The 144179-nt window shown below is 42.6% G+C and overlaps 1 protein-coding gene across 2 annotated transcripts; it reads right to left on the bottom strand.

The window, feature by feature from the left end:
- Positions 1–28052: 28052 nt before the first annotated feature.
- On the bottom strand, positions 28053–132470 carry AMOT (angiomotin). Of its 2 annotated transcripts, XM_073599343.1 has the most exons (13): positions 132334–132470; positions 99608–99683; positions 97585–98455; positions 76683–77121; positions 72225–72369; positions 69401–69493; positions 56973–57118; positions 46419–46568; positions 41690–41880; positions 39794–39916; positions 36236–36468; positions 33549–33773; positions 28053–28313 (listed from the first exon to the last, which is right to left on the bottom strand). In XM_073599343.1, exons 3-13 carry the CDS (start codon positions 98415–98417, stop codon positions 28216–28218), a joined length of 2676 nt encoding a protein of 891 aa, XP_073455444.1. In that variant the 5' UTR covers positions 98418–98455; positions 99608–99683; positions 132334–132470; the 3' UTR covers positions 28053–28215. The 2 variants fall into 2 exon arrangements, with proteins under 2 accessions (XP_073455444.1, XP_073455445.1); XM_073599344.1 differs by lacking the exons at positions 97585–98455; positions 99608–99683; positions 132334–132470 and adding an exon at positions 77882–78199.
- Between the last annotated feature and the right edge of the window lie 11709 nt (positions 132471–144179).

Here is a 144179-nt window from a genome sequence, read left to right as displayed (position 1 = left end):
ACATCTGGAAAGGAGAGGAGAATAGTTGCTGGAGTTTTGGGAGAGGAGTTTGTCCTATTCCTTTCTGATATCTGCAGGCTTTTGAACTGAGTGCTGATAAGCTGAAAGGTCCCCCACCAATAGTTGCCAAAAAGATTGTCAAATTTCATTCCATATAACCACTGAACAGTGTTCCACTGTGCAACAGATCATTTTAAATAAGCTTTGGCCCAGAGAAGTCATCAGCATTTCTGGATCATGTTCAGATATGACTTCTTTGCATGATAGAGCTTTACCTTGCATTTTTGGATGGCTTGGCAAACTGTGTTCACAGACCGTGATTTTTGGAAATATTCCTGAGCCCATGCAGGGATGTCAGTGAGTCATGCCTGTTTTTAATGCAGTGCCATGTAAGGACCTGAAGATCACAGGCATCCAATATTGTCCAGAAAGATTTCTCCAGATTCTCTGAATATTTTAAAGTTATGTACTATAGATGATGTTATATTTAGTTCACACCTGAGCAATTTTCTGCTTGAAGCTTTAAAATGCTCAGCAAGTCAAACAAATCCCATTTGTTTCAATGGCCCCTGTTCACATCTGAGTGTTCTGTCACCTGAAGCAAAATGCCTGTTACGCAAAAAAAGTACATGAGCTTACTTTTTGGCAGATTACACATGTTTTTGGCCCCATAGACTTCAATAAAAACGCCTGACTTGGGCACTTTACAAGAGTTTTGTCGCTCGTTTTCTGCTCAAACAGCAGCTCTCCACTCCTAATTTCCTCTCCCTCTCCTCCCCAGGTGTTTTCTATTGGCTAAACAAAAAGCCTGAAGCTGTAAATCGTTTGTAATATTCTTCTAAAGTGCTTTAAAAAAAATGCCCGAAAAATACCAGTAAAATCAATACACTCAGGTGTGAATGGAGCCTTAAAGTCTTTGCAATTTTACATTCAGGAACATTACATTATTCTGAAATTGTTTGAGAATTTTTAGAAGCAGCTTTTCACATATTGAAGAACCTCTGCCCATCTTTACTTCTGGGACACTCTGACTCTCTAAGATGCTCTTTTTATACCCAATAATGTTAATGACTTGCTGCCAATTAACCTAAATATTTACAAAATGGCAACGTGTACAGATACTGTAGTTGACTGTAGCAACAAGGTCCAAACTTGCTCCCAGTTCTATTATATTGCATTACATTATGAAGTCCCTTCCCACGAGTGTCATCATGAAAACTGATTTCTCAACATGAGTTTGTACATCCATCTTCAGTTCAGTTTACATCAGTATACATCCTTTTTTTTTCATTTTTTTTTTAATTGCTGAAGAAAATCATTATAGACAAAAGCATAAACACTAAAAAATATAAACGTGAAAGGACCTCTGCGCTACTATCCACTGGCACATATGTTGACGTGTACTGCAAAAAACTAACCGTGTTGCTGCAAAATCTGTAGTGTACACATAAAAAATATGTTTTTATCTTAAATACAGGGGTAAACAAAGTGGACAACATTCTTTACATTCCTTTAGGTCTGCAAAAACAGAAAAGCAAGCAAACCTTTTCTGCAGACAGGGGTGGGCCATGCATGTACCATCACTCATTGGTTGTTAGGATGCAGGTGGTCCCAGAAATCAATGACTGCTCCTGCGGGGTCGAGAGTTCCTGCACTACGGGCTGGCGGTAAGGATAGAGCCCCTGTGGCCCTTTCTCTCTTCCAACCAAGTATATACAGATGTGGCTTTAGGAGTGTTATTTCAATCTTTCAGGATAGAGCTGTCACTAGGCCTTAGGACAAGAGCATATTGAAGCCTGACCTACAGCATTTAGCTAACTATTGAAGTTAGGTTTAAGATATTCAGCACGCCGGATGTTAAGTGAATAGCTGTTTACCCATTTGTGCATATTGGTTGCTATTTGAAAAAATGACTTGTGCCAGCAATTGAAGCCCAGCCCAGACAGCATTCTATTTCTGTATGTTCTTGAAACTGACAATTATATACAATGCAATTTGATCCAACATTTCTTGACTCAAAGCTCACCTTCAGATGAAAGGAAAACAGTATAACTTTTGCAATGCTTATTCATATAGCAGTTCTCACTTAAAAGGCAATATACACTTTTAAAAACATGTTAAGTTTAGTATTTAAAAAAAAACATTTATTTCAGTCAGGTAATATTGCATAAGCAATATTTGTTTGCTAAACAAAAAAAAAAATGTTTCTGTTATAACATTTTGCCAACAGGCAGTTTTTCTCCTTCACTCATGAGCGCTGATGAGGCTGCTCTGATAATCAGTGCAGATGTCCCCTTGCACACTAGCCGGTTACCGGTTCTCTCCTCACGCTGTGACAAGCCTGTTTTCATCGAGATCAGCTGTGATTGGACACAGCTGATCATGTGACCCCCATCTGTGATCAGCTGTGTCTGGACGACACAGTGATCACAGAGCGTGCCGCCCACTGTGGTGCTCTCGTCATATGGCGATCACGTCATATGATACCCTCCCAAAACTGGCGGACCGCGCTGTACCTGTCATTTTGCTATAGCATGGTCGGCAAGTGGTTAAAGGGGGCAAAAAAAAAAACTTAATTTTTTCAATGCTGCAGCTATGACTAGAGCAAGAACGGTCTGCTCGGAGCAGACAGCAGTGAGTGTCAGTCCCTGCTCTCCCCCTCCAGTAGTTTGCACGCTGAGAGCCAGAGCCAGCTGTCAATCAGGCAGCTGGGTGGATCCCGACAATGTGCCTGGAGTGACAATAGCCCACTATCAGCTGACTTTGAGTCAAAGTACAGAAAAAGTATGCTTTGGCCATGTGTGTCTTTTAAGCATTACATATTATGCTGTGAATACTCTGGCAGTTTTAGCCATGCCTCAGCATGATTCAGGTTAATTTGTGTAATGTGAGTGCTCCAAAGCATGCCCAGAAAATAGTTAAGCTTACAGTGCCAAGGATTGCTTGGAAGAGGTGATCCTGGGCTTTGTTCACTTGTGGTCTGGTTTGGTTCACATGCTTGAAATATGACATAGGACGTGTTTGTGAAGAGCTCCTGCCATCCTGATATACATTTTGGTATTTCTTCTCCAGCGGACCCACCTTGTTCCCTCCACAGCATTCAGGACTAACCAGACGGTTGGCGCGCCGATCGAGGCCGGCATTGTGGTGCTCCTCCATGTCTGCAGCCGTCTGGGGGACAGACTGTGGCTTCGGCCCAGCGCCGTGTCTATCTTTATCTGTGGCACAAGTCAGGACTGCAACTCTAGTCTAATGCCACGTACACACGAGCGGACTTTCCGGCAGACTTGGTCCGGCGGACCGGACTCCGTCGGACAATACGATCATGTGTGGGCTCCAGCGGACTTTTTTTTCCCAAAAGTCCGACGGACCTAGAAATAAAACATGTTTCAAATCTTTCCGACGGACTTGAACTGCAAAGTCCGTCAGAAAGACCTAGTCTGTCGAAAAGTCCGCTCATGTGTACGCGGCATTAGGCTCCAGAGCCATGTGTAATGGCCATCTTGCTCCACCCTGCTACAGTGTCAACACTCAGTCCTGATCTACCTGCTTCCTCTGCACCTGGTTCACTCCCTACACTGCCATCGGAGTTACCCAGCCTGTCAAACTACCACCTGTAGCTTCCATAGAAGCATTCCTCTGCTTCCAACTGCCTGATAGAGGGCTGTCCGAGGCCTTCAAAGAGGAGTTCCACAGCTATACAGCAGTCTGGGGGGCAAGGCTGCGACATGGCGGCGTGAAGATGTGCAGTGTCTGAGCTCCGCACTTGCCACCTCAAAGAGGTTCTCTCTTGTTTCTGCCTACACAATCCATGTCCAAATATGGACCGAAGCATCGCTGAACACAACCTACCCCCGTCCAGAACTTTTTCACCCCGGGAACACCGCGCATTCATTCTGCTTCCCGAGGCAACGTGGCGCCAGAAACCGCCACGAGGGACAGCACGGCACCTCCGACAGTCATGCAGCAGGTAGGCACCCATACACCGCTTCCCTCTGCTGCTGACACTGTGGTGGCACTTATGTCTGGAACTACTCTTTTGGCCTCATTATTCGCCTTCACAATGACAGTATCTTTTTGAATGACCATAGGCAACTGCCTGAGGTTTTCCGCTTTCTTGACATTGCACCCATTGACCTGCCTAATTGGTTAGGGCTGGATAATGTTCCCACTTGTCCTCCACTCCCACAGCGCAGGCCATGTAGGTCCTCTACCAGAAACAACTCCAGCCCGCAATCTACTGGCCCATTCTCTAGGGAGCTGTAATTTGTTCTATGCTATCATTACTGCAATAATGCTTCTCCTATTACGCTGTTGCTGGCGTTTTTGTACCTGGTACCATGTTGTCAGCTATAACCACTCACCATGGCTGTCTTAATTTCAATGCTTGCGGTGGGCCCCGGATGCCACTTTTAGCATGGAACTGCCCTACCTACTGAACAGTGTCTCACTAATACCCTATGTTTGCTACCGCTCAATATATGTGTGTGCGTTTTTTATAGTTATTGTTGTTCACTAAAGAGAGAATTAGGCTTGGGTATTGCTTAAAATATTTATATATCCCTAGGATTCTTCATTTAGCTGTAGGGTTTTCAATATGACATACTTTATTGTTGGGCAGATTGAAAATATCTATATTGATGTGGATTCCAAGGAGACCCTGGGGGGTGAACTCCAATATGCCCCCCACCTTAGTTTTTTTTTCTTGAAGGAGATCCTTACCTATATATGTATACACACACACACAGTGGGGACGGAAAGTATTCAGACCCCCTTAAATTTTTCACTCTTTGTTATATTGCAGCCATTTGCTAAAATCATTTAAGTTCATTTTTTTCCTCATTGATGTACACACAGCACCCCATATTGACAGAAAAACACAGAATTGTTGACATTTTTGCAGATTTATTACAAAATAAAAACTGAAATATCACATGGTCCTAAGTATTCAGACCCTTTGCTGTGACGGTCATATTTAAATCAGGTGCTGTCCATTTCTACTGATCATCCTTGAGATGGTTCTACACCTTCATTTGAGTCCAGCTGTGTTTGATTATACTAATTGGACTTGATTAGGAAAGCCACACACCTGTCTATATAAGACCTTACAGCTCACAGTACATGTCAGAGCAAATGAGAATCATGAGGTCAAAGGAACTGCCTGAAGAGCTCAGAGACAGAATTGTGGCAAGGCACAGATCTGGCCAAGGTTACAAAAAAATTTCTGCTGCACTTAAGGTTCATAAGAGCACAGTGGCCTCCATAATCCTTAAATGGAAGATGTTTGGGACGACCAGGACCCTTCCTAGAGCTAGCCGTCTGGCCAAACTGAGCTATTGGGGGAGAAGATCCTTGGTGAGAGAGGTAAAGAAGAACCCAAAGATCACTGTGGCTGAGCTCCAGAGATGCAGTCGGGAGATGGGAGAAAGTTGTAGAAAGTCAACCAACACTGAAGCCTCCACCAGTCAGGGCTTTATGGCAGAGTGGCCCGAGGGAAGCTTCTCCTCAGTTCAAGACACATGAAAGCCTGCATGGAGTTTGCTAAAAAAAACACCTGAAGGACTCCAAGATGGTGAGAAATAAGATTCTTTGGTCTGACAAGACCAAGATAGAACTTTTTGGCCTTAATTCTAAGCGGTATGTGTGGAGAAAACCAGGCACTGCTCATCACCTGTCCAATACAGTCCCAACAGTGAAGCATGGTGGTCGCAGCATCATGCTGTGGGGGTGTTTTTCAGCTGCAGGGACAGGATGACTGGTTGCAATTGAGGGAAAGATGAATGCAGCCAAGTACAGGGATATCCTGGACGAAAACCTTCTCCAGATGCTTTTGTTTCTTACTTATTGTGGTGTTTTACACATTTTTCATGTTCTAATGTTACATCCTGAGACAGGATGGCTCTCTTCCTTCATTATATATTGTTCATTAGTACTTGTTATGTGGCAGTGTGTGACGCTGCTTTGACATTTTATTATTAGATAAATTAGATTAATTTCCCTTTGTAGAAATCAGTGTTTCTGCCTGGTTTTGACTTTTGAAGGCAGGTAGACACCGGTTGGCCCCCATGGCCAACCCTTATTAGGGTACTGAAATGGTGCTAGACTCTTTACTAGCATGTTCGTTTTTCTTAATTCTTATTTCTCATTTCCTTATCCCTTTTCTCCCCCCCCCCCCCTTTTTTTTCTTCCTCTTCTCTTCTCTCCACCCTTTGTACCATGGGGGGTCCTAGGAAGGACTCTGCCATTCACATGTACTCATTCAATGCCGTGGCTTGAATGAACCTGTTAATAGATCTCAGATACTATACGAATTTCACAAATCCAAGATCAACGTCATTTTCGCTCAAACCATTTTCCCTCGTTGCGGAATAAATACTACCAGACATGGCTCCATAGTACTTATACCCACTCGAAATCTAGAGGGGTTGTGATTGCCTTCCACAAGTCTGTAAACTATACTCTTTTAGATTCCTACTCAGACGCTGATGGGAGATAATTTTTTTTTTTTACTTTCTCTTAGTGGCAAAACCTATACTCTAGCTAACGTATACATCCCTAACCAGGACCAAATAAATCATACCATTCAATATCTCCATAAACGAATGGACTTCGCTGAGGGAGCAATCCTTCTCGCTGGAGACTTCAATAGTGTCCTTAATCCTTCAATGGATACTTCATCAGGCAGAAGCTCTATTTCATACACCCAAATTAATAGATTAGAGATTTCTTGTCCAACATAACTTGGATGGATGTTTGGTGCATACACTAGGGACAGGGATTATTCCTGCTATTCTGCAGCTCATAACTCCTACGCCTGCATTGATTTTTTTTTTCTTGTAAGCCCTTACACCTTGACATACCAACCTGAGTATGATCGGTAACATATTGTGGTCACACCATGCACCGGTGTACCTGTCCCTTTCCCTACCTGATTTGCCTGGTCACGACTGGAGATGGAGATTGAACGTGTTGCAAGACAAAATATGCTTGACAGAAATTCCCACCACTATTTCCAATTTCATCTCTGACCATGGTAATGACAATACCTCTGTTGCAACCCAGTGGGAGGCATTAAAATGTGTGTTATGCGGAGTCTTTATCGAGCATGGCTCTAGACTTAAACTAACCCGTCTTGCCCAGTGTCATGGATCTGCCACCTAAGGGTTAACTTAGTCCAGGCTGATTTCAGTGATTGGCAACAGGCTGCCTTATTTAAACACCTCGGCAGCTCTGTGTCCTTGCTGTTTGATCTGCAGCTCTGTCTATGTGTTTCCTGAAGATCTGATATCTGCTCCTGTTTGACCCGGCTTGTTTTGAGACTGTTCCTGTTATCCGCCTGCATCTGACCCTTGGTTTGTTTGACGATTCCTTATGCCTGCTCCTCTTGTACCTTTGTTGCCAGCCTGATTATCGACCCAGCCTGCCTGCCGTTCCAAGACTCTCCTCCAGTCTGCTATACTTACCTACTGCAGCCATCCAGCTTCAGTCCCAGTCTGCTTACCTGTCTGCTGATCCATCCAGTCTGCTTACCTGTCTGCTGATCCATCCAGTCTGCTCACCTGTCTGCTGATCCATCCAGTCTGCTCACCTGTCTGCTGATCCATCCAGTCTGCTCACCTGTCTGCTGATCCATCCAGTCTGCTCACCTGTCTGCTGATCCATCCAGTCTGCTCACCTGTCTGCTGATCCATCCAGTCTGCTCACCTGTCTGCTGATCCATCCAGCCTGCTGGTCCTGTCTGCTGTGCTGGCCATCTGACCCATCTGCTGTTGATCCTGCCAGGCACCCATACCATTCTGCACTCCCGTGCCACCTGTCTGCTCTACCAGGGGCTGCGAATCAGATATGTAAGGGAGGCCTTCCTCTGCACTATCGGGCTCATCAGTCAGGTATGTGAGAACTTGACAGTATCAAACAGCCATGTCTGAGCCCGCACGAGGTACCTCCCCATGGAAGAACTGTGCCGACACCTGGCGGGTTTGACACAAGCTGTTAAAGATCTACAAGAGGGATATACGCGGCTGGAAGAACGAGTTCAAATTCTGTCATCTCCCACCAACCCTCAAAGCGCTACCTCAGCTGGTATCTCATCCGCACCTTCAGTAGTGATGTTACCACCAGAACCAAGGGTACCCACGCCCGAAAGATTTGCGGGTGAACGTAGCAAATACAGAGCCTTTCGTAATGCTTGTGAACTCTATTTTGCCCTACAACCCTGCCCCTTTTTTCTGGAAGCAACTAAAGTGGGTTTCGTTATCTCCCTGTTGACCGGTGAACCCTAAGTCTGGGCACATCGCCTTCTGGAACAAAAGGCCGAATCATTAAACAACCTCACCACATTCTTTGTCGCTATGTCACACCTTTATGAGGACCCCCAGCAGACTGCCACTGCTGAGGCCGCATTACATGCACTTCAGCAAGGCCGCAGAGTGGCAGAGGACTACGTGGCCGAGTTCAGGCGTTGGAGTTCTGATACCAATTGGAACGATGCGGCCCTTCGTTATCAATTTCGGATGGGACTATCTGATCCTCTAAAGGATGAACTGGCACGAGTAGGGATACCCCAATCTCTGGACGAACGTATTATTTTGTCAATTCAGATTGACCAATGTCTAAGGGAACGTCGCTCCGAAAGATCCATAGGTCAATATCGGCCAACTTGGATGCTACCTAAAGTTCCCAGTTTCTCCAGCCAGACTCCTTCCGCTCCAGTTGCTCCGGCTCCGGATTCCTCCGAGCCCATGCAGTTGGGTTTGCTTTGTCCCTCTCTCACCACGGAGGAATGACAGCGCAGGCGAATCAATAACCTCTGTATGTACTGTGGGGGACCCGGGCATTATGTGAGGTCTTGTCCTGTAAAGATGCGTAAGTGCCTTTCAATCCCTTCATTGCATGTTCCTGTCTTACCTAACCAAGCCTCTCACTTTGCTCTCCCCATCATGTTACAGCTACCAGGAAAGAGTATCCAGGTATCCATCATAATTGATTACGGAGCCTGCAGCTGTTTCATAGACTTGACGTTTGCAGCCAAACACCTCATTCCACTTCAACCAAAGACCCGGAGACTAGCCGTACATCTTGCTGATGGCTCTGTCATTAAATCTGGTTCGGTCACACAGGAAACTGTCCCTTTGCTGGCTATCATTGCTTCCTATCACCAAGAGTTTTTACGCCTGGATGCCATTTCATCACCTCTGTTCCCCATCATCTTAGGTATGCCCTGGCTGCAGGCCCATAATCCCCACATCAACTGGGCCACTGGAGAAATCAAATTTCCTTCAAGTTATTGCCAGCAACATTGTCTGCAAGAGGCCTCAGTCAACCCTTCACCCTTACTCTGCCTTGACACAGATCCTGAATTACGCCAATCAATCCCAGTGGCATACCACGATTTTCTGGACGTGTTCAGTAAGAAAGGTGCAGAGACCCTTCCTCCCCATAGATCCTACGACTGCCCTATTGAACGATTACCAGGTGCTGGGGTCCCCTTCGGAAGGATTTTCCCTTTAATCGAGCTTGAGTTGGGCACGCTGAAGGACTATATTGATGACAACCTTAAAAAAGGATTTATTTGCCCATCTACTTCTCCGGCCGGCGCAGGCATCTTCTTTGTTGAAAAGAAGGACCATTCACTACGCCCCTGCGTAGACTATCGAGAATTGAGCAAGATTACTGTCAAAAACCGTTACCCACTGCCTCTTGTGCCCGAACTGTTTCAGAGACTGGGAACCGCAGTCATCTTCATTAAATTGGATCTCCGTGGAGCATACAACCTAATCCGTATTCGAGAAGGAGATGAGTGGAAGATGGCTTTTCGTACCCGATTCGGGCACTTCGAATACCTAGTCATGCCTTTTGGGTTATGCAATGCACCAGCCACCTTTCAGCACTTTGTCAATGACATTTTTCGTGACTATCTGGACTTGTACGTCATTGTGTACCTGGATGACATGCTGATTTTCTCCTCCACAGTAGATGACCACTGTAGGCATGTCCGAAATGTGCTAACCCGACTCCGTCAGCATGGCCTCTACGCCAAACCGGAGAAGTGCGAATTTGAACTTCAGTGTATCCAGTTCTTAGGTCGGATAATCTCTGTTGAAGGCATCAAGATGGATCCCCAGAAAGTCACCGCCATCTTAGATTGGCCAGCTCCTGTGGACAAGAAGGGGGTTCAGCGCTTCATTGGGTTTGCCAACTTCTACCGGAAGTTTATTAGGGGGTTCTCTGCTATTATTGCCCCCATTACCAAACTAACTAAACAAGGAACCCGATTCCTCTGGTCTCCCAAAGCGCAATTGGCATTTGAAGCCCTCAAAAAACTGTTCACTTCAGCCTCCATCTTGAAGCACCCTGACCCTGCCTTACCGTTTGTTCTTGAAGTTGATGCCTCGGACGTTGCAGTAGGGGCTGTGCTGTCTCAACGGCAAGGAGCTAAAGCCCTACTTTACCCAGTTGCTTTCTGTTCCCGCAAATCATCTACAGCGGAAAGAAATTATGATGTGGGAGACCGTGAGCTTTTGGCCATCAAGGCCGCATTTGAAGAATGGCGTTACTTACTTGAAGGTGCAGCACATGCCATTCTGGTCTATACGGACCACAAGAATTTAGAATATCTGAGAACAGCAAAGAGATTAAAACCACGGCAGGCGGGCACTTTTTTTCTCTAGATTCTCATTCCATAGAACGTACAGGCCAGGGTCGAAGGATACAAAACCAGATGCACTCTCATGTATGTTCAACGACTCTGAGAGGTCTACACTTCCAGACACCATCCTTCCCTCAGGAAACTTTCTCATACTACAGGAGAATCTGCTATCCTGAATCAAACAGGCTTCTGCTGAGATTGCTTCGTCTTCTGAAACCAGCTTACAGGCACAGGATGGCCTACTGTGGCATGAAGGTAAAATTGTTGTACCTAAGGACTTAAGGGTGGCAGTATTGGAGCTCTGCCATGACCACAAGCTGGCTGGGCACTTCGGTGCCCTGAAGACGGCCGAACTGGTACAACGCACGTTCTGGTGGCCTCAGGTGGTAGATGACTGTAAGAGTTATGTGGAGTCTTGTACTACTTGCTCCCGAAGCAAGAACAGCAAGGTAAAAGCCTGGGGTTTACTCAAGCCATTGCACATTCCAGAGAGACCCTGGAAAATGATCTCAATGGAATTCATTGTGGAACTCCCTCTGGCAGAGGGTTTTTCTACCATCTTCGTGGTGGTAGACAGGCTGTCCAAAATGGCCCATTTTTTGCCCATGAAAGGAACAACCTCGGCTGTGGAAACTGCAAAAATATTCAAAGAAATTGTAAGGCTCCATGAAGTCCCAGCCAACATTGTGTTTGACCGGGGTGTCCAGTTCACCTCCAAGTTTTGGAAAGCTCTGTGTGGGTCCCTTGAGATCGAATTGGCCTTCTCCTCCGCATACCACCCTCAGACGAACGGGCAAACGGAAAGAACCAATCAGACCCTGGAGCAGTACCTCCGTTGCGTTTCTTCGTTCTCACAAGATGACTGGGTCGCTTTACTCCCCAAACAAACTCCATTTTTTGCTAATTACGGCTATCACCCATCCTTCCTGCCTAGTACCATACCTGAATGCTCAATCCCTGCAGTCTCTGAAACGATAGATTTCTTCTCTAAAAACAACAAACTATTACAAGAGACCGTGACCAAAACACAAGAGTACAATAAAAAGATCTGACAGGAAAAAACGAGGAGAACTAATTCTGGAACCCGGCAGCCAGGTATGGTTGTCTACAGTGAACTTGAAAATGGCTTGCCCCTCAAGAAAATTGGGCCCTAAGTTTATGGGCCCCTTCCCTGTAAAGAGAAAGATTAATGACGTAGCTTATGAGCTGGAATTACCCGAATCACTTAAAGTTCACCCCATCTTCCATGTGACTCTTTTGAAACCTGCTGTTCTGAATCCCTTCTCTGAACAAAGTACTGGTCCACTGGAGCCTGTAATAGTCAATGGAGAGGAGGAATTTGAGGTGGAGGCAATTTTGGATTGTAGAAGGAGGTACAATCAGGTTCAGTATCTAATTAAATGGAAGGGGTATGGGCCGGAAAATAACTCTTGGGAGCCTGAAAGCAATATTCATGCTAAAGAACTAATGCAATCCTTCAAGAGATCCCATGATGTGAAGTTGGCCCAATTGGGCATCCAAAGGCTGCCCTTTAGGAGGGGGCAATGTCATGGATCTGCCACCTAAGGGTTAACTTAGTCCAGGCTGATTTCAGTGGCAACAGGCTGCCTTATTTAAACACCTCAGCAGCTCTGTTTCCTTGCTGTTTGATCTGCAGCTCTGTGTATGTGTTTCCTGAAGATCTGCTCCTGTTTGACCCGGCTTGTTTTGAGACTGTTCCTGTTATCCGCCTGCATCTGACCCTTGGTTTGTTTGACGATTCCTTCTGCCTGCTCCTCTTGTACCTTTGTTGACAGCCTGATTATCGACCTGACCTGCCTGCCGTTCCAAGACTCTCCTCCAGTCTGCTATGCTTACCTACTGCAGCCATCCAGCTTCAGTTCCAGTCTGCTTACCTGTCTGCTGATCCATCCAGTCTGCTTACCTGTCTGCTGATCCATCCAGTTTGCTCACCTGTCTGCTGATCCATCCAGTTTGCTCACCTGTCTGCTGATCCATCCAGTTTGCTCACCTGTCTGCTGATCCATCCAGTTTGCTCACCTGTCTGCTGATCCATCCAGTCTGCTCACCTGTCTGCTGATCCATCCAGTCTGCTGATCCTGTCTGCTGTGCCGGCCATCTGACCCATCTGCTGTTGATCCTGCCAGGCACTCATACCATTCTGCACTCCCGTGCCACCTGTCTGGTCTACCAGGGGCCGCGAGTCAGATATGCAAGGGAGGCCTTCCTCTGCACTATCGGGCTCATCAGTCAGGTACGTGAGAACTTGACACCCAGATGCAAGAGCAGGCACTTCATATCGCTGACCTGGAACGGTCCCACAAACTAAACCAATCTTCAACCACACAACTTGCCTTATCCGATGCTAGACTTAAATTACTGCACCTATTTGAACAGAAGACCTTGGCCATAAGAGACAAAACATGTAAGCTGTTCTATGTTGAGGCTAACAAGCCAGGTAGGATGTTGGCCAGAGCCCTCCATGCCAAGAATAGCATTACATCTATTCCCAAGCTTAAGCGTCAAGATTGTTGATCATACTAAGGAAATTAATGAGCTATTCCGCTTGTTTTACGCCACATTATATAGCCTACCTACCTGCCCACCTAATATGTCATCAGAGACCTTTCAATCCAAAATAGATGAGTATATCGCTACCACAGCGCTTCCGACTATCCCTACAAATGTAGCGCAAGAGCTTGAGCAACCATTTATAGAGGATGAACTGCTGGTGGCTATGTCCTCTCTCAAGCCTAATAAAAGCCCAGGACCGGATGGCTATTCGACTCTCTTTTATAAATCCTTTCAGGACTATCTCTCACCTACCGCTTCTTCCAAAAACATACAACGCTATCTCCCCTGTTCCTCCCTTCCCAAATGAAGCCCTAGAAGCTATCGTAGTACTACCCAAGCCTGGGAAAGATCCTACATTATGTGGTAGCTATCGCCCTATTTCACCAACTAATAATGATATTCGCTTATACTCTAAATTAGTGGCCAATTGTCTTTTACCACCGATTTCTAACCTGATCCATCTTGACCAGGTAGGGTTTACCCCTGAGAGGGAGGCCAGTGATAACATCCTTAAAACCATTACCCTGATAGACTAAGCCCAAAAATGCAGAATCCCAGCCTGCTTGATCTAGGTCAATCCTGAAAAGGCTTTCGACCGGGTTCACTGGCAGTTCCTTGAGAGCACACTTAAGCAGATGGGCCTTGGGTCTAACATGTTAAGATCTTGGCTCTCTATGGAAACCCCACGGCGAGGATTCGCTCTGATGGCCAGAGATGCCCTCTCTCACCGTTATTATATATACTTACTATGGAACATCTTGCCATTGCCATAAGACAAAATCCTGATATTCAGGGTCTATCGGCCAACGTTAAATATAAGTTATCGCTTTATGCAGATGACCGCTTATATGTTTTTAATCCACATATTTCTATGCCAGCCATTGTCAAAACATTTATGGAGTTTGGCTTAGTAATGTCAAAGAAAACTACGAGAAAACTGAGGCCCTCAACAAATCCTTGCCCAAAATTACTTTATCCCAACTTCAGTCTACATTCATGTTTAAAAGGCAACAACAGGCGGCTACTAAACACCTTGGAAATCAGATTCCTACCTCCTGGTCTACCCTGACAGATCCAAATTATATGCCCCTAATGCGGATGATTCATACGTGTCTTAAAACATTTGATAAAATCAAACATCTCTTGGTTTGGCCGTATGAATGTCATCAAGATGGACATTCTACCTAAATTTCTATACATCTTCCAGGTGATCCCTATCCCCCCTCCGCAAGGCTTCTTCCAGACGGTCAATAGGACTATTTGTAATTTTATCTGGCAACATAACAGGCCTAGGTTTGGCTCTTCCACTTTAACATTACCAAAGATTAGAGGAGGTGTTGCTCTTCCTAACCTATTGTTATATTTTCACGCAGCATCGCTAATCAGTATAGTTGATTGGTACCGTGGTAAATCCACTAAGCTGTGGATGTCATTAGAAAATGACCGACTTCTCCTGACCTTGCGTCGTTACCGTGGACAGACCCAACACACAGACCCTCTACTAGCCTACTGCCCATTATGACTAGTTACGGTATGAATTTGGGACAGTTACCTTACCAAAGGTTTGTTGTCCTCCAGACCTATCCCTTGACCCACACTTCTTTGGACTCCATTTTTTATCTCCGACTTGTATTAACTCTAAGTTAATACAAGTCTGATGCTTCTCTGAGCCAAACGCTCCAAGCTGGTAAACTAATTCCATTATCTTGCATGCTCCCTGCATGCCATAAGCCGATTGGTGCCTGGCTTGAACACACTCAATTGACACACTTTCTGGACAAAATTACCAAACATCTCCGACTCGAATAGGTCGCAAACAGTCTTTGAGTCATTGCTGTCTCAGTCTAGCAGACCGGACCACGCATTATCCCAGATATACTAGATTCTGGTTCAGATCGCTTTCCAAGATCCTCCACCATTCTTTTCAAAGTGGGAACAGGAACATAATGCATCTCCTGATGATATGGAATGGGGCAAAACACTGTCGCTTTCCTTTAAATTGTCTAGCTCTTCTCATGCTCAAAAACAAAAATTACCGAATTGTATCTAGGTGGCATCACTGCCCCACTATTCTACATAAAATTGATCCCAACGTACCAAATACGTGTTGGAGATGCTTGCAGGACCCCGGCACCATGATACACATATGGGGCACTTGCCCAAGAATTAAACCCTTCTGGGATAAAATTCTCCATCTCTATGATACGCTTGTGGGGGACAAATTCCCAAATGAACCTCGATTACCTATACTGTCTATGTTGCAGGGCTCCTATAAGCAAATCAAAAAGAGCTTCATTTTTTGATGGCTGCTCGCTCAGTTATCGCTAGATCATGCTGCCAAATGGCAATCCCATCTCTAGCTGATTGGGCTTGTGAAATGGACAAGATCGAACACCTAGAGCGTATGGTCGCGTGGGATACTGAGAAGAGTGAATCCCACACCATTATGTGGACTGTATGGGTGCACTTCTGGTTCTCCTCCTCAAAATGAAGCAAATACAGTCACTGATGTTTCTCCTGGGCCCTCTCATGTGTAAATGGCTACCCCCCCCATGTGTGTGTGTTTTTTTTTTTCCTTCCTTACTCTTTTTTCATTTATAAATGCATAAAGTCATGGTCTTCTTCACAGTAGCACCACCACATTTTTACACCATGTATGTTGAGCTTGGTTTTCTAGAACTTTGTTATTGGTGGACTACGGGTTAGTTAATACAGTAGGTTTGCTCATTTTACCGTGCCTTAAATACCTATATTTTATCGTACTTATGCGATACTTGTTCTATTATTATTGTATCATTGTATACTTCTATATCTGTTGGAGTCGGGTTGATACTAATATGCGTTCTTGTATTGTTTAATCTTGCTTAAAAATTAAAATAGATTCAACATAAAAGTATCCTGTACTCTTTGTATCGCTTCTTATGTGAAATCCCTGGTGTTCCAAAGAAAGAAGGTTAAAAAAAAGGGTATAACTTTTTTTTATTTATACATACACAAAGGGGTTGATTTACTAAAGGCAAATCCACTCTGCACTACAAGTGTACTTGAAAGTGCAGTCGCTGTAGATCTGAGGGGAAGCTCTGCTGGTTTTATCATCCAATCATGTGCAAGCAAAAATGTGGTTTTTAATTTCCATGCATGTCCCCTCAGATCTACGGCGACTGCACTTCTAAGTGCACTTGTAGTGCGAAGTGGATTTGCTTTTAGTAAATAACCCCCAAAATGTCTTACCTATCATTACTATTTTAAACTGAATGGGTTGTTTCACAAGGTGAGGGTTTACATATACTTTAGCAAAAACAGAAATAAATACAATTGACCAAAACCATTATAGTTTTCTAAGCTGTTCTTACAGCTGAACACAAACTTTTGGCTTAGGAAGACAAACACACACACCCCTTATTGGATCAGATGGCTTTCTTTTATTTTCCAGTTCAATAGCATAGCAACATAAACATAATAGTGCAAAAATACTCATTTTGTTACAAAACATTTTCAGAACATACTTTACAAAATAAAAATACAAAAAAAAAAAAAAACTTTTGCCCAGCAAATGCATCGTACAACATCAACAATCATTAAAAAATGAACAGGTAAATATTTCTCTATTGATCATCCATTGTTTTTGCACTATGAATTTTTACGTACAGAAAAAAAACAAAAAACATATTACATTCCTTGCAGAAAGGCAAACTGGTAGTGAATTGGCAATTCCATGAAACTGACATTTTATGTTAAACACAAGATCACAGGCTGAGTATTTATTTAGAGTAAAAGAAAACCAAACTGGTACATTGGATGCACTGGAATAGATTTTCTGCCTTTAAAAGCAAGCATCTGTTTATTTTAACTCCCCTAAACTGCAGGCAGCCATGCTGAGTAGGCACCTAGATGTTCTTGCATGCATGGTCAAGATAACCTCTCACAACCCTAAAGCCCAGGGAGCTCCAATATGCAAATAACTACTCCAGTTATTAAAGGTACATTTGGCCCATCACTTCCACGCCCCCTGATGTTGGTCAGTTAGGCTGTTTATTACAAGCATGGACCAATGGCACAGAAGGGGGCTGAAGCATACACACTCAGGAACTGTAGTTTTGCCATTTTCATATTACAGTCCCTAGGTTCCATCGCTCTCAGGAAACTCTACAGAGTATCTGTGTTCTCACAGACATCCTAAGGTGTATTGTGCATGGCTTTGTAACGGGGAGAGATCACAAACACAGAAGAACTTTAATAAGGCAGCATGCAGAACAGTGGCCACAAATCAAGTGCATTATCTTAAGACAGCCAATCGGATTTCACTTTACTGGGGTCATTTCAGTGAAGATGAATTTTGACTGGTTGTGAAGAGATTTAACCTGGTGGGGGAGGGGGAATATAAAATGAAGGAATATGCACGTAGCATATTAAAAGAATGGTAAGCCCAATTCACTTGTTTTTATTACTGCACAGGAATGCTTAACATTTAAATATGTATTAGAGGATACATATGTAAAGGATTGGGGGTCTTAGTCAGACGGCTTGTTATAAGCTTTTTATATTCAGGGCCTAAGTTCTGTTCAAAAAACTTTTCAAGATGCATCTCCAACTATAACTTATTAGATATAGTGTAGGGAATGATTAGAGAATGTTATTTATTTTTTTGCGCTGTCCATCTCCCCTTAATTCCTATCCCAGTGCAAATGTCACAGACAGGAAGTCAGAGGAATGTTCTATTGGGCAAGTAGCAATAACAAGCTGATGGAGTTTAGTCTCCCCCTACTGTACTACAAGAAAAGAAAATACATGTGGCAAGCGGCAGCTACATCCAACAGCTACTGTGCTTTCACGGATCTCCAGGAAAGGCGAATAGTTGCTGGGTTCATCATAGTTATTGCCGTATTAAAAGAAAAGCGTACATATGTTAAATACTTTGAACAACAGACAACACCCTTTGTTTGACATGTAAAGTCAGCACCAGATTAGGCAGGAAAAGCAAACTTTTTGTTAGTTTTGACAAGGTGAAGAAGGGTTGGCGCATCTGTGTAGCATTTAGACTCTTTCTGCATTGCGTCATGACCACCTTTTGTTGCCGTATTTAAACAGCCCAAATGTGATAAGTAAACTCATAACGTAAGTTAATGTTTAAGCCTGAATCAAAATCTATTTTCTTGGTTACCCATTTTTTCCCAAAAGTCCTTAGGGAAACATTCCATCACACTGTGTTCTCTGTGCCGCTTTGAAGATAGCATTTACACAGATAGGTTGTGTGATAAATCGAATTTAGCAAAGTGCAATGTAAGAAATGCAATTAGGAAAGTGCGGTTTCTAGAATTTGTGACAGAGGGAGGCTCTGTCACTGTATCATTTCTGAGTGAAGAAAGCTGTGTTTTTGACTCTCTCCAGACTCTGTAGCTCTGGATCGGAACACTCAATCCTGTGTCTGGGTTTTGCAAGATGACTGCAACCTGGCTGACTACACAGGTGTGCACTCAAGCTCAGGGCTCCCAGTTGGAAACAGCAGATCTCATCGAGGGGTCAGAGAGCCCAGCCAGGAGCCATGAGGTCTCATCGAGGGGACAGAAGACCCAAGCCAGTGGTCTTAGTTCCAGGAGTCAGATTGGCTCCTATCGGCGTGTCAGGAGAACCCCAACCCATAGGCCAGAGGTGGGCCATGCAGCAGGGTGCTGCAACCAAAAGCTAGAGTGCCAAGCATCCAGGAGTGCTGGATAACCATCAGAGACTGGTAAGAGAAGTGTGATTCTGCATTTGAAGCCGAGTGTGCTTATGAGCCAGATGGCTGTGCATTTTCCAGAGTGTGTATTTCTGCTGAAGCTGGAGAAGATCCCCATATGTGGGAAAGCTTATTTTGGACTTTTGTTTTTGCTTTTTTTTAAAAAAAATATATAAAATTGGGCTGCTAGGCCCTTTAAAAAAATAGTTCTTATCTGATGTGGACTCACCCTATAAAGCTTCTACCACAAGCTCCAACAACTCCATGTCACAAATGGGATGTTTTTTGCTTTTAGCCTCAAAAATTGTAAGCAGTCTAAACTCTACTCCTAGTGCTTTCTGATATGCTCATTTTAAAAATGTATGATAGTATTTAAGAATCTTTTCTGTATTGCCATAAAACAGGAAACAATTTTCCAAGTATGGGGAAAAAAAAAAAAAAAAACATTACATTCAAAATTGTTTTGCATTATTCAAACAAAATTCTAACAAGCATACTGATACCCTTCTGTCTCCACAGAGACGTTTAAGCACAATTCCACTAATCGTGAATAGGAAGAAGATAGTAAGATAAGCGCAAGTCCTGAAAAGGGATAGCCTGCAACTCCTTGCTTGCCCTTTAAAATCTTCAAAATTTATTGGTTCTCCATAAAAAGACACAGTATCAGACAGCAGATGTATTCACGTTTCAGCCTTGCGGGCCTTGTTCACTACCTATCTCTTTTCAGGATTGCCATTGCAGCTGGGTGACTGCTTTTCCGCACCCAGGTAGCTTTGAAAATTCCCTCATCTTATTGGGTAGTACTGCTTTACTTAATGTGTAAGTCCACCTCTATGTATATTTTGTCTTGCCAGCTAACAACTCCAATCTATGCCTTCAGTCTGCATTCATGCTGGATTGGTGGAGTTTTACTACAAGATACCATAGAATGGTTTTAGACATGTTTTGAATGCATTTTACATGTGTTTTGAAGGACAGCATTCAGCAGACAAGAGCTGTCAACACAGCAGTCAGCACTTTATTATTTTTTATGTCGGCATTTTGATTTTCAGTTTCTTAGTGTAGTTTTCTGCACAGAAATTTAGATGCAAAAGTATGAAGCTGTGACAGCAATAGAACAAATATGAGTAACTCTTCCTCTCCAATACACATTTGGCATAGATGTTTATAACAAATTATGGCAATAAATCATGCCAAAAAAAAAGTAGAACTGTACCCAAATCCTATACCTCAACTTCTAAATGTAATCCTCAGAACCATCAACCTAACCCATTAAACCCCTAGCCTTCAGGTTAACTTCCACCCCTAATTCATATGGTCATATATTTTTTTTTATTGTTAGAGTGACCGTAAAGTCCATTACAAAAGAAGAGGTGCTCAATGTACCTTTGTGACAATTTAACCGCCACAAAGTGACTGCTCTCTAGCCACTGCAGACATTCCCCACTTCTGGGGGGGATACCTGCTTTTCCAGCTAGACATAGTGGTTTCTACCGCCAGCTATTGTGTCACTACAGGACACACGTAGTAGTGAAAAAACGGTTGAAGGTGGGTCACACGGTCACTGAGTGAAGTATATCATAAAGTACAATCCATTATATATAGGTGTGACCTTAGAGCGCCTCATTAAATAAGGCCATAGAGCCCTAAGCACAACCTTACAATAGCCACAACCTTAATGCGTTACATTTTGTGCCGAAACATGCTTGTTCCACTTCACCTCAATTAAATATGTTTGTGCTAGCATTACTAGTTTAAATCAATATATTTTGATAAGTATGTGCATTTTATTAGGAGTGCAGAATGCATATGTACCAACCATACTCCTAATGTGACCAAGCCCTAAGGAGACTTCATATCTCCTAAAAGGGTGAGGTGCCCAGGAAATCTGGGAATCTGACACCCAGACCAACCTCTTCTAAAACGGCAGAGGTAGAAATGGAGGGGTTATTTACACATTACATTTACCTTCCTCCACTGACTTCAGCCAACTGGAGTTCTTCATGGCACACAAGATCTTCATTTACACAAAAAAAAAAAAAAATATTGCTTGCTTTTAGAACCAGGCACAAAAATAATCCTTTGGTATGTATGCTTTTTGCATCAAATGATTCTAGTGGAATGAATGGGCAAGTCTTAATCATGGTAAACACTATGCCCTTTGTTTGAAACTTAGCAGTAAATAGGTTGTTTATGAGCCTACTGGAGGTAGTCTTTTGCTCCTTAAAATGGGTTACCAGTTCTATATTTAGATTTTTTTTTTCTCTAGTTAACAGCATGAGGGAAAGAGTTTTACATAACAAATGACCAAAATTGTGATCGATAGCAACAGCCTGACAATGCAATCTGAATTACTGCAGTGAGTATCCAGGAAGCAAACGTTTCCTGCTTTCATTCAAACCTCTCGTCATTCTCATCTTAACGCAAGGTACTGGCAACAAAGACAGATCAGAGGCCAGCAGCCAAACACCACAGTAAAAAATGCATTGGCACTACAACAGCATTTCCCTGCTTAAGCAAGTTTTGGCAGCAAAACAACACTATACTTCTCATTTTCTAATGAGTCAGCTCCACAATAACAACGGAAGAGACACACAATGCGATGGAGAAAAAGGCAGGAAAGATGCTTGGATCTTTTTATGTTATTTTTTTTTAACAAAACGCACAAGAATTAAAAAACTCAAAGTGAAACATGCCAATGAAGAGTGCCTTGCCAAAAGAATCCATTACAGTGTAACCAAGAAAAATATCTTACTGGCAGCAACTACAGGCTTCTCTCAATTATAATTCTGTGATACAAACCTAGAAAAAAGGCTCATTCAATAACAGACATTAAAGCGCATTCTATACTGCACAAGGTATTTGTAACTGAAAACGATAGAGATACCCTACCCTTGGGGGTTATTTATAAAAGGCAAATCCACTTTGCACTACAAGTGCACTTGAAAGTATAGTCGCTGTAAATCTGAGGGGTAGATCTGAAATGAGAGGAAGCTCTGCTGATTTTATCATCCAATCATGTGCAAGCTAAAATGCTGTTTATTTTCCTTGCATGTCCCCCTCGGATCTACAGCGACTGCACTTCCAAGTGCACTTGCAGTGCAAAGTGGATTTTCCTTTAGTAAATAACCCCCATAGAGTCTAAAATCTTATTACCAAGTTCTACCTGGTAAACAGAATCAAATGCACTTTAAAAATACAAACATTTAAATTAACGGGTTTGGCTGTCAAAATGCCCCACGGTATATTGCTCTGCAATACTGCAGATGCCTTTCACAGTCCTCGAAAAAATATAAAACTGATTTTACTGAATGATCAAGAAAAATGTAAAAAATGGAGAGTAAACAGTACAAAGGACCAAGAGGCTTTTACAGCATTTGGCAGTGCAAAGTCACCAACTTGAAATAACACTTTAAGGGGGCAACTGTCATTTCTAAGCTTATAACCCACACAAAACACAAAATATAAAAATGGTTAATAGTTAAATAAAAAAGTTTGGGTAAAATTGCAAGTAATGTATTCTACATGGTTTCCTATTGCCCCTTCAATGGGTATTTGTTTTGATTAAAACTAAGTTATATCCTTACGATTCTACTGGTTCTAGACAACCATCTCATGCTATGCTTCTAAAAAGAGACTTTTTCCCCGGATGATGTTGAGGCCAATTTATAGAATGCAGAGAATATGAAAGGGGGGCACGACATTTTGGGCCAACCTGTAGGGCAGTGGTTCCCAACTCCTGTCCTCAGGACCCACTAAACAGGCCAGATTTTAAGTATTACCTTGGGGAGAAGCAGACTAGAATACTGCAATCACTGAGCAGCAAATTATATCATCTGTGATGTATTTCAGTTATCTTGCAAATCTGGCCTGTTAAGTGAGTCCTGAGGACAGGAGTTGAGAACCACCGCTGTATGGGATAGCGGGCACCGCTGCCCCATTTAAAGGTCTTTTTCATAAACGAATGTGTAAAATGTTTTAAGATTTTTGGGGGGGCATTTCCCCTTTAAGAAATTAATACTTTTTGAGGAAGGAATTCCAACCAATAAGAATTCTTGGAAGGTTGCTGACCCAATAAAAATCTCTTGAGGGAATGGGTTTTCCTCACACCGGGAGCTCCTACCTAAAGAAAGCTCCATCCCTCCTGTCACGGGTACTTTATGTGGTTATCTGCCACCTTGGAATCTCAAGGGGAGCGTTTTTGTAATTGCTGTAAAGGTTAAGCTCAAGTTCTCAAAACTGAACTATTGGTTATGTTATTGAAATGATTTGTTTGTTTAATATCAGTAAATAATTTGATGGTTGGAGTTGATGAAGTTTGCAAATACCAATAAAGTGCCACAACCTTTCCAATGCCATTTATGGTGTTTGGTCTTTACTTTATATTGTTAAGTGTGGTGAGGTTTGGCGGTTTGCGGCCTGCCATTCCATAGTGTCTCTTGTCCAAAGCAACTGGACTCCAGCTAGCTTTGGCTGGCCAGAGGCTTGCAAACTCCAAGCTCCCTGTCCCTCTTCTTCCCCCACACACAAAATAAATGATGGGTGGAGAGATCTTCCCGTTCTCCCTCTTATTATTGGAGCACCGGAAATGCCCCACAATTTTCTCCTTAAATCAGCCAGCCAACAGGAGGCTATGATAAAGGGTCACCAGGTCGCACGTTTCGAATATGCTCTTTATTATGGTTGTCACTATTTTTTCTTTTATTGACCCATGCATGGCACGGTCTACCAGTGTGGATTAAAAAGCTATAGTAAGATTTTTCTATTTTTTTTAAGGAACGTTTTATAAAAATGACCCTCAAGTGCTCTTTACAGACATACAGACACTGCTGACAGACTCACTGGAACACAGAACATAGCATCTATTACTTACAGGCTTCAAAAAAAAAAAAAAAACCTACTTTTCCTTTCTTCATTCACATACTGTCAAAGAACTAAAACCCAAGTAAAAAATATATATAAAAATATTCCCAGTAGTCCACCTAATGTTCTACGACCTGCAAAAAAACCTGCAGGGAATTAGACTTTGCATGAATCGGTCAAGTATGTATTTCAACAGCATGACTGTTAAAGAGTGCGTCAGAGAAAAACATTTTGTTTCTTATTAAAAAATGTATGTTGCTTGTACTGTATACATGAATATGACACGGCTGTTTATAAAAACCCAGCAATTTATTATGAGGCCTACTTGTGACTCACTGTTGCATTGTATTATCTGAAACCATATTACTGGGAGTCTTAGTAGGCTCAAAATGTTAAGAAAATTTGTAGCCAAAGATGAATGCTTAAGAACATCTCCACTTACAAGAAAACAACCAACCAATACAGGCCATTTTGTTCTTGGGAATACATTTTTATACAAAAATGCATAATTACTAGTGGTGCACCGAAATGAAAAATGTTGGTGCCAAAACAGAAACTTCACGATGCACTTGCTCGAATCTGAAATTGAGTTTTTTTTTTTTAAATATATACTTATTTTTAAAAAGATAATTGCATACTTGACTTTTTAATATCATGAATTTATTGACAGCCATTATCTGAACCTTTTGAAATGGTGTTAAAAATTCTGCTTGCTGCATTTTTATGCATATTTGGCAAACCGCACCTCCTCATTGAAATGCATTTAAATTGCAGCAAGAACACATCAAAAACGCACTTGTGTTGCGTTTTTGATGCATTTTTTGAGCCACACGACCTATGAAAAAACACACCATAAGCAAGGTAAAATCAGCAGCCATTAGTTTGCACTTTTTTTTCCTTTTCAGCACAACACTAAAATCTCTACTTCCGGCCCCTGAAATTTCAGTGCAAAAACGAATAATTACACATTGGTAGCAGCTGAAGTTAGTCAAAATAGTGATTAATATTGACTGGTAGAGAAGGAGGGAGACAAATCATTGTAGCATTTAGAAGAGTGTGTGTCCAATCCAGCAGCCCCATTTAGGATCCAAGAATTATGTTCCCCCATTGTCAACCACAGAACATACAGAAAAAAGTAAGACTCCAGCTGTTTTTTTTGTTTTTTTTGGGCTCTTGGTTATCTAGTTCTAGTGATTTGTCTAAACCTGTCATAAAGCCAGTATGCCTAGCTCTGTACATGGACATGTATAACAAGTGGGAGATAATTGGCAGATATGCTCAGCAAAATTTTACATGAATGTCATGACCCCTGCTATTAAATCTGTAAGCAAATTAGGAAAGGGTTGGAAAGAACACAAAGTGAAGATTGAATAGACACCGAATCATACTGCAATTAAACATGCCGCACAGTGACTACATACACCTGTTATAGCCACAGACAGATGAAAAGAGGAAAGCAAGCTTTGACTGCTTTGGAGATAACCAGGTTCCATTTACAGGGCTAGAAGTCCAAAACAGATTTGTCCAGCTGCTACTTTTGGAACTACAAGCTTCAGCTATTTTTTCTGCCAGTTTCTGACCATACAGACTTGTATTGTTTTCTATGCAAAGTCCTTGGGCACGTCAGTAGATGGTCATAAGGTTGTCACAAGTTAAACCTCAACGCCAACATCTTACTGTCTGATAACAGAAACGCAGCTGACAACAAAACAGCCATTTGATAACCAAATAACCAGCATTGATTACATTCTATGCTCCTTCTCTTCAGTTAACAGACAAGATTCACACCAATTACTTTGGAGCCTTATGATATACATTACACATAAAAGGATGTAATAACTGTATTAGTTTCTTGTAGTTTAGGTTGTATGGATTTATCCCAGTTTATTAACGCTACAGACAAATTGCAGCATAATACAGCATATCCATTCCAATTACATTGAGTCATGTCACATGCTGCATCAAGCTGTGTCTGGTTGACATTCCAACTCTGAACATTTTGAATGGGGAAATTTTTTGAGACCACCTCTAGATTAGTACAATTTGTGCCACAAAATTTCTCACAACCAGTTTATAGCATATTGGCTATAAACTCTTGCAGTCGGTCCTCTTAATGAGGTTCCCAGCAAAGCTCTCTGCCCAAAGCAGCTATCACCAGTGCATTTGGTCTACAGAATGTATGCAATTTAAAAGAAAATACAATATATGGCAAAGAGTGTTAGGACAGACCCCCCCCCCAACCAAATGATTGAGTTCAGGTGTTTCCAGTGAAAGATCTGATTAAAGATACAGCATTCAGTATAAATAGTACTGACAATTTTTCAGAATACAAAAGGCAACAACTGTCTACTTTCAACCTCAAGGAAACCATTTGGAGGAGGCTCTTGTCTGTTCCACCATGATTGTGGCTCAGCGCACAAAGCAAGGTTCATTGTTGGAGGAGTTTTGGTGTGGAGAAACGTAAAGTGCATTTCCACTTTTGTGTTCAAATTTGGCAAAAGCCTACTGTAAGTTTGTTATGTGTTCCCATTTACACAGCATACCTAAAAAAGACTTTAAAAAAATATTGGTTTACCTTTTTGATGTTCAATGTAAGAAAGTGTCATGACTGACTGCAAGCATTTTTCAGTGTAATCTGTCCCAATTGTTGGTCTGGGTACTGGCTGAGTCCAGTTCTCATTAACATTCAATAGAGAAGTCTAGCTTCTAAACCTTTAACCTTTTATTAAGACAGACCATACTGTAATCTATTACAACTGATGAGATGTCTGCCTGCACAGTACAGACAGGGTTAATTATGCAAGCACCGCTTCCCAATCCCCTTATATAAAAAAGGAGATTTTTTTCTTGCTAGAAGTTCCAGAAAAGAGCATCTTAAATAGGCAAGTTACAATGTATTGTAAGTCATGCTATGTGACAAATTTAAAGTAGGTATAATCATAATTTGGCTGCAAAAGTGAAATTACTATTTTAGTAGCCTGCACAGAGCCCTGACCTTAACTCCACTGAACACTTCTGCGGTGATTCAGAATGTGGATTGTGACCCAGGTCCTCTAACGTCAGTACTTAACCTCATAATTGCTCTTTGGGCTTAACAGGCACACATTCCCACAGACACACCTCAAGTCTTGTGGAAAACCTTCCTAGAGAAGTACAAGTTATTAAAGCTGCAAAGGTGAGGGGCAACTCCATATTACTGTCCATGGTTTCAGAATGGGATGTGCAACATGCTCATGTAGATTTGATAGTCAAGCGCCCACATACTTTTGCCCATATTATTCATTAAGCCCCAATCCTGTGCATCAGAAAAGTGCATTAAACACAGTATCTCCATTAAGTGTAAATGGTCATACTTATCAGCCAGCCAGCCTGCCCAAAGATGGAGAAGTATTCAACAGTCCTGCTTTTCCTTCCACTCCTGCAAATCCAGCACATGCTGACAATTGGTCAGGCCATAGAGTACATAGTCTGGAACCCTCGCCGCCATTTATTCATAACAGAGGTACAGTACTGTGTTTTGTACACCTACATGTGAAGCTGGATGGGAGGTTAAGGTGTGCTTACCTTAAGGCCAAAGTGTTCAAGCTCCCTCCAATTAAATAATTCTTCTTATTCAAGAATTAATGTTTACCAAATGTGTCCTCAAGTCCAACCAACCAATTATACAGGTTTTGTTGTTAAGCATGCGAATCCACACCTATTCTGGGCTTCTGAACATGGCTTCTAGTATTTATATTGCCATCAAACCAGAACTTCACCCAAATACTTTGCATGCAAACCCAAATGTCAAAACATACACCTGTGAATTGATAAGTCTGCAGTGGTTATGTAGAACAAAATGCGTGTTAAATCTTCCTCCAACAGCCATTCTACCTCCCAAACCAGGCTGTTACCGCTGGAAAAATGTATTCTTTTTTCCAGATAACTAATCCTACTATGTTCATACAAAAAGGAGGCGGAGGCTGTGTTCTCCTTCTGCATAAATGTTAAGTTAAAGAAAACCTGTCACCAAGCAGGCCACTGGTTTCAGAAGCCTTCCCACCAATTCAAAAGCAGAGTAATTTTGCCTACTTAGCTGATGTAACTGCCCCAAAATTAGTATGTGGCCTGTTAGAGCCTGTGGGTCCTTCTTGGACAGGTATTTAGCTCTGTGACAGATTCCTAAAGCTATAATTTATACATAGCTATACTTATTATAGTAAGGGATGTCTCTGAGATTTTGTTTTTTACCATAACTTACAAAAAACACCCTGAAAGAACAAGGCCCTTTTATTTATGTACAAATGGAATACACTGCATTTACAAATACAAAATATCAGTTTTTTATTCTCTGAATAATATCCTAATTCATATAAATAGGTTTGGGGCAGAGCTTCCTATAAATACCACAAATGTTAAAAAATATAGGTCTTTCTTATATGAGATATTCCACCATCTCCCCATCTGATACATCTTGGCCAATCGATGGAGCAGGGTTTTTTCGATCCAGTGTGCTGGACTGAAAAACTGCATCTGTAGAGAAAACAAACACAGCCTATTAAAGTGAAAATTTCTCTACAGCAAGAACATTTTTTTATTTTACTTCATGTACTAAAGTAGAAATAAGATTTTTATAATTCATGTAAAATGTTTTTCTTTGAGTCCATTAAGGTACAACGAAATTCAGAAATACTCAGGATTTACTGCCATCTACAAGAAGTTGGGACACTGGGCAGCAAAAAAAAATAATTGTAAGCCAGCCCTGTACAACCCCTTCTCTACCCAGAATGCCTCCACTTTGTGACAAAGCAGTACCAGGGGCCAAAAAAGCAGAGGTGTTCCTAGCATACAAATTGTGCAAAAGTTTTATGTTTTCTCATCATAAATACTGTAGAAAAAGTTGTAGGTTGGCAAGCAATTTATAAGGGCACGAAGTACATGTGCTCAGACAAAAAATTTAACTAAACAATAATAAATTTAATAAAGACAAGCATTTTTATCATTCAAATCAAAATTTTGTCTACTCCCTGTCCAAATAATATCACACAGAATCAGATATGTTGAGATGGCCACTCTAACACAGAAACTGCCCTTTCTGCAAACTTCCTCCCACCGTACAAAGGCCTTAAGTCCTAACTCCAGGATAAAAAGGGTTTTTATTGACCCTGGCCCCCCGTTCCCCCTTCTTTGCAAATTTTAAATCAATTTGTTTGCAATACCCCAAAAATATCTTTAAATTCATTGTAAAATTGCACTCAAGTGACGACCAAAGCTCCTTCCAAAGTCCCTTTGTCTTTAGGCTGTGGGAAGAGGGGAGCAGAGGGCATTTGAAACAAAGTTGTGGCTTGTGCTTCCACAGTAGGACTACATGTCCCAAAACATACCACTGCTTCCAAGCTGGTGGGTGCATGAGAAGATACTCCAAGTGGGCATTGCAAGACAAGTTTAACACACCTTGCTTCACTCACACAGCACAAAAAGGAGCATCATGGACTTATTTGGTGTGGATATTACTGGGCAGGTTTTGGGGACCTACACTTTGCAGCTCATAATGCCCACAACTAGCTGATGGCATCATGATCTAACCCCCTATGAGGTGTGATCAACAGCCTTGGGTGAAAAAGAATGTCACAAGATGTCACTCAGCTGGGTTATTAGAGGTAAGAGATAATGCACAGCGCTAAGAATCAAAGGGTGAAGGTGTATGGGGATTGATTTCTTCAAAGTTTTACTGGCCTTTGAGACCTTACTTTAAAAGATAGACCACTGTGAAGTTTCCTGTCAATATCCTCCTCTCACTGCATTCACTGTCTGTCAGCATGTTGGAGGATTCCCAACTAACACTAATTAAGCACACATATTAATAAAGTCACATATGACCAAATTGCCAGGAACTTCTGGCCTTTCTGATATACAGTGCCTTGAAAAAGTATTTATACCCCTTGAAATTTTCCACATTTTGTCATGTTACAACCAAAAATGTAAATGTATTTTATTGGGATTCTATGTAATAGACCAACACAAAGTGGCACACAATTGTGAAGTGGAAGGAAAATGATAAAATGGTTTTCAATTTTTTTTACAAATAAATAACTGAAAAGTGTGGTGTGCATTTGCATTAAAGCCCCCTTTACTCTGATACCCCTAACTAAAATCTAGTGGAACCAACAGTCCTCAGAATTCACCTAATTTGTAAATAGAGTATAAATACAGCTGTTCTGTGAAGCCCTCAGAGGTTTATTAGAGAACCTTAGTAAACAAACAGCATCATGAAGGCCAAGGAAATCACCAGACAGTTCAGGGATAAAGTTAAAGTTGGAGAAGTATAAAGCAGAGTTAGATTAATAGAAAATATCCCAAGCTTTGAACAACTCACGGAGCACTGTTGAATCAATCATCCGAAAATGGAAAGAGTAGAGTATGGCACAACAGCAAACCTACCAAGACATGGCCATCCACCTAAACTGACATGAGGGGCAAGAAAAGCATTAAATCAGAGAAGCAGCCAAGAGGCCCATGGTGTCTCTGGAGGAGCTACATAGATCCACAGCTCAGGTGGGAGAATCTGTTCACAGGAAAACTATTAGTCATGCACTCTACAAATCTGGCCTTTATGGGAGAGCGGCAAGAAGAAAGCCATTGCTGAAACAAAACCATAAGTAGTCCTGTTTGCAGCTTGCGAGACGCGGGGGACACAGCAAACATGTGGAAGAAGGTGCTCTGGTCAGATGAGACCAAATGTAACTTTTTGGCCTAAAAAGCAAAAGGATATGTATGGTGGAAAACTAACACTGCACCTCACTCTGAACACACCATCCCCACCATGAAACGTGGTGACAGCATCATGTTGTGGGGATGCTTTTCTTCAGCAGGGACAGGGAAGCTGGTCGGAGTTGATGGAAAAATGGATGGAGCCAAATACAAGGCTAGGGACTGGGGCAGAGGTTCACCTTCCAGCAGGACAACAACCCCAAACATACAGCCAGAGCTACAATGGAATGGTTTAGATGGAAGCATAGCCATGTGTTAGAATGGCCCAATCAAAGTTCAGACCTAAATCCAATTGAGAACATGTGGCAAGACTTGAAAATTGCTGTTAATAGACGCTCTCCATCCAATCCGACAGAGCTTGAAGTATTTTGCAAAGAAAGGGCAAAAATTTCACTCTAGATGTGCAAAGCTGGTAGAGACATACCCAAAAAAGACTTGCAGCTGTAAATGCAGCAAAAGGTGGTTCTGCGCAGTATTGACTCAGGGGGGCTGAATACAAATGCACACCACACTTTTCAGAGTTTACTCATTTGTAAAAAAAATTGAATACAATTTATCATTTTCCTTCCACTTCACAATTATGTGCCACTTTGTGTTGGTCTATCACATAAAATCCCAATAAAATACATTTAAATTTTTGGTTGTAACAAATTTCAAGGGGTATGAATACTTTTTCAAGGCACTGTAGCCCATCAGCCAATTTAGTATTGTATAGCATTATACAAGGTAGGTTAAGATATGCAGTTATAGGGAACATAACTTCAGCAGATTAGAAGATTCCTAGCAGACGAATTCCGTAACACAGAAATATAATTTGTGATTACTTTGCAATTAGCTAGAGAGTAATACAAAATGTATTTCTTGGTTTGCTAACCTTAAATAAAAAAAACAGAGTGTTTCCTAGGGGGTGGCATATATTCTAGATAGGGCAAGAATTCCAGAAAGTGATCTTTATGCATGGCTCAGTGAGTGATAAATATGAGTGATAAATATTTTCAAATATAGATAAACGAGTATCTCGAGCTAGTGAACTTTTAAAATATTATTTGTGCATATGTTAGGTAAAGCTTTTTTACAGATTTTTACATTGGTATGTTTGCTGTAGCATTAATGACAGTTTCAGGGTAATCACGATACTTTGTTCTCCATGGAGCAGACACTTAAGTGCCACAACACCAAGAGCATACTTAGACAGCAGTTAATCTTGCATTTACCATTTACAGTAATCAATTCACCACCAGAGAATGTTTAGTGAAAAATCACATTCACTGCTTCATAAATATTGAATTATGTATTGCTTCTTAGACATACAGCCAGTGCAGAAACATACCCATTTGCACTGAATTCAGCACTGCAGATTATGCAACCGGTTATATCCCAAATGTTACCAGAAGTAGAAGACGTTGGGCAACTAAATGAAAATCTTGTTCCATAACGCCCCCTGCTGTGTGCCACCTAGGGGCAGAATCTGCTTCTTGGTGCAAACTGCTCTGGGCAACACAGTTATAGCAGACATTGCCCATGACTAATACCTTTCATTTAAAAAAAAAAAATTGGAGAAGAACTTAAAGTTCTTTTTCTCCTTAATTTTGTTTTACTGAAAAAAGGCAAGAACAGCAAGTACAAAACAAAGTGGCTTACAGTACACGAAAGAGTCAAAATGTAGCCTTTGAGCTGCTTATTACAAACAAATCATTATAAAGCATTCCAGCATAACCACAGAATACAGCATTTCAGTATTAGGCACAATTACATGATGAGTGTCACTTGTGGATACATACAATGAAAAATTATATTCATAATTCTAAAATAACCTTAGTCTGTGTTCTCATTATTCTCAACCATTGTGTTCATCAGGAGTGATAAAACATCAGTATCCTGGACAGTTATCTATCCTGGGGACAATCATTTCCAAACAGCCTGTTCATAACGAAAGCAGGTAGTGAAAGAGTAGATTCATTAGGTTATCAATGCCAGATCTTTTTCAAATTGTGAAAGCCGTCTCTGCAGGTACAGGTTCAGCGCTTCGAAAAAACTGACAGATTCGTCCATCCACACAAACAAGCTGGATGAGGGAATCTGAACAGAAGAGACATGCAGGTACACTTACCTGCCTATTCACAATCCTTTACGGAAGGCATGTGCAGGAGTGAAGTCACCCCACACTGGCAAATCAAAACGGCTGGTGAGGGACCTAATGGGAGTTTGACCGTTGGAACTAAATTAAGTATGTCTGCCTTTGGTACCACAGGATCGAATTTACGTCATCTAGTTAAAGGTGGTGGGGGGTTGGGTCGATAGCCAATATTGTGCCATGGTTTTCCTAAATAAATACAGGGTTATAGTTGCTGCTAGTTCCACGTAAGGCCCCTTTCACACTGTCGGACCGTTCAGGTCCACCCGTCAGTTTTGTAGGTGGACCTGAACGGGCGTTCCATTCCAGTCTATGGAGCGACGGATGTCAGCGGTGACATGTCCGCTGACATCCGACCCGATCCGCTAAAATCAGACGGATGGCTCTACATTCGCATCCATCCCTGGTGGATCGGATGAGTTCTGATGAAAACGGACATGCTGAGAGCAGTGAGCAGAGAGGGACCTGTCATCTGCCAGGTCAGCGGAGATCAACGGAGAGATCTCCAGCTGAGCTGGCAGACAGAGGCGGACTCCGAGGCAGCGGATCCGCCTCGTGGGAATGAAGCCTAAGGGTTATCCAGGGTAAGCTCCAGAATTCCTAGGATACCCATCTTTGGTTCAGGAGAGTAATGAAGGTTAAAACACACGATTAATAACAAATACATCTTACCAGTATCGGACCAATTTTGCGCACCTCCAGAACATGTGAATAAGGTCCCCCTGTCTTGCGTTTCATCTAGGGCATACCGAAGAGTTTCTACTAGAGAAACTGTACTTTCTTATGAAAGTCCAATATACTCCAATAGGAATAACTCCAGCTTCCAAAGATGAAATGGTAGACTGACCATGAATAATACTTACCAGTTTTCTCAGAACTATACATGGGGCTCGGAGTGGCCAGCCTCCCCGGGCCTGGAGATGCACTCACAGAAGGAGTTTTGTTCTGTTCGCTGCTTCGGTCTGTTTGTGTGCAACAGTCTCGGCTACCAGTCTTTGAGTGTCCAGAGAGTTGGGGTGTTGATGGAAGTACAGGTGATGGAGTGGATGAGATGGACTCTGACCGATATTCTGTTGCTAGGAGAACCCCTGTAATTGGAACCCAAATAAATTTGTTAGCTCTTTTTTCTCTACAAGAACTCAAAATGCAATCAGATGTCAATGTCTGTCAAATATCAATACATCAAAATGAAAGAAAACCTGTAAGGTGAACTTACACTGGACCCCCTTCCCATCACACCCGATCCTGCAGTACCAGAGGCCGGCGATCACTCGTTTTGACAGATCATATAGCCGCTTTACCAGTCCGGAGATTTAAAATCCCTGTGGCTTTCTCTCCTCTTCGTCTGTGGTAACAGGACGGGCTAAGCGGGTTCTGATTGACCAATTAGAATACTCCTAAATGTACCTCCTGATGAGGAGATTAAGCGGAGGAGATTTCTAAGCCCCAGACCGGTGAGGCGGCTATAAGAGGTTTCTAGGCGGGCGATTGGCAGGCTCCAGGTCAGTGGGACGGGGGGGTGAGGAGGGGGTCCAGTGTAAGTTCACCTTATAGAATTTTCTGTAAAGGTGAACTTACCCTTTAATGTAGACTAAAGGGTCTGCATGTAGCCAGTCTCTAGGAAGGCTGCATGACTATGCCACCTGAGCCTAAACAGCATTTCCTAGAAGCAGGGGTTAGCAACCCATCGATCGCGGCCATGTGACGGGTAGATCGCGTCACATTGCCGACCCGGGGCTCAACTGCTCCTCCCCAGTGGCGAGAAGTCTGGGGTATAAACGTAAAGAGCCAGGGCAGGCAGGCGGAGCAGTGTAGGGGACTTGCTCAGGCACTGAGCTACTGAAGCAGAAGGTGTTGGCTCACTGGGGCTGCTGTCGGAGCAGCGATTGAGAGAGCCCGGCGCGTCGAAGGAGAGAGCCCGGCGCGTCGAAGGAGAGAGCCCGGCGCGTCGAAGGAGAGAGCCCGGCGCGTCGAAGGAGAGAGCCCGGCGCGTCGAAGGAGAGAGCCCGGCGCGTCGAAGGAGAGAGCCCGGCGCGTCGAAGGAGAGAGCCCGGCGCGTCGAAGGAGAGAGCCCGGCGCGTCGAAGGAGAGAGCCCGGCGCGTCGAAGGAGAGAGCCCGGCGAGTGGAGCAGCGAAGGGGAGGAGACTTGCTCTGGCACAGAGGTACTTTCACTGAAGCAGCACAGCAGGTGCTCACTGGGGCTGCTGAAGTTTCTTTAGCAGTGTGTAACACAAAGAAGAAACTAAGGTGGCTGCAGCAGCCTCACTGAGCCCACACCTGCTGTGCTGCTTCAGTGAAAGTAGCTCCGTGCCAGAGCAAGTCTCCTCCCCTACGCCGGACTTCTCACTCTGGAGCTGGGTGTCTTCTGTTCTTGCAGCTTTGTAGGGAAGGTGGGTGGGAGGGAAGGGATGAGGGTTTATGTATTGAGGCACCTAAACTGGGAAGGTGGGTTTGTACTGGGTGGGGGGGAGGGAGGGCTTTGCTATAGGTGGGGGAGGGGGGGGGGTCTGTGTTGGAAAGCTGGTTGGTCTGTTCTGGACAGGGAGGAGTCTGTACTGAGGGAGTAGGCTGGGAGGGAGGATAAAGGAAGTTAGGGGAGATCTCTATTGTGAGGAATATGGGTAAGGATTGAATTGCATTGAGCAGAGGGGGTCATTTTGAGGGTACTTTGTAAAGTGGTCTGTGCGTTGGGGCTTGTTCACACTAGTGGTTAGGAGGCAGTAAAACCCCTCAGTTGAACCGCAGTTTTACTACCTCCCAATTACTCCCCACTAAAGAGGAAGTAAAACCTAATGGGTTTTACTTACTCTTTTGCTCCCTGCAAATTAAAAGCATAATGGGCTAGTATGCAATTCATACTAGCCCATTATGTGACATTTACCTGCAAACAAAACCCGCGCTGTCCCCTGGGCAGGCCGCATCCATCTTCGCCCCTCCTCCTTCCGGGGCAGCGGACTCTGGCTCTGTGACTGGCCAGAGCCACGTGAAGTCACGGCACACGCTGGGGAAGAAATGGCACGGAGGTCCGTTTCTCCACAGCGAGTGCACAGTATGATGACATCAGGTGCACTACAAGTGAAATATCTCCTAAACGGCGCACATTTAGGAAATATTTCCACTCCCTTTAGATAAGCCTTATTCTAGGCTTACCTATAGGTAGAAGTCAAACAAAACTGTTTACAACCACTTTAAGCTGCAGAGGGAGCGCCCGGAGGTGTACACAACTGTGGTCACAATGTTTTGGCTCATGGCCCGGGAAGGAATTATAGGTCTTTACATATACACACTAGTGGCACGCATCCTCACTATAGATGACCTATGTGCAGTGCAGCCTTGTAAAAGACTATACATGCCTAGAAGTGGTTACCTTGGCAGGATCTGAAAAAAAAGATTGGATGCATATGTGGGCTTCAATGCCTATTCCATAACACCAATGTTCTTAATACACATTGGTTGCCTTGAAATAAAGTGCTGACCATCTTTGGGTGGGAATGAACACCTGACACCAAGAATCAGAAAAGCTAAGAGACCAATGACATCAAGTCTTACCCAAGCTGCCTTTCCAGCTCTTGTCCTCCCTCTTCTCCTCAAGAATTGGTGTACTACTTAGAGCAGATGAGTGGGAGAGAAGACCTGAACTGGCATTAGAAATAGACATAAGTGACTTGGAAGGACGCATGGAAGACGGCTGATCCAACTTGCTGGCGTCTTTTCGAGAACGTTGCTGAAGCACTTTAATCATGGCATCCTTTTCAATGATCTGAGCATGAAGAGTCTTTATCCTAAGAAATATAAAAGAAAGATGTGCATAATAAATGATTACCGAAACAAATTCTCATGGTTTCTATTCTAATGAATACATATTGCTCTATGCCCACAATAGATAATCCGCACTTACTGCATTTTTTTCTGCTATACATTACAATAATTTTTCCACTAACTCTAGCATTTAGCTATGGGCTTCTTCGAACTGGTTAAACACTGTACCTTCCCAATAACAATTAAAATGGTATTAAACCCAAAACCAAAAAACGTAATATATTGCAGATTACTAATTAAATGTGGTGGCTGCATTCGCTTTTTTTTGGGGGGGGGGGTTCCTTGGTTTTCACCTGGATTTGGCCACTCTGGATGAAGGAGCACAGGGGCACCTTTGAACAGCAGCAATTTCTGTCGGGGGGGGGGGATTGTTAGATGTACTAGCGCTAACAAATTGATTTACACTGCAGTTACAGCAAAATATTTTCCCTTTTGGGATAAAGTTTTTAAATTAATAAATAAAAGCTGATGATTGTAAGCATCCATGTCAGTGGCAAATGCTTTGTCTCAACATTGTAACTGATACATTTGCAGGAGAGATTGTTCTGATTAAAAACAGACTTACTGGCTGGATCACCAGATGAAAAAGGAAAAAATGCTTAAACAAAAACAAATGCAGCCATCACATTAGGGGTGTGGAATTTAATCGCTACATCGATGCATCGCGATTTGGGGGTCTCCGATGCGGCATCGATGCAAGCACCCCGAAAAATCGATGTCGGGTGACGTCATCCCGACTTGCCCCGCCCCTCCCGGAAGACTGCTCCGCGCGTTTTTGTCAATATGGCTTTTGTTAATAAATGCAATTGCAATCCATTAAATGGCCACCGCTGTATGTGTTTTTTTAAAATATATGCAGCTTCATACCTCCTTTTGTAGTCTGTGTATATAACTGTATATCCCGCTCATGTGACTGCTCAGTCCGGCCCGCCTCTCTCCTCACGTATCTCCTGACGTCAGCCCCGCCCACCTCTCTTCTGATCTCTTAGCTAGTCGGTGGGCGGGGCTGAGAACTCCCACTGACGTCAGGAGAGACGAGAGACGTGAGACTGAGAGGAGAGACGTGGGCCGGACTGAGCAGTCACATGAGCGGCCATGTGACAAAGACACAGTTATACACACACTAAGAAATGAGGTATGAAGCTGCGCTGCATATATTTTAAAATGCACATACAGCGGTGGGCACTTAATGGATTACAACTGCATTTATTACCACACCGGTATTTTAACAGCAGTATGTAGAATACACATGTGTTGTACTCTACATACACTGGCTCCTACACGTGCTCTGTGCTTCCCGGCCATTTCGGTGCATTTCCCAGTTCTCCCCCACCATTTGCACATTCCACTGTGTTAAGGGCCCTTTCACATGGGACGGATCTGTGATGATCCGCCCCATGAACATCCGCTTGCTCAGCGGGGATCGCTGAGTTGATCCCCGCTGAGTCGGTGGATGACAGGGCGGTCCCTGCACACTGTGCACTTGTGCAGGGAACTCCCTGTCAGATCTCCGCTCTCCCCTATGGGGGGGAAAGAATGAACACAGACCATCTGTCTGTTTTCATCCAATTCGCAGACGAATAGAAAAATAGGATTTTCCTCCGTCTGCAGAATCGGACCATAGCGGGGACAGATGATATTGGGTGTCAGTGGATGTTCATCCGCTGACACCAGCTATACCATAGGGATGCATGTATGTCCGTATTTCATCCGAAAGCGGATGGATGAAATACGGACATACTGTCCGCACGAAAGGGGCCTAACTCCTAGTGTGCTGGAAGGTGCAAACAGGGGAGGCCAGAGAAACGTCATCACAGAGACAGTAGTACAGGGAACTTCACAGGGCTGTTTGTCAATTGTGGATTCTAATCCTTCCTGACCTCCCAGCAGCCGTGTGTGTGAATTACTGTACCCCGTAGTGGAGTTCCACCTGTTTTTTAGTTTATTAAAAGTCAGCAGCTACAAAAAGTGTAGCTGCTGACTTTTAATAATCAGACACTCACCTGTCCCACGGTCCATCGATGCGGCTGCACGGAGCCTCGCTCCTCTACTCAGCGCTGTCATATCTACTGTGGGCAGTGAAACCCGCCCGTGACAGCTTATGCCTTCACGGCCAGCAACGCACTGCGCTCTGCCATTGGACAGCCAATCTTCTGGGACCTGTGTTGTGTCCCAGAAGATCGCTGGCAGGTAGGGGCCGCCTAGTAAATTTTTTGTTTATTAAAAGTCAGCAGCTACAAAAAAGTGTATCTTCTGACTTTTAATAAAAATACACTCACCTGTCCCACAATCCAGTGACGTAGCCACCCAAACCCTCCATCCTCTCCCCTGCCTGTCCACGGCGCTGGCAATACTACTGTGGGCATCTGGCTGTGACAGCTTGTAGCTTCACAGCCTGGTGCGCAACTGCGCTGTCCTGCATAGCCGGGCAATCTTCTGGGACCTGTGATGTGTCTCAGAAGATTGCAGGGCGGAAGGGCCGCCTAGGCGGCCAAAGCGGAAGTAGGAGCGCGTCAGTAATTGTGATGCATCGCGGAATCGAATCGAAGACCAGATCATTGTAATCGAATCGTGAGACCAGTGATGATGCGCACCCCTACATCACATCTAAGAATTGGTTATGCTGCATTAGAATATTTTTGCTTTTTGGTTTTAACAACTTTGTTGTTTGCTGAAGGAGAAGATGGGTGTTAAAATTTAGATAACAAAAACTTGGAAGGAAGTCTTAAGACTACCCAGCATCTACAGCATTTCAGGTGTAGGATTAAAATTTGAAAACCACCACATCCCTTATGGCCAGATAATTGTGCACAATAGGGTATCCTGGCCATTTCAGCCAAAGCCACAATAAAAAAAGAAAAGCCCTGGACAGGATGCTAGATTGTTAAGTTTGACAAGAATTTACTTTTAACATGTACAATAATACAAAACTTCACATTTCCCCACATACACATTATCAGCTACTGTTTGCTTCAAAATCTCAGTCAAGGGAGTTTTAGACATTCCACAAACCATGAGACCAAGTCACAAGGGGATGCAGAGGACGCACTGTACGAGTCAAAGATTTAAGCATAAGACTGCTTTCCATATGCCAATTCAATGCCCATTTTACAGTTCAGGATGTAATACACAGCATGCTATTGTGGTAAACGGAAAGCACTGCATATGGTTTAATTTCTAGGTTTACAATTCTGCAATATTATGCTACTAAAAAGGTGTAGCAATGTCAACCCTACACGAAAGGTGACCCAAGTCTAGTTAAAAGTTTGCTGTCCAGTTAAAACTTACCTCCCTTCCATGTCTACACATCGTCTATTGGCCAGAAGTATCTCTTCTTCTTCCTTCTGGATTCTGGCCTCAAGTGTGGTGTCAAAGCTTGAACTTGGAGAATGACTTATAGAGGAGGTGTCCCTGAAAATTAGGCAAATTACTGATTTAGAAAACATCTTGAAACTAATAGGAGGTAGACCAGCAAAGCCTCAAAATCTGAAACCCGGGCACTAACACATGCAGGTGTGTAAATTAACATGTTTTGCCCACAAACAAAATTTAAACCAGCACCCGATAACTACTCTCTGTTAGTGTACACAACACGTTATACAAAATATAGCAATTTGTTGATCATGAAAGCCATTTCTGACCAACAAGCCCACCATGATGCAGCTTCTTTCAGTGTAGTGAGTGGGTATAAGCGCAAGTGATCTTTAACCAAGGTCTGCATTAGTCTTTTTGCTATTGCAATGCATTTTTAAAATGTATACTATAAGCTTAAAAAATATTTTTATAAAATCACATCTATGCCCACGCATTTACTGTATATGCATACATATAGCTACATCGTAGGACTAATATGGTAATTTCAGATTTGAAGTCTAAAAGCTTTACCAAAATAGCTAAACCCCAGTACATTTGGTGGAAGCAAATCACATAGATCCACTTGGAATACAAGTAGTTAAGCCCTGTGTTAACAGTCAAGCCAAATACCAGGATATGCAGTTTTACTACTTTCAGCTCTCTAAACCCTCATGTCCCTGAAATAACTAGTAAATTCCAACACATGGCCTGAGAAGAGCACACCAGGAGTAGATAAGATAAGGAGAGAATGTGCAGCACACTGCAGAGCCATCATAATGTTATTGGCCAGTTTCTCACTATATCAGCAGTCTAGGAATTTTGGGCTGCCAGCTAAATTGTGTCTATTCTGCTAACTATGGCTAAGCAGTGGTCCCTAATCTAATTCACCCATGCTTAAAAAAGGTGATTTTGCAAATTTAGAGACTGTAGTGAGATTTTGAGGGTTCCCAGTGGCCTCAAATGATAAAGATAGAATTCAAGAACTGTGCAGATCAGCACTGCAGAGCACAATGTTGGATAGGATTCTGCATGAATGGGGTACACTTACGAAACCGCAGTGCACATTATAGCTTACACCGAGCACAGTATGGAGGATCGTTCTGAATGCCTTTGTTGGGCATAACTCTATGGGACTGTTCAAATAAATACGTGCAGTAACATATAAGGAAAATTGAAGAAATACAAGAGAAACGCCCCTATACTGTAGTAAAGGATAATGTCATTAGATTATTTCCTCCCCCCCAGAATAGGAAATTATTTTATGCCATATCTTTACATCAAAAATTGATTTTTTTTTTATTTTTGTTTCATGTATGAAAAAGTGGACTGATCAGGAGAGATCACAATTCCAGTGAATCCATGGGGCATGATACAATAACTAAATACCATTATTTAAATATAAAATATGCCCTTTTCTTTCCAAAAAAAAAAAAAACTGCTGCTTCTAAGCTCCCTCATTTGACTTAAAATACGGACACGATCATGCGGCCGCTCACCATTATAAGCCCTGTGGATATTTCACATGATTAGACACCTCAGAAAGTTTTTACAGTTAGACTAACCCTATCTGGCAGACTTACAGTGAGGAATGAATCAACAAGGCAAGATCACTGTGCAGCCAAACCAAGCAGAAGACAAAGCCCGAGTATATATTTAGCAAATATGGCTACCTCTATGTACATACAGTATATTACAACTAGAAACAAGGTTTTCAAACTTGAGCATACAATGATAACTTTTACAGCAAGCTGATCTCTTTTAAATATCAAATGGACCACGGTTAACAATTATAGTAAATCACTGCAGGCACATCAAATGTGAGAGATTCACCTCTGAGCCGCCACAGTGGCAGCAGCATCCAGTGCAAACTGCCTCATGACACTCTCCTCCAAGTACTTTTGTTCCCATTTGGTCATGTCTGCCTCCAGGGCCAGGACTCGCTCCTCTTTCTCTCGGAGTAGCTCCATGAGCGCTGCAGCATTATACTCTGAAACGTTGGTGGACTGAGAATTCCCCTGGCGCTGTGACAATAGAAATCAGAGAATATAAGTTTCAAAGGCACCATAACACAAACTGATATCCTGAAAAAATATATTTTCTGGAAGTGATGACGTTCCAAACCCCAATGATTTTATCGTCATTTCCACATTACTACCAATCCCTATACCCCTCACTGTAACTACTGCTACACACTTTTGCATTTCAAAAGTTTTTGTATTTTCATGTGCTCTTGCATAAGGTTTTCAAGGACACCTGTATTAAATTGCATATAATTGCGATTATTTCTGCTGCAAAATTGAACATAGTTCTGCAGCTGTTGGTCAGTTATAGTGGCAAGAGCAAGGCCATTGTACGAGCCTTGAGACCACCCTATGGTTTTCAAGGTCCCTGAAGATGGCTACAGGTCTTAAATTATAGTATTTTGTTTTATGTTTTTTCCTCATTAACCATTTTGCTTGCTCGGATGACTTAAAAAAAAAAATGCATATAATGTATGTTTTTTTCATTCATCTCTACAGAAGGCTGTTTTTTTCCAGTGCTGTAAAAATTGCTTCTCACGGGACTTTATTAAAAATGCACAATGAAAATGGAATGATGTGAATAAAGATAGTGACCGCAATGGCATACATCATGTTTTTATGTGCAGTTTCACATGTAATAAAAATGACCGAACATAATTAAGCTGATTTACCAAAGAATTTGGAAATGTTCACACAAAATAGAACTTCACACCTTCCTTTACCATATTTGAAATATTTTTTCAACGGGGGGGGGCAGCGTCAGAGCAGGTACCCGCTCTCACTTCTGCTCAGACCACCTAGGTAATCAGAGTAGAAGTTCAGCCCCCGCAACCTTCTGGGACATGTCACCGGTTGCAGTGTGAAGCCAGCTTTCCACTGTTAACACGTCAGGGCCATGGACACGAAGACTGGCAAAGTACCGGCCTGGGTAAATACCATCTATCCGGATACAATTAAATGCAAAAAGGGGCTTGGACTGTTGTTTGAACAAAGATAAAAACTTATACATCAAGTCATCCATAATTCTACCACGGATTCTATAATGGCAGCAATTCGGGCACTTACATTGGTGATACTATTGATCCAAAAATGCAATGTACCAAAACAAATCTTTTCCATAATATAGTAAGGAGAAAAATATTGGTGCCGCAATACAGTATGCAACATCTGTCAAAAGTCCAGCTGACTGCAACTAATTTAAAGGATTCTTGCACACAGGCAACTGAGCCTATTTAACATAAGTGCTTTCTCCTCCCTAGAAAGCTGAGGTGCAGCGTACTGCGTCCCATAGACATACAGTAAATGACTGTGTGCTGATGCACTTGGATATACACCATTGGTCCCATGTCTATGGGAAGCTGAGCACTGCACCTGGGCTTTCCAGGAGGGGAAATGATGCCAGCATTCAGCAACCCATGTTCCAGAGCCCCAACAAGAATTTTGCACAGCATATAAATGTAAAAAAAAAAAAAAAAGAAAAGAAGACCACGACACAGATATTGCTTTTATATATTTGTCTTAAAGCTTAGAAAAGCATTTTCATTAAGTGTTCATCACAATATATAGTTCACTGGGTTGTAGCAAGAGGTTAAGAGCATAAAGTATTAGAGAGCAGAACAATGAAGCATTGATATAGAGAAGAGAGTCTCAGTTCGTTAAAATTCCTCTCCACATGTGAGCAAGACACAATATACAGTGTACACCAATGGCAAGTCCAGACTCTGAAGCAGCAGCTCAAGGGGAACGCGATAAAGTTTTCCTTCTGGACATAGCTCACAAACAAGGCAATTGTTTTGCTGGCTCTCCACAGGAGTTGCTGACCACAGTTCACCTCTTGGAGTCCGTTTTTTTTTTTTCAGAACTCTTGGAAGGCTAGGGGTTTGTAATGACCTGACTGTGCAAATACTCTCTGAGCAATGTGCACACACAGCACTTTGCTTGGGCCAAAGAAAGAGCTAAATTTGTAGTGGCTATTTCTGGGGCGTCTGCTGGGCGGCCAATGTATATTTAATGCATATGTGTGCGTATATTATGGTAATAAGGTCATACAAAGGGGGCCATTTATGAAAACTGAAGCAAAGGACACTGCATAAAAGAAGTCCTCTTAGCAAAATGTCTTCTCATTTAAAGTTATATGGAGTGTTTTGTCTGGCATGGGAAAACGACGTTATAGGCAAAGACATATTTAACAAGCTGCACTAAGCTTAATTTCTGATGGCATCACACCCTATTTAGCTGGAGGGCTAAACTGGTTCAGTAGCCTACATTTATAAATCCCCACTAATGAAAATGTGAGGTCTTCAAAGCTTTACCTCCAGACTTCATAAATGTCATTCTGAATATCTGTATTCTTATATAAATACATGGTATTTCATTTTTAAATATTACATTGTTTTAAACTCTTGCACAGCGTTTAACCATTTTACCGTGAAGGAACCCTTGAAATAATTTACAGGTCTCAGGAAACCCCTGCTAGAAAGTGGTTATATTTACAGCATTTAGTGCGACACCCAGAGTGGATCATTTATTAACACAACCTTCTCTGTACGATATTTCTTTCAAATAATAATCATGAAATGCAGCAATAAAAATCATAACCAGTAAAGAAATGCATACAGTATGTGTCATTTTTGGTTTACAGTGGAATAGTGCTGCACGTATACTGAAGTTTAGTGAGAAAGTTTACATTGGTGGTCTGTACAAAAGTGTCCTTTTACACTATAGGGGAAAAAGTTTCCCTTTAGAATGGTGGTAAGAGGAATAGGTGCCCCTTCCATTAGTGGTTAATAGAAGAGATGTCAGTTACATTGTTTGTGTAGTGCCTCCTGCTGTGTGTCACTAGCACTGCTCACTACCTCAAGAAACCATAGCAATCTGGAGGAGACCTGGCATTTTACACCCCCCCCCCCCCCCCATCCCTAACACCGCCCCCCCCTCCCGGGCCACAATCGGCTCTGTCTGTCCCTGTCTGACCCCCAATCAAGCTGAGAGGGGCTCAGGGAAGCATGCTGACAGACGCCCATGTGATGACCTGCATGCACAGGTCCTGTGAGTCTGTGACCTGGACTGACTGGCTTGGGGAAATAACAGACAGAGCTGAAAGCACTGGAAGGAAAGCACCTGAAATGCTGATCAGTAGAGTGGGAAGCTCAGTTCTGGTAAAAGAACGTTCGGACATCTCCTAGCCAAATGCTTTGCCTAGGATGCATAGATGTCCTGACGCTCTCCCACCACTTGGAAAATGTCTTCCTGTTAGCAACAATGTCTTCACGTGCAGGATCACTATGTAGTCAGCCTGTTGACATCACTTCTGTGGGGTTGATTTACTCAAGACAAACAGACTGTGCACTTTACAAGCACAGTTGCACTCATTTGGCCTAGAACATAGTGAATTTGGTGAAGCTTCACTTTGAAAAGAACACTCAATCAGGTGCAAGGAGGGGAAAAAAAAAAAAAAAAAAAAACACCACCACTGCATTTCTGCTTGCACATGATTAGATGTTGAAAAATCAACAGAACTTCACCACATTCTCTAAGCTCTGGGGAAAAAAGTGCAACTGCGCAGTCCATTTTTTTTTTAGTATAAAGAGAGGTCCCCAAAAAGAGGGTTGGGACTTTGAAGGCAACTAAGTATAAGTACAAAAACCAAGTCTATATTAACATAATTTATTAAGTATTTTAAAAAGTCAACATGTATATAAAGAGTGCAATTGACTAGTTAAGAACAATATCAAAACATGAACAAGAAATGACAATGATGTAGTCTCCTAAGTAGAGATCAGGCCCGACGCGTTTCAGGATCTTGTCCTTTTCTCAGGGGCAGTCGCTTATGGAGAACAGTGTACATCTGGTGTCAAAAAGGAGTAAGTTCGCTGCTGGAAGTCAACCGAAAGTGGGAGGAAATAAAGTCTAAAGCATCAGGTTAAGACGGTCCCTTGGGGTCAAGTATTGATTCATAAAACTGGGTTCAAGTGTTGACTGCCAAAAGGCGGCCAGAGCAAGGTGTTTTGTTTGCAGGAAGCCCACACAGGAACATGTATTTGTTCAAGAAAGAAAGGGGATAAGGATACCCCAGGGATGCCGGTAACAGCATATAAGGAGATCCTTACATCCGGGAACATGTTCCTGTGTCGGCTTCCTGCAAACAAAACACCTTGCTCTGGCCGCCTTTTTGATGTTTAACCCTGTGAACTTTTTCAGATAAGGAAAAAGGATATTGCAAGCATAGTAATATGACTAGAAGAGCTATAAGAGATATTTGTGACTTTTGTACTGTGCAGAACCATCTGAAACTGAATGGGAAAAATTAAAAGTTATTTTGATAGGGTTCCCACCCCTTACCCTACCCATGACATTTCACCATACCCTGGACCTCACTGCCTTTATGGGTATAGCACATTACCTATTCCCACCATGATGCAGTGTTAAGGCTAGAGCAGGCAATCTCCTGGCCCGGACACTGCCATGTTGAGGCGAGGGTGAATGAACAACACTTTGATTTATGTGTTAATTCTCTTGCTGAGTGTTGCCAGGATTACCTGTTGTATCCGTAGAGATTCCAGTTCCCTTTCAAGCCTGGTGCGCAGTCTGTGTTCCAGTTGTTCTCTTTTCTCACAAGCCGCCTGGAGCTGGACTAAAGCCTGCTGCATCTTCTCGACTTTATCTACATAAACCTGCTTCTTCTTCAACTGCAAGAAAAAAAAAAAGAGAAAATGTGTAACTCATATCTTTACCTCTAAAACAACCTGACTGGGAATTGATTGGGATTTGTCTGTCCCTTTTTTAAAAAACGCATCAGATACTCACATATGTGGCCAACAGGTAAGCTCATTCTCTGGGGTAACATTATTACACTACTTTTGTACATGTAACATGCAAGCATGTCTTGTATTGTATTTCTCCATTTTCAACACCATTTACTGGTTGATTACTCTATAGTATGGAATGGATTCCATAACAAGTCTCAATTATGCTATAAACTCCTCAGATAATATTCCAAGCACAAGTCTTCGTCGTTTAGGAGACCTGTCCATGCCTGTGTCTAAGGGAGGTAAGGCAGTGTAATACCAGTTTGGTTGCATTTTAAATTGCTGAGAGTCAATTTTCTTAACCCTTCTATGCCTACTGGCAGCATCAATTAAAATGTCTCCTGCGTACTACTAATATTCTTATACAGAAGAGATACACACATAGTGGGAGAGCGAGGGACAGTGAGAAAACAAGGGAAGAGAGAAAGCATGGAAGAGGGAGAGCATGAGCAAGTGAGGAGTATATCTATAGCCACTCAGGATTTGAAAAGTTTGCCCAGATGAACTGTTGCCACCAAATACCACCAATACTTAACTTTAAACAGAGTGCTTTAGTGTATGTCTTGGCAAAAAAAAAAAAATAATAATAATCAGCATCTCTCTACAATACATGCACATTTACCCAATTTGTCTCTTTAAAATGCTACAAAAAACAGAAAAATATAGGCTTAGCTTGCCAGAAATTCAATGAGCTCCTAACTTTCTATAGTAAACAACATTGCCACTGCTGCAATAAAATCCCATGCAGGGCTATTAGCCCTGCCCAAGTTCTCCCTAAAGGACTACAGTAGCAGACATACACTTTTTTTGGATTCTATTGCAGCAGTCATTTAGTAAGAATACTGACTGCACTGGCTGACATATAGAACCACTATTGGTTGTACACATAAAACTGTACTAGTATGACACATTTCCAGCAAATCTTTTAAAATAACTCAAAATGAACATTGTCTGAAAGTATATGTATATGACAGTTTCCTTGGTACGTCCTTTTCAACCATGCTAGTACATAGAATATAATTTCTTGCTAAAGTATTCATACCCCTTGAAATTTTCCACATTTTGTCATGTTACAACCAAAAACATAAATGTATTTTATTGGGATTTTATGTGATAGACCAACACAAAGTAGCACATAATTGTGAAATGGAAGGAAAATGATAAATGGTTTTCAAACCACCTTTTGCTGCAATTACAGCTGCAAGTCTTTTTGGGTATGGCTCTACCAGCTCTGCACATCTAGAGACATTTTTGCAAAATAGCTCAAGTTCTGTCACACTGGATGGAGAGCATCTGAACAGCAATTTTCAAGTCTTGCCACAGATTCTCAATTGGATTTAGGTCTGGACTTTGACCGGGCCAGTTTAACACATGAATATGCTTTGATCTAAACAATTCCATTTTAGTTTTGGCTGCATGTTTATGGTTGTTGTCCTGCTGGAAGGTGAACTTCCTCCCCCCTCCCCAGTGTCAAGCCTTTTGCTGACTAACAGGTTTTCCTCCAAGACTGCCCTGTATTTGGCTATATCCTTCTTCCCATCAACTGACCAGCTTCTCTGTCCCTGCTGAAGAAAAGTGGTTCAGGTTGATGTGCAGTGTTCATTTTCCACCACTCATAGCGTTTTGCTTTAAAGGCCAAAAAGTTTAATTTTGGTCTCATCTGACCAGAGCACCTTCTTTTGCATGTTTGCTGTGTCTCCCACATGGCTTCTTGCAAACTGCTAACAGGACTTCTTATTGCTGTCTTTCAGCAATGGCTTTCTTCTTGCCACTCTTCCATAAAGGCCAGATTTGTGAAGTGCACGACTAATAGTTATCTTATGAACAGATTCTCCCACCTGAGCTGTGGATCTCTGCAGCTCCTCCAGAGTTACCAAGGGCCTCTTGGCTGCTTCTCCGATTAATGCTCTCCTTGCCCCACCTGTCAGTTTAGGTGGACAGCCATGTCTTGGTAGGTTTACAGTTGTGCCATACTCTTTCCATTTTCGGATGATGGATTGAACAGTGCTTTGTGGGATGTTCAAAGCTTGGGATATTTTCTTATAACCTAATCCTACTTTAAACTTCCCCTTAACCTCATCCCTGGCCCTTCTGGTGTGTTCCTTGGCCTTCATGATGCGGTTTGTTCACTAAGGTTCTCTAACAAATCTCTGAGGGCTTCACAGAACAGCTGTATTTATACCGAGATTAAACTACACACAAGTGGACTCTATATACTAAAATTAGGAGACTTCTGAAGGCAATTGGTTCCACTAGATTTTAGTTAGGGGTATCAGAGTAAAGGGGGCTGAATACAAATGCACGCCACACTTGTCAGATATTTGTAAAAAAAAAAAAAAAAAAAAAAAAAAAAATGAAAACCATTTATCATTTTCCTTCCACTTCACAATTATGTGCCACTTTGTGTTAGTCTATCACATAAAATCCCAATTAAATACAATTACGTTTTTGGTTGTAACATGACAATGTGGAAAATTTCAAGGGGTATGAATACTTTTTCAAGGCACTGAATACTGTAAAGTTATGCTTTGCAAACAGGAATCCCCTCCTAAATGCACAAGAGCTAAACCAAGAGCATAACATGTAAAAATGGCACTTACACTGTGTACTGATATGATTATTTCTGTACCTTTTATGGTACAGTTCTAGTATGCAAAGAATCCAGTATATCCCAAGTCCTTGCCAAGATAAGTCTCTTTTAGACAGCACTTGACAGAACTATGAGAGGAATCCCCTGTGTTTACACTGGCTGCTCAGGATACCTCTTATGGTATAAGGCTGGCAAGCAATACCAGTCCATCACAAAGTCATATCTGTCATCAAGAAAAGCAAAACAAAAGACATAGCCAAGTGCATGCCATTGGCATTCTCTAGGTATCCCTTAACCCTTGTATTTCTCACTTTAGGGTAGTCAAAGTCAGACGCTCTCCATCCAATCTGACAGAGTTTGAGCTATTTTGCAAAGAATAGGCAAACATTTCACTCTAGATGTACAAAGCTGGTAGAGACATACCCAAAAAGACTTGCAGCGAAAGGTGGCTCTACAAAGCATTGACTCACATAAAATCCCAATAAAATACATTTACGTTTTTGGTTGTACCATGACTAAAATGTCAAGGGGTATGATTACTTTTTCAAGCCACCATGCATATTTAGACGACTTCGTTAACCCAAAACTGTGCCAAAAGTTAAAGCTGAACTCTGGGGGGGAAAAAACCCTTGCAGTGACTCTCCTTCTCCCCCAACCCCTTCACCCGCTGCAGGGTTTACAGTGCATCCGGAAAGTATTCACAGCGCTTCAATTTTTCCACATTTTTTTATGTTACAGCCTTATTCCAAAATGGATTAAATTCATTATTTTCCTTTAAAATTCTACAGACAATACCCCATAATGACAACGCAAAAGAATTTTGATTGAAATCTTTGCAAAATTATTAAAGAAAAAAAAAAAATCACATGTACATAACTATTCAAAAGCCTTTGCGCAATACTTTGTTAAAAGCACCTTTGGCACCAATTACAGCCTCATGTCCTTTTGAGTATGATGCTACAAGCTTGGCACACCAATTTTTCGGCAGTTTCTCCCATTCTTCTTTGCAGGACCTCTCAAGCTTCATCAGGTTGGATGGGGAGTGTCGGTGCACAGCCATTTTCAGATCTCTCCGGAGATGTTCAATCGGGTTCAAGTCTGGGCTCTGGCTGGGTCACTCAAGGACATTCACAGAGTTGTACCGTAGCCACTCCTTTGTTATCTTGACTGTGTGCTTAGGATTGCTGTCCTGTTGGTAGATGAACCTTTGCCCCAGTCTGAGGTCCAGAGCGCTCTGGAGCAGATTTTCATCAAGGATGTTTCTGAACATTGCTCCATTCATCTTTCACTCTATCCCGACTAGTCTCTCAGTTCCTACCGCTGAAACACATCCCCACAGTATGATGCTGCCACCACCATGCTGCACTGTAGGGATGGTATTGGCCAGGTGATGAGCAGTGCCTGGTTTCCTCCAGACATGACACTTGCCATTCAGGCCAAAGAGTTCAATCTTTATTTCATCAGACCAGAGAATTTTGTTTCTCATGGTGAGAGTCCTTCAGGTGCCTTTTGGCAAACTCCAGGCAGGCTGTCATGTGCCTTTTACTGAGGAGAGGCTTCTGTCTGGACACTCTACCATACAATCCTGATTGATGTAGTGCTTCAGAGATGGTTGTTTTTTCTGGAAAGTTCTCCTCTCTCCACAGAGAAACACTGGAGCTCTGTCAGAGTGACCACCAGGTTCTTGGTCACCTCCCTGACTAAGGCCCTTTACCCGCAATCGCTCAGTTTGGCCGGGCGGTCCACTCTAGGAAGAGTCCTGGTGGTTCCAAATGTCTTCTATTTATGGATGATGGAGGCCACTGTGCTCATTGGGACCTTTAATTCTGCAGAAATTATTCTGTACCCTTCCCCAGATCTGTGCCTCAATACAATCCTGTCTCGGAGGTCTGCAGACAATTTCTTGGACTTCAAAGCTTGATTTATGCTTCGACATGCACGGTTAACTGAGACCTTATATAGACAGGTAACAATGGTCAAGAAGAGATCAAGGGATTATCACGGTGCCAAACAGTGATTGAAATATGTAGAGTAAAATAACAATATTTTATTCACAAATAGTTAAAAGAAATGTATAAAACATACATATCAGGGGTGTGAACAATACAAAAAAATAACGAGAGATAAAAAGCCAACTAAGCAGTAGTTTCACAGAACCAAGCCTCTGGCGTGGTGGCAGGTCCTGTAAACAGGTATATGAAGTCCTACATGTTTCGCCTAAACTGGCTTCCTCAGGGACAGTTGGTTATACCTGTATTATTATCTTGAAATTCTATAACAGAAAAATAGTAACAGTCAGACAAAAGCTAGCAGTATAGTGGCATCAACTATTATTAACATTTTATCATCATCATGAAAAACTGTATGTGGCTGTCGGATATAGCTACAGATCATCCCACATAGTAGTTGCTGGAGTACGGGCCTAGCCAACCAATGACACCCAGATACCGCCCTCTCCACCCAGCAGACACCCCAGGGACACCATGATGTAAGATGGTAAATTACCTACCAATGGGTCCCAAGGGGCAAGCGTAGGAGACCCCGAGGTGAATTCAAGGCATAAAAGCACAATAGGAGGCTACAGGGGGCAAAAAAGAGGACCTGGGAAGAAGAAAAAGTATAATGCAAATAATAAAGTTTTGGCAAATCCTAGAAAATAGCCTCAAAACTACTTATGTTTTGTGCAGTTATCAAAAAAGGAAAAGGAAGAGCAGGGCACCCAATATACTAGCTTAGATCTGAGCAAATGTGGCAGGTGGATGATCACTGAAAATTAGAGGGATGAGGATATATATTTTAGACGCATGCAAATGCAAGGGTGTATGAAAAAGAGCATTACCAGGGGGTTGGAAATGAATAGTGAATGAGTATTAAAGCAAAAGTGTATGCCCAAAAATAAATGAACTCACCAGTAGTTCCGGTGAAGCTATTAGGGTAATAGAGACCAGTAGGATAAAAGTTGGTGAGAGCAGTATAATTAGCTCTAAGAAATCACTCTGCAGGGGAAACATAGAATCAATGTAAATGTGAGCAGAAAGGGGGCCTGAAAGAATCGCATAGCAACAGAGTAATGAGCATACCTTGATTTATGCAGCATAAGCGTGGGTGCCCTGGAGACGCCGACGAAGGAATGCCCCCCATGCACGTCAGGTGTCTAACGTCACCATGGTGTGTGAGCGGACAGAAGGCGCCACTGCGCATGCGCCTGGTACAAACCTCGTAAGCCTAAAAGGTCCAGGGGGCTATGCGGGAGAGTCTGACGCTGCATGTGTAGTAAGTGTATCCACTTGGTTTCGAGTTGGAGTAGTTTTTGATCAATGTCACCCCCCGACATGTGGGATTGAAACACAACTACAACCCTCAGGTTATTGGCTTCACTGCTCTTGAACATGTCCCCCCACATTGTACTGGTATGTGACTGTCGGATCTGACCTACCGCAGGACCACGACAGGGACTTGGCCCTCGTCTCCCCAATTGTGTGTGGGGGAATGATGGTCATGCGTCCCTTGATTGTTCCTGGTTTCTTCTTCCCACGTTGCTGGACTACTGGCCCCCCTCACAGCTAGTGTTCGCCCCTCTGTTCCCCTCTGTTGTCCTGAGATTTACCCCTTTGGCCCTTGACTTTTACCCCCTTGGGATGCCGGGGGTACGCGTCTGTTTGATCCTGGCTAAGGTGATCCTTGGCATTTACTGACACTTTGGCTGCATGGACACCCAAGGGCGGTGCTGCCTACGGCCAGTATCCGCCCGCCCCCAGCCACTGCCCAGAGAGGATCTTTTTTAACATCATTACATCCTCCAGTGGTCCATGGCTCTGTCCCTCTGACAGGCTCCGCTGTCCACTGTGTTCTCCGCTGCGTGTACTACACATGCAGCGTCAGACTCTCCCGCATAGCCCCCTGGACCTTGTAGGCTTACGAGGTTTGCGCATGCGCAGTGGCGCCTTCTGTCCGCTCACACGCCATGGTGACGTTAGACACCTGACGTGCGTGGGGGGCATAAGAGGCCGGCGATTCCGGCCGTTCCTTCGTCGGCGTCTCTAGGGCACCCACGCTTATGCTGCATAAATCAAGGTATGCTCATTACTCTGTTGCTATGCGTTTCTTTCAGGCCCCCTTTCTGCTCACATTTACATTGATTCTATGTTTCCCCTGCAGAGTGATTTCTTAGAGCTAATTATACTGCTCTCACCAACTTTTATCCTACTGGCCTCTATTAGCTTCACCGGAACTACTGGCGAGTTCATTTATTTTTGGGCATACACTTTTGCTTTAATACTCTTTATTAATTTCCAACCCCCTTGTAATGCTCTTTTCCATACACCCTTGCATTTGCATGCGTCTAAAATATATATCCTCATCCCTCTAATTTTCAGTGATCATCCACCTGCCACATTTGCTCAGATCTAAGCTAGTATATTGGGTGCCCTGCTCTTCCTTTTCCTTTTTTGATAACTGCACAAAACGTAAGTATTTTTGAGGCTATGTTAGCCCTACTTGTTGTTGGTCTGCACACCCAGAACCCTTTTTTTTTTTTTTTCTGGGATTTGCCAAAACTTTATTTACATCATACTTTTTCTTCTTCCCAGGTCCTCTTTTTTGGCCCCTGTAGCCTCCTATTGTGCTTTTATGCCTTGAATTCACCTCGGGGTCTCCTACGCTTGCCCCTTGGGACCCATTGGTAGGTAATTTACCATCTTACATCATGGGGGTCCCTGGGGTGTCTGCTGGGTGGAGAGGGCGGTATCTGGGTGTCATTGGTTGGCTAGGCCCGTACTCCAGCAACTACTATATGGGATGATCTGTAGCTATATCCGACAGCCACATACAGTTTTTCATGATGATGATAAAATGTTAATAATAGTTGATGCCACTATACTGCTAGTTTTTGTCTGACTGTTACTATTTTTCTGTTATAGAATTTCAAGGTAATAATACAGGTATAACCAACTGTCCCTGAGGAAGCCAGTTTAGGCGAAACATGTAGGACTTCATATACCTGTTTACAGGACCTGCCACCACGCCAGAGGCTTGGTTCTGTGAAACTACTGCTTAGTTGGCTTTTTATCTCTCTTATTATTTTTTTGTACTGTTCACACCCCTGATATGTATGTTTATACATTTCTTTTAACTATTTGTGAATAAAATATTGTTATTTTACTCTACGTATTTCAATCACTGTTTGGCACCGTGATAATCCCTTGATCTCTTCTTGACCATTGTTACTTATGTTATTGGGATGAGGTGCCATATTGTTAAGAGGATTATCCAGTCATCTAACCCCTTATTTATATAGACAGGTGTATGCCTTTCCAAATCATGTCCAATCAGCTGAATTTACCACAGGTGGTCTCCAATCAAGTTGTAGAATCATCTCAAGGATGATCAGTGAAAACAGGGTGCACCTGAAATCAAATTTGAGTGTCATGGCAAAGGCTGTGAATACTTATGTACATGTGATTTGTTTGTTTTTTTTTATTTTTAACACATTTGCAAAGATTTCAAACAAAACTTCTTTCACATTGTCATCATGGAGTATTGTTTGTAGAATATTGAGGAAAATAATGAATTGAATTAATTTTGGAATAAGGTTGTAACATAACAAAATGTGGAAAAAGGGAAGCGCTGTGAATACATTCCAGATGTACTGTAAATGCTTATGTGCCTGTTTTCCACATTCCAAGGTTACCTGCATATTGGTAGCATTGATGTATAACTCAAGGAGCCATGTTTTATGGTTTATTAGATTATGTATGCTTGCTATTGGCTACTAATGGGCCTACTTGTATTGTAAACCTAATGTAAGTTGTTTATGGTTTGTACCTTTTATATTTTTCCTGAAAACTAATAGAAGTAGATTAAACCTAAATCCACTTGAATGTATATCAGCAATCATTACAATGACAAAATGTGTTTAATCATAATGAAAGACATGACCCATTACTAATTTTGGTATCCGTTTCGCTTTGCAGCCTTCCTGGTCATTGGAAAGCTTCCTATGTAATGGTGTTCATCAGAATGCCTCAATCAGCTCAACAGGATGGTTCAATAAAATACTTAAACTGCTTTTGCCTGGTTCAAATGCCATCAATACTTTAAAATGAACTGCTAAAACGTTTTAAATACAGATAGCCAATATAAAAATGCCAAATTGATCATGTTATGCAGAAGTTAGAAGCCTTAGTCAACATATTGCTTATTTCAGTAGTATAAGTAGGATGGTTAAAAAGGTATACACCAGAGTTGGGTTTATTTATTTCAGCATTATGATCAGTAGCTTTCCCCTCATTGTGGAATGTTCCAACGGGTTTGATGTTTTCCAGACCATAAAGCAAGAAAATAAAAATGCTACATTTTCAGCTCTAGAGAATTCCTAAGTCCTAGACATTGCCCAGACTCCCAGTCGAGTAATTATAAACCTCTCCAACCCTCCCTTTCAAAACAGCCTCAACCTTGGTCGTTTCTAAATATCCAATGACTATTGAAGAGGTCAATTCAGGATTGAGACTGAGCTTCATTAGAAGACAGGAGCCAGGAGTATGAAAAACATTGTACAGCTTCAAGCAGCACAAGTGGCAGAATTGTCCAGGAATGTGTAGGATGAAAAGAAGCAGGATTTTATAAACTTGTACTCTGGTAACCAAATGAACACTTAACACAGAATAGCAAGCAAATGATAAAATTCACAGAAGCACCACACGTCGTCTCAACTGTATTCAGTCTTGATATATACACTCTCTGCCGGGACTGTCCTACATTCGAACCATGTATGGGCAGCCTGATTGTCCCAAAATTGAGCGGTCAACTTGGGTACAACCAGACTGTCCAATTTTTCATGCAATTGCCAGCAGTTATAGCTGCAAACAGTAATCAGCATGTGTTTTTCCGGCCGGGATGGCTCCTCCGTCAGGAGAACATAATAGCTCTGCGGGAGGGATTCCTCTATCAACACTTAATGTTGATGGGTAATCGAGCGATTCTTTCCTGCAACCCTTTGTTGCAGGAAAGAAAACCACACCATCTATGGCCCGCTTTAGAGGACGACATGTATTTAGTGCCTGCAACTTCCTCTTTCAGGTTACAACCTCTAGTCTGCTTATTTGATTATGAAAGAACATCAACTACTAATGAAGTCCTGTTCATGCTCACAGCATTATGTAATCCCCACACATTTTGCAAGGTAAACCAATCTAGGCAACACTTAAATGAGGCTTCCCCTTTCCTCTGATACTTTGATTATTTTCTAATAAATCACTTTCTAAAAATGTTTTTAAGCTTTTCTGTGCAGTCACATGCCCACAAAGCTCTGGCTAGTCACTTTACTGTGGAAGGACCGGCAACAGCACTGAATCCTATATGCCTGTGATGTTAATCCGCTGCTGACCAAAGCTCTCAGGGTTGTTGAAGCATTGTCAGACACCCAGCAGTCGCAGAAAGAGGAGAGAGGAACGTATTTATTACCAAATTAAAAGCATCACTGAACTATATTGAAGGCTGACACCATAGTATCAAATCATCCTTGGCCCAAAGGTTTATGGCTGGATGAATCATACCAGGCAAACGTCTATACAATATTAAACCAAAACACATCACACTACAAACTAAACATACATTTAGCAACATAATTATTGCTGGTAAGATACATGAACAACTTAAAAAGGGACATCCAAATTTGGGAAAACTATCAAACTTACTTCTTCCTCCAGTTTCACCACCTTGCCTTGCGCATTGTTCAGGGCCTGGTCTCGAATCTCAATATGTCTTCTTTGATCCTCATTCATAGAACGTAAAGACGACATCTCCATTTCCAGCTTCTCCTTTTCTCTCTGGAGTTCCTTGTCTGTAAAACATAAAAAAGAGAAAATGTACGGATTTTCAAAAAGTTCCCAAAACTTGACAGATAAGACATTTTACCTCAATCTTAAAAATCATTTTGTTTTTAGTGTATAACAACATCTTTTGTACTGTTATCTAAAAGGATGTAATTTGTAGGAATTAACCAACAGACAGGAGTAAACTAGATTTAACAAAGATGTAAAGGAGAGTTGAATAGTTTTTTTAAACCCTATTCATTGTGTAGCTTATAAAGCTGGCCAAACATTGGAATGTACCTTTTTAACAGATGGGATTGCTTGGGTGAATTTTTCATTAGCAAAATATTTTACTGTAGACATTGTCAAACACATACAGTGGAAGGATATATGAGCTAGAGACCATACAACCAATATACATATGCATGTCCTGGCTCTTCTATGTGCAAAAGGAAGAGCTGAATAAGAAAATGTATTAAAAACTTTCCTAAGTACCAGACTTTTCAGACTGTAGACCCCAGTCTCCTGCCACAACCATTTTTTGTCATGCATGATCAGACTGCATAATTATTTGCAGCACACAACAGTATCATAAATCAACAATAGTCAAAAGATAAACTATCAAAGTACAAAAATTACTTCTGCATTCATTTATTATTTATAAGTTATTTCCTATTCTATGGCAGTAAACTTAATTTAGGTATGTTGAGCCATAAGACTGAAAAACATCTTGTAAATCATGCTAGGAGTTGGTATAAAATTCCCATCACAATCACGTGTAATACCCATAATTTTGCAAGAGTAGGCACAGCAGTGTTTAAACGGCTGTCATTGTTCATTCAAGGTCCTCCCTTAGTGCCAATCCTTTGACTCATACAGTTAAAATGTAATTATAAACATCATCAACATCCCACTATATTCAACCATGTATAACAAACATCTGGGTGTGTGTTCGAGAAATGGGTGTAATTCTATGATAACCCAGGGACATAAATTAACAACAGAAAGCAAACTCCTAACTGGGCAGTAGTTGAAAGCAGTTTCACCAGGTTAATTTCACCACCTCTACTGTTCCCCAAATTTCAGAGAACACAAAAAGGTCATTTGTTTTTGTTTGTTTTTTTAACAAGTTTATATTTCTTATACTAGAACTCACTTTATTCCAATAAAACTAATGAATCCGCCATTCATTTCAACCATGCAAATGTGAATGTTCTAATAGCACAGGATGCCAGCTATTACATTTATCAGCCATGATGCCTCTTTAGTGGCCCTCTTTGATTTAGTCACTTTGTAACTATGGGTGTTGCTTCTCTGAGTTTTGAGCCAAGCTCCACCCACCCCAAAAGTGTAATCCTAATGCCCCAGATGTGTTCTCACATAACAATTCAGTAGGGATACACAATAGAGTCTGTCCAATAGTAACAAAACAAATCTAAAATCTCTGAGGTTTGTCTGGTTAATAAAAGTTATTAGGCATTAGGTATCCAGTCATGGGCAAAATGTTCTGACACTAAAACTAAAGAGTGTGAGCAATCACTGACCTTAAAAGAGAAGTATGGTTTAAAAAAAAATAAAAAATATTTATTCTAGGTGGATGCAACATCTGACCCCCGCCGGCACTAAGACTGTCTCTAAGAGCTCTGTGAGCAGAGAGCTGGTGACTGTCAATCAATGGCTCTCGGCTCTCTCACTAGAGCGCTGGGCTGTGGAGGGGGCAGGAGCGGCTGGCTTAGAGGCTAACCCAGGTGCCAGTCCAGGGCTGTGGGCGGATCCCAACCCTATTGTCGCAAACTTGTCCCAGCCTAGACTGACTCTGTGACATCAACCAAAAGTGGGCTTCAGCCAGCTGCCTGCTGAAAACGGGTCACAAGAGTGCAGAACAAACCGCACTCCTGTGATCCACAGGAGAAATACAGCCTAGCAAACTTTGGCTGTACTTTTCCTTTAAAGCAGAACTTTGCCCAAAACTTATTAAAAAACGTTTTCTTTATCAAGAAACATACATTCCACATTAATTATGCTACCCTTTTCCTGGAGGCTGAAGCCCAGAGCCCCTATACAGCAGTAAATCTTGGCACTGTCAGCAGATCAGCCTGTAGCAGTTCTGATTTTCAGCACAATAGAGAACTGAGGCTGTTGCAGTGCACTGAATATTAAACAATATAAGCACTTATTTTGAATGTTTTACATAGCTATACCGGCAAAAGAGGCAAGCACGATGCCATCCATCAGGTCTTAAGTTTCTGACAAACGCTCCACTTTAATATTCCAATCACCAGAGTATGAAGGAAGCTGAACTATTGCATATGTATTCTTTTACATCTAAAAACCAGATAAGTAGTATCATTTGTAAGGAAGAGAATTTTAAATGTGAACAGTATTTTTACCAAAAGAAAAATCCTGTATAAATCCAGCTACAGCCAAGACAGAATGACAATTTGAATGGAGACAAACGCAATCAGGCTGTGGTGAGTGAGTGAGCATGTAATATGCAAGTACCATACAACCTGAGAAAGAATGTATATGTGCATATCCCTTCCACTATAGAATGTAGGTCAACAAAAAAAGCTTACAAAGTGTAGATCATGGAAAGCACTAACTGTCTCGGAGTAGATAACATTTCTTGTTCTGGCTAAAAGTTTTCACATGGCCTTGGCAGTTAACTTGGGGATACCACCGAAAAAAGTTTACAGCGTTTCTTTAATCATAAAGGGACTGTAATGTGTGGGGACATTTCAAATGCAACCGGTATTTAGCAAAGTTCAATAAAACTTTAAGAGGAAGTAAAATTTACGAACCTAGTTTGTAGACTAGAATTAGAACACAAAGGCAGTGACCAGGCTTAAGAATGAGGCATAGACTGAAAGTAGGAAGTCAGAACAAGAAAATTATCTTTATATCATTCAATTAGTGCACACACAGCACTGCTGATAAGTGACAGGATCATTGACATTACAGACATTACTTTGTGAACAAGAAATGAACAGTATCTAAACAGAAGATCTAGTAACACTAGTCCCTGCAGCCATTAACACCCAGTCACTGACAGACCAGTATAGCTACATTCCACACACTACGGCAGTGGGAGGATGGTGAATCAGGGCAAAGGATTACATGAGAACAAGGCCGTGCCACTTCTAAAGAACTATGTGAGAAGCTTTCATCTTTGTGTGTCCACCAAAACGTGACACCAACAAAACTAATTGCTGCAATTTCACTGGAAGCTAACAGGTAGCTGTGGGAAACTTCTTTTTTTTTTTTTTTAAACAAACACTCCATCTGTCAGTGGATAACAAAGATACAAAAAAGTATCTTACAAAAACTTTACTAAGTTCACCAACTTCTTGTCCAGTGTGGTGAATGTGATTCTTGAAGGTTTATCAAAATATAAAGTACTTGGGTAAGGACTGATGTGGATGTTGTAGAGCCCTTTCACACAGATGCTTTTTTTTTTTTTTTTTTTTTTTTTTTTTTACATGTACCGACTGACTGACAGGTGCCTTTTTGGTGTGCTTTTGAAAAACTGCACCAAAGATGCGGCATGCAGGATTTTTCATAGCTCAGCACACCTGCAGTGTGAACAGTTACATAGGATTTAACAGGAATCGTTTTCATTCTCTTTTGTTGCCCTGGAAAAGCATGACATAAGCACTCCCATTTTGAAAGGGGTTTAAAAAAAACACAAAAAACAAAACTACATTACTATATTGATATGGGTGGAGAACAACAAAAAACACACAAATTTTTCATAGCTCAGTATTAACCACATAAAAGAGATCATATTAGCTCTAGATTGTAAGCTCTAACGAGCAGGGCCCTCTGATTCCTCCTGTATTGATTTGTATTGTAAGTGTACTGTCTGCCCTCATGTTGTAAAGCGCTGCGCAAACTGTTGGCGCTATATAAATCCTGTATAATAATAATAATAATAATAATAATAATTAGCTCTGAAAATGCCAGTTAGGGATGCAGCATCTACGATGTATTTGATTAAACAGAAAGGCTGGATGTACACAATCTAATATTACATTTAAAGTATGTTTGACCATAATAACTTCCATTTGTGTCGCAAGGGCCCACTGGAATGGGTAGAATTGAAATGTAGGGTCTGGTACTACTCATTGGTTTGTGTAATCTACATATATTGAATCTGTTCTATACATAAGTTGGAGAAACACAGCACTATGTGTATTCAAGCTAAAAAGAGCATAACTTGTATTTTTTCATTATTTTTATCAGTATAAATTGTCAGGTTATGAATGTACAGCTTAGGTCTGTGCCTTGCAATTTTACGATTTGTAATTTATTGTTTTTCTCCCATTTACTTCCTTTCCTAGTACAGGACTGTTAAACTCATAACCTTGGCAACAAATCTAGATCTCTACATGTACTCTACTGCATACAAATGACCACTTCCGAACCCCAACAATTGCACAAAGGCAATCATTACTGAAGAACAACTGCTATTGTACCCCGTGCTGTGCTACAGTATGTATAGTCTTTTACAGATATGAGCCATAAGGGAATGGTCAGAGGATGTACACTCAAACCTGTCAGGAACCTGGCAGAGATGCCAACCACCTATTGCTCAGGTGTGCCATTTAGTGCTGGAGGGAAAGTGTTAAAGAAGAGCTTATTTCCGCTATGATGCTACAAAGAAATTTTCACATTGTTTTTTCATTACACAATACTACAGATGGCCTTTAAAATTAAATATTTTAAATTACTTTCCATAATGTATATGCACAGAAGAAAGCATGACAAAGGCAGTATCTTATTGTCATTGCTCACAGCAGTATGTGCACTTAATGGGATTCAGGAATTCTTATGGCTGAAATTTTAATTAGTCTAGTTAAAAAATGAGTCAGGACATGGTGAAAGTTGACTGACTGAATTCTCCCATGGTCCAGTAAAAGTTAAATATAATAATTTTTCTACCTTCCATACTAGATTGGTTTGCTGCACAAAGTTGTATGCCACTGGTAAAGGCAAGCTTTTTTGCCCGACGTGGGATGATATAAAAAACTGACCCCCCCTTCCTCTCTAATTCCATTTTCCTTCCAATCCTATCAGTCACAAATGACATGACCACTATTATAAAGATAGACATTGGTTTGCAATACTCCAGTCATTCCACAATTCTTTTTCTTTTCCAAAACACATTCAAATTTCTTCATGCAGTATTCATGCTGGTTATACCTCTGGAGTCCCAGAAACATTAGGCAGCATATTTAATGTGGTTCCTATGTAGAGCCTCAACTCAAGACTTGGCTGACAATGTACAATGCGAGAAGACATAACACTGGAACACAACTGATTTAGGGCCAGTTCACACCACATGCAGTCCAGTGTGTTTTTTTTCTGCATCAAAAATGCATGGAAAAATAGGTTATATGGTTTTCGATGGCATAATTCACATCAGGGCTTGCAGTTCCAGTGTGTTCCAGAAAGGAAAAAAAAAAAAAAAGGCATGCTGCATTTTTCCTGCACTGAAATGCTGTAACACGCACCAGAATGCACCTACATGCACCAAAAGCACACTGGAACGTGTCCTTATTTAAGGTTAAGAAAAAAAAAAGGGGGGGGGGGAAATGCATTGACTGCATCAAACGCACTGGAAACGCATCAAAACCACGCATGCAGAAAAGCATCTGGACTGCGTTTCTATGGTGTGAACTGGCCCTAAATCTGTGAATGTTCCCATTCCAGAGTAAACATGTATATTTTCAGGCACACGTGAGGAATAAGCCTGCATTCACAACTCGGCAGAGCATATTCCTGGCAATTTAGAAATTTTTTGTGTCGGGCATTTTAAAAGCTTTGTGCAAGCACTTTTCACGGATATCTTCAGGGATCAGTTTCCTGGGCTGGGCAAGGGTAGCTTTTCAGGTGCAAATGCAGGTTTACAGACACTCCTAATTAGGTCTTTTGGGCCAAAAAAAATGGAGTGGGAGCAAAGGCAAGAAGTTTTCACAAGAAACACAGATGACAGAACATATTTAAAGAATGAAATGTCCATCCGCTACAGACAGAAAGCCGGTATATATTGCATACAGTTAGCAATAGAAAAACAGTTTGCATAATTATCTATGAAAATGAGCAACTAGGGAACAAGAATGCTATAGCTAGTACAGCATACAGCCATAATCACAAATTCTGTAAAAGTTCCTCCACGGTGGAAGGATAAGCAAGGGAAAATTAGCTTGTACCCAAGGGAAATACAGAACTACAGAAGTAAACGGTTTATTAGAACTCAAAAGTACACGAAACATGGAATAATAATGCAGTCGAAAATTAGAGTGGATATGATTTAACCAGATACTAAGGGCTCTTTCACACTGGTGGACTCTGCCGGCTGTTCCACCTTCTCAGTGGGGGATCTCTCCACTGATCACTGCTCACTCCGTTATGCAGAGCGGAAATGGACACAACTCGCTATCCTCTATGGGTGGTCAGATGTTAACAAACTACCTGTTCCGTTTACATCCGACTGTCATCCAAACTAAACTATGGATGGGGAATGGATCCCCCAGCCGTCTGTTTGTAGCAGATAGGACCAGATGTTGGTGGGTGTAAAAAGATGTCCATTTACATCCGCCGCTCCATAAAAGGGACCCGATCGCTCCGTTCATGTGAAAAGGGCCCAACTTGGTCTGATACACCCAATGGTAACTAAAAAGGACCATATGGAATTAAAACAATCAAAGAGTATTCACACCAATACTAGAGGTATACTTGATATTGTAAGGTAGGTCAAATAGCGGTAATGTACGAAGACTTGGCGCTCAGAGAGGACAAATTCTACAGTTCCCATATATGATTTAATAAATGCATTTTAGGCCCTTGATGGGCATTGAGGTGCTCAGTTCTCCTAAATTTCTTTAATGAGGTTTAAAATTTGGGCTCAGAATGAGGGTATGGAGGAGCCCCATTTAAGGGAAATATTTTATTGTATCAACAAAGGCTATTCATTTATATGACCATGTAAACTCACTGAAGAGTTCAATATTTTGAAACGGCCACCATTATTTATAGTCAGAACAGCCCCACAGTATTTATATATTGAATACAATCAGAAAGAAGTATAGATAAGCTGATTTATGCAAAACTTAAAGTGGTTGTACACCCTGTACAACCACTTTTACCTACAGGTAAGCCTATATTAAGGCTTACCTGTAAGTGCTGGAAATATCTCCTAAACCTCCATGGTTTAGGAGATATTTACAAAAAAGCTGTGTGCTGATAACTACGGCGCATGCGCACTTTAGAAAGGGCAGATTATGCCGTTTCTAATAGGGGTCATGCCGTGACTGGCGGCTCCCGCGCACAGGCGCGGGAGTGACGTCACGCAACTCCAGCCAGTCACAGAGCTGGAGTTTGCGGCCCCGGAAGGAAGAGGGGTGAAGATGGATGCTCACTGCTAGTGGGGAGAGCGGTGGCATCGCAGGCTTCAGTTTCAGGTAAGTGACACATAATGGGCTACTAGGCATAGTAGCCTTACCTTTGCAGGGAAATAAAGAGGAAGTAAAACCCACCAGGGTTTACGTCCTCTTTAACACAACGAGACATCTCATGTAGAAATAAAAGCATGCTTGATACTAAACAGGGCAACACCCACAGAAAATATGGTCTTGAAAAGAGGCAACTCACACAGAAAATATGTAAACACCTTTAATTACCTCCAACAATTAGCCGGAAAAATGTTTCACTTTTTAAAAAGCTTGGCTGTATATGGGAACCACATCACAGCCACCCCCTCCCTCCACAGGGTGGGAAAAATGGAGATCAAAGCCTTGACTAAAGAAACATCAAACCACCAAGCATCCAAGTGAATAAAATAGATGAGACCACAGATTCTGCCAAACCAAGAATTTGAGGCTTCCAGAGATTTTTAACACACTCTGAAATTCAGAGTAAATCTTCACAAATTACTCATTTAGTGCCAGTACGGTGTTTAAATAAAACCCCCTATTCTCTACTACTAAAAGTCAGCTTAGGTCTTGATGCAGAAAGTTCATCCGATCAAAGCAGCTAAAGTAGGAACAAGCCCTAAGGATGTCAGCAGATGTGCCTGTTTCCATGGTGCTAAATGGCCAGTGCTGCTTTGTAAAATCGATTACACCAATTGCCAAGAAAAGTCCCTTATTCAAACATGGTAAAATGTAGTTAACCACTTAAGCACCAAGGATATTTTTCAAACATGGTGTTTACAAATTAAACAATTTTTTTAGAAAATAATTTGAACCACCAAACATATATTTTTTTTCCAGACACACCAGAGAAGAAAATAGCGGTCGTTGCAATACTTTGTCACGCTGTATTTGCGCAGCGGTCTTACAAGCGCAATTCTTTTGGAAAAAATATACTTTTTTGAATTAAAAAAAAAAAACAGTAAAGTTAGCCCAATTTTTTTTATATTGTGAAAGATAACGTTAAGCCGAGTAAATTGATACCAAACATGTCATGCTTCCAACATGCGCCCACTCGTGGAATGGCGACAAACTTTGACCCGTAAAAATCTCCATAGGCGACGTTTAAAAATTTCTACAGGTTACCAGTTTTGAGTTACTTGGGTATGCTTTTGCTTCTGCGCGTGAGCTCAGCAGGACGGGGCACTTTACTTTTTTTTTTTTAAAAGGACAGTGTAAAAAATAAATTGGGTCACGTTTATACCTATTACAAGAAATGTAAACATCCCTTGTAATAGAAAAAAAAAGCATGAAAGGACCTCTTAAATGTGAGATCTGACATTTGACGTTGCTTCCATCATCCAATGTTATGGAGCTGAGCAGGGGCCATCTTTCCCTCACTCGGCTCCATGTCTCAGAGGGGAGAGGACCAGATCGGCTCCGCTGCTACCGATGGCTCCGGTAAGTGGCGAAGACAATCGGAGCGTGGGGGGAGCCCCTTTCCTGCCCCCAATAAAGCAATCTCGTAGTGAATCCGCCGCGGAGACCACTTTTATCAGAAAGAGGACCATCCGCTGTTTAAGAATATACCGGGGTTATGGTAGCTATCTGCTGCCATAACCCCAGTATTCTACGTCAAAATACTGACGTAGAACGACCGTGGGGGATCCGCAAGTTAACCACTTAAGACAGAGCCTCTTATTGAGATTTGTTGTTTACAAGTTAAAAACTGTTTTTTTTTTTGCTAAAAAATTACATAGATCCCCCAAACATTATACATTTTTTTTCTAACCCCCTAGAGAATAAAATGGCGGTTGTTGCAATACTTTGTCACACTGTATTTGCGCAGCAGTCTTACAAGCGCACTTTTTTTTGGAAAAAAATACACTTTTTTTAATGAAAAAAATAAGACAACTGTAAAGTTAGCCCAATTTTATTTTTTTTAGATTGTGAAAGATAATGTTACGCAGAGTAAATTGATACCCAACATGTCACGCTTCAAAATTACGCCTGCTCGTGGAATGGCGACAAACTTTTACCCTTAAAAATCTCCATAGGCGACGTTTATAAAATTCTACAGGTTGCATGTTTTGAGTTACAGAGGAGGTCTAGGGCTAGTATTATTGCTCTCACTGTACCGATCGCGGCGATACCTCACATGTGTGGTTTGAACACAGTTTTCATATGCGGGCGCTACTCACGTATGCGTTCGCATCTCAGGACGGGGCACGTTTAAATTTTTTTTTTTCTTATTTATTTTACCTTTTATTTTTTTTTTACACTGTTCTTTTAAAAAAAAAATTGTGTCACTTTTATTCCTATTACAAGGAATGTAAACATCCCTTGTAATAGAAAAAAAGCATGACGGGACCTCTTAAATATGAGATCTGGGGTTAAAAGACCTCAGATCTCTTATTTACACTAAAATGCAATTAAAAAAAAAAAAAAAAAAAAGGGGCCCTTTAAAAGCTATGGGCGGATGGTATGGAGACGGGTGGGGGCCACCTTCCCCTCACTCGTCTCCATACCCAGCAAGGGGCAACATCAGATTGCCTCTACTGCGGTAAGCGGCAGAGGGCACCGGAGCGCGGCGGGGGCCCTCTCCCACCGCAGATAAAAGTGATCTTGCAGCGAATCCGCCGCAAAGACCACTTTTATCGGAAAGCGGACCACCGGCCGAAGAAGCTAGCTGCTGCCATAACAACAATATTCCTCTTCAAAATTAGGACGTATATTGGCTTGCGGCGGTCCGTAAATGGTTAAAGTGGAGCTTCACTCTCCCAATCATCATTGATTATTTTTAATCATTATGCTGCTAGCATTAGTAAACAGATAGGAAAGTATCTTATATTTACTTGTATTAAACTTTTTTTTTTTTTACATTTCTTCAGTTAGTTCCTCATTTCCTGCCTAGGCAAATTATGTCATACATCCCAGGAGTCTTCAGGAGAGGAGGAGGGGGTTTTCTCCGCTAAGCACACTCTTCTGTATGCATACTTGAGCTAAGGGCAGGAAGTGAATGCTAGATGAATCGTTTGCCCTTACACAAGATGGCCACGGTCAGAAATGCTAGGGGGTGAATTTTAAAGCAATTTCTTGGCAAAATAAAGCATAGATACATGGATTCATGGGGGGAGCTTTTAATACTGAGAATAAATTAAATAATGTTTTTAGTTTGTGGTGCTCAGATGCACTGAAGATCCACTTTAAGTACAAACAAATTGCATTAAAACACACCTGCCGTCAACATAAGAAAATAAATCTTATGGAGCATTTCAAAATTCCTCTAAATGCACCATCTGGGTTCCTCACTGGTGAGTTTCCAGGTGTGAGGGACTGGTAATCGAGGGTTGCAGATGTGGGCATGATGGCTCCTGCGCATGGAAGGACAGAAGACTTGGCATGTGACTGTGGATTTCAGTGGGTAAAAAGGGCATTTAAGGTTTTTATGTCAGGGATTAGCTGGAAGGGTGTGGGAGGAGAGTGAAAGGGAGCAGCCTGCACTTCAGCTTTAAATTTTGCTGCCTAATTTCACCAGAGAAAGGGATATAAGAAAAAAAAAAAAAATTATTTATTAGCGGGGTGCCTGTGAAACAGGTTAAAATGACAGGAAAAGTGACTGATGGGATTATATGTTTCTCCACGGATTGTTAGATTTGCAATCTAAAATAATACCAGCAAAGACTTCAGGGGAAAGGAGGATAGTTCTTTACCCTGTATTGGTAAAGTCTGTTCTGGGGCTGGTGTTATTGGGAGTCTGATAGAGATCTGGGTGGGACAGACTCCCAAGTCCGTGGACCGCAATTTAATGTTTTCTTTTCAGGTCTTGATCAAGGCAGCTGGTCCTAGCTCTAAGAGAGAGTTGTGTGTCTCCATGTGAGGAGGCAACTAGGAGCGTGGATGCTTATCCCTGACTTTGGATACAAAGTATTTGAGTTTGTAAGGACACTTACTACAAAACCAAGGACTAGTCAGACTACGGACACAGTAAGGCTCAGTAGAGCAGAAATTTATTTTTGTTTGATCGATGGCAAGATGCCCTTTTTCTTCCATTTGGGAATATCCTTTGGCTTAAACATGATGTTTTCCTAAAGAAACTGAGTCTGATCCCCTACAATATATATATATATATATATATATATATATATATATATATATATATATATATATATATATATATATATATATATATATATATATATATATATATAGATATCAGTAGATATACTACCAGGCTTATTCAAAGTGATGTTAAAAAAAAAAAAAAAAAAAAAGCTGCCTTTTTAATGACATGTCATACTTGCCTACTCTATGCATTGGTTTTGCAGAGCAGTCCCGATCCTGCTTCTCTGGTCCCCAGCTGGTGCTCCTGGTCCCCCCCCTCCTGCCAAGTGCACCTGAGCAGGCTCGCTTCCAAGCCACTGCTCTGTGTGTCCATTGATACACAGAGCATGTCTTGACCTTGATCTCTCCTCATTGGCTCACTGGTTGTGATTGACGGTAGAGGGAGCCAATGGCTCCCACTGCTGTCTCAGCCAATGAGGAGGAAGAAACCCCAGAGAGACGCTGCTCTCATACACATTGCTGGATCCAGATGGGGCTCAGGTAAGTATTGAGGGGCTGCTGCACACAGAAGGTTTGTTACCTTAAAGCATATAATGCATGAAGGTAATAAAACCTTGAGCCTTTACAACCATTTTGAACAAAATGCAAAAAAACAAGAACAATACACAACCCACAGCAGTAAAAGTGCAGTTAGTGAATTGCTGCTTTTGTGTACTAGTGCACTTTGGATATTCTCACTACCCTTCACAATTTCTTTTTTAATAGACTGCCTTTGGTATAATTCATGGAGTTAATGGTCCCAATGGAGAAGAAATAGTTATTGCAGGAACTTACTTTGTGCTAGAAGTTGTGATATTGTCTTTCTGTTGTCCTCTGACCCCTCCAATTCCTTCGCTGCAAGTTGTTTATTTGCGGTTTCCATTCGTTCTAAAAAGGGGGAAGAAATGGCTTTTACTAGTTCTAGAAATAAAGTGTTACAATGCATGGAAACTAAACGCTTGGAGATTTTACTGTGATATGGATCCGACAATTCCTCAGCTACAACAGGAGAGGTTAAGTCTTTTAACAAATGTTTTATAGCAGCAACCTAAACAGGAAGCATCACATATACACAACAGATGTGGCCGTTTTGTCTCCACAATCAACACTGCTGAAAATGGAGCCTATTCCTTCGGTGGGAATTAGCCACAATACTGAGGACAGAAGTGCCTCATATCTCTGGCAAATACAGTTATCGGTGAACCTGTAAATAAATATTAGATTTCACAAAATATCCTTAATGCTGAACTCCAAGAAGATATAAAAAAATAAAATTATTAAACTCATGTGTTCATTAAAAAAAAAAAAAAAAAAACTTACATACAGGTTGTGCAAGACTGTACACCTATCCTGAAATCATATTTTTTATTCTTCAGAGATGTACTGATAAGAACATGCTGACAGAAGGAGAGTGGGTAAGTTTTCCTACCGCTGTATATCAGCCGCTAATGTCGCTTCTTACCTGGCGTTTAGCTTTAATCAATACAGCCGTTTATTAGACATACAGCATAACACTATGCATTGTTATTATTACAGTAGTGATGCATCATTATGTACCTTGCTGGATTTTTTGTTTAAGCGTTGCAAACCTGGAGGCATCAGCCAGGCACATTTGAGAGCAAGCAGATTAATTGAAGATGATTATTTTGAGGGGGAGTTGGAATTTAAGTGACAATGCACATGGTTAAAACTATTCTGATGAAGGTTTGGTCTTCATTACAGGAAACACCCAATAATTGTGAAGAGAATAACACTAGTCTACTGAATACCTGAACTACTTTGCTATGTGAACAAAAAGTCCCATGACTAAATGGGCAGAGTTAATAATATTCCTTAATATTAGGAGAGTTAAAACCAGCAACATTCACATGATCTACTAAAATGTGATATCCAGCATGGGCTGAAATGTAAGCAGTTTTCTAAAGTGAATCATTTTATAAAAAAGATCATGTATGCTCATTTCATTTGCAAAGGCACCTAGAAAACATGCACCATTAGTAACCCTTGATGTAGAACTTATAGGCAAAACTTTTCTTCTTTTTCATTTTGGATAGAGTAAGGGAGGGTTATGACACCCGTCAGGTTTTTATGCCATCTGTGTCAAATTGGGGAGATTTCCTGTCCCATAGCCAAAAAAAGGACAGGAGAGGAAATCCCTGTAAATAAAGGAAATCTCTTGAAGCCCCCCAGGTCACCAGAACTAATGTCTGCATTGGAATATTTCTCCTCTATAACAGTTTGGGGGACATCCCAAAATTTGAGATGTTTTTACTTTCATGAAACAGAACAAATAAAATGGGGTGCATCTACCCAATGGTCAGAGGCAGCAATAAAAACCAACAGGTTTTCTAATCATTCTCCTATCTGCTCAAAACTAAAATAAAACAAAATTTTGGCTGTTAGACTGGTTCACACCAGGAGCTCGTCCCTGTGCGGATTCAGTTTTCAGGCCATTCACTTGAATCGGCTGAAATTGGACTGGATTGCACAAAAGACACACTGCAATCGGAATGCATTTGTGATACGCGTTGGGGGTGTCGTTAGGAATCTATAACAACCAGACACTAATTTTCACTTTCTGCACTGGAAAATAATAGTTGGCACATGACTATTATTACATGCAACACAATTCAATTTTATTTTGTGGTCTTTTTTTGGAGTGCTGTTAAAATGTGTTTTAATAGTATGTCTGTGTGGAACGTAAACAGGCATACAGAGAGGCTTTTAAAGGAAAATGCCACTTTCACTGAAACAAAACTATTTCACAAGCTTATTTGTAAGTTTCTTATCAAATTGACTTTGCTTTTCTAATCTGATTTTCTAAAATAGCTACAAATGTAAAAAGAAGTTCCTTGTAACCGGGGTAGGAAAAAAAAAACCCACACATTCCCAGGGGTTTTCTCCTTTGCTTCCTTATCTCCTTCTCTCAGCATTTTGTATTACAAAAAGGAAGACTGGCCATGTGATTTTAGTATGCAGAATCCTGCCACTTCGTGCTGAGAAAGTAAAAAGTAAATGAGATTCATGTATAACTTTCACCAAAAATAGTTGGCATTGCTTTTTTCTCAAAACTTAAATTATATTTTGAATGAAAATGTATATGTAGAGGGAGAATAGCCAAAGACACCACTTTGTTAAATCAGAGTTTGAAATGGCTGAGCAAAAAAGATTATCCAAATAGTGTCCACGCAAATCCACTCCCTGCATACCTCTACTAGGCAGGTGTAAGCAGCAATGCATACGGAGCACAAAAAAAACTTCGGTATGCCAAAGGACCAGGTTTGTTCCCAAGATGAGCTGCACTCTGATTCATGCCCCAAAACCATTACCACTTGGGTTTATTACAGAAGTAGTATATACAACCTGTACACAAGTGCCATCACATCTTCCCACCGGGTGAGAAGATGAGACTATAATAGGCATATCAATTTAGCCCAAGTGCATGCAAAAAATGTAAAAATATGAAAAAGCCTTTCCAAAAAAAAAAAATTCTTCTTACAATTGAATTTACTTGTAGTCACATTTTAATCACAATAGTAAACAAAAAAATAAAATAAAAAAATATGGCACAGTATGGTTGCGATGGTCAAACATACAGCAATAGCTGTGATTTTTGTACCTCGAAGGTCCCTGTTAAAGTCATGAATTCTGCGGATCTCTCCTTCCAGCTTTGTTCTCATGGCTTTCTCCAGAGCCTCTCTCTTGGATGAGGATTTTACAAGATTTTCATATGCTTCAGAAACACTCTGGATTTCCATCTCCATCTGAAATGTGCCAGGGAAAACGTCATGAGGCATACCGCCAAAGCTACACTCCCTCTAATGACATACTGCACCTGTTTCCTCCCTGCCCAAAATGAGGACAAACTAGATTTACAATTACAATAAAATGCAGAGATACATACATTACATGTTACTATACCTTCAAAATATTTTAAGAACTGTAGACATTAAAAGCACCCTCTATGTATACCACAGTTGCCTGGAGTTTCAATTTTCCAGGGGCAATACCAGGCTTCAAAGATTTCCCCAAATAAATGTTTATCCCTGAAAATGGGTCTGCCTTTCAATACTAAACAAGTGAACCATATATTTAGTTTCTTTCTCAATAGAGCCATCTCTTCAGATAGATATATATAGAGCTATATCTCAAATTTACTATAGGTCCAACTCTTGTAATTTTATTTATTACAGGATGAGCTTACTGTAGATCTATCTTTTGTAATATGCATTATATTGTTAAAGTATTGGGGCACCTGCTTTTACACACACATCCCAGTCTTAGTTCGTAGGGTTCAATATGGAGTTATCCCCCCTTTGCAGCTATAACAGCTTCAACTTTTCTGGGAAGGCTGTCCACAAGGTTTAGGAGTGTGTCTATGGGAATGTTTGACCATTCTTCCAGAAGCACATTTGTGAGGTCAGGCACTGATGTGGACAAGAAGGTCTGGCTCACAGTCTCTGCTCTAATTCATCCCAAAGGTGTTCTATTGGGTTGAGGTCAGGAACCCGTGCAGGCCCAGTCAAGTTCCTCCGCCCCAAACTCTCTCATCCATGTCTTTCTTTATGGACCTTGCTTTGTGCACTGGTGCAAATCATTTGGTGGAGGGGGGGGGGATTATGGTGTGGGGTTGTTTTTCAGGGGTTGGGCTTGGCCCCTTAGTTCCAGTGAAGGGAACTCTTAAGGCGTCAGCATACCAAGACATTTTGGACAATTTCATGTTCCCAACTTTGTGGGAACTGTTTGGGGATGGCCCCTTCCTGCTCCAACATGACTGCGCACCAGTGCACAAAGTAAGGTCCATAAAGACATGGATGAGCGAGTCCTCACCTCAACACCTTTGAGAGACTGCGAGCCAGGCTTTCTCATCCACATCAGTGCCTGACCGCACAAATGGGCTTCAGCAAGAATGGTCAAACATTCCCATACCTTGTGGACAGCCATCCCAGAATACTTAAAGCTGTTCTCCAACACACTCCTAAACCTTGTGGACAGCCTTCCCAGAATACTTAAAGCTGTTCTAGCTGCAAAGGGTGGGCCACTCAATATGGAACCCTACAGACTGGGATGCCATTAAATTTCATGTGCATTTAAAAGCAGTAATCCCAATACTTTTATCAATATAGTGTACATTCACTTTACATAAACATTACATAGTAGAACTCAGATTGGAGGAGCCAAGCCAATCGGATGCATATCAATAGCCCCTACATTCTGAAATGTGGCAAGCTTCATACGGGTTCATTTTGAAGGAATATCAACCTGCATTTACACTTTAGTAATTAGACAGGTGTGCTTAAGGAGTTAGGTGGTTTCAAAAGGTTATGTGAAGTTAAAGTGAATCTCCAGCCAGAGCTATTATTCCACTTTTGGATACAGCGAGAAGGGGTTAGAACCCTTTGCCAGCATTTTACTCTCTGTCTCTGGGAGATTTTTCCTCACCATTTTAAGGGAAAAATCAAAATTGCATGGTTTTCATTTGCACAATGTGTAGAAGGGATATCCTCAAAAGTAAATAACATTTTAAAAAGCCACTTTTCAAAAGTTGGGATTAAGAGTCAATGCCCACCAGCCACCACATTGAAATGCAGCAGCGGGTATGCGGTGCAGCGGGATCACCACAGTGCTGATGTGCCAATCTCGGCGCATCTCACTGTTCACTGTTTTTTTTTTAACTGAACTTTATTTAAACGTCAATGACATTTCATTAAGTTCAATTGCTAACAGCATGGTGGGAGGTGGTGGATTGCCTCGCACTTTGCTGTGCACCAGGCACACCGGAGACAAGGCATCTGTCACACCGGAGACAAGGACTGTGCTGGAATGGCCGCCCAACGCAGTCTCATCGCATATAGTGTTAATATACCCTTACATTGTATCAGGAAATAAAGGAATATTTCCCCAAGTAGGAACATAGACAAGAAAAAAATCTAATTCAAGAATTTTGCCCTCCCATGCTACATTCAAAACAAAAGGTTTTGGCTTGTGCTCTACTCAACAATGAGTGACCTTTGGGGGGTGTAAAAAATTAATGTTTGGCTGAACTCCTACTCCCCTGTATGCCTGGATAGGAAAAGCAGCAAGGGCGGCTGAGACTAAGCTCCCCGATCCTCAGCCAAACTGTAAATCGGCACTGTAGGGAGCTGGTCACACTGTTTACAGCTAAAGTGAAAGCAGTGTGTGCTGTGCTCTCTGCCTCCCACTACAGTGCAGTACCCGGCAGGAAGAGGTACAGTACTGTAGTTTTTTAAAAGGCTATATGTGTGTGTTTATATATGCGTGTGCATGCATGTGTGCATGTATCCGTACTGATCACTGACTGTTTATTCACAGCTGAAACATAGTAAACTATGTTTACTATGCTTCAGTTAATGAACGGGAAGCTCTGTACAGAGCTATTCCTGTCCATTCATTCTGTGCAGCTGAGGCTCCAGAGAACGAGATGTCCTCCATCTCCTTTCTCTGTCTCAAAGGTGAAAAATCAGAGGTCTGTTTAGACTCCTGATATCCCACCAAATCCCCCAATGGGGCACCTAAAAAAATTAAAAAAAATTTTTTAGAAAAAAATATTGTAAAAAAATTAATACATGAAAAATGGTAGAAAAATAAAGAAAAAAGAAAAAAAACTACTAACACCAGTGGCAGAACTACTACTACACAAACTTTGTAGTTGCGACCAGGCCCTGGCGTTCCGCCAACAGGCTCGGAGGAAAGGGCCCCATCCGGGGGTCAGGGGGGTCCTTCATGGTTTCTTGCATCGGGGCCCTGAAGGTTCTAGTTACACCACTGCCTCCATGCTAAATAACTGCATTAGATAAAGGATTATAAGAACACTGTCCAATACGAAAACAAAAAAAGGGGATAAAACCAGTAGCCGGTTAGCCAATGAGCTCAGAACATTACAGATAGGGCATGTTTTTTTTTAAACCTGCTTTACTGGATGAAAATGCCTTGAGGCATCTTAATGCCTGTGTCAATTGTCTGGGTTGTGTCAATGGCATCAGTTTAAGACCCTTCGAAGATCATTCATAATTCATTGACAGGTGCATTTGACATTCCTCTGACCTGCATTTGAACTGCTTTAGGCCCCTTTCACACAGGGCTGTCCATTTTGACGGACTCCGCGTGCTCAGCGGGGATCACTCTGTTGATCCCCGCTGAGCCGGCAGTTGACAGGTCCGTCTCTGCTCACTGTGCAGGGACGGACCTGTCAAAGCTCTGCTCTCCTCTATGGGGGATCAAATTAAAATGGACCACCTGTCAGTTTTCATCCAATCCGCCAGACAGATGGAAGACAGTTTCCATCCGTCTGGATTCAGCAGATCGGATGTCAGCGGACATGTCACCGCTGACATCCGTCACTCCATAAAGCTGCATGGAGCGTCCTAAAAAACTGAAAGACCCGTGTGAAAGGGGCCTTAAGCAGGTTTCGCATTCCCATAGACTTGTATGGGAATGCAAAGCCCATTTCACATGAACATAATCCCACTGACAGAGGCCCTTAAAATACCTACTGTACTATCTGGCTCCTAAATTCTTCTATGTTTTGCACACCCCAAAACTATATTAGCACATTTTACAAATTAGTGTAGTGTCTGAAACCTGACTTTTACATCCACTTGTAGTTTAGTATGGTCTGTTCATGTAGGCTGAAAAGTATAAAAATGGGGCCAATGTCTGGAAGGCCACTTCAATTTTGACGAGAGACAGCAATGAAGGGGAGAGGCTCTCCAAGTGCTACAAATACCTAAATCATGAATACTTGTCATTTTCTAATCAGTCTCCTCCTGAAAGGGTGGGATATATCCTATTCGTTTCAAGGAAAGCAATGCTGCTGAACCATTATCTATGCTATCTGTGTTATATTTCCAATAAACCTTTTGATGCAAATGTGGGGGGTGCACCAACATGGGCCAATCAACTCTTGACCAAAAAAATAGCTGACAGTCCACTTTTTTTCATTCAGTATTTGTCTATGTTCTAATTGTAGCTAAATTATATGCTTAATTTGATATGGACACTTTTAGTTTATACCATACTGGTCAGTCACAGTGCTAATGAACTGAGAAACACTCACTTTTTGAAACCTTGCCACTTTATCGTAGCACCCTTCCAGCTCCTGGCGCAAGGACCGGTTCTCTTCAGAGAGCACAGCAACCATCTGCTGAGCTCGGGACACAATAGCAAATGGGTCACCCTGCATCTGGTTGTATGGGGAGGGTAACGGAGGAGGCCTTGTCAGTCCAGGGTCCATTTGTGTTTGCTGCTGCTGTCCAACGTATGACTGAGGCGTGCGGTAAAAATCTGTATGGTGGAACTGCGCGGGCATCTGGTGAGGCCGATGGTGCCCCGAAAAGAATTCCACATGGCTTGGAGATGGAAGTTGAGACGGAGACATGCCTGAAGGTGGAGGGGACTGTAGCAGGCTCATAGATCCCAGGGATGTGAGAGATGAGGTGGGACTGTGGTAGTGTAACGATCTTTGCGGAAGTAACTGTGGTACATCTTGAATTTGCCTGCAGTACACAGAATATAATTAAAATACAAAATACACTTCTTTATAATATATACTTAACTTCAGGACAATTAGAAAGTCAGTGATAGGCTGTTAGTCTCCAGTTACAGGAAATATCAATAAAAGCCATACATCTTTTGCACTCAATTACAGGCAGCAGTTAGGAAAATGCAATAGCCATTACAGAGAGATAATACTACAGTCATTATTTCATAAATAAAATAAAAACTGACCCAATTCCCTCATCCACACATGCGAGCTGCATAGTGGAGTCCTCGCCACTGTATCATTGTACTCTGAAAGCAGGGAGATATTCCTACCATCAGAAAACACTGATCAGTGCTGTAGGCTTTAGCCTGCAGGGCTGATCAAGGGTCTAAAATCCGACAGTGGTTGTACACAAGTCGAACAGTAGATCAAACTTCTGTTCAACCACAATTCCCATATGTGGATTGAAATTCGGTCGGTCCCTGCTGAACCAGTTGGATTTTGACCCATCTATGGCCAGCTTTAATAATGGAATTTGTCTACTCTGTCCTCCTAGAAGTGGTATCTGCCTACTCTGTCCTCCTAGAAGTGGTATCTTACTCCTATTGCTGAAGTATAGGAATTCTCAATCCTACTACAGTCACCAAAAACAGATTTATTACACACTGATATGTCAGTAAACCATAACAGTTTCAGGTGGACAGAAGAAGATTTACTCAAAATGTTTTACAAACCACATTTCTGGCATAAAATTGATAGAAGTCCATACATACATGAGAAGCAGGCACACAGCCCAACACTGCGCTCACAAGTTATTCAGCTCAAGTCCTTCCTCCTTGGCATCCTCTACAAGTATGCAGTCACTTTTCAGACTCCATCTCTCTCCATGTATCCACCATCTTCTGTGTACAGAGTGAAGGTCCAAGCAGTGCCACTCTCAGAAAGCCAGCTGGTTATGGGACGTGTGCATATTTATTATTCACAGAAGGAAAAGTAAATTAGAATCTCCCGACTGCTGGGACTTCCTCTCAATGCATTCTGTGTTGAAATTTACTGGGACCAGTCACAGCATCCTTGTCTCCTGCCCACATGAAGAAGGTGGATCTGTGTTTGTGTGTGTCATTAATTGGAATGTAGGTCACATCGCTCACACTTTTCACTCTCAGCTATAATTTATCAGCCATCATGAAAGTGAAGAACTCATTTCCCTGCCTCTCAATTTAGCACTAATCCAGACACATACTTATTAAAATGGTTGTAAAGGAGTGTTCCTTTTTTTTTTCGTATACTTACAATGGTGTTGCACAGGAGGTGCTCATCTCCTCTTCCGGGGGCTTCCCCTCCGGCACTGTCACTTATCCTCTTCTGAGTGCATCCATAGCACATCGTGTACTATGGGGGCATTTGAGCAGGTAAGTATAAAGTCCCACAAATACCCGTTGAGTCTGCCAGTGAAGTCCACCTAATGCAGCTTCTTGAGTTGGCAACAATGAGGCACTGCTCCTGAGTTCAGAGTAGGATTTGCCACTCTCCTGTGGGCTGTGTCTGCCTGCACTACAGCAGAATAAAAAAAATAATATATATAAAAATAAAATTATCATTGAGCAGGGCTATCATTATTGTCACTGCTGAGTGACAAGCCTGTAGCTTGCCAATCAGCACATGGCCCAACATAATTCAGCCCACTGTTTACTGGACAGAGAGCACTGCCTTTGTTGCTGGAACCCTCTTGCTGTGAGCTGCAGTGTCTGGGAAGGGGGAGTGTGTGAGACAAAAATGAGGGAGAACCTCACGGACCACTAAACTCACAATTTAGAATCCTGCAGACCACCAACATGAATTTTGCATGCCTTATACACACACACACAATGCTCCATGCCCCCCTCCCCTGGATCACACTGCTGCAGCTCTGTCCCCCTCCTCCTGGATCACACTGCTGCAGCTCTGTCCCCCTCCTCCTGGATCACACTGCTGCCTTATATACACACACAATGCTCTGGCTCTCTGCATATCCCCCTCCCCACAGCCCCACACTCTGCATCACACTGCTGCCTTACACAAACTTATCATTGGATCTCACCTCCTTATCCAGCCATGTGCTCGAGTTCTGTGCTCCCTTCCACAGTCTGATCAGCGCTGACATTAGAAGTCCCCTCCTTCTTCACCTCCTACTCCCAGCACCTCCCTCTAAGTTCACAGGAGCTACAGAGGAGGCATCGGGCGTCAATGCGCGCTGACAGTATTGACTGTCAGCGAGCATTGAGAACACTGGAAACATTGGACGGTATACAGCCGTCAGAATGTTGATTTGTGGCAGAACCCCTGGGGACCACCAAGATTTTCTTGTGGACCATCAGTGGTCCACCGACCAATGGTTGGTGACCGCTGGTCTAGAGAGCTAAAGTATGTTTTTTATTATGAGGCTTAAGTATGGTCATGCTGGAGTCTTTAGTTGTACATGAAAGCAGTATTAAACCCAAAAACTAAAAATGTAATATATTGCAGTTCACCAATCATTAGATGGTGTCTGCATTCGTTTTTTCTTAGGCTTTTTTCCCCCGGTGATCTAGCCAATAACACACCTTCTGCAAGAGAGTGCCCCCAGTCTGGATGAAGGAGCACAGAGGCACCTTTAGGACAGCAGCACTGTTGGGGGGGGGGGGGGGGTTAGATGTACCAACAGATTTAAATACAGTTGCAAATAGAGGCTAAAGTTCAGCTCACATTTAAGCAGTTACAGCAGTTACAGCAGTTGTTTTCCTTTTGGGATAATGTTTTTGCATGAATAAAAGCCGATTCTTCTAAGTACCCCTATCGGTGGTAAAATTGTAGGACTTATATGCCGCATCTCTGTAACTGATGCATTGGTGGAGAGCTTCCCCTCCCCCACTTTCTTTATAAAAAAAAAAAAAAACTTGCTGGCCAGATCACCAAAAGAAAGCCTATAAAATAAAAATTAAAGAAAAAAAAAAAAAGAATACAGGCATAATATCTGCAATATAATAAAATGTTTGCTTGTGGATTTAATACCACCTTAAGATATCAGGATTTCATATGCTGATCCTGGCTATATGGATGGAGATGCCTGAACCTACACGAAAATAATCAACATCCACAAACTACTGCTTAGGTTCTCTGTGCTTAAAATACTCAAACGCACACCACTGTGCAAAAAAAAGAATTAAAAAAAAAAAAAAAAGAAAGGTTTTGTCAGATATAAAAGTGATAAATGTAAGAGATGTTAAAGATTTTTTTAATTCAAAAAAATTCCAATCATCCAATGCATAATCAGATAAAGTTTTTAAAACCACAAAATAACTAGAAAGTGGAACCTAGCTTGATCTGCTCTGTATCATGCGACTTATCTGTCAAATGACAGAGAGCAGGGGAAGACTGGTTCTCCTTCCAGGCACTTTGCAGAGTGTGGCATGTTGCACATCAGAAGTTAGTCTATGTGGGGAAGCTTCAACAATTGCAATAGAGAGGATTATGGACTGTAAGGGCGTACAGGACACCGGGAATGTGTTCTGGAGAGCAGGTACAATTTCCCCAATATTTGAGATGTGGTCCTGTTAAGGGGGACAGCTTTGGAGACAATTGCTGAGTACTTGGGTTCTCACCCATTCAGGCTGAGGTGTTCTGGGGGAAGTTTGGCTGGAGGGGACAGATTCCCAGTACTCTGGATAGATAAATCCGTATTAGGGACTGTGAATTTCAAAAAGTTTTGGGTGGGAAAAACCTCTAAACCCTGACTACCGGGATGCAAAGGTCTCAAAGGGGGTTAAGCGCCAGGCATGGGAGGCTCGAAGGGCAGCAGAGAGAAATCAGCACCCGTGTCAGTGAAGCAACTCACAAGCTGTAAAGGCCTGTAAACATGATGAGAACATTGCATGAAAAAAAAAAACAAAAAAAAAAAAACACACACATTTAGAGTGCTCAACGATTAATCTTTTCGTTAGTACACAGCTTTCGACAGCTGATCACGATAGTTCATGCAAAAATATCCAAAGGAACAAGCATGAAAATTTCTCGTAAGATAACAGAACGAACTATCATGTAATTAGTATAGCATTTATAGGAAGAAAAAAAAAAAATCATGTTACCAAGACCAAGCATGATCAAAAACGAAAGAATACATCACTTCCAAAGTTGTAGTCTGTCTTACGAGAATTTTCATAACTTTTGTAACCTCTTTGTTTTCGATATAAGACTAGCATGCAAAAAACAACAAACGATCATTCGGTGGAGGCAAGGGTGAACGCTCTTGGGAACAGAGACATTTTTATCTATTACAGGTACTTTTATAGCGCCAACAATTTTACGCAGCTCTTTACATATATAGTGTACATTTATTGCTGAACCCCTGAGGCCTGCTCCAGACACCCCCTAACCATGGAGGATCCCTACCCCAGTATGGGAGGAACCAAGAGTTTGGTGGGGAGCCAGTTGCATGGTTCCTTGTTTTGTTGGAATTGTGAACTGTTTATTTGATTTTGTACTGAAGGAAGCAGTTTGTTACTTGTTTTGAAGGAATTATTAAAGAACTCTCTCCTTTTACAAACAGCTGCTGGTGATCTCGGGATTCCATATTACAAGAGGGTAACTAGGGGCTACTAGATTTTAGGAAGATTTTTCCAAAAGCGGCTTTAAAAACTACCCACATGCACAAGACAATTCCCTTCAATCTTTGTTCAACAATATGGTGTTTCCACCAATTAAAAATCCAGACATAGGCAAATGGGTTTCAAAAATAATCCACAAAAGCCCAACAGCTTTTTCAGGGGAGTAGCCACTGCAATCCAGGAATGTGGATAAGCAGTTCATTCTGACATGGGCTTAGTTACACAATTGTCTTATAAATGCCAAACTGATTCATTAACTGGACTGATTCCAAAAGGGAACATGTGAGGACACTGATGAAAATACAAAAATACAGTACACATCTTTCATATTTACATTATATGTGTGTGTATACATACACACACACACACACACACGATTGATTAGCTACCACAGGCTCAAAAGACTGGAGCTATAACATTAGTTATATTCCATTAAAAAAAAAAAAAAAATATTGCAGGGAGAGCCAAATAGATCTTTAAAAAGAAATAATAAAAAAAAAAAGTCACACTGGTGAAAATGACGGCTACAGCATGCATTATAGTTTAACGGAGTCTTCATAAAATTTTAGATACAGGAGCAAAGCCTTTGTGCTACTGTATATCTGCTCTGACCATACAATGGGGTTGATTTACTAAAACTGGAGATTTACAAAATCTGGTGCAGCTGTATATGGTAGCCAAGCAGCTTCTAACTTCAGCTTGTTTAATTAAGCTTTGACACAAAAAAAAAAAACCTTGGATGCAGATTGGCTTATATGCAGCGCTGCACCAGATTTGGTCCTTGCTGTCTAATTCATAAACGAGAATCCCCCATCAAGTACTCCAGTAAAAATAATGTTAGGTAAAAAAAAAAAAAAAAAAAAAGTGTGTGTGTATGTATTTTTTTATTTAGCAGTGATACGTCCTACACTGCTAGTTTCAATGCTTATTTTTGCACCTCTTGCTCCAGGCTAAGTCCCTCCAGTAGTGTAACTGGTCACAAAAAGCTTTCCCTCCATTGCTTCTGGCTGGGATCGCACGCCAGTTTCCTCCATGTACAATGCAGGGTCAAAAGTCCTGTATTGTACATGATGATAGTAAAAGACAAACCCCAGCCTGGGGTGCAAGAGAGGAGAGCAGCTTTGATGCTGGCCAGAATGGGTGTAAGGTACCTAATGCAGTCTTCTCCCCCTAGACATAACAAGCAGTTAACTGTTGCTGTGTGGGGGGGTCCCACTGCACCAATTTAATTTCTTGCAGCCTAGGGTTAGACTCTAAAGTTATTATGATTTAATTCAACTGCACCACTGTGATAGATTGTAGTGCGTCACAACATGCTGTGCTTTATAAAAATGCAGTCTGTCCAGTGCATTGGTATGAACTGAAATGATAGAAGTTGGGATTGCATTGGGGTAAAAGAGCCCTTAGGCACGTGGTGTTCCGCCACAAAATAAAAATAGGAGCTAAGTGCATTTCTGGCCATTCAGTGGATATTTTTCTGTACTTGCAAGTCTTTAAAGTAAAAAAAGAAAAAAAAACAAAACAAAACAAAACAAAAAAAAAACATGGGGAATGTGCCTGTATTACAGAAAACCGCTGCACATGTTTTTTCCTTTATTTTGCCTTGAAGTGGAAGCTCATATACGAAGTCTGGCACTCTCTGCTGTGCCTGGGGAGACAAACTGCTGCCAGAGAAAAAAAACAAAAAAAAAACAAAAAACGATGTCATGATAGGCACAGCTCTAAAATACTCAGAACAGGAAAAGCAAAATATATGAAAAACAATGCTTCTCCCTTTTCTGTACATACAATTCATCTGACCTGTGTGACACTAAGCGGCACAGACACACTCATCCAGAGTGACAGGCTAGTTAGAGAGGGGTTGGTTATTTAAAAAAGGACTTTTCTATGTTCTGTGCTTGGCGACATGAAATCTAGTATATGGAATGTTCACCATGTTCCCCTGAGACACCCACAAGGTGAGTAGGGCACATTCCAGAAATAAAGTTCTTTGTTGGAGGAAAGGGAAAAAACACAATGCTGGCTTCTGCCTAGATTGTGAACTGGATCTGCCACAAAATGTTCCTACATCTTACAAAAAGGCCTGTAGACCAACAATAAAAAATAAATAAATAAATAAATAAATAAATAAATAAATAGTGAGCAATAATAGATTACTTGTTCTGCTGATCAATTCCGCCTAAAAAAAAAAAAAAAAGTGACCTTGATGCAAATTTAAAAAACATGCAAAGAGATATTATATAATCTATGCTGCCACCTGCACCACCAATCTTTGCCCATAACCTTCTACAGCCAAGGTGCCCAGAGAATCCTCTGGGGAATGTCAGAGTCCCAGTACCCCGCCGGGCGCTGTGGTTTCCTCCTCCAGCCCCTACGTCACTGCAGGAAAAATGATTTTCAAGGCACCTTAGCTCCTGAGGACAGTGAAGATCAGAGGAGAAGGAGGTAAAAGTAGCAAGTATAAAATACTGCTTCTTTATAGATAACTTTAACAGGTTTTTCAATTGTGTTGTGACAGATTGACGTTAAAAAGAGGAGCTCCAGTAGTTTTTGTGTTTATTAAAAATCAGCAGCTACAAAAACTGTAGCTGCTGACTTTTAACACGCACCTGTCCCAGGATGACCTAGTGATATGCTCACCCGACTATTTTCTCCCCGGCATCTTAACTGCGGGCACCCGGCTGTGACAGCTTGCGGTTTCACCGAGTGACCCCATAGTAAGCCATTTGCTTGTAGGGGTACTTGTGCATGCTCGTTCCTGAGCCAGCTCTCTGCATCCATTAGACAGAGAGCACGGCTAAGCCCTGCCTCTCACGCTTCACTGGCTCTGATTGACAGCAGTGGGAGCCAGTGGCTCCTGCAGCTCAGGCAATCAGGAGGGAGATACCTGGCAGAGCCTCGCGTCTCATGCACATTGCTAGATCGAGATCAGGCTTAGGCAAGTATTGGGGGGGGGGTATGAGGGGGGGGGCTGCACACTGAAGGTTTTTTTACCTTCATGCATACAATTCAGCCTTCACAACCACTTTAAATCAGAACTTCCCCTTTTGGGTGGAGTGCTGCTTTAATGCCCAATCCCCTTCCTGGTACATTCGCCTTTCCCTCACAGTTGATTTATTCATTGCCAGGAGAAGAGAGAAGTTTGCCATAAGCCAGCTATACAAGTTATCAACTGATCATAAAATTCTTCGTAATCTTTAATATCTCTAAAACAGATTCTTCCATGCTCTCCTAATTTTATAATAATTTAAACTTGCCAGCACAAAAGCAAAAAAACGTATACAGGCGGTCCCTGGGTTACAAACAAGATGGGGTCTATAGGTTTGTTCTTAGGTTGAATCTGTAAGTTGGATTTTTTAAGTGTAGCTCCAGCCAAAAAAAAAATATTTTTTAGCTTTTTGGATAGCATAGGGAAGGGTTAACACCCCTGTAATGTTTGTTTTTCTGTCTGTGCCCCTGGTCAGAAGATTTCCCCTCACTTTCTGTCCCTATTACAACTGGATTTTTAAAATTTTGGGTTGTTGTGGAAACAAGCCTTGGTGATAAAGCATCAGTGGAGGTACCTTTTTCCCATAAAAACTCTAACAGGGGTAAATTTCCCTTCCTAGGGGTAGATTTCCTCTCACTTCCTGTTGTCTCCCTCCATTTGTAAGTAGGAGACGTTTGTAAGTCAGATGTTTGTATAGCATAAAATAAAGTTCTGCACTATAAAAGTAATAGCATTAAGATTACAATAAATATCCCCACCTACACTTTCAAGACCAGTTTTGAATCATGGTCTCACAATGCATTCTTTATTATTGTTTTACAGACCAACATTAGTTGCACAAGCATATTCATGGTGTGCACAGATACAGTGATTTGCACTAATAAGTGTTGTCATTTTATTGCTTTGTGCATAAATCGATCAATAATGTAGATGTGGGATATTTATTATAATCTATACACTGGGCAGCACAGTGGCTAAGTAGTTAGTACTTCCACCTGGCAGCATTAGGGTCACTGGTTCAAATCCCAATCATGAAACTACCTGCCTAGAGTTTGCATGTTCTCCCTGTGCCTGTGTGGGTTTCCTCGGGTACTCCGGTTTCCTCCCACACTCCAAAGACATGCTGGTAGGTTAGTTGGCTCCTGTCTTAAATTGGTCCTAGTATGTATATGAGTGAGAGTTAGGGACCTTAGACTGTAAGCTCCTTGAGAGCAGGGACTATTTGAATGCATAATAAATGTGTAAAGCGTTGCGTAAATTGACGGCGCTATACATACACATACATACACACAAAAGTACCAGTAAAGTAAATGTTTAGTAATTTTAAATTCTTCTTAATCTGACTGTAGCACTTGCTTACTGAATTGAATAAAGTCCATTTGTTCGATACAATAAGGGGACAGGGGAGAGCATTTGGGTCAGCGGACTGGATGTGGCATAAAAGGTCTTCAATTAAACTTCTATTTCTTATATCAGTTCATCCCTCAGTTATGACCATTTGTTCTACCAGCCCCTTCCTATTAGATTGTAAGCTTGCAGGAGCAGGGCCCTCCTAACCCTCTTCTATTGTCGCTGTATTGTCTCCTTTTATATTGTAAAGTACTGTGCAAACTGTTGGCGCTATATAAATACTGTATATTATAATCATTCTGAATGCGATCTTACAATTATCTGTAACCGGAGACGTTTTTGCAAACAGGTTTAGGTGTCCTTTTATGAAACTGAGATCAGCGGTGATCCCGAGTCTCACCGCTGATCTCAGCTCATTACCAGTTTATGAAACTGAGATAATCAGCGAAGAAAATGTCCTCCGCTGATTATCTCAGCACAGTGAGAATTTGTAACTGACTTCACAGAAACGGCCAGTTTATGAAGGTGCGATCTCAGCACCTCACTGGCGATCTGTGACAGAATTCTCACTTTCTGATTCACCATTTCAGAAGTGGAGAATCAGAGTGAGAAGCGTGAAACTGGCTGATATTCTGGAGAAAGCAAAAAGTCTTTTGACTTCTTTCTTTCACCAAACAGTCAGAGCACACCTTCCCCACCATTACACACCCCAAAACCAGCAGGATAGGAATTTATAGTGTGTGTATATATATATATATATTTTTAGATGTTCACGTCTCTGGCTGGGTTCACACTTGTGCGATGAGTGAACCAGCGTGATTCCTGTGCGGGTTTTCACATCGCACCTACATTGACATCTGCGCACCACTGCGGGTGTCAATGTAAAGTTAATGACACCCCCAGATCATTTCACAGATCGCAGTGCGAACTATGTAATGGTGCAGGAATTGGATCGCATGGGTGTTCACACCCATGCGATCCGATTCCAGTGCGGACCAAATAAAGGGTCCTGTACCATTTTGGTGCAAATGCAATATGATTTAGGGCCAGTTCCCACTGCTGCGGTGTCCGAGATCGGATGTGATTCGCACCGCATTGCAAAATCACATCCGATCTCTGTGCGATGCGATTTCAGCCATACAGATAGTATTGCTAAATTTGCATTGCCCTCGGACCATACTCTTACAGGACCCTTTTTTTGGTCCACAGCAGAATCGGATCGCATGGGTGTTCACACCCATGCGATTCGATTACTGTCCGAGTTTGCAGATCGCACTGCGATATGCGAACTGATTTGGGGGTGTTGTTAACTTTTAGGCCCAGTTCACACTTGTGCGATGCCGGACATCGCACAGGCATCGCATGTTATTCGCAGCACACTGCCATTCACATTACATGCGATGTCTGTGCGGTGCGATATCAGCTGTACAGATAGTATGGCTGATATCGCACCGCATTCGGTGCAAACACGCACAGGACCCTTTTTTCTGTTCGGACCAGAATCGGATCGCATGTGTGTTCACACATATGCGATCCGATTCATGTCCGAACTGTCAGTTCGCAGTGCGATATGCAAGCTGATCTGGGGGTGTCGTTAACAAAGTATTGACACTCCCCAGCGATTCGCATATGGCAGTGTGAACTGACATGCGAGTCGGTGCGATGCGGGAACCCGCAGTGGATTCGCAGTGTTCTCGCATCGCACCAGTTTATCAATTTTTATGTTGATCTATAATGAAATATATTTTATTTTAATTTATTAATAAATATTTATACTTGTATACTTTATTAAAATTATTTTTTTAATGATTATAAATGTATTTTGCATTTATATGAATGGTGTATAGCTGCATTACATATGTGCATTACATTCATTTACTATACACCATTCACATTTAAATAGGGACATGTATGATCTTTAAATATTGATAAAAACAATGTTTTTTTTATAATTAGGTTAATGTATATTGTGTAGGGGGAATTTATCTTTATTATTTTATTAATATGTTGGGGAATAATGTGTGCTGATTTGTGTTAAACTTTTGTATTTTATGGTTCCTCATACTGTAATCCCGCTATATCACACGAGATTAGAGTGAGAGGAGCCATTCTCAGGAGTTCCCGGCGTTTGTAGATCGCTCCTCAACTCAACATGAGAAGCGATCTACACACTTTCATAAACAGGCACTCAGAGGAGAGCGATCTCCTCTGAGAATGCCTGAGAACTGAAAAGCGGTATTTTACCGCACTTTCATAAAAGGACACCTTAGCACCTTAGTTTCTTAATGTAACAATGAGATCATAAGAGACCTTCTCATCGTAATAGCAACATTCAATCTATTATTTGATCATTTAAAATATATGATCTAATAAACCGGAAAACACATTCAGTTCATGTATGGAAAAACAGAGAAAATAAAGAATGCTCATATCTGTATCAGGCAATACTGGACTGTGTATAGGGAGATTCACTGCTATGCAAACAATCCACAAAATTAAAAGGAAAACTAAGTGCAAGTGGTCTCCATTTCCCATCATTCTTGCTCTTCAAGAACAGCTGAGGTTATACATTAGCAGACCACGTGCTAAATTGGGAAAAGTTGCAAAAGTTGAATTAACAAATTCACGCATGGCTTAAAGTAGCTCATAATATATATATATATATATATATATATATATATATATATATATATATATATATATATATATATATATATATATATATATATATATATATAATAAAGCACCCCACATATATACTTAGCACAAATTAATAAAAGGCGCACACACACTACTGAATTACTACTAAATAATGTGTATTAAATACGGTCGCATTTTTGCTGAACTCCTAGGGTCCTTCAATAAAATATGCATCATTGTCAAGCAATTAACAGCATTCAAAGAGCCATGCTGCACAGGGACACCAAGCATGTGGCTAGAAATCCGCTCCTCTACCCAGACTAGAGATTTCTGCTTGGCTTCCATGGTTACTGCATACACTTGCCCTGTGTTCTGACTAAAAGGAATCAACCTCCCGCCCTCCGCTATAGAGTCACAGATTTAAACAGATGGCGCCAAACCCGCCAACGTTCCACTGCTGAATGCAAACAATGGCAGCAAGAAAGAAAAAGTGAATTCTGCACGAATGCACTGATCTCCTTCCACTTGTGACTATTGGTAATAAGGTTTCTAAGAATGATGAAATTATATTCCACAATAGATTCTGAAACCAGCAAGAGACTGAAAAGTGAAGGATGCTCAATTACAAGCTCACAGCATTCTGTGTTTTTGGGGATACCAATAAAGTCCCTGAGGAAGCATACCAAAAAATTCAGCTGATCTAATGGGGAAACCCAGATTATTGCACACCTGTACTCTATGATGTTAAAACACATATATTAAAGCTTCATTGACATGGGCATAAACCAACAACACCTTCACAATGTGCAGGTCTCAGTACCCATGTAAAGCCGAATCACACATGAGCTCCACAATCTCTCTTTTCTCATCACAGTGGTTATAAACGTTTAACCTTAATGTCCGTGATCAGGGCTGGTGCAAGGATTTTTGACACCTTAGGCGAAACCTCATCTTGGCCCCACACCAGACTCCACCCCCTTTGCCCTGCCCATGTATACTCCACCTTTTTAATGAAGCGCCCATCAAATGCAGCCAACCAGCATCCATCAAATGCAGCCTCACCAGCGTCCAATAAATGCAGCCTCACCAGCGTCCAATAAATGCAGCCTCACCAGCGTCCAATAAAAGCAGCCTCACCAGCGCCCATCAAATGCAGCCTCACCAGCGTCCATCAAATGCAGCCTCACCAGCGTCCATCAAATGCAGCCTCACCAGCGTCCATCAAATGCAGCCTCACCAGCGTCCATCAAATGCAGCCTCACCAGCGCCCATCAAATGCAGCCTCGCCAGAGTCCATCAATTAATGTTTGCTTGCTTCCATTCATTAGAGAATCAGGACACAGACACAGTCCTCCGTCTCTGCCTTCTGATGCCCCCCCCCCATACAATTTGGCTCTCCACCTGCTCTGAAACATACAATAAATAGCAGCTAGACTTAAAATCAGTTTACTGTATCAGATCAGGCAGTGATTGCGATTGGTTGCCAGAGGTTACAGTGTATCATTACCGCTTACTGACTGGTTGCTAGAGGTTACAGAACACATTACGGCTCACTGATTAGTTGCTAATTGTTACAGCACATGATTTCTGCTTGTTGTTTAGTTGCTAGAGATTACTGTACAGTAATACTGCTCACTGAATGGTTGCTAGAGGTTACAGCATATCATCTCCTCACTGCAAGGGGCAAGATATAAATATGAATGTCGCCTTTATTAACATATCTATGCAGCCATTTACATATGAATGCTGCTATTTACATATGAATGCTGGTTATTTACATGTAAACACAGGGTCTGCAGGTGAGTCATCTGTACACAACAATAGGGTAGAGCTGGGCAGCATTAGTAGCAGCACTTCACACTGAGATATTAGGACACAGCAAGGGACTAAAACTTCAAGGGCCAAGGGAATTTAAACTGGGATAGTTGGAAAAGTATGAGGCAGCTGCTTTGGGCCCCACAACAATGACAGGGCCCAGGGCAGCTGCCCATTTTGCCCTGCCTTAAAGACGGCCCTGGGGGTCTCCATCCTACACCAACTCTGGGAACCCCGATGTAAGGGGGGTAACTGACGGGGACCACAACATAAGGAAGAGAGGGGTTCCATCTTGATGGGGACCCCCAATATACGGTAGGGGATCCATCCTGGCGGGGACCTCGATATAAGGAAGGGGACCCTGATAAGGGGAGGGGGTGGGGGGGACTATATGTAAGTGGTCTTATTTAAGGGGCTCAGATAGGGATTCAAGTTGATTTGGAATTTGTTTGCTTAAATTATTTCTCTGTTTTGAATCGTGTCATGCAGATTACAAAAACTCCAAGTAAAACATTCATTTATTTAAATTTGATTCTTTTTATTTATAAAACTGATTTTCGGCCTGTGAATATTTTATAATTATACGACGTGGCCCTTGTACTAATGTTTGGAGACCCCTGGTCTAAACCCTAGATTACCATATGGTGTGTGTGCGCAATGCTTGTACAGTACATATATTGAAGTGTTTTTTACGAAACCCAGGACCCTGCATTCACTATACAGGCGGTTACAAACTTAGTTACAAACATCCAACTTACAAAGACTCCTACTTACAAACAGAGGGAGACAACAGGAAGTGAGAGGAAATCTACCCCTAGGAAGGGAAATTCACTCCTGTAAGAGGAGTTATGGGAAAAAGGTGTCTCCACTGATGCTTTATTACCAAGGCTTGTTTCCACAACAACCCAGAATTTTCTAAATTCACACAGACAGCAAAACAAACGCTACAAGGGTGTTAACTCTTCCCTATGCTATCCATAAAGCTTAAAGCGGAGTTCCACACAAAAATGGAACTTCCGCTTTTCGGAACCCTCCCCCCCTCCGGTGTCACATTTGGCACCTTTCAGGGGGGTGCAGATACCTGTCTAAGACAGGTATTTGCATCCACTTCCGGCATAGACTCCCACGGGAGTCTATGCCTCTTCCTGTCCCTCCGCGCTGTCTCCTGGGAAACACACAGGTCCCAGGAGATAGCGGGGACCAGTTACGATGCGCAGCGCGACTCGCGCATTTGCAGTAGGGAACTGGGAAGTGAAGCCGCAACGCTTCACTTCCTGATTCCCTCACCTAGGATGGCGGCGGCAGCTGCCAAGAACCGAGCGAGTTATTGGCGTCGGCTGCCGACATCGCTGGACCCTGGGACAGGTAAGCGGCCATGTATTAAAAGTCAGCAGCTGCAGTATTTGTAGCTGCTGGCTTTTAATATTTTTTTTTTTAGGTTGATGTAGGTGGACCCCCGCTTTAAAAATAGTTTTTTGGGCTGGAACTACACTTAAAAAAAAATGTACCTGTTCCGACTTACAAACAGACCCCCATCTTGTTTGTAACCCGGGGACCGCCTGTCTGCCACAGTACATGGAAATGCAATCATTTTAGTAAATATAAAAACCGCTAAATACCTTTTTCTCATCAGCAGTTAAAAAAAGCATACTTCTATCAGTACCTGGTTAAAGCTTGTAGGAGTTTTCATTCTGCTCTGACTGTCCTATGAAGCTGCAGGACCCCTGACCCTCTGCCTGGACAGTGCTGGTTGGCCCTGTGCTGATCACATGCACTCTCCCAAAAAAAAAAAAAAAAAACACCACACACAAACACAGCCCTGTATAATGCTGTTGCATCTATAAAAGCACTGTTTAAGTTAATAATATAAGCCTAGCTACTCATTGTAATGGCCATCTCCATTCTCTAAGCAAACAGTGGATTTACAGGAGAGATCCTAATGGCCAGCCTTTGCATTCTGCTGCACTGTAGGTACAGAGCTTGTGATCAGCAAATATTCCTTTTATTGTTGCTGAATGAAGAGAGCCAAGAAAAATGTCCCATCATACAGCTGCTAAGTGGCCCCTATTCAACATTATAAACCATTTCAGGTTAAAGATGATGACTGCAGCACTAACAATAGGCAAGTCTAAAGGGTGAGATACACAGTATTGTAGTATACAGCGTTCTGTCACCAATCCCCAGACAGACAGACAGACAGACAGACACACTCTCTCCTTCTCAGGATCACACAGCAAATATTTAAAATGTGTCTCATAAGATCTTCTTATGGCTGCTTTGTGGCGTAAACATTCTACTCCTCAAAACCTGTCAAATACCTTCACATCATAAATTGTGTCAGCCCAAATAAAATATTTCCTTCATTGTTGAAGACAAACCCCCATCACAACAGGTGCCTCATTCGTCTGCTTAGTACGACTTCCCACACGTTATAAACAGCAATTATCACCATGGTGGAGTACGGTCTGCACTGCCCTCCCAGGAATGAGAAGCATCACTCACCGCATGTACAAGTTCAACAGGTGAGTAAGCAAACAAGAGGGACTTTTTGACATGAATTCCCCGAATAAATCATTGGTAGTAATATTTACACTGCACACTGACGCATACAAGCAGGAAAGTACAATGTACTCTCAAAAAGAACAGGCTCTCTCATTTAACTTAACATGATTGTAAACGATCACCTTGTAAAACAACCTATTTAGTTTAACAACTTAAGGACCAAGCCTCTATCTGAGATTTGGTGTCTACAAGTTAAAAACATAATTTTTTGCTAGAAAATTACATAGAAAAAAATTTAAATGATATTAGATAGCTATAGAGAGAGCTCGCGAGAGAGAGAGAGCTCGCGAGAGAGCGCACGGAGAGAGAGAGAGCGCGAGAGAGAGAGAGAGCGAGAGAAAGCGAGAGAGCGCGAGAGAGCGCGAGAGAGCGCGAGAGAAAGAGAGAGAGAGAGAGCGCGAGAGAAAGAGAGAGCGCGAGAGAAAGAGAGAGCGCGAGAGAAAGAGAGAGCGCGAGAGAAAGAGAGAGCGCGAGAGAAAGAGAGAGCGCGAGAGAAAAAGAGAGAGCGCAAGGGATAGAGAGAGCGCAAGGGATAGAGCGAGCGCAAGGGATAGAGAGAGCGCAAGGGATAGAGAGAGCGCAAGGGATAGAGAGAGCGCAAGGGATAGAGAGAGCGCAAGGGATAGAGAGAGCGCAAGGGATAGAGAGAGCGCAAGGGATAGAGAGAGCGCAAGGGATAGAGAGAGCGCAAGGGATAGAGAGAGCGCAAGGGATAGAGAGAGCGCAAGGGATAGAGAGAGCGCAAGGGATAGAGAAAGCGCAAGGGATAGAGAGAACGCAAGGGATAGAGAGAGCGCAAGCTATATATATATCTATATCTAGATATAGATATAGAGAGAGAGATATCCATCTATCTAATTTGGGGGTTCTAACACCCTAGAGAATAAAATGGCGGTCGTTGGAAAAAATAATTGTTTTAAATTAAATAAGGCAACAGTAAAAGTTAGCCCAATTTTTTTTATATATTGTGTAAGATAATAGTTACGCCAAGTAAACGGATACCCAACATGTCACGCTTCAAAACTGCGCCCGCTCGTGGAATGGAGACAAACTTTTACCCTTAAAAATCTCCATAGGCGATGTTTAACTGGTTGCCGCCCGCCCACCGTCAAAAGATGGTGGGGTAGTGCGGCTCTCGTGTGCCCGCTCCGTGTTGCTAGGACACGGCGCGACTCCAATCTCTGTAAAGAGCCGGGTCCACGGCTCTTTAACCATGTGATCAGCTGTGTCCAATCACAGCCGGTCACATGTAACCACGGAGATGCCGATAATCGGCGCTCCTCGCCCCACACTGACAGAGTGTGTGGTGAGGAGAGCTGATCAACGGCATCTCCTCACAGGAGACAACTCCACATGTTATCAGGGAACTGATCACCAGAGCGTGGCGGGAGGAGGGGGGCCCCTCTCCCACCGATAAAAGTGATCCGCTGCAGAGACCGCTTTTATCTGAAAGCGGACCGCCCGCTGAAGAAGAGGATACTGGGGATATGGTAGCTAGCTGCTGCCATAACAACGATATCCCTCTTCAAAATACCAACGTACAACGACGGCGGGCGGTCCGTAAGTGGTTAAAACTGAGAAGGAAGGCAAAACTTTCTCTTTTTTTTTATATCTATACACAATAAACACAATTCTAAATACCTTTTTTTCCCCCCATTGGATCTGGAATATGAAATGTGGGTGTAACAAACACTTTAAAACCAACATAAAGCAATTAGGCATAAGGGGTCAGTCACACCAGGATGCGGTTCATGCACGTTTCTCGCACTATGTTCAAAACACATTGCACATGCAATCTGCAGCAGGTGCCAATGCAATGTTAATGACACCCCAAAGGCAGGCCACAAATGCAGTGAATTTTCCTGTACGGTACAAATGTACCATGTGATCCGGTGGCAGTACGTTTTTTAAAGTAGTGCATGTGGTGCAGTGCGATTTCAGCCCATTCACTTAAATGGGCTAAAAACTCACTGCCCCACATCACACAGGAACCCGAGCGCGCCCCTGTGCGCTACATGGTGTGAATCAGCCCATCAATATACACAGAAACCAAATCACCACCAGCCCTCTCACTCTATACCAGACCAACAGGCCAAAAAGCACTTTCCACAGCTGACACTCTGGGGAGAGTGCATGGTAGCCAATCAGCTTCTAACCTCAGCTTCTTCAATTAATCTTAATAAGTGCACCAGATTTTGCACTCTCCAATTTTAGTAAATCAACCCCTGTCTGTTGAGGGACAAATCTCTGGAAGCTGAGCTTAAAAGAGGCAGTCAGAGGGCAGAGGCCATTGTAACAAGCATCTCCCTACTGCTGATCTTTACCCATTGACAACTAACCATGCCCTGTTCAGCACGGTTTCTCTTTATGGAGGTGGCCATCTTCGTAGAGGCAGTGCTTTGCCTTCTCAATTCAGAACCTCCAGCAAGTAGTGACCGAACCCAATCTCACTCCAGATCTCCGGACGCTAGCCATTGAAGACATTAGTGCCTTAGATCCTATCTGCAAATATACAGCTATGAGGCTGTAGGCACAACAGCAGTGCCTAGGTACCCTCACAACATGAAGTTCACTGCTAATTTTGAGGAGAAATTCTAGACCAAAAAGGTAGATTTTCAAGGTACTGCTTGGGTACAAATTAAAGCGGTATTAAACCCAAAAATGTAATATATTGCAGCTAACCCATCAGTAAATGTGGCGGCTGCATTCGTTTTATTTTTTCAAGTTTTTTCCCCTCTGTTCTCACCTGGTGATCTGGTCACTAACACACCTCCTGTAGTAGAGTGCCTACACTCTGGATGAAAGAGACAGGGGACAAAGCAGACAGCAGTATTGTCAGTCTGGTGGGTAGTCTTAAATGTACTAGCAGATTTAAATACACTAACAAATTGAAGCCAACCTCCAGCTCTTTATAATCAGTTATAGCTTTTTTTTTTTTTTTTTTTTTTTTAGATGAAGGTTTTACATGAATAATAGCTGATCTTCGTAAATCCCTGGCAATGGTAAATGGTTTGTCTAATCCCTGTAAACTGATACATCTGGAAGAGAGCTTGTTCTTTTGAAAAAACAGACTTACTAGCTGGATCACTGGGTGAAAATAAAGGGAAGATAGCCTAAAAAGAAAAAAAAAAAAAAAAACTTATGCAGTCAGCACTTCCAAGATTTGGTAAGCTGCAATACAATAAATGTTTGCATTGGGGTTTAATAATGCTTTAACATTTTAAATTCCAAACCACCTTTTTCAGTTTATCTCTAGTGCAAGTATACTCCCTTCGGCCTACACACTAACACTGCTGCCAGTAGCTAGAAATATAGGAGGTGGGGGTAAAGCAGTTTCATTAACCGCTTCCCGACCGCCTCACTCAGATATACTGTGGCAGAAAGGCACGTACAGGCAAATTAACGTACCTGTACGTTACCCTTTAAGAGGCGGCCGCCGAGAGCTCCTTGACCGCGGGTCCCATGGACCCGATGTCCGCGGGGATACCTGCGATCGTCTTACGGTAAGTGTTTACATTAGCATCTCCCCGTTCTGCCTAGTGAGTGTGTCACTGATCTCTGCTCCCTGTGATCAGGAGTGGCGATCAGTGTAGTGTCACACATAGCCCCCCCTGTTAGAAACACTCCCTAGGACACAGTTGACCCCTACAGCGCCACCTAGTGGTTAACCCCTTCACTGCCAGTGACATTTTTACAGTAATCAATGCAATTTTTTAGCATTGATCGCTGTATTAATGCCAATTGTCCCAAAAATGTGTTAAAAGTGTCCGATGTGTCCACCATAATGAAAAAAAAATAAAGTCACGATAAAAATTGCTGATCGCCACCATTACTAGTAAAAAAAAAAAAAAAAAAAAAAAATATCAATAAAAATGCCATAAAACTATCCCCTATTTTGTAGACGCTATAACTTTTGTGCAAACCAATCAATAAACGCTTATTGCGATTTTTTTTTACCAAAAATATGTAGATACGTATCGGCCTAAACTGAGGAAAAAAAATGTTTTTTTTTATATATTTTTGGGGGATATTTATTATAGCAAAAAGTAAAAAATTATGCGTTTTTTTCAGAATTGTCGCTATTTTTTGTTATAGCGTAAAAAATAAAAACCGCAGAGGTGACTAAATACCACCAAAACAAAGCTCTTTTTGTGGGAAAAAAAGAATGTCAATTTTGTTTGGGAGCCACTTCGCACAACCGCACAATTGTCAGTTAAAGCGACACAGTGCTGAATCGCAAAAAGTGCTCTGGTCAGGAAGGAGGTAAATTCGTCCAGGGCTGAAGCGGTTAACATAGCCTAGAGTACCGTATTTATGGGCTTGCTTATGGGCCCTGACATTGAGCCAGTTGAGACTAGTGACCCAAGAGTCCAGACCTTTCCATGTTCATGCATACCTACTTCCTGAGTTCAGAGGGCAAAGCCTGGTAGAATTGTAGGGACTTATCAAGTGCAATACATAAATGGAACAGCAGTTAGTTTTGTTCACCCTTGCCTACCTGGATAAGCCATACTCTGGAGGGGGCTGGTAACGAACCATTGGTCCATCTGAGCGGTTCTGTGGATTTGTTCTGGGGTCCCCACAATGAAAACCCATTTCCTTGGCTTTCCCTTGTGAAGGAAGAGTGGAAATGTTTTTGAATGGGTAGTCAGGTGGAGGACCCCTATGCTCAATCACTTTTTGCCCCCCATTTTGGGAAGGGTTTTTGTACAGTTCATTAGACCCAGAATTTTTGTAGAAGTCCCCTGGTTGTGGGGAAAGAGGGGCACTGGTAACAGGAGCGTGAGCCTTCACCCCACTAGTAGCCAGTGACAGCTGCATAAGTCTCTCACTCAGAGACCGTACATGGCCCTGCTTTAAGTCCTTTAGACCATCGTCTTGGTGAACTTTTCCTGTGTTAACCCTCTGAACAGTAGGACGACCCTCAGTCCTCATTTTCTGATTGGTCACCCCAGTTACATAAAAAGCTGCTCCAACACTAGCATGAGGTTGTCCTCGAAAATATTGAGACTGAACTTTGGCCTCCTCATAAGTAGGGAGGTCTTCGCTGTTCTGAGCTCTTAGTGGTAGCTGTTTCTCCATCATATTCTCCACCTGGATCTCCTGCCCTTGTGGCTCCTGCCGGGCAGCATGTGGAACGAACTGGGAGTCCTGAGAAGTCAGCCCTTCGTTCTGAGGCACTTGTCCACTAGTGTAGGGAGAAATGTTCCCTGTGGCTTGTTGATGCAATGCCAGCAAGTTACGGTTGTCATTAGGATTCCCGTAACGTAGCTGCTCCTGCAGCAGTCTCTGCAACACTGTGGTGGCTGCTTGCTCTTCTGAAGTCCTCATCTCCAAAGTCGGCACCTTAAAATATGGATCCAAATGACCTATAAAAAAAAGGAAAAAAAAAAAAAAAAAAGTAGTAGTATTTTTTTTTTTTTTTTAACAAATTATAATTAAAATGAGGCAGATTTATAAAAACTGGAACATCTCTTATAGTACACACTACAATTGGATTGTGCTGTGTCAATTTATATTGTAAAAGCACTATGCCAGTGGTTCTCAACCTGGGGGTCGAATGACGATTTGCCAGGGGTCACAAAATCCTGCGTTGTTCCTGAAGCCAGCACCACTCTCCCAGCCTTTGCGCAGCCGCCCAGCAGGGATGTCCCTGGAGCCCACAGCCCCCCCACTCAGCCTCTTCGTAGCAGCCCATTCAGTTCGCGGCATGGGTGGGGGGGCAGAGGTCAGCTGACTGGTGAGGAATGTGAAGTGGGAGGGGCTGGAGGAGACCCTATCTCCTGATTTCAGCATAGGTGTCACTGCTGCGAGACACCTCAGAGCTGGACACACAGTGAGTAACACTACCTGTGATTAGAGTTGCCATTAAAAGTCCCCACTACAGTTCTCAGATCAGCAGATGACCTTGATCAAGAGCACCTAAGTTGGCTGATCAGAACTCTCCCCAGCACTGCCACTCATCCCATTCCCCCCCACCAGCACTGCCACTCACGCCATTCCCCCCACCAAGAAGTAGGAGAAGGATTAAAAATAGAGAATGCATGGAAGGGAGAGGAAAAGAGGGGGAAGAACAAATGAAAAAGGGGGAGAAAGAATAAGAGGAAGAACAAGAAAGATGGGTAGAGAGAGGGATGGGGAAAAAAACAAGAAATTAGGATAGAGAGAGAGATAAAAGGGAAATAAACAAGAACAAAGAGAAAAGGAGTGATACATCCTAAAATGTACCATAAAGGGGTTTAAATACTGTACGAGTGGAAGGGACTCATGGAGTGCTAAATGTCCGTGGGTTAGGGGCGCAAATTACTTGTCTTGCCTTGGGTGCTGAAAACCCACGCTACGATAATAATTTTACTGTTAGGGGTCCCCACAACTTGGGAAATTTTATCAAGGGGTCACGGCACTAGGAGGTTGAGAACCACTGCACTATGCAATCTGATGGTATATAAATCCTGTATAATAATAATAATAATAATAATAATAATATAGTATATGTGATATGAACAAAAAGATGATTTTACCTATTCAGCCCATCAAGGTCGTGAAATGTTTCTTTTTATCAGAGTGCCGGTGGTCGAACACAGGAAACTTTTCAGGCTGCAAAGATATATACAGAAAGAAAATCAAATTCAATTTTGCAAAATAATGGCAGAGATTTTCCCAAAAAAAAAAAAAAAAAAAAAAAAAAAAAAAAAAAGGCATTTTTAAAATTAAGAAAAACAAAACAAAAAAAAAACAAAAAAAAACACCACGATTGGAAGGCTAGATGACTTGCTACTCCAGTGACACCAGTCAAATTATCCATTTAGGTTATTTTAATTGGTTGTAAACCTCAGACATGAAATATGAACAAAGCCTATCCCTCTATAGTATTTACTTGTCTCACTGCAGAGAACTAAGTGTAATTTCTATCTGCTGCTTTGTTCCTCTGCTATAAGCACGGGTCACCTTTGACAAGTTTTCCTGACACCAAGAAAAAAAAATTGTGACAGGGGAGGGCACAGTCTGATTGACATCTTTACCTCGGTTCCTGTGTGCTCTATGAAGGGGAGTGGTGTCCCTTCCCTCCAATCAGCTCTCAGAGCTCTCCTCACTGATGTAACTTCATCTCTCCGCCCCCTGCTTTTCAGAGCTGAGACATTGTGTAAATTCTGCACTTTGGATGTAGGGGAAAGAGGTCTGTAGACAGACAGGTACAACTTATGTAGGAGGATTTGTTCCATCTTTGTGTTACACCTGAGGCCAGTTACATCAATGGGTATATGGAAGGGTTTACAACCACTTTAAGATAAGATTTTACACCAGAATGGGAATGTAGGTTTTCATCAGATCCAGTTTTCTGAGCAGACGGTTTAGCCACTGTTTAGTTTTTTTAACACAATTTTTTTCATTTAGATAGGAGACACTTTCATCTGAAGTAGCTTTTTAATCATTTGATCTAGCCTAGCAAAATTCTATATAGATCTGCTATAGGGGTTTTATTTGGGGGACAGATTTGCATTAACGTATTTTCCTTTATAAATATAACTACTTTACAAATATTGACAAATAAAACATAAAATTCCAGTTAATTTCTAAAAGCAACTTTACCAGCGAAAACCCAAAATATATCTCCGCAAGCCTCATTATACTGCACTTAAGCAGAAAGTATGAACAGGCTTAATTAACAAGGCAGCGTACAATACAAAGAGTGCACACAAGGAAAGACTGCTAATTAGAGGCTTTGGAGAACTTTCTCTTTTGCCCAACAGAGAACCTAGTGAACAAACATTCCTTTTAAGTCATTAGGAAAATCATGAAAAAGTGTGTAAAAGGGACCTACCTGAAGAGATGTATTAAAAGATGTATAGATTTTTTTTTTTTTTTTTTTTGACGATTCATATTTACCTAGATGGATGCAGCATCTGTCCCCCGACGCCTCTAACACTGAGAGCCGAGAACACCGCTGATCGCTCAGTTCTCACAGTGCCGTGAGCAGAGAGCTGGTGACTGTCAGCCCGCTGTCTGCTGAAAACGGGTCACATGAGTGCAGAATGAACTTCACTCCTGTGAGCCACAGGAGAAATACAGCCAAAGAGCTTTGGCTGTACTACTCCTTTAACCCTTTGAAGACCAGCCTTTTTCCAGGTCCTATTTTAAGAGACCTAGGGTCAAAAAGACTCCAAGTCTCATCTATACCTTTAAAAGCAAAAGAACAAAAAAAAAAAAAAAACCCACACTTATTTACTTCCACCATGGACCGGAAGTGACGTCATGATGATGCTCCAGTCACTCCGCCACTTCTGAAAACGAGCTGCTCGCAATGCTCTCAAGAGCAAGCCAGCTGTCGGCTGAAAAAAACAATGGGGTTATTATGGCTGATATCTTCAGCCCTAATTCCAGTAAACCACAACGTGTATATATACGTATTGCAGTTGGTAAGTGGTTAAACCCCAAGTCAAAAATGTAATATATTGCAGCTTACCAGTCCTTAAAATGGTGTGGCTGCATTCGTTTTTTTGGGGGGGCTTCTTTCCTTTTTTTTTTTTTTACCAGTTGATCTGGCCAATAACACACCTCCTGTATTAGGGCATCTACAATCTGGATGAAGGAGCAACAGAGACACCTTTGGACAGCAACGTTATTACTCTTGAGGGAGGGGAGCGTTAGATGTGCTAGAAGACTAAAGCTGGCCATACATGGATCGAAATTTGTCCGGTTCAGCAGGAACTGGCCGAACTTTGATCCATGAATGGCTGCTCACGTTAATGAGAAGACAATCTAAAATCGATCCACTTCTTATGAATGGTACTGCTAGAAAATAGCACTGGTCTGTGTATTCTGATAGTGAGGAGGCAGGGGAGTCTCCCCACTGTCAAAATACAATGACAGAGTAGGAGGATTCCCCATACCACACTGAATGTGTGAATGGAGGAAAAATCAGTACAGTTTTTCTTTTTTCCTTCAGTCGGCTGTTCCAGACAATGCATTCACCTTGCTTGCTCCCAAGAAGTCCAGCGCTGCCTTCACATTTGGCCATCACACAGTGTCTGCATGCGCTGTACCGAGATGCTAGACCACAGATTGTATAAAGTTCTGGTGCCTGTACAGTGTATACACTATACAATTTTTAGATTTGCAAAACCTACCCTGTTTCCCCGAAAATAAGACCTAGCGTGATTGTCAGCGATGGCTGCAATATAAGCCCTACCCCCCAAATAAGCTCTACCCTGTTTCCCTGAAAATAAGCCCTACAAGGACTTTAACTAGGGCTTATTTGGGGGGTAGGGCTTATATTGCAGCCATCACCGACAATCACGCTAGGTCTTATTTTCGGGGAAACAGGGTAGGTAATAGAAGGGGAACACAAAAAAACACCAGTTAGGCCTCATTCACACTTGCGAATGGGACCGGTCGCTATTACATGTGAGGGTTTCCCAGCAATTAGCAGTGGGCGATCCTGCAGCTATTAAACGGCCATTCGTACGCAATCGCTGATGAAGCAATTACATGCACATGGCCGCAGTTAGCTGCAGGAGCAGTCAGCCTCCTGTCCCATTCAATGGAGATGCCGCCTGCAGCCTGGTTGATCTCCCAAAAATTGAACGAGAAGATCTGGATGCCGCACACCGGATTGAATTACAAAAACGCCTTTATTGTAAAAGCTGGATCACAAAAAGTACAGGACAATCTGGCAGGATGTACAGGCTCAACTAAGCTGATCTTCTCGTTCAATTTCTGCTCTACCTTGCATTTAGCCAGCACTCTCCACCTCTGAGGCTGGGTTCACACTGGTGCGACACGACAGCCGTCCTACTTTGGATCCGACTTTGCCCTGCGACATGAAGCCGGCATGTGTCCGATTTTCAATGAACGGGGATCCGACTTGGATCCCCGCCAATGCCCGACACTGTGTTTGGTATGAATCTTTAGGGGAACTCCGCGCCAAATTTTAAATAAAAAACCGGCATGGGTTCCGCCTTCAAGAGCATACTAGGCCCTTGGGTCTGGTATGGACCTTGAGGGGAACCCCCTACGCCGATAAAAACGGCGTGGGGGTCCCCCCCAATCCATACCAGACCCTTATCCGAGCACGCAGCCCGGCCGGACAGGAATGGGGGTGGGGACGAGCGAGCGCCCCCCCCCTCCTGAACCGTACCAGGCCGCATGCCCTCAACATGGGGGGTTGGTGCCTTGGGGGAGGGGGCGCGCTGCGGCCCCCCACCCCAAAGCACCTTGTCCCCATGTTGATGAGGACAAGGGCCTCTTCCCGACAACCCTGGCCGTTGGTTGTCGGGGTCTGCGGGCGGAGGGCTTATCGGAATCCAGGAGCCCCCTTTAATAAGGGCGCCCCCAGATCCCGGCCCCCCACCCTATGTGAATGAGTATGGGGTACATGGTACCCCTACCCATTCACCTAGGGAAGTGTCAATAAAAAAAACCACAGTACACAGGTTTCAAAATTAATTTATTGGGCAGCTCCGGTATCTTCTTCCGACTTCTCCCGGTGTTCCGCCTCTTCTCCCGGGCCCCGCCGCTATCTTCTTCCAGCTCTATTGCCAGCGAGGGGCCCGGTCTGCTGCCGCTGTCTTGTCGCCGCTGTCTCGCCGCTTCTTCTCTTCATCTCTTCTTCCGATGTTGACACGACGCTCTCCCCGGCTGGAATGCTCTCTGTGCGCTCTGCTCTGACTTATATAGGCGGTGACCCCGCCCCCTTATGCCGTCACAGTCTCTGGGCATGCTGGGACTGTGACGGCATAAGGGGGCGTGGTCATCGGGTGATGACCACGCCCCCTAAAACGTCACAGTCCCAGCATGCCCAGGGACTGTGATGGCATAAGGGGGCGGGGTCACCGCCTATATAAGTCAGAGCAGAGCGCACAGAGAGCATTCCAGCCGGGGAGAGCGTCGTGTCAACATCGGAAGAAGAGATGAAGAGAAGAAGCGGCGAGACAGCGGCGACAAGACAGCGGCAGCAGACCGGGCCCCTCGCTGGCAATAGAGCTGGAAGAAGATAGCGGCGGGGCCCGGGAGAAGAGGCGGAACACCGGGAGAAGTCGGAAGAAGATACCGGAGCTGCCCAATAAATTAATTTTGAAACCTGTGTACTGTGGTTTTTTTTATTGACACTTCCCTAGGTGAATGGGTAGGGGTACCATGTACCCCATACTCATTCACATAGGGTGGGGGGCCGGGATCTGGGGGCCCCCTTATTAAAGGGGGCTCCTGGATTCCGATAAGCCCTCCGCCCGCAGACCCCGACAACCAACGGCCAGGGTTGTCGGGAAGAGGCCCTTGTCCTCATCAACATGGGGACAAGGTGCTTTGGGGTGGGGGGCCGCAGCGCGCCCCCTCCCCCAAGGCACCAACCCCCCATGTTGAGGGCATGCGGCCTGGTACGGGTCAGGAGGGGGGGGGCGCTCGCTCGTCCCCACCCCCATTCCTGTCCGGCCGGGCTGCGTGCTCGGATAAGGGTCTGGTATGGATTGGGGGGGACCCCCACGCCGTTTTTATCGGCGTAGGGGGTTCCCCTCAAGGTCCATACCAGACCCAAGGGCCTGGTATGCTCTTGGAGGGGGAACCCATGCCGGTTTTTTATTTAAAATTTGGCGCGGAGTTCCCCCTCAAGAACATCTGAGCACAAGTCGCGTGCCGAAGTCGGATCATGCAAGACGGCAATCCAACTTTGATCCGACTTCAATGATAGTCAATAGGCTGAAGTAGGATCAAAGTCGGACCAAAGTAGTACAGGGAGCATTTCTAAAGTCGGAACGACTTGTGTCGGACCAGTTAGGACGGCTCCCATAGGGAAACATTAACTTTCACACGTCATGCGACATGAGCTCCCAATGTCGGAGCGTTTGTCGGACCAGTGTGAACCCAGCCTCAAGGACTTATACTAATTGTTCACCTGGGTTTAGACCTACCTGAGCAGTGAAAACTTTCTTTGCTCTGGTTGATCTCCCGCCTGCAATCACGCAGTCTCCGTTCAGGGCCAATAATTTGTAGGCAATTTCTCCTTGAGAGGGAGAGGAAGGTGGGAGAAGTAGACAACACTAGGGCAAAAAATATCAAAGGTCTTCTTTGTCTGCTTGACCCACATCTACCACACTGCCCCCAGCTACAGATATCTGGTCAGACCCCTAAAGACATGAGATTGTCACCAAATGCCTGAAAAAAGCTAAAATTGGTCTTATTGGTACTTTTATACCTATATGTATCATGACTGTTATTTATGTATTCTGTCTGTAATTATGTACTTTTCACATATATGTACGTATCACCACTCACCTTATACAATGTATATATCAAATCCACATTTTTTCTTTTTAGAAAATCTACTTAACAAGCCACAGGTAGAAAAAAAAAAAAAGAAAAAAAAAACCCTGCACATGGAACGCTTATCTCTAGGTGTAAGATTAAGTTTACAGGGTGGACCATAAAATGCACCAATTAACACCCAGTCCACATTCTTTGTTGGTTACATCAGGACTGTGAGGAAGTGACAATTAAATTAGATACAATATGTAATGCAGAGCACGTAACAGGTAAAATGGTCTATTTCAAAAATCTGAATGAGTAACAAAATGGTGTCATTTACCCTTTTAAGCTATATTCATACTAGAACTATTTTAAGCAGTCATCTATATGTAGATATAAAATCCTGATTACTGGTCATGGCCATGCAAGTAAAAATCATTAAATGTATTTTTTTTTTTTTTTACATAGTCGGCATAAGTACCTGAATAGATCTATAGATCAGCCTCCTATAACCTGCTACACAGTAGCACTCTGCATGGAGTAACAGGGCCAGGCTGCTGCTTAACTGTCCAATCAGCAAGCTGGGAGGGGGGGGGGGGGGGGAGTTGGGATTGGGAGGTTATGTTCTTGACTAAAGCTGCACCAGAAGTTGAGGACCTGGTTGTCTTGATTGACAGGAGTTATCTATTCCACTCCACTGGCTGCAAAGAATAACAAATCCTTTGGTGGGTAAAACATACCACATATAATGAGTAATTAGCTGCTTGTCTGGGGCTTCTTTAATAAAGTGGTGCCATACAAATTTTTTTTTTATTATATATAACCGATCTCAAAATTAATTTATAATAATAATAATTCTTAAAAGGAGTAACCACTTTTGTTAAGAAAAAAAAAAAAAAAAAAAACACATTCCCCTCTGGGTTATCTACGTACATTGGTGGGATTTTAAATGGTAAGTTCACAATAAAAAAAAAAATATAATAAATAATAATAATTATTATTTTTGCAGGAAAAAAAAAGTGCATTTCTTATTTTTTGGAGCCTGTAAAGCAGGGATATACAATTAGTGGACCTCCAGCTGTTGCAAAACTACAAGTCCCATCATGCCTCTGCCTCTGGGTGTCATGCTTGTGGCTTTCAAAGTCTTGCTATGCCTCATGGGACTTGTAGTTCTGCAATAGCTGGAGGTCCCCTAATTGCATATCCCTGCTGTAAAGCATTGCACCCGCGATCAGCAGATTACTAGTGCCATGCAGGTCACCTGCAGACTGTCAGTGTAAGCTGTCTGCCGGTACATCATACGGCCAGGCAGCTTCACACTGACAGGGAGGCTCAATTAAACTTCCACAGCGCTCAACAGCATCATGAAACTACAGACCCCATCTTGTTTGTAACCCGGGGACTGCCTGTACAAGCCGACAGCCGCAAAAAGGATGGCAATAGTTGTAGTTCATTCATACATAGAGCTCTGTGAATGAGGCCCCCGCATGGCCGTTCTGTTTTCAAAAAGTGACAGCTAGCATGGGGAACTTCTCCCTGTGCTGCTGTCACAGGGAGAGAGAGCAGCGGGAACACGTTACATGTTCTCAAATGTAAAATTATCCTTTAGCAAACTTTGTTGCAGATTCCAACCTTTTGTTATTCTGAAGAAACAGCTGTTTTTCTGTGTTCGTGGGCAAAGTGAATGTGAATAAGAGTGATTTTATAATTATCAATCAGCTTCTGCACTCAGAGTTCTAATAAGGAAAGTGGCAGGGTCTGCATCCCTTCAAATCCCTTTAGATGTGACTTCCCTGGGGGTTTTTTCTCACCAAATGTTTTTTTTTTTTTTGCAGGGGATACCCAAAATCTGGCTTGTATCTTAGTGCAGACTTCTGATAAAATCAGTAAGCCAATCACACAAGCACAGGAAATGTCATTTCACCATCTCTGTACAGAACATCACCAGGTGGCTATATTGCATTTTACAGAAAGTTATAGAGCTGCAGAATATAAAGGAATGGTCATTTTAATAACATTCAATTACAATATGACTTGTGTAGCAATAGGCTATATTTTTATTCATGAAAGTACAGTTACTTTTGATAGATTACTGCACTTAAAGCAGAGCCCCCAATGTCCTCACCCGAAGCTGAATCGTCCCTCAGCTCCGGGTGGAGACGCCGGCATCTTCAGTAAGGATATCAGGAAGTGAAGCCTTGCAGCCTGGTTCCCTACCTACTGCACATGCGCGAGTCACGCTGCGCCTTCTGACTGGTCCCTGCTGTCTTCTGGGACCTGTGTGTCTCCCAGAAGACAGCGGGGGGGGGGGGGGGGGCGCGTTGGAGGGTCTGGTAATGGCGTAGATCGCTGCGGATTCTGCAGTGATCTTTCACTGGAAGTGGGAGCAAATACCCGTATTAGACAGGTATCTGTCCCCCCTCCCCATTGAAAGGGTGCCAAATGTGACACCAGAAGGGGGGGGGGGGGACTGGATAAACGGAAGTTCCATTTTTGGGTGGAACTGCTTTAAGGTCCAACTTTTGGAAACCTGAAAATTCTTTCTTGCAACTGCCTTTCTAGCCTAAGGGCAGTGAAGAGCACTTTTACTTAGATGATCTTCTGCTCCCCCAGCAGATAGCACTGCCACATACTCTGGTGGACTGTTCCTCAGCGTCTGCACATCCAATGCAGGGCTATGGTCCGTGCATTGGCCTTGATGACATCAGAGGACCCTAGAACATTGGAGCATAGGGGAGAAGATGCTGCAGGGAATGGTTTAGCAGCACATAGGTTCAGGTAAGTAAATCTACTTTTCCATACCCCCTAGACATAAACAAGCAGGGGAGAATGTTCAAGTTTCCGTGAGTTCAGCTTTAAGAATAAGAACCACTTCTTAAACATTTCTTCTGTTTATGACCAACCTTTAAAAAAATGCAGAAGTCAAACCAAAAGAATGTTAAAATGTGTTATAAAAGAGAAGGCAGTTATCAGGCAGAATGGGCTATTCCAATACAACCCAGTCATTCAGCCTTCCTATGCCATCAACCTCTCCCAGTGTGGCCAGAACGGGTCCTGTGCCCAAGGTTTTAATATACCTTTCATAGCAAAACAATGTAAAATATTAAAACATCTATGCAAAAAAAAAAAAAAAAAAAACACCACACACCAAAATCTAAATTTTACAGCTTTAGAACCAAATTTACCACCAACACTTGCTGCACACCATGTGCTGTCCGATTAACTTTTGTGTCAGCAAGGTAACAAAAGTATCAGTTTGGGGATTTGTAAATATTATATAATACAATTGCTTTGATGTCTTCCCTCCGGACAGGAAAAGCTCAAAGCCTCTAAACGGTTCATAAGAAGGAGTACTACGTGTCCTGACACTGAATTACAATCTGAAGGTACAAACTGCAGCATTTCAAAGCAACACTTCCCAATCCCTTCTACTTCAATTACACAAAAAAATAGCAAAAACCCCTATCAGGTTTAACCTCTCACCCCTCCATCTTCCAAGACATTGTGCGTTGTTTAATATGGCCATGACCTTTTACTTGTATTGTAAGGCTAGCATGATAAATGACACAGTCACCATCAGGCAAGGTTCCTCTATGGCAGAGAACTCCAAGGACCGTCTGTGCTTAGAATGGCCTCCTAACTTTATCCGAAAGCAATTTTAAAATTTTATGTTACATACACTTTATGTGTATGCTACATCTGGGTATTCACGTGACAATTCCTTCAGCCTTTAATTGAAAGCAAAACATGCGTGGAATTAAAGGTTGTTAACTTTTTGTAAAAAAAAAAAAAACACACAAACAAACAGTTATACACAGTGTGTGTATTTATTAATAATAAATTACATTTTGCAGGTAAAAAAAAATAAACAAACATTTGCATTTGTTAATTTTTTACACTGAAACCTGCAAAGCATTGTACCCGCAATCAGTGTCAGTCTCCTGCATACACTCTATACAAGCAGACAGTTACTGAAGTGCAGGAAGAGTCAATGAACTACAAAAATGTGTTCTCATTGAGTGTGGATGAACTGCAAGTCGTCTGCCACGGTGGTAGATGGGACTTGTAGCTCATTTGCTCACAGATCTCTGAATGAATGAATGACATGGCTGACACAGCTGTGTGGGTGGAGCCCCGCAGAGCCACTCTGTTTTTAACATGCGACAGCGGGTGCAGGTAGAAGAACCCCCTCCCGCTGACACGAAGCGTGGTGAGAGGTTGACTGCTGCATAGCAACAGGTTACATCCTAACTACGGGTGTAACATATTAAAAAAGGTCAACTTGCGGTGTAGGTATGCATATACCATACTTGTGTGATGCCTCTAGATCTAGCAGCTGCAAATCACAGTACTCCAGTGACCTCCATTAGGCCCCTTTCACACTGGGGCGGTAGGGGGCGTCGGCGGTAAAACAGCGCTATTTTTAACGCTGTTTTACCTCGGTATTCGGCCCCTAGCGGTGCGGTTTTAACCCCCCGCTGGCGGCCGAAAAAGGGTTAAAACCCCTCGTATAGTGCGGCTATAGTAGAGGTCGACCGATATGGGTTTTTCTCTGGCCGATGCCAAAGCCGATATTTAGAAATCACAGTGGCCGATGGCCGATATATGATGCCGATTTTTTAGGGCCGATATATTAGGCCGATTTTTTTTTTTTTTTCTCCCTTCATCTCATAAAATCTAACAGTTAGACCCCTTTCACACTGGGGCGTTTTTCAGGCGCTTTTGGGCTAAAAATAGCGCCTGTAAAACGGCTCCCCTGCAGTCTGTGTGAAAGCTCGAGTGCTTTCACACTGAGGCGATGCGATGGCAGGATGTAAAAAAAAAATTCTTCAAGCGGCATCTTTGAAGCGGTGTATACCACCACTCCTGCCCATTGAAATTAATGCGCACCGCTGCCGAAGCGCCTGTAAAGCGTTTCGGCAGCAGCGCTTCAGGGGCGCATTTAACCCCTTCTTCGGCCCGTAGCTGGGTTATAAGCGCCCCGCTAGCAGCTGAATAGCGCCGCTAAAATGACGGTAAAGCGCCGCTAAAATTAACAGCATTTTACCGTCAACGCATGCCCGCTCCAGTGTGAAAGCAGCCTTAAGTAATAAGTGATACAGAAAATTGTTTATATTTAAACATTTATTAAACAAAACAAACCTCCAATCAGTTCACTTGTATGTAGAATTTAGATAAAAAAAAAATAACTATATCTTAAATATTAAATACACAAAAGCAGGTAATCAAAACTTTTGGACAAAAAAAAAAAAAAAAAAATGGGCTAACTTTACTTTTTTTTTTTTTTTTTTTAAATTTCACCGCTGCGCAAATACCGTGTGACATAAAATATTGCAACAACCGCTATTTTATTCCCTAGGGTCTCTGCTAAAAAATATATATATAATGTTTGGGGGTTCTAAGTGATTTTATAGCAGAAAATACAGGATTTTTACTTGTAAGCAACAAGTGTCAGAAAAGATTTAGTCTTTAAATGGTTAAACTGAAAACTTCTCCACGGAGTTCAGTCTATTGATAAAAGAACCTGAAAGAGATACAAATGTATCTTCTTATCAGACTTGGCAGGCTGCCCAGAGGAGGAGAGAAGAAAACTTCAGACAACTTGCAATTGACTTCAATTACAGAAGTCATTTGCAAGTCCCGCTGAATCGGCTTTTTTTATCAGCACAATCGGCCGATGCCGATTAAGTAAAAAAAGCCAAATATCGGCCGATATATCAGTCGACCTCTAGGCTATAGCCACGGTATTACCGCGGTATAGCCGCGCTGTCCCATTGATTTCAATGGGCAGGAGAGGTTTAGGAGCTGTGAATACACCGCTCCATCACCGCTCCAAAAATGCAGCTGACAGGAGATTTTTTCTTCTCCTGCCAGCGCACCGCTTTCACACTGAACAAACAGCGGAGGCTGTTTAGGGGCGGTTTGCAGGCGCTTTTTTTAGCGCAATAACGCCTGCAAACCGCCCCAGTGTGAAAGGGGCCTTAGCTTTCAGGTCCCATGAGCTGCTATTCTGCTGCATTATGAACACAGCAAGTTGGACGCTTGGCATAGACGCCATTAAGAGATCACTTTGCATTTTCTCAATGAATGCAAAGTGTTCTGAAATTGGACAAAGTGGACAGCAGGACCTCACTACTCTGCCTCTCCACCTTGTCCAATCAGAGAACTCTCTGCATGCATTGAGAAAATGCAAAGCGATCTCTGAATGGCACCCATGCCAAGCGTCCAATATTCTGTGTTCACAAAGCAGTAGGGAAGCCGCTCAGCAAAGGACCTGGATGCTAATGGAGTTCACTGGAGTAGTGGTGTCTACTACACTACCTGTAGTGGGGCTGTGCTTACACTGAAGGGTTAACTTATGTCTAGGGCACTTGGTAAAGTACATGTACTTAACCAATCTTCTGCTCCAGCGGCTCCTCCATGCTGCTAGACCAGTCCCCTATGTTCCAGTAGTCTAGCAAGATAAGAATTGGTTGGACATCAAGACTGATGCATGGACCACAGCCCTGCATTGGATGTTGGGACACTGAGGTGTCCACCACTGCACCATGGGAGAGCACCATTTGCCAGGAAAGCAGATGATAAAAAGGTAAAGAATGGTACTCTTCCATCCCCTAGACAAAAAACGAGCAGATAATCTGTGTAGTGCGGGTGCAAGTCCATTGAAGGGGGACGAATTTTAGGTTTGGCTTTAAAAAAAAAAGGGGGGGGGGATTTTCTGGACTTGTTCCAGATACAGTAAACATTCTTCTCAAAATCTCCCTGAAATCATCTGCTGAGTTGATGAGCATCCATCAATTAACGTTAAACCCACAATAACCAGTAAAGAGGTGACTATATCGTCTTTCCACTGTTGTAAGTCTGATGTCCACCAGTATTCAAATATCTTGCTAATCACGACGATCTGCAGAAATCTGCCCACACAAGCAGGGTGGATAAAAATCAATGTTTTTTTAGATTTTTATCAAATAGATTTTAATAAAATGCTTTTGGAGTAAAAATCTATCTAAAAGATAGTTTTCGATTTAAGATAAAATTTATTTAATAATTGAGTTTATTCAGCATGAAATGGAGCTTAGTTATGTAGCATGAGACTGTATATTCTGCAATATTTATATTTTTTGGTAAACTAATTCAATGAATCCAAGCTCTGATGGCTGAGATAACATGCACTGCATTGATGCATTCACACAATTTCACAGTAGCCACAAGATAAAACAAAGTTTAGGAATATTTCTTTATCCCATTGTTTTGAAAATCTATGTACACTACAGATTGTATGATTGAATCGGTTCTGATAGTGCCATTTTACTAACCCGACAGCTTATTATTCTAAATAATAGGAAACCTTTGTCATTTTAGATCCATCATGGCAGCACCTGTTAGTGGGCATCCACTCACCTGCTGCCACTACGCCGCTCGCCTTGCTGTGTCACTGCCGCATCAGCCGTCCCATTAAAGTGAATGGGACTGTTGGTGAGTCAACAGCGGGTCAGAGGAGGCGCTGCTGCAGGACAGAGATGACAGTTGCTCTTTAAAAATCCAGTTAATTTAAATCAAGCCTTTTTACTTGCAATTTAAATCGAGTGGTTTTATGTCAAATCCACCCTACACACAAGTGTCGCCCAAGAGGACATAGTGCATCAAGATCTAGAATTAGTTCTCATTTGCATAGTATGTTGGAGAATCCATCCAACATTAGCAAAGCCACTAAGATTCTTAAAATAAATAAATAAATAATAGTGAGATAACTCTAGATGCTGTCTTTGATAACCTCCTTACAACCTCCTTACAATGCTAATTGCCTGGCTGTAATGCTGACTCCCCTACTTCAACATGACGGGACAACACCTCATTATGGTATCAGTGTACAACAATGGTTGGATCAACAGTTTCCATGTTCTCCATGTTTTCCATTGGTCTCCGTGGCCTGTGAAATGGCTACGAGATCCCCTGATCTTTCCCGCTTGACTTTTACTTGTGGAACCACTAAGAAGATGTGAGAGGCATCAAGGGGCTAGATAATGGGACTTTAAGGGCACAACCATAATGAACTACAAAAAATATAAAAAACTTAATTTTTATTAATCACATACAAAAAAACACAGAGAAGAGACATGAGAGTTTAAAAACACATCTGATATAGGCATACAACTCAGTCAAATACACCATAGTGAATCCTATCCTGCAGTCTCCTAGATAATTCTCTATAGCTATGTACAGACAGATTAAACAATGGTTCCTAGTAAAAGAAAGGGTACACTTCCCCTGTAAAGTTGGATTTAAGAGAGCACCGCAGGTCGGGTATTCCAAGGTGGTGTAGTCTCTAATTGCTCTACATGTTTCACGTTGACAAGGAACGCTTCTTCAGGAGCTAGAGGTTCATAAATGTTGGCCAAAATGTATAATGCTATAGGTTTTTGATTAAAAAAAAAATTGGTTTACGTGAAAGTTATAGCACCTTAAAACTATGGTATGTGTACTGAGATTTTTATTTTTTTATACTACTAATGGTGGCAATCAATGACTTCTAATGGGACTGAGATATTGCATCGGACAATCTGACACTAACTGACCTTGGGGGGGGGGGGGATTCCAGACTAACTGCCACTGACATCACCAGTGACATTGATATTACCAGTGATGAGTGATATACACTGACACTGGCTAGGAAGAGGTTAACATTTAGGGAGGTATGTGGGTAATGTGTGTACAATGTGCTGCTTTTATTAACTGATCTTTCAGTTTCGGATGAGAAACTGACAGATCCTGCCTTCGTACAAAGCCTTTTACCAACACAGAGCTCTGGGCTGTAATTGCACACAGCCGATCAGCAGGTCCCAGCCATGAATCATTGGATGGGACATGCTGAAAGGCTCCCGCTGTGTGCAATCACAGCTAAAATCATTAGCTAATGGTCAAAAAAAAAAAAAAAAAAACACAAAAAAGGTTTTTGGTTAAATATATGCCAAATAACCTTATAGTTTAAAATCTATAAGCCAATAGAGTGACTCAGTTGGAATAGGGAACCAGTGTAAAGTACTGATCTAGATTACATATGCTCTGTGTGTACAATTGGGGAAATTTCCTTTCACAAAGCCACAACAAGAAGTGAGAAGAAATCTTCCAAAGTGAGAGGACTTCCCTTTCTTTGACAGCTGTCCCCACTAGAAGCACTAGAAGATCCCCCCCCCCCCCCTTATCTCCTGTTCTGGTGTCAATTCTAACATTTTAGATTTCCCCTTACTTGAGGACAATGTGAATAGAGGAGTTAATCTTCCCAGTGGGGACCCAGACACTCTATCCAAAACATAAAACAAAAGGAGGGGTTGTGGCCTAGAGATTCACTAATAAAGCTGAGAACAAATCATTACTTTTACACCATTTTATTAAATGAATCCAATGTTATGTGTAGCTGATCTACAAAATATTCCAGAGTTGTTGCATTCTTTCAGCAATGCAGGGTGTGGCAAGCAGCAGGTGTATGGAACTGTGCCAGTACCGGTTATCCATACCACAGGGCTGAGTCACCTGAACACAACCTAACCGGAGAAAAACATTCTGCCAGGCGGGAGTTTTAGAAATGACATGCATCAAAATATATATCTGTAGATACTTAAAAGAAAACCGACTATAAAAACATATTGCATAATGGAGGTAAGAAATGACAGTTTTGCAGATTTTATCCAACCGTCCTATTTAAATGGAATGTAAAATCTTGTAACCATTTCTGTAATCCCTAAACTCTTTCCCAAGTCTATGTTAAACTGGAACTTCAGCATTCTTGCAGTTCTGGTAAAGGTGGGGAGTGCCAGAACCTCAGTCCGTTTTTTTTTTTTTTTGTTTTTTTTAAAAGTACCATCCATGACACTGTAGAGGAAGTGAACGAAAAAATGTCCCACATGGAGACACAGACAGTAATATAAACATGACAGGAGTTCTAAGCCATCCAAAACTAGAAATGTTCCTTCTTTTTCAAAAAATATACTAGAAAACAAACCCCCATAACCCAATCAATCAAACACATCAAAACAAAAAAAACTAACAAAAAAAAATAAAAAGGAAGGCATGTGAATGTATATGTGATAGAGTGCATATGATGTCTTTGCACAACAGTACTCAGAGTGAGAAAGGGAGGAGCAGCACTAGGAGCCAATCAGGTGCACTGCAATACACATGCGCCAACAAGGAATATGCTAAAAGAGGCTGGATTCACACCTTAGCATATCGGGAACTCGCTTTCCCACTCGTGGTTTTCTGTGTGTCCCTGCTTGTCATGCATAGGCCAGCCCTTTTCACTGAATGGATTGCCCTGCATGTAACAAACATGCTACAGAATCTCCAAATTCTTCTTTGGAGTGCAGTATGGTGTATTTATTTCACTTTGCCGTGTAGCAAAATGCACAGCTGCTACCCATGCTTAGGGTGCCATTGATAATTGATTGCACCACAGTGCATTTGCAGTGCGCTTTAGAAATGCAGGAAAAAATTATGGTTTTGCAGAAACATCAGGTGTGAATGGAGCCAGAAGGAAAAAAAAAAAAAAAAATATGACCTCAGGCTTCTGTTCTCCTTCACTGTCCAATTAAAATTTGGGGGTCAGATGGTGACCAAGCTGTATTGCATAGGTGCAGAAGATAAAAGTCAGGTCACCAGACTGGCTGTGCTGTCTGCCAGGGTAAACCTTAGGACTGGCAGGTAAAACAGCTCAGATAAATTGATTACAATGTTGTAGGTTTGCCTGAAGTGCAATGTGAATTCAATCCTAAATAAAAAGATGTGCCTTTCCTAAATATCACTTTAAATCTGCACAACTAGGCTTATCACATTGCCAGCAACCAGGGCTCTGCCAGCTCCAAGTGATACACATTTATACTGCAGCGTCCTAATAAACCGTGATCTAGTCTTTTAGATGTTTTATTATTGTGGATAGAAATGTGTTTGCTGGCAGATTCCAGGGAGACGCAGAATAATATAAAACCGCGGAATGCAGAACAAAGGCCAGAACAGGGCGGTAATCTGAGTCATTTCAATTCTCTGCATACACTTAACAAGGGGACAGTGATCAAAGGACAACTGATACTTCTGATTTTCCAGGGCTGCAGCAAACCTAGAGGTGAGCCTATTCAGCACTGAGACAAAAAGGCAGCTACCTTTGTACTCTGAGTATGTCAGTTAACCCACCTGCTGCCACAGGCACCAGCTGGTAGGAAAGGAATAGGAGGGTGCATACATTTACCGTGACAGCAGAAAGGATGGGGCCATCGTACAAAAAAATAGATTAAAAAAAATAAACACCCACCACACACACCCTATACTAGGGGTTTGTTTAGCAGCAACAAATATACGCAGCAAAAATAAATAAAAACCTGCAAAAGTACTTACACGAATGTATTGATTTTGCTATTTGGTGCTATACAAATTCCAAACATACCAAGAGACTGAAAACAACGCCTAGCCTCAGTAAATAGAAGGCAGGTGCAGCATTTAGTAATCTTCAACTATGCTGGAATATGAAAAAAAAATAAAAAAAAATAATTATATATATATATTTTTTTTTTTTCCCATATATATTCCACGGTTATGTGCAATATTTTACATATGTTCTTTCAATAAATATTCCTTATTTTTCTGTCTACATGGCAGTGCCTTCAAAGTCCCACCTCTAGGGGGATTTTTTTCTCTTTCACTACTAGAAGGTTCTCAGTTCACAAAAATAAAGAAATTAGAGAAATTATACATATACACATATATATATATATATATATATATATATATATATATATATATATATATATATATATATATATATATATCTATCTATCTGTGTGTGTGAATAGATTTGTTTTGTGAACTATGAGAGCCTTCTAGTATGCCAAATTCGTGTGCAATTATATATTTACACACAAATTTGGCATACTAGAAGGCTCTCATGGTTCACAAAAATAAATATATTCACACAGATAGATAGATATCTCTATCTATCTATATCTATATCTTTTTTTTTTTCCCCCAAGGCTGGAACACCACTTTAAAATCTTTGGTGGTGTTATGTTTTGATGCTCATTAAGTCATAACCATCAGTGTTCTCCTTTAGGCCTACTTCCAGCCAATGTGAATAAGCATACAGTATCAGAGAGAGGAATTCTTGGGCCTCCTTCCCCCCCACCACTATGGCCCCCTACACAAGCACAGCCCTGTGTGATGCTGATGTAACAGGCTTGGAGAGACCACCGTCTGGCTGATGAGAATCATGTGAGGACTTCAGCGCTGAGGCCAGATTTCCCTAAAGTTTCTCTACAAGAAAACACCTTCTCCAAAATCCCTTTATCCACATTTTCTCAAAACAAGTCGGGATATGGGAAAAAAAAAAAAAAAAAAAAAAAAAGGGTTTCATCAACAATGCAAGTCAATTAATAAGCCATTGTTCTAGCAGCATAACTAGGATGTTTCCCCAAGGGATCTGAAGCAATTTGTACTTTGCTCCGGTAAGCTGTAAGCTGAGAAATGGGAGAGGTTCTATTTCCTCTCTCTACTTCTCTAAATGTCTGATGTCATTCTATTCAACAAGAATTTTCACTTGGAAATCTCCCTCCTCCTCTTTATTGACTGCCTGATAAACCCAGAGTGCAATAATGACAGTAAATGAAGGATTTCAAGGCTTTCCTCCGCAAAGGTGCCCAACAATTACACACATCACCCTTCATAGCAAAGGTGCCAATGCCAGACAATCACATGTATACCGTTTTTTTTATATTAATAAACATTCCTACTGTTTAAAAAAAAAAAAGTGCTAATTCCATTTCTGCTTCACGCAAAGGCTTCATCACTATGCGGGTGAAGGTATTTTATAAGAGATGACAGGCACATACATAGCAGTACACACTATAAAAGTCTCCGACACACACTATACAAACAAAACATTTACTTGAAAAATGTCCTAACCATGTAAACCACTTCATTCACAAGTGTGACTCACAGGATTACAGCTAATTTGTAAATGATTTAAACGGCATTGAGAAATATTATTCCACCCTCAAAAGCACAAATATACACTTAACGCGATATTAAACCCAAAATCAAAACAAACATTCATTATATTGCAGCTTACCCATTTTTAGAGGACTGCTTTCGTTTTCTTTAAGCCTCAGTTTACTAGATGCAAATTCACAGCGATTCGCTGCGGATTCCGCACCTCATCAAATTCACAACCCTATCATACAAACCGATCGCGGAGTGTAAGTTCAGTTAACACCCTGAAATCGGTTTGAAAAAAACGCAGTGTGATCTGCAGAATCGGATTGCATGGGTGAGAACACTCGTGCAATTTGATTCTGGTGCAGACAAAAAAAAAAAAAAAAAGGAAGGGTCCTGCACAAATTTGGTGCGATTGCGGTGCGATATGAGCCATACAAATCCATGGCTTAAATCGCACCCCAGACACACAGCATGTAATTCGAACAGGAATGTGATCAGATCCTGTGCGAATTACATGCGGTGTCCCACACCACATTAGTGTGAACCCAGGCTTAGGTTTTCCCTCATTTTCACCTGGTGATCTGGCCAGTAAGTCTTTTTTTTTTTTTTGAAAAACAAACAGGCTCTCCTGAAGTTGTAACAGTTAAGGGGTCGAGGAAAACCATTTATAACTAACAGAGGTGCTTACAATAGTCAACATTTTTAATCACGACCTTTATCTCAAAATGAAAAAAAAAAAACTGACTAGAGCTGGAGTTTGGATTCAAATTGTTTAGTGTATCTATGCCTGCTAGTACAGAACACTCCCCTTTCCCTAGACTGACAATGCTGCTGTCCAAAGGTGTCTCCGTTTCTCCATCATCCAAATCACATCTATTTTACTTGGTTTTGGCTGCTACAGTGCCTTGAAAAAGTATTCATACCCCTTGAAATTTTCTACATTTTGTCGTGTTACAACCAAAAGCATAAATGTATTTTACTGGGATTTTATGTGATAGACCAACACAAAAATTGCAAATAACTGTGAAGTGGAAGGAAAATTAAAAAAGGTTTTCCACGCAGAGGTGATCAAATACCACCAAAATAAAGCTCTATTTGTGGGGGGGGAAAAAAAAGACAAAATATTTTGTTTGGGTACAGCGTCGCACGCCCGCGCAATTGTCAGTTAAAGTAAAGCAGTGCCGTATCTTAAAACATAGCCTGGTCATTGAGGGGGTAAAACCTTCTGGGGCAGAAGTGGTTAATCTCAGTATTAATACAGCTGTTCTGTGAATCCCTTAGAGGTTTGTTAGAGAACCTTAGTGAAGAAACAGCATCATGAAGGCCAAGGAACACACCAGACAGGTCAAGGATAAAGTTGTGGAGAAGTTTAAAGCAGGGTTAGGTTATAAAAAAAATATCCCAAGGTTTGGGCATCTCACGGAGCAATCCATCATCCAAAAATGAAGAGTATGGCACAACTGCAAACCTACCAAGACATGGCCGTCCACCTAAACTGACAGGCCGGGCAAGGAGAGCATTAATCAGAGAAGCAGCCAAGAGGCTCATGGTAACTCTGCAGAGATCCACAGCTCAGGTGGGAGAATCTGTCCACAGGACAACTATAGTATTGGTCGTGCACTCCACAAATCTGGCCTTTATGGAAGAGTGGCAAGAAGAAAGCCATTGCCAAAAGAAAGCCATAATTAGTCCCGTTTTCGAGAAGCCATGTGGGGGACACAGCATACATGTGGAAGAAGGTGCTCTGGTCAGATGAGACCAAAATTGAATTTTTTGGTCTAAACGCAAAACACTGTGTGGTGGAAAACACTGCATATCACCCTGAACACACTATCCCCACCGTGAAACATGGTGGTGGCAGCATTATATTGTGGGGATGCTTTTCTTCAGCAGGGACAGGGAAGCTGGTCAGAATTGATAGGAAGATGGATGAAGCCAAATACAGGGCAATCTTAGAAGAAAACCTATTAGAGTCTGCAAAAGACATGAGCAGATGTTCACCTTCCAGCAGGACAACGACTCTAAACATACAGCCAGAGCTACAATGGAATGGTTTAGATCAAAGCATATTCATGTGTTAGAATGGCCCAATGAAAAGTCCAGACTTAAATCCAATTGAGAATTTGTGGCAAGACTTGAAAATTGCTGTTCACAGACGCTCTCCATCCAATCTGACAGAGCTTGAGCTATTTTGCAAAGAAGAATGAGCAAAAATGTGCAAAGCTGGTAAAGACATCCCCAAAAAAACTTGCAGCTGTAATTGCAGTGAAAAGTGGTTCTACAAAGTATTGACTCGGGGGGCTGAATACAAATGCACGCCACACTTTTCACATATGTGTAAAAAAAATTGAAAATCTTTTATCATTTTCCATCCACTTCACAATTATGTGCTACTTTGTCTATCACATAAAATACATTTACATTTTTGGTTGTAACATGAACAAATATGGAAAATGTCAAGGGGTATGAATACTTTTTCAAGGCACTGTATAGAATGCAAATAAAATAGGACTGTTTAATATTGCCCTTTGCCTTAGCCTCCTTAAAAGTGGTTGTAAAGGCTGAAGGTTTTTACCTTCATGCATTCTATGCATGAAAGTAAAAAACCTTCAGTGTGCAGCTTCCCCCCAATACTTACCTGAGCCCAATCCAGCAATATGCATGAGAGCAGCTACTCTAACAATTGAAACTGTGGCACAAACAAATGCTAATGCACAATCCACAGTTAGCCAACCAGCCTGCCCCATGTGCGACATCACATCCTGCCTTGTGTTCCACAGTGGCTCTCCTCACTTACTGGAACATTGACAACATAGCATTTGCCTCGCCCCCTCTCTCTCCTCATTGGCTCACTCACTTTTATTGACAGCCAATCAGGAGGGAGAGTTTTGGACAGCAGAGGCTCTCGCGCAACATCGCTGGATCAAGATGGGCTCAGGTAAGTATTGGGGGGGGCTGTTGTACACGGAAGGTTTTTTTATTTGAATGCATGAAGATAAAAGAAAAAAGGAACTTAATTTATTCGCTGCACCTTCATGAAGCCATCCTATGGTGTATTGACTCATAGGGACAGGACTTATGGCACCTTTCAGAGGTACACCTACACTATTGTCCGCCTACACGAACCCAAGTGCTTGTATACAATCATGTGGTCAAGAATGGTAGCAGTAGTGGCACTTTTTCAACCTTCTGATGCTTTTGGCTTTCTTTACCTGCATAATAAAGTCATTGTTAAGTAATTTAATAGCAGAGCCGAAGTAGAAATGTGACTGCGTAGAAAACAGCAATGAAAGGGTTAGAACTTCCAAAACCAGGATGCCTCGCAGCCCTCTGGAGTGGGGCCACTGAAACGGAAACTCTGTACTGAGTGGCCAGGGACAGACAAGGAAAGATCAGCAAAAAAAATCCCAGTTAGCAGGAAATCCGTCAGCGTGTAGGAATCTGTGTGTGCTTAAACTAATCGTTCACACACCGACCTCTTTGGGTCTTCAGTCTCCAAAGCTGGCCTGGAATAATATCTAAAACTATCCAGGAACACACTCAAAACAGACCGCCATCATAAACATCTAGGCACTGCAAGATTCCAAGTAGCTTTCAGTAAATGGACACAAAATGTAGAGGAAAATTTCTGTCTTCACCTAAATATGTGATGGGTGGTGTAATGAAAACCTGATGGGAATGTGAACGTTTTAAAGGGAATGCCACTCCAGGGATAAAGGCAGATTCGAGAGAAAAAAAAAAAAAAAAAAACACAACCTTTAAATCATCATCATTTAAGATGCCTATAGAAATTAAATGAAAGAATAAAAAAAAAACAAACAAAAAAATAAAAATTATATTTTCCTATAGTAATATGAATCGGTTTACAACAGGCCAAAAGCAGAGGACGGTTGGACATCCAAGCATGAACTTGATGGTCTCATGAGGTTTTTTTTGCCCAAGTTTCAGCCAGACATAACAATGCTTTGGTGACATAGCCTTTCCTGTTGTGGCTTTGTAGGAGGAGGAGGTAAATAGTCCTAATATGAGCTCATTTCACAGAAAGCAATAGAAACTGCACAAAGTTTTTCTGACATGTCCAATCACTATCCCTCAAGATCTCTGGGGCTCTCTGATGCCATTTCAACCAACATCTTAACTACCTCTTGCCTATGCATACGGGGAGGGGTTGAAAATTGGCTGACTCTCCCAATAAGTTACTGTTAGCAGTAAAATATCCAACATTACCTATTGCTGGCCCCCTTTCTCCTACCAGATCATATACCTGGACCTATCTTCTGGTATCCACAAACATAAGGTTCATCATCCAACCCAAAGTCCACAATTGTCTTTTCTCATTCCCTTAAAGTGACAAGTCATTTTTTCATAAAACACCAACAATATGTATTTGCTGGGTTTTTTTTCTAACAAAAAAAACAAAACTAATAAAAACCAAAAAAAAAAAAACCCGCTTTCCTCCTCGGCATATAGTTTTGAAAGTCTCCCCCAGCCACACTAACACACTTCCTGTTCAATGAGTTCCCCCATTGCCACCTTGACCTATGGAGTCCTGCAGGAGTCCCCTCTATGTGACTGCGCCTGCCTGTACTACAACTGTACACGCAGTGTTCTCTGCACCACACACACACACACACACAGAGGCAGTGTGCAAGAGAAACAGAGCCGCTGTCAACCATCGTTGTGCAGGAGGAAAAGACGCATGGCTTTTGCTGTGTCCTCTCATGCTGTCTATATGCATGCGGCACTCAAAACACTACATGTACAATGGTAGTACAGATTGGGAAGCACACAGAGGGGACTCCTACATGTTTCTATAGGTACCATACAGAATGGAAAATGTGTCAGTAAAGCGGGGGGGGGGGGGGGGGGGGTGCACTTTCAAAAGAAGACATGGAGGAGGAAAAAAAAAAAACGTTCGATGTCTGGAAAATGACGTTCAAAAGTACTTCAAAATGTTATTTGCTTTTAGCATTCGATTTTGGAATGAATGTCATCTCCCAAACGATAACTACATTCAGCCATATGTTTACACTGGTGTGTGCGGAACACCACATCGCACCACATTCCTGTTCATATCACATGCGAGGTCTGTGTGGTGCGATTTGAGATGTACATAAAGTGCTTTTGGCGGCAAAATGGTACAGGGCCCTTTTTTTCCTGCACCTGAATCGCAACGCATGGCTGCGTTTTGCCATGTATTTTGGGGTTTTGTTAATCTAACATTGACACCCTCAGCAGATCGCATGGACCTTGTGTGATAGCTTTGCAGTGCTATGCGATGCAGGGAAACACAGCAAATCTTGTGCATTTCCCGCATCGCATTCAGTGTGAACCAGGGCTGTTAGAAATTTGTTTGTTCAAAAAAAATTTCCCCATCGTGCTCTTTTGAATTCTCTCATCACCCCAGTCGAAAATGAATGTTGATTTGACCGCGCCAAGAATTAGAAATTTAAAAAAACATTTTTAATGAAATTGTACTTCTAGTAGCACTGTATTGCCAACTTAGGCTCGATTCACACCTATGTTGCTTTTGGGCGTTTTTGGAGGTTTTTTTTTCATGCTTGCCACGTTTTTGAGCAGCGTTTTTGCCGCGTTTTTGCCGCGTTTTGCGTTTTTTTTTTTTTTTTTTTACAGTTTTTTTTTACAGTCTAAAAAAAAAAAAATAAAAAAAAAAAAACGGCAAAAACGCATCAAAAACGCTGCAAAAACGGTGCACTTGCGTTTTTGATGCTTGTCCATTGAAATCCATTACATGCAAAACGCTGCTTTTTGCATGAAAAAAAGTCCCCGACCCTTTCCAAAAATGCAGAGAAACAAAAAGGCATTGATGTGAACATGTTCCATAGGAACCCATTTTAAAAAATTCCCGTGCATTTCTGCAAAATGCAAAATGCATCAAAAAACGCGCTAGTGTGAATGGAGCCTTAAGGCTTTTCCAGGTTAATTCTCCTATAGATCTAAACAGCTATAAACTGCCCCAGCACTCCGGCCAAAGGTAACGGCCCTGCGTTAGGCCAGCTTTACGGGGGCACAGTAGCAGAATTAAAGAATCTCCCCTATTGCAGAGACCCAAGCCATTGGAAAAATTCTTGTGGTGAGAATTATTACACGCTTGTTTTTCTTATACAAGGTGTGTAAACGTTTTCCCCACTGAAGAAAAACATAAAAATCTCTGCACTTTAGGAGGATAAAGTCAAAAAAAGTAAATATTATACTATAAAGTATTACAAGTAATAATATTGCCACACTGGTTTCCACTTATTCATTCCAAATCTTTAGGTGGAGTTTTGATTCTAACACAAATAATGACCTCTGCTTCATAAAACAATAATTAGGAGCAGTATTGTATTATAACCTTGCTTACTTACAGCTTGTCATACAGACAACATAAAATCTATCAAATCATTTAGTATAGTTCACCCAACATCATCAAATGCTCACTGATCCAGAAATATTTATAATAGATAGAGATTATATATATTATATACATATTCACCCTTTCTGGTCTCATCTCTGCACAGGCTGTACATTTTATTACATTTTAATAAAAGTTTATAAAAAAATAAAAGTTTCCCTAAATAGAAAATGGAGGAAATTCCAATTTATAAAACAGATCATTTTGAAAATATTGTATATTAATATATTGTATATTATATTGTTGTTTCCTGCACTAGATACTGTGGGCTGCACGGAGGGGGAGCCAACCCAGCCACCCGCGATCGCTCCACAGAGAGGCAGAACGGGGATCTGCCTATGTAAACAAACCCGATCTGTGTTCTTCCTGTCAGTCCATCCTACACACAGTTAGAAAACACTTGCAGGGAACACACTTAACCCTTTGATAGCCCCTGATGTTAACCCCTTCCCTGCCAGTAACATTTATACAGTGGTCAGTGCATTTTTTTTTTTAGCACTGATCACTCTATTGGTGTCACATTGGGTCAGATTTGTCCGCCGCAATGTTGAAATCCTGAAAAAAAAAAAAAAAATCACTCGCCGCCATTACCAGTAAAAAAATAAATAAATAAATAAAATAAAAAAATAAAGGCCCTAAATCTATCCTATAGTTTGTAGACGTTATAACTTTTGCGCAAACCAATCAATAAATGCCTATTGGGATTTTTTTTTTTTTAAACCAAAAATATGTAGAAGAATACATATTGGCCTAAATTAATGAAGGCATTCATTTTTTTTTTCATTCAGAAAGAAAATTGTCAGTCTTTTGTTTATAGAGCAAAAAATAAAAACCGCAGAGGTTATCAAATACCACCAAAAGAAAGCTCTATTTGTGAGAAAAAAAAAGGACATGAAAGTTTGTTTGGGTACAACATTGCAAGCTTGCGCAATTGTCAGTTAAAGTAACGCAGTGCCATATCTCAAAACATGGCCTGGTCATTAAGGGGGTAAAACCTTGTGGGGCAGAAGTGGTTAATCTCAGTATAAATACAGCTGTTCTGTGAAGCCCTCAGAGGTTTGTTGGAGAACCGTAGTGAACAAACAGCACCACAAAGGCCAAGGAACACATCAGACAGGTCAAGGATAAAGTTGTGAAGAAGTTTAAAGCAGGGTTAGGTTATAGAAAAAAAATAATACCCCAAGCTTTAAACATCTCACAAAGCAATGTTCAATCCATCAGCCAAAAAATGGAAAGAATATGGCACAACTGCAAACCTACCAAGTTTTGGCAGACCATCTAAACTGACAGGCCGGGCAAGGAGAGCATTAAATCAGAGAAGCAGCCAAGAGGCCCATGGTAACTCTGCAGAGATCCACAGCGCAGGTGGAAGAATCTGTCCACAGGACAACTATTATGCCCCATACACACGATCAGAAATTCCGTCAGAAAAAACTTGGATGGTTTTTCCGACAGAATTCTGCTCAAGCTTGCCTTGCATACACACGGTCACACAAAAGTTCTCTGAACTTTCGACTGTCAAGAACGCGGTGACGTACAACACTACGACGAGCCGAGAAAATGAAGTTCAATGCTTCCGAGCATGCGTGATTTTTTGCACGTCCAAATTGCATACAGACGAACGCATTTTCGGATAGGAACGTTTTCCGACCGAAAAATAAAGAACCTGCTCTCAATCTTTTTCTGGCTGGAATTCTGCTAGCAAAAGTCCGATGGAGCATACACACGGTCGGAATTTCTGACCAAAAGCTCACATCCGACTTTTGCTGGCGGAATTTCTGATAGTGTGTATGGGGCATTAGTCGTGCATTCCACAAATCTGGCCTTTATGGAAGAGTGGCAAGAAAAAAGGCATTGCTGAAAGAAAGCCATAAGAAGTCCTGTTTGTGAGAAGCCATGTGGGGGACACAACAAACATGTGGAAGAAGGTGCTCTGGTCAGATAAACCAAAATTTTATTTTTTTTAGGCCTAAAAGCAAAACACTATGTGTGGCAGAAAACTAACACTGCACGTCACCCTGAACACACCATCTCCACTGTGAAACATGGTGGTAGCAGCATCACTTTGTGGGGATGCTTTTCTTCAGCAGGGAAGTTAGTCGGAATTGATAGGAAGATGGATGAAGCCAAATACAGGGCAATCTTAGAAGAAAACCCGTTAAGAGTCTGCAAAAGACTTGAGACTTGGGGCAATGACTGTGCATGCCAGAAAAGTTCCCTAAGCCTCGGTTTACACCAGAGGCGGCACGACTTGCAGGTCGCCTCACCGAGGCGACCTGCACACGACTGCCGGGGCGACTTGCAAAACGACTTCTGTATAGAAGTCTATGCAAGTCGCCCCAAGTCGCCCCCAAAGTCGTACAGGAACCTTTTTCTAAGTCGGAGCGACTTGCGTCGCTCCGATTAGAACGGTTCCATTGTACTGAACGGGATGCTACTTGTCAGGCGACCTAGGTCGCCTGACAAGTCGTCCCAGTGTGAACCGAGGCTTACAGTCTAGGAAACAATTTAGGTGGAATTACCCTTTAAATGCAGCAAAAAGAAATTAGAAGATAAAAGCCACATAGGTGAGAAAGCAGGTGATCAGGTAAAAAATAACAATGACTAGACATTTTATAAGGGTCCAATCACACTATGCATGAAGATAAACAGAATGTCAGCGCACAACTTCATGTATTAACAGTACACTGCAGTAGCACAAGGCACAATTTACTGCAGAACAATGGAGCGAATAGGCTCCTTGGGATCCAAGTGCAGAAATATCACATCCAGAAATCCAGATCTGCTCAACTGCTAAGAACAAAGTACAGACAACCAGGGTCACTCTCTAAGTGGTCCCCCCATGGTGGAGGTCACACAACTACCTACTAAACCCATCTTTGAAGGACACATCATCATGGCCTTTGTGAGATGGAGAGCATCCTGCTGGAGTGGAATCTCATTGCTGGAGATTGTTGAGATAAAAGAAGCCACCATAGGATTCCACCTGCCCCAACACTGCTGTTTAATAAAGAGATAAACCTTCAAATAAAAATATGAAACCACAAAGATAGACAATGAAATGACGGTGACATGTCCTACACACCATTCATCAGCACAATCTGCACTTGCATTGTGCTATCCCTGATAATAATTAGAAGTCAAAGTGATTACTTGTGTGCGTTTCCATAGGAACTCCTTCTCGGGAACGTACAGTCCTTGTGATATCAATGTGTACATCGCCGCTCCACAGATCTACTGTAGAAATAAAGGGTGAGAAAATATCCCACAGAGGCTCCAGGCCGAAGGGGTCAAATATTCCCTTTAATCCAAAGATTCTTTCCCATTTGATAGGCTTTAATCCTGTGACCCGGTAACCTCACATTCCTTGGTATCTCTGTCACAAATGGACCATTCACAGGATGAAACTGCAGCTCTGTTAGATAACTGCCACTGCAGTACAACAAGCCAGCCTCTGTGCCCTGGGCCAGGGCCACTTTGTAGACACATAATACAGAGGACCCAGGAGACTTCAATACACAGACATGCCGGATATTATACACAAAGGACTACAAGGCATGTGTCCAACATTTACATTTAAAGTGACACTAAACTATGGTTTAAAAAAAATGGTGTGTATTCTTAATTCAACAAAGCACCTTCTACTGCTCTCCTCCAAAAATTCATTTTTTTTCTTTCGGTACAGTGATCTGACTTGTGTTAGAGGGTGGCTACGTTCATTCTCCATGGTCCCACTGTATGTAGGAACATAGCCACCCTCTCTAGCCCACTCCTAGATAAACTCGGGACTATGGGATTTGTTGTGTGCCTAGAACAGTGCACATGACCGCTACTAACGTGCACTGCTTGTTCCATACAAATAAAACCAAGGGGGGAAAAGGAGAGGCCCAGGAGCTCACACAGGACATTACAAGGAGGCAGAAAACACAGTAAGAAGAGTAATAAGTGAACTCCAGAAAAAAAAAATAATTTGCAAGCATGAGACTATAGCTAGGGTGAGCAAACTTTCACCTGGATGGTCTGATTAGGTCTGCCTGTCAGTTTTTCACTACTTTGGCTCTGCTGAAGAGGGTTTGCCCTTGAAACGCGTCAGCCACCATGGACGCCTCCTGGTCTTCTCACTCTATTGGTAGACTACAGGAGACCTGAAGGCGATTGGTTTCATTTTCTATGATATGCGTACATATATTATGTGTTTGTGAGTATAACAATTGTTCTTCCTCTTCTCAAATAAAATGTATTGTGGCAATGCGCTAGGTCAGTGCGCCCCTCTCTTCTTGTTGTTTTACAGTTTTTTCAGTGGACCTGATCAGAATCTCCATGTTAAAGAGGTTGTAAACCTCTATGGGGAAGTTGTACCTACAGGTAAACCTATAATAACGCTTACCTATAGGCACTGTAAAGATCTGCTAAAACATGCGCCATTTAGGAGATATTGGCTGTACACTGTGCCGATGATGTCATTGGCACATGCGTTGTTTCTTCAATAGCGAGTGCGGTGACTGGCGGCTCCCATGCGCATGTGCGGGAGTGAAGTCACATAACTCTGGCCAGTGTGAGTCCGCATCCTGGAAGGAAGAGGGGTGAACATGGACACGGCCTGCAGCGGGGAACATGTAGGCTTCGTTTGCAGGTAAGTGTCACATAATGTGCTAGTATGGGAAGCATACTAGCACATTATTCTTTTACTTTGCAGGAGGGAAAAAAGGAAGTAAAACCCATCAGAGTTTACTTCCTCTTTAAGCCCAGTACACACTATACGAAAAATCGGACAAACGATCGCCCCCGATGTTTCACAGCAAGTTGAAACCAAGGATGGTACTCATTATATGAATTTTCTTGGACAAAGGCTTTTTGTTTATGGTTTCTGATCATGCACAGTCTTTTGTATCCGAATTCTCTCATACAAAAACGTTAAACGAAAAAAGTTCTGTTAACATACGAAAAAGATTTTGGAGTTTGTCCCTTCGGAAAATTTTGTTTGGAAAATCTGAATCAAGATGTTCTTCTGATTTTCTCATAGTGTGTACCCAGCTTTAGTCTATGCGCCCGTGTACAGCCAATTGCATTCGGCCGCCCACCGATCTAATAAGGGGTTGGAAAGCTCTGGATTTTAAATGCAGCAAAAAAAAAAAAAAAAAATGAACAGACATGGAGATGACAAAAGTGACTTCTGTCCGGCTCCAATTCAGCAAAGAATCTGTTGATGGATCCCCTGCTGATTGGAGAGGATACAGAGTAAGCCTGAGGACTCACACATGGCGTATGATTTTATGTAGAAAAAACGGCAGCAAACATTACATGTGTACGGCACAAATGGACCCCAACGCTAGGATGTAGGTAGCCATTCAGGGCTATTAGTGCACACTTACACTGAACACTGTATGCATGTAAACGTTGGCAAACATCTGCAACATACAACATTAACCCCTTCCCGTTGCTGCCTCCCAGCCCTTTAGGAGCGTCTAAATGCCAGGAGGCGGCGGCAAGCATTCGGGTCATGTGACCGATGTGGTTGGCTATCACATGATCAGAAAGCTCCTGATCAAAAGTATGCACTGGGTGCGTTTCGGTCCCCGGGGAGGGTGGCTGTGCTGGGAGAACGCTCTCAGCACAGAAAAGCATTTCAGCATAAAGCCAATCCGCCAAGGGACCGAATATTTGCGCCATGTTGGATGGAAGAGGTTAAATCCAGTCTATATGCACGACCATGCAGATTTTTTTTTTTTTTAATGCAGCTGAATAGGAGGGTCCACACAGTAACATGGACCAATAACATACAGCTGTATTCATATCCGTAAAAATGGATGCATTAGGGATCGAAACGCGGTGTGTATTTTGCGCTCGTGTGCGGGGGCCCTTACTGATTAAAAGTTCAGTGCTGCTGCAGTTATCAAATACCACATTCCCAATGTGATATTTGGATTCGGCATGAAGAGAATGAGAAGAATGAAGTTAAACAAAGCAATCTACAGCCAAGTGAGCGGAGCTTTCTGCCATAGCCAGGGATGGGGCACTCCAGGCTGGGTATCCTGGACACTGCTATGGGAGGGGGGAGGAGAGAATTGTGTAGAGGGAGAATGTGGTCCTGTGGTTTCCTGGAGACAGGAATCTCATGCTCCCTCCCCAGGTCTCCAGCCACGTAGGAAGCCTCCCTGCCAAACGGCGCTCCTCCCTTCCTCCTCTTCCCTGGAAAGTGAGTGCGGCCAGGCTCAGTGACTGGGGGGGGGGGGGGGGGGAGACACCGCTAGGAGCAGGTGGAGGAGTTCACAGGCAGAGAGACAGGTGTTCTACTCTACAATCCGTCCAATCAGCAACATCACCAATCTCCACATCCTATAAATATGAGAGCAACCAGAAAATAATCAGCACCTGAGGGTAACAAAAATGTATTAAAGAACCAATCCAATCTCACCTTTATAATAATAGACAGGATGTGATTGGCTGCGATAGGCTCACCTCTATTTTTGCTTTGGGGATCATTTACATCAGATGCATTTTTAAACATATGTACAAGAAGATTGAATGTATTCCAATGAGTATAGTTTACACCACTGCAGTGCTTTCATCTGCGTTTCAAAGAAGTACATCATGCTACATTTTTCTGCAGCGCAAACGCATGTAAATTGCACTTAAAATTTTTTTCCAAAAAACACAGCAAATACATGGAAACGCACTGCAAACGCACATGCAGAGCACAGAATACAGAGACTGTGGTGTAAATGAGCCTTTAGGATCTACACTATACAATCTGATTGTACAATCTCCTCTAGTCTATGTAGTACAAGGACCTGCCTGGGTTCATGTCAATGAAAGGCATTCTTTAAGGGCCCTTTCACAATGCTCTGTATCACAATCATGGTAAAACCCTGTATGCGTTTTTATCACGATTTTGCTGTGTTTCATATGCGTCTCTGGGTTGCCTGCACCGCTGAAAAAAAAAATGTGACTCAAAAACATAGCAAAAATGCAAATTGCGGTGCGTTTTTACTGCAATTTCTATTTCAGTGGAAAGCTGCGTTTTTAGTGCAGATTTCCAACACCGCACCAAAGATGCAGCACTTCGGACTTTTCATAAGGCGTCGCACCCACAGAACTTCGGTGTGAAAAGCCCTATAGGATTTTCAGGGAAACGTTTTTCTTGCAGAGTTAAAAACGCAGGTAAAACGCATCGGTGTGAAAGGGGCCGCTTAACGCTGACCTCCTATTACATGGTTTCTGTAAAACTAAGGATCACCATACATGTGACAATCTGCCAAAACAATCAACTTTAGATTTACCACAATTATCTCATACGAGATCCATCCACAATCAGATTGCAATCTTTAGAGTCACATGACACAGAAGATGTGACAATGACTACCTGAGACATTCCAGGAGGAGGGTGACAGGTGACACACACACATCCGATCTCAGGTGTCAGCACACAATCCATTGTCATTAGAAGAAAGGCTGCAGCCCAGCCGACCAATCAGACGTCAGCTGTCACCTCGTGCCCTGAGCTCCTCTATAGAAAGTGATGAGAAGACCCCGGATACAAGGCGCCTCAATCGTCCGACCAATAACAGCCCGAATACACAAGTTTAGCAGTGTGTGGCCCCTGAGAATACTGACCATATGGGCTCCTCCGCCTTCCCGTACAGCGCTCTATAGAGCCGTCCTCACTCCGCACACCAACTCACTCTGATACACTCAGTACTCAAAAGAACGCCGAGCTCCGGCTCTGCTCCGGCTCTGCCCCCGCCCCCTCCACTCTCATTGGACAGCTGCCATGCCGCCCGCCGCCCTATTGGTGCGCTATACTGCCCATTGCGATCACACAGGAGTCTATTGTGCTCCCCGGGTTTATTCAGGGCAAGGTCTGGTAACTCTTCCAGTGCTGAAGACAAGAAGAGAGGATGGCAGAATGTTCTGTATACAGGGAACACTCATCAATATTCTTCTATACACTCTCCAGACACAGCTAGCACCGGATTGGACCCCCTTTTTGTCTTCAGAACTGCCTTTAAGTGCTAGAAAACTGTGTACTGCCTACTAATAAGGCTTACCTGTATGTACTGTGAATAGCTCCTAAACTTGCACAGTATAGAGGTATTCAGAGTGCCTGCAACCGGTGACATCATGGGCACATGTGCTATGAAGGTCCGGCTTATAGTGCCAGAAACAGCGGCTCTTGTGTGCAGGAGTGACATCATCACGGCTCCGTCCAATCACATAGCCGGGGCACTGGCATTCTTGTGCGCAGGAGTGACGTCATCGCTGCTCCGGCCAATCACATAGCCGGGGCACTGGCATTCTTGTGCGCAGGAGTGACGTCATCGCGGCTCCATCCAATCACATAGCTGGAGCACTGGCATTCTTGTGCGCAGGAGTGACATAATCACGGCTCCGTCTAATCACATAGCCGGAGCACTGGCACTCTTGTGCGCAGGAGTGACGTCATCGCGGCTCCGGCCAATCACATAGCTGGAGCACTGGCGCTTTTGTGCGCAGGAGTGACGTCATCGCGGCTCCATCCAATCACATAGCCGCAGCACTGGCACTCTTGTGCGCAAGAGTGACGTCATCACGGCTCTGGCCAATCCAATAACCAGAGCACTGGCACTATTGTGCGCAGGAGTGACGTCATCACGGCTCCGGCCAATCACATAGTCGGAGCTCGCGAACCCAGAAGACAGACAGGGGAAACGTCAGCATCTCAGCAGTGAATTTACAGTGCTGGAGAGCTTCAAGGTAAATATTTTATAATGTGCAGGGCCAGTGCTACCACTAGGCAAACTAGGCAGCTGCCTAGGGCGAAATGCTGCCTAGGGTGCCGAGCCACTGGTGTTCCTACTCTCCCTGCAGCAAGCAAAAAAGTCCCAGCATCACTGAGATACTGAAATACTGTCAGAGTCTGAATTTGCATTATCGCAGATTTGCATGTAAATGTATTTGGTGTATAAAGACTGATCTGTCCATGTACCGAGGGGTTGGGTCCCCTCCCCCCCCGGTAGGCTGCATTGATGGGCGCTGGTAGGCTGCATTGATGGGCACTGGTAGGCTGCATTGATGGGCACTGGTGAGGCTGCATTGATGGGCACTGGTGAGGCTGCATTGATGGGCACTGGTAGGCTGCATTGATGGGCACTGGTGAGGCTGCATTGATGGGCACTGGTGAGGCTGCATTTGATGGGCACTGGTAGGCTGCATTGATGGGCGCTGGTGAGGCTGCATTGATGGGCACTGGTGAGGCTGCATTGATGGGCACTGGTGAGGCTGCATTTGATGGGCGCTGGTAGGCTGCATTGATGGGCGCTGGTAGGCTGCATTGATGGGCGCTGGTGTGGCTGCATTGATGGGCGCTGGTAGGCTGCATTGATGGGCACTGGTGAGGCTGCATTTGATGGGCGCTCGTAGGCTGCATTTGATGGACGGGTAGGCTGCATTTGATGGGTGCTGGTAGGCTGCATTGATGGGCGCTGGTGAGGCTGCATTTGATGGGTGGGTAGTTTGCATTTGATGGGCGCTGGTAGGCTGCATTGATGGGCACTGGTAGGCTGCATTGATGGGCGCTGGTGAGCCTGCATGGATGGGTGCTGGTGAGGCTGCATTGATGGGCGCTGGTGAGGCTGCATTTGATGGGCGCCGGTAGGCTGCATTTGATGGACGGGTAGGCTGCATTTGATGGGCGCTGGTAGGCTGCATTGATGGGCGCTGGTAGGCTGCATTGATGGGCGGTGGTGAGGCTGCATTGATGGGCGCTGGTGAGGCTGCATTTGATGGGTGGGTAGGCTGCATTTGATGGGCGCTGGTAGGCTGCATTGATTGGCGCTGGTAGGCTGCATTGATGGGCGCTGGTGAGGCTCCATTGATGGGCGCTGGTAGGCTGCATTGATGGGCGCTGGTGAGGCGGCATTGATGGGCGCTGGTGAGGCTGCATTGATAGGCGCTGGTGAGGCTGCATTTGATGGATGTTGGTGAGGCTACATTTGATGGGCGCTGGTAGGCTGCCTTGATGGGCGCTTCATTAAAAAGGTGTGGTATACCTGGGCAGGGCAAAAGGGGTGGGATCAAGGGAGGGTGGCAAAATGAGGTTCCACCTAGGGTGTCAAAAATCCTTGCACCAGCCCTGATAATGTGCTAGTATGCAATGCATACTAGCACATAATGCCTTTGCCTTGCAGGTTTGTATTATTTTGAACATCTGTGGTTTACAACCACTTTTTTTCTTCATGGCATATATTCAACAAGGTGTTGAAAACATTCCTCAGAGATTTTGGTCCATAGTGACATGATAGCATCCCTCAGTTGCTGCAGATTTGTCGGCTGTAGATCCATGATACAAATCTCCCGTTCCAGCACATCCCGAAGGTGCTCTATTGGATTGAGATCTGGTGACTGTGGAGGCCATTGGAGTACAGTGAACTCATTGTCATGAAACCAGTTTGAGATGATCTGAGCTTTGTGACATGGCCCATTATCCTGCTGGAAGTAGCCATTAGAGGATGGTATCACCCAGGGGCGGCCCGTCCATTAAGGGTGCGCGGGCGCCGCTTCCCCTTTCCATCTCTGCGGCCACCCCCTATTCATGCGTCCAGCCCCTTTCAGGACGCCAGGCACATGTGTGGCACCAGGTGTGGTCTTCTGCTGCTGTAGACCATCTGCTTCAAGGTTTGATGTGTTGTGCGTTCAGAGATGTATTCTGCATATCTTGGTTGTAATGAGTGGTGATTTGAGTTACTGTTGCCTTTCTATCATCTCACACCAGTCTGTCTGTTCTCCTCTGACATCAACAAGGCATTTTTGTCCACACAACTTCCGTTCACTGGATATTTTCTCTTTACCGCACCGTCCTCTGTAAGCCCCAGAGATGGTTGTGCGTGAAAATCCCAGTAGATCAGCAGTTTTTGAAATACTCACACCAGCCCACCTGGCACCAACAACCATGCCATGTTCAAAGTCACTTAAATGCCCTTTCTTCCCCATTCTGATGCTCGGTTTGAACTTCAGCAAGTCGTCTTCACCACATCCAGATGCCTAAATGGCAGGGTTCCACTCAAATTTTTTACTTAATCTTACCCCCTTCAGTTAATTGCATAGATGTTCAAATGCCACACGAAATTTTTTTTTATCGCTGTAATTACCTTTATATTGTACTTTATTGTGGCACTTCCTGTCTCTCCTCCCATGGGAGTAGGCGTGTTTATTGCTTTTCCCCGGCGCCGCACTGTCTCCTGGGAGCTTAGTGTCAGGCTTCCCAAGATTCAGTGCAGAAACAATGATCATGTGTGTGAACAAGCTGTGAACAAACAGCATTTACCGCATCCAGGAAATCAATGCTTGTGGGCTTCACATGCCCACAAGTAAGATGGAAACAGCCAGCATCACATTTTTTAAGTTATACTTCAGTACGAAAACAGACAGATGCGGAAATATTACACCCAAACTGTGACTTATTTTGGGGTTAGCAAAGTGTCTCAATGACCTGAAAAAAAAAAAAAAGATTGGTCGCTGGACTCCCGCTTTAAGTTGCTGCCATGTGATTGGCTGATTAGCAAGCAATTGTACCTAATAAAGTGGCTGGGGACACATTCATGAAGACAAGGACATGGCTCCTAATGGTCCCTCATTGCAGGAATTGGTCCTCTTTTGTAGCCAGATCCATCTGACTCTTATTCCTCCTTAAAAGTACAACTTCACCCCCCTCTGATTTTAGATCACCCCCTGGGGGTATTCTCCACAAAACATTGACCTGTCCAGCCAGTCCAGCCTTGTCCACTGCTCTGCTTCCACGTGTCGGGTCCCACACTGCCATATCCCCTTCCTACATCATCAGGAGCCGGGGGTCTCTTCCAGGACCAGAAGCCGACCCCCAATGACATGCCGCCAGGTCACCATTTATAGATGAATTCCACATATGGATATTTTTACATTCTCTCAATGCATGCAGTGTTCTCTGCTTGGATGAGGTGGAGATTGTGACATCACCACCCTGGTTTTACATCTCATCCATTCAGAGAAAATGCAAAGCAATATCTAAATGGAGTCAAGCAGGTGACCTCCTGTGTTCACAATGCAGCAGGGAAGTCAAAAGACGCATGTCGCATGATGTGTATAAATCAATGGTTCCCTATGAGAGCCATCTTAACTGCTCCGACACAAGTCGGTCTGACTTTGAAAAAGGTTCCTGCACTTCTTTGGTCCGAATTTGATCCTACTTCAGGCCACTGAATATCATTGAAGTCGGATCAAAGTCAGATCATCATCTTAACTCTCCCCCTGCTGATGACTGAGGAAGTCATCAGCAGGGGGAGAAGAACTGAACTGGAGGAAGGCATCAGCGGAGGGAGAAGAGCTGAACTGGGGGAAGTCATCAGCGAAGGGAGAAGAACCGGAGGATGAAGACATCCCCAGAGGGAGAAGAAATCGCAAGGAGAAGAGACACCGGAGCTGCTTTAATAAATTACTTTGTCAAAAACCTGTGTACTGTTTTTTATTTTTGACACTTTTTTTAGGTGAATGGGTAGGGGTACAATGTACCCCATACTCATTCACATAAGGTGGGGGTCCTGGATCATGGGGCCCCCTTGGTAAAGGGGGCTTCCAGATTCCGATAACCCCCACCCACAACCATCGCCCAGGGTTGTGGGGAAGAGGCCCTTGTACCCATCAACATGGGGACAAGGTGTGGGGGGCGCATGTGGCCTAGTATGGTCCAGGAGGGGGGGCGCTCGCTTGTCCCCAACCCCTTTCCTAGGCTGCGTGCTTCGATAAGGGTCTGGTATGGATTTTGGGGGGACCCCACGCCTTTTTTTTTATTTTGGGGTTCCCCTTAAAATCCATACCAGACTGAAGGGCCTGGTATGGTCTTGGAGGGGGAATCCTATGCCGTGTTTTTTTTGTTTTTGTTTTTTTGGCGTGGCGTTTCCCTTCAAGATTCATACCAGACTCAAAGCACCTGCTATCGTTGGGATCAAAGTCAGATTCCGTTCATTGACACAGGGCAAAGTCGGATCCACAGTCGTACGACTGTCGTGTTGTACCAGTGTGAACCCAGCCTAAAACGTAGAAGCTGTTGGTTACTATGCACAGCTGCACCAGATTCTTTGAGCACCAGTTTTAGTAAATCCCCTCCTAAGTTACATTGTACCAAGATGGACTAATGTAACTATGCAAAAATCTGCATACCTGGAATTCATCTTTAGAAAAAATGAAGATGAACTAACACCTTACAAGCCCCACCTCCCCTTCCTTCCCTGGTCCCCCTTGGTAATGAGATAGTACTGCCTATGCAGTCGGTGTTGCAGTCCAGGGATTTGAAATTCTCCTCCTCTTCCCCTTCTTTCTGTAGGGCTTCTGTGATCTATCCCAGCGTCCCTAAAAAAGAAAAGGGAGAAGAGCAGAGATTTCAAATCCCTGGACCATTACATGGGCTGCATGGGCAGTGATAGCTCATCACCCACAAAAGGTAAGTATAGCAGGGACCAGGGGAGTAGGGGAGGGTGTAAGGTGTGAGTTTGCCTTTTCATTTTTTTCTGAAAAAGTAAACTACCCCTTTAAGCTCTAGTGTAAAGATCTGTATAAATACATGAACTATTTAATGTGGCCCTGGACTCCAAAGCTTTGCAGCTATGTTATAGGGAACATTTAGAAATGGTAATTGTGCATGTTGATGGGGACAAGGGCCTCTTCCCCACAACCCTGGGCGATGGTTGTGGGCGTCTGTGGGGGGGGGGGCTTATCGAAATCTGGAAGCCCCCTTTACCAAGGGGGCCCCCAGATCCAGGCCCCCCACCTTATGTGAATGAGTATGGGGTACATTGTACCCCTACCCATTCACCTATTCCTGGAAGATAGCCATGTGCATCCCGATATGAGGGTGTCTAGGCATTTCTGTATCTGCAGTCTCATAGCTGTATATCTGAAGCACTGCTGCCTCTGACTGTTAGTCTGGGGATGTCATTATGTCCCCTACACACAATCGAACATTCCGACAACAAAATCCATGGATTCTTTCCGACGGATGTTGGCTCAAACTTGTCTTGCATACACACGGTCACAAAAATCTTGTCAGAAATTCCAAACGTCAAGAACGCGGTGACGTACAACACGTACGACGAGCTGAGAAAAATGAAGTTCAATTGCCAGTGCGGCTCTTCTGCTTGATTCCGAGCATGTGTGGAATTTTGTGCGTCGGAATTGTGTACACACAATCGGAATTTACAACAACGGATTTTGTTGTCGGAAAATTTGAGAACCAGCTCTCAAATTTTGTGTGACGGAAATTCCGATGGAAAATGTCCAGTGGAGCCTACACGCGGTCGGAATTTCCGACAAAAAGCTCCCATCGAACATTTTCCGTCGGAAAATCCAACCGTGTGTACGGGGCATAACTGTGCTGATGCTGATCACTCTTCTCCTTGCTGAATGCTCTCATATGAGGAAGCAAAATCCTGTCTCTACCAAGATGGCCGCCTCCATACAGAGCCATAGTGCAGAACAAGGCATGGTGAGGCAGCAATGGGGAAAAGATCAGTTGCAGGGACAGCACATGCAGTAGTGTTGATTATTCCTCTGACTGCCTAAACTTCAGATTTTTGCATTGGTTATTTTTTTAAAGCTAATATAACAGAAAAGTAGAGTGAAAAAAAGACCTAGAGGTCTAAGGTAGGGCCATGAAACCAACTGAGGCAATTGCCTCAGGTGTGCCTCGTGGAGGCATTGTGGAGGGCAGCATACCAGACACTCCATCTTCAGTGCAACTCAGTAATGTTTGGCCTATGAAAACCAAAGGTTCAGTGCTACTGAGCTCCCTGTCACATAGGTAGAAACAGAAGCCGAGCCCTTCAGTGACGCAGAGACTGTTAAATGTGCAGGTTCGGGGTCACTTATCACAGCACTGCTGGACACCCCTGTGAATGGGAAGGAAACTCGGCTCAGTGATGCTAAGCCTGTACTTTGAACAGCACAAGGCACACTGAGCTGACCTACCACCTAAGGTAGCACCCAATCATTGCCACTGGGGAGGGAGGAAAAATGGCCACCTCAGAGGGCATCCGCCGTTGGCATGACCTTGTTGTAAGTGGACACTGCAGCGTGGTCAGTGCAATGAGGGGGCACCCCCCCCCTCCTCTATAAGAAAAAATATGTACAGTACGTGTGCCTGATGCAAAGTTGCATGCTTGTATAATGATACTTAAAAAAATAATAATTTAGCAGTTGGGTTGTCCATTCTCAGCCAGTAGCTGTCTAATATGTCTGATGTTTGCAGAAAGTTTGAATGCAGCATAATGGCAGCAACCTCCTTTTTTAAAGGTCCTGCAGAACTATCGCTGAATACGTTTCATTAAAATTAATAGATTTTACACATAAGCTGCAGTTGCCTGTAAAACATACATTTTGAGGGAGTGAAATGTACAGGTACAAACGGGCCCTAAAGCAGATAATGTATGATTGCTCTTATTGCTCGCTATTAAAGTGTACCAAAAGTCAATAACAAAAATTACATATATGCCTTAAATATCCATTTGCAATTGTTTCATCCTGTTTCTTTAAAAGTCTATGTAAGTTTATTCCTCATAAATACCATAGAATCATTGCAAGGATCCCCGTCGGCATTCATTTCTTTTATGACTTTGTCTTTAATTTATTCTACTCTCTCAATATCTCCCTTTGTAGCCACCTATTCAGATGCACTGAGAACAGAAAGTGTAAGTGATGAGAAGTGATGAACCCCAGTGAAAGAACACATTCCTGACATCCCTTAAGAGAAGCATGTTGCTCCCTGCTTGCCACCAGATGGTGCAGACTTTTGCTTTGCTGATCAGTTGCTTGATTGCTGTTCCTGAAGCAGGTATGATAGAATGTAATTAAGCAACTGACAGTCAGATGGCTTAGCTAAAGTCCTCACCACACAGTGGACAGCTCCCTCTCTGGAACATGTACATCTACAGAGAGCCCAGGGATGTGTTCCTTCTCTTGTACAATCGTCAGAAAGCTGATATTTAACCATTTCTTCCCTGCTGGCTATTATTATAAACCAGAAATACTGAAAAATAGCAGCAACAGGGATGGACTGAGGTTATGCCTAGATTTTTAACCACTTGCTGACTGTCCACCCACAATGTACTTCTGACAAGCAGTGGCTGTGGGCAAAGCAACGTACCAGTATGTCACTGCCTGCTTCCGGGTTTAGAGCGCGCTCATGGGTGCTCCCCGCCAGCTCCCGCTGTGACTGTACACTACAGAAGCCTGTCAGGAAGTCCTGGCCAATGATTCAAGGCTGGGACCTGTTGATCGGCTGTGTGCAATCACAGCCCAGAACTCTGTACGGAGGGAGCAATCTGTCAGTTTCTCATCCCTGCAAAGCAGGGATGAGAAACTGAGAGATCTGTGGTAAAAATCAGCACATTTTACACATATTTAGGCACACTTTTAACCCCTTGATCGCCCTAGATGTTAACCCGTTCCCAGCCACTGTGATTAGTATAATGGCAGTGGAGTTTATTTACTAATGCTGGAGAGTGCAAAATCAGGCTCACTTTTACAAAGACATCAGCTTCCACATTTTATTGCCAAAGCTTAATTGAACAAGCTGAGATTAGAAGCTGATTGGTTTCCATGCAGAAGTGAGTTAGTGTCAGATTGACCGCTGCACTATCACAGTCCCATTATAGGTTGCTGATCTCCGCCATTTAGTAGTATAAAAAAAATAAAAATTCCAGTAAAATGTATACAACATACTTTGTAGACGCTATAACTTTCACACAAACCAATAAACACATATTGGCATTTTTTTAAATAAAAACATGTAGCAGAATACAGTTTTGCTAAAATTTATGAAAAAATTAGATTTTTTTTTTCTTTATGTTTTATAGCAGAAAGTAAAAAATATTGTTTTTTTTTTCAAAATTTTCGGTCTTTTTTCGTTTATATATCATAAAAAATATTTAAAAAAAACAGTGGTGATCAAATACAAATAGAAAGGTCTATTTGTGTGAAAAAATTATATCAATTTTGTTTGTGTACAGCATTGCATGACCGTGCAATTACCAGTTAAAGTAGAGTAATGCTGAATAGTCAAAAATTACCTGGTCATGAAGGGGTAAAATCTTCCGGAGCTCAAGTGGCTAAAGTAAGAAAAATATCTCAGCATTACTAATACAATATTTTAAATCATTGATAAAAGCTCTTTATTATTAGTTAATGTAAAGTGTGTGACTTAAGCAGTGGAAGAACTACCAGGGTCGCAGCAGTCGCACTTGCGACAGGGCCCTGGCATTCCGCCACCGTCGGGGGGGCCCAGCAGGGTTGCTAGTCCCACGGCTCTGAGCAGGGAGAGCGTCTCTCATACAGCTCAGAGCCCTCAGTTCTCCCTGCTTCCCTCTCTCTCCCACAGGATGACACAGCCGATCTGCTCCTTCTCCCCCCCACCCCTCTCCTGTGTGTGTGGGAAGTCAAGTGTGAAGCTAACGAGCTCACACCTCTCGCAGTACACATACCGGAGAGCAGTGGGGGGAGAAGGAGCAGATCAGCTGTGTCATCCCGTGCGAGAGAGGAGGGAGGGGGAAGCAGGGAGAACTGTTGGCTCTGAGCTGTATGAGAGAAGCTCTCCGCTCAGAGCTGTGCTGAGCAGGCAGGCAGCATTGATGAGCACTTGTCAGCTGCACTGATAGGCGGCATGGCACCGATAGGAAGCATTGATCAGCAATGATAGGTGTCTCTAATGGCCATTAATAAGCACTGATAGACAGCACACATAAGTGATGCTGATGGGCACTGAGCACTGATAAGCTCTGATGGGTGGCACTGCTGGGCATTGATAAGCATTAAGCACTGATAGGCAACACTAGCGGATGCTGAGAGGCAGTATTGATGAGCACTGATAGGCGGCACTGAAATGCAGCACTAATAGGCGGACTTGATGGGCACTTATAAGCGGTATTACATAGTTACATAGTAAGGTTGAATAAAGACACCAGTCCAACCTGAGTGAGAGTGGATGCGTGTCTACAATTGTCCCTAACCCTGTACATCGCACACTCACATCAGTCCCTACCCTCAATCCAAGGTCCCCATTCATATACTAGGGCCAATTTTGGACAGAAGCCAATTAACCTACCAGCATGTCTTTGGAGTGTGGGAGGAAACCAGAGTACCCGGAGGAAACCCACTCAGGCACAGGGAGAACATGCAAACTCTAAGCAGGTAGTGTCGTGGTTGGGATTCAAACCAGCGACCCTTTTTACTACTAGGTGAGAGTGCTACCCACTACACCACTGTGCCGCCTGCAGTATTGATGAACACTGATAGGTGGCACTGATAGGCAGCATTGATGAGAACTGATAGGTGGTACCGATAGACAGCACTGGTGAGCAATGATAGGCGGCACTGATAGGCAGCATTGATGGACACTAATAGGTGGCATTGATGAGCACTGATAGGTAGCCTTGATAGGCAGCACTGATTATCAGTGTAAACAATTTACTGACATTCTTGGCAATTAACGTCTCTCCTTTCCTTACACAGACACAGCGTGGGAGGAAAGGGCTGCCAATACCCAGCAAGTCTGTTTACATGTGATCAGCTAATCACATGGTAAAGGGCCGCCGTGATTGCGCTGAATGCATGTCCCAGGGGGCATATGGAAGGCAGACTTCTGGGAGGATAATCCATGGACACCCTCCCAGAATTGGAAGCCCGGGGGTTGGATGGAGGGGGGGGGGCATCATGGTTTCTTGCATCGGGGCCCTGAAGGTTTTAGTTATGCCCCTGGACTTTAGTACTCCTTTGAGCCGATTATACACATTACAATGTGATTGTACAAACTATGTACATCTCCTTTGGATTCGCTAAAACTATCTAATGTGTCAAATCCATTCAGTCAGACAGACCCTTGCACTGTAGGTGTCAGTAGACATAGATAGGTCAGCTTGTTTGCACATAGAATAAAATGTTAAAAATTGAAGGAAAGAAAAGTTCATGCGCTGACTGAAGCCAGTAATTAGGCATCTTCTTCCATTATCTAATCCAATGGGTTTTGACACTAAGGACAATACAAAGTGTAGCAAAGTCTTTAGCCTCTTCCAGCCTAATGAGGACCTCTAAGGCCAAATATAGCTGACATCCTTCAATATGTAGTGGGTTGTGAGGCATTTTGGGTGCAAAGATGGTGAAAGTCATTGAGAGCCAGGCACTTCTTGGATGTAAAAGAGGTTTTATTTCTTTTAACAGTCCTTTTTGTATTTTGGGGGGAAAGAGGGTTAGGGCCAGGACACCCTTAAGTAGTTGTAGATTCAATTGCCAGACTCCGAGACTTCAATAGGAGGACAGCCATGCAGGGAAAGGCCCCAGTAAGGTGCCACATCTGCACATGCAGGAATGCTGTCTCCTATGGCAACAGTCTTTTAACAGTTCCTAACTCAAATGTAACAGTTCCTTCAGCTTCAATACAACTGCCTCTTGTAGTTCTTCAACAC

This window comes from Aquarana catesbeiana, linkage group LG09 (genome assembly GCF_042186555.1).
Source record: "Aquarana catesbeiana isolate 2022-GZ linkage group LG09, ASM4218655v1, whole genome shotgun sequence".
Lineage (NCBI taxonomy): Eukaryota > Metazoa > Chordata > Amphibia > Anura > Ranidae > Aquarana > Aquarana catesbeiana.
Note: the sequence above shows the minus strand (reverse complement) of the source record. Positions and strands in the feature narration are given on the sequence as shown.

Bases quoted from the DNA above. Each gene is read 5' to 3' on its own strand.
- AMOT (XM_073599343.1), bottom strand. From the start codon at position 98,417: ATGAGGACTTCAGAAGAGCAAGCAGCCACCACAGTGTTGCAGAGACTG. The intron at 41,881-46,418 runs GTAATCCTGGCA...CTATTGTCACAG, and splicing joins AATCTCTACGGATACAACAG to CGCCAGGGGAATTCTCAGTC. The intron at 36,469-39,793 runs GTAAGTTTTAAC...TATATTTCTTAG, and splicing joins TGTGTAGACATGGAAGGGAG to GATAAAGACTCTTCATGCTC.